Below are 142,744 nucleotides of genomic sequence, written 5' to 3' on the forward strand. Positions count from 1 at the left end.
ACATCATGTCATCATGTCCCTGGTTAACCAGGACCCCTTTATTCTTAGGATCTGGGGAAGATTCCTTCCATGGGTGGAAGGTTATGCAGGTTTTGCTCTGCCTGCCTCTCCAGCCACATCTCCCCTGCCTCTTGCTGAAATGCTTCCAGTCCCTCTGACGGACCCCACCGTTTCTCACCTAGAGGCCTCACGCAGGTTTTTCCCTCTTCAAAGAAAAAATTCCCTGTCAAGCCCCTTCTCAGCATTCGCCATGGATCTTATTGTTGGAAAAGAAAGGGAGAGGCAGGTAGAGGTGAATCAGATCCGGGTGTTTTATCTCTTCCTCTCAAAGTACTCTTGGACCTTCAATAGACCCAAGGATGTAGGTGATGTTGGCCTCCCAGGTGTCAGCTGTTTGAAGAGCTATGGATGGAAACTTTCCAGCTGGAGCTTAAGTGTCCCCAGGTGTGTCCCGTGACACTTCTGGTTGCCCCCTGTTGCCTGGCCCTCGGTCCCTTTCATCCTTTAATCCAGAGACCCATCACTCCACTGGGAAGCTGTTTGCAGATCCAGACTGGGTCAACCTCCCTTTGCCTCCTCCCTCGGTGACGGTGACGCTGGCGAATCTTCCTCCCCCTTCTCCCTCCGTGGATTAGACTTTGTTGAAAGTACATGCCACTGGGCAGAGACCAAGCTCCCCTCTGCACCCTGGTGCCTGTGGAGTGCTGGGTGCTTAATCAGGACGTGTTGGATTAACGTATGAGGGGCGGCTATGGTTTTCAGGTATCTGCATGCTCAGAGTATCCCAACAGCCTCCAAAGTGTCCTCTTCGGTCACAGTTCACTCTTATTTCCAGAAGCGGGTGCATAAGTCAGATTCTTAGCTCGAATATGTTTGGTGCTTCTTTGCGAAAAAACAAAAACAAAACAAAAAACAGAATTCCTGTTTTCATCCAGCAAATATTTATCGAGCGTTTCATATGTACGAGATGCCGGAGGTGCAGAGGTGAATATGACATGGTCCCAGCCTTCCAGTTGTCGTGGAGTTTCCAGTCTGGAGTTAAATAAGGTGTTGAAAAAACATTGTTGGGTGGATGAATACATAAGGAATATGAGTATTTAATTTAAAAAAGCAAAGCTGGGGCACCTGGGTGGCTCAGTGGGTTGGGGCCTCTGCCTTTGGCTCAGGTCGTGATCCCAGGGTCCTGGGATCGAGCCCCACATCAGCTTCTCTTCTTGGCGGGGAGCCTGCTTCCTCCTCTCTCTCTCTCTGACTGCCTCTCTGCCTACTTGTGATCTCTGTATGTCAAATAAATAAAATCTTTTAAAAAAATAAAAGAAAGCTTTTAGGGGCACCTAGGTGGCTTGGTTGATTGAACGTCTGCCTTCCACTCAGGTCATGATCCCAGGGTCCTGGGATCAACGTCCCATCACTGGGGCTCCCTGCTTAGCGGGGAGTCTCCTTCTCCCTCTTCTTCTGCCGCTCCCACCTGCTCATTCTCTCTCTCCCTCTCAAATAAATAAATAAAATCTTTAAAAAAGAGAAAAACCTTTAAACTTTATAATTGCTTAGAACACCTGCATGTGTGGCTAGCATGCAGTAAGAAACCTATCTTTAAATTCATTTTATTTATTCATTCAAACTATAGCTATTGAGCATCTATTACATATTTTTTAAAAGACCTTATTAATGGAGAGAGAGAGCGAAAGAGTGAGATAGAGAGGAGGAGCAGAGGGACGGAGCGGGGCGGGGGGGAGGTGGTATAGCTCAGTGGTAGAGCATTTGACTGCAGACACTCAAGCTACTGAGCCACCCCGGCGCCCCTCTATTATATTTTTAGCGCGTGAATATATGCTCATTTCTGGATGGGAGCCATTAACCCCACCCAAAATATTAAGGGCCTTTCAAGACCAAATGCAATGTCAACACAGGAGAGCTGTTGGCAATGCAGATGAGCCGCCAGCCTCCGTAATAAACTGGCTGATGACACAAAGCCCCAGAGCTTCTGGTGAGAAGATCAGGTTTAGCAGTTTTCATGAATTACGAAGGCAGTGAAAACTGTTTCTAATTTGTGTATCATCCATGTCTGAGGTCAAGACATCCATCTGTACTTGGGCAGGACTGCCAGACCGCTGGCCTTGTTTGTAAACCCACACAACTGCCTGCGGATCAGTGATTGTTAACCTTCGTGGGGACACATTTCCTTTGGAGAATCTGCTGAAAGCGACGAACTCTCTCCCCAAGAAGATGTAGGCCCAGTGTGCTCGGCATTCAGGTTGAGGGAAGGCATCCCTGGGAGCCCAGAGTCAGGGTCAAGGTCTCGAGTGGAGTCACATATCTGATCCCAAAAGTGGTTCCCCGAGGCTTGTTTTCATTCCTTTGGAGCTGGAACTTGGGCGCATATGAGGGACTTCGGAAATGGAAGGAATGCTTGGGGGATGTCGGGGCTATCGGGGGATGTTAGCTGCCGTTCCTGGAGCACGTCAGGAGCACCTCAGGACAGGGCCGCAGCGCGGGACGCAGACATTTCTCCCTGTGTTCACTACACTGCAAGTGGGCCTTCTCTGCGGGGGTGCCCAGACCCACAGCTAAACCCAGAGAGGCCTTTTCATGGGCTTTCAGGTGGATCCTGGTTGTTTGGTTCGGGCTGGCAATGAGTGGCCCCTGGGTAGGGGGTGGGCTGGGGGAGGCCAACAGCCACAGCCTCGCCATCTGTTCTCTCCGTGGTCTGTCCTGTGACCGTCTTGCTCCTTGCTCCAGGGGGAGGTGGGAGAACAGCATCCTCCCATCATTGTCGACAGAGATCTTTGTGTCTCCGTCAGTTGGGATGCTTCTCTCCCAAGAAACCGGGCACAGTTTCCTTGAGCGGCTGAGCTAGAAGCTCACAGGGAGGAGGGCTCTCTGTTCACCCGACTCCCTGTCACCCCAGCTTCCTTCTCAGGGGCATTCGGGGGCTTCGGGACACATTTCTCCGAGGTCCCAGTGGACAAGGAGTGCCTTAGGATGGTGCAGTTCCGTGGCAGCCCAGCTGGTCAGTTACTGTCCCGGGCAACCCCCAGCCCCCGAGCCCGGGCTGGCCCACCCCTCTTCCCAGACAGGCCAGGCAGGCGTGCCAGAGGCGCACAGACGTGGCAGGGTTCATTAGAAACCCTGAGTGCTCCGTGCCTCTTTGGGCCTGAGCCCTCCCGATGTCCTTCTGTTTCTGAAATCCCTAAGAGTTTTCAGGTCTGACGCGAAATGCCTGGCAGCTTTGGTGACACCTCCGTCCCAGCGGGAGGACCTCGGCTAGGGCTGGCGAAGAGCTGCGAGCGCTGGAGCTGCTGGGGTCACGGCCTAGGAGGGCGCCCACCCGACCCGCGCAGCCCGAGGCTTCTAGCCCACGGGTCACTCTTTTTTTTTTTTTTTTTTGACAAAAACCCAGCTTTTCCATGACCAGTGTTGCATGAAACTGGCTGTTTGAAATATATTAGCAGCTGCTGTTTCATCCAGCTGGCAGGGTGCCAGGGAAGGAAATTAAACTTTGCATCTCCCCAGCCCTCCCTCCCCACGTCCTACGAACCCATGGATTCTGTTCAGAGTGTGCCCGGGAGTGCCAGCTCTTGCCATGTGCCGAGACCATGGCGCTTGGATTTCTCAGTGAGTTCAGACATTCATTTAGCCCCTGCCAAGCCCCTGCCAAGCCCGTGCCAAGCCCCAGCCGGGCTCCGAGGATTCTAATGTTATTCCAGAGAAGGGTCCTCGCCTGCCCAGTGTCTGACCCTGAGGTGGGTGTAGCCTATGCGGAGATGGGGGGCTGGTAGCCAACATCCTAATTTGGCTTTTCGATGATGGAGAGGAAACAATTTACAAAGGTCAGAAAAGCCATACATGTCAACAGTTTAAGAAACCAGCATGTGAATAATAAATACGGTTCTCTTTATCTTATGACAATAAACTGTAATCTCTCATTGCAGCGAATGGACAGAGTGTCTTCTTGTGAAGACACTTACCGCCACCCTGCCCCAGGAGCTCTGCCCCTCTCCCGCAGCCGTTCTATCCAGCCTGCCTCTTGGCTCATGTCTAGGGCCAGGCTGGGGCTGTGGAAGGCCTCTCCTGGCTGCTGGGGAACTCACAACCCACTAGGAGAGATAGCAGACCGCTCCTCATCCCCGTAACGCAGGCTGTGACGACACCCACGGACCAGAAAAGGCCTCCACAGTGCACGGGCACACAGCTCACGCCTTCGTTCAGCCAACACTGAGCTCTTACCATGCTCCAGAAAGCTTCTTATGCTTGAGAGTCGAAGCCTAAAAAGTATTTCTATCTTGGAGGAATTCACAATGAGTAGACAGGGAAAAATACGACTTTTGTAGAGAGAAGACAGGTTCAAGTCTTGGCTCTGGCAAGACACTTTCCACACTGAGCCTCTGTTTCCTCTTCAACAAAAGAGGAGGTCGAGGACTGCCTCAAAGGGAGGGGGAGGCTGATGGAAATGAGATAAGGCATGTGAAGAGGTTTTTCAGGAAACAGTAAAGCATTAAATGGGAGCCACTCTGAGACACCCGGTGGGTTGGAAGGGGTACATTTGGGGCCCCTTGGCGGTCCTCTCTCCACAAGACCTGACTGCTCCCCCTGCTGGTGCTCCTTGGGATTCGGCCCTCTTAGCACTCCCCACCTCTGCTTCTCTGCCTCCAGGACTGGCCTTTGCGGGGGTGGGGGGTGGGGGTGGGGGTGCTGGGGAGGACTATCTACAAATAGTCAAATAGTCCTCCTGTCTGTAGAGCTCACCCACCTCTCCTCCCTGCCAGGCTTCTGGAACCTTGGGGGGTGGGGAGGGTTGCTACCAAGATGTGGTGTGATATCTCTGAAAGCTTTGCCCCTTATTTGTTTATGATTTTTAAGTTTTATTCTGGAATATCTCAAACACATACAAAAGTAAAGAGAATAGTGTAATGAACCCTAACTACTCAGTCCTCAAGGCCAATAATTATCCATACATACCAGTCTTGTTTCAGTCATAACGCCGCCTACACCTCTGGTCCCCTGGATTATTTTAAAGGAAAGCACTTCACACACACACAGATCACAATACCACTATCACACCTAAAATTTAAAGATTGTTCCTTAATATCATCAAACATTTAGTTGGAGTTCACTTTTCCCCAATGGTCCCACAAATGTTTTCTTCGTGGGGTAGATGTCTTCAGATCAGGATCTGAACAAGATTCATACCACATGCTGCCGTTTGGTTTTTTTTTTTTAAGATTTTATTCATTTGACAGACAGAGATCACAAGCAGGCAGAGAGGCAGGCAGAGAGAGAGGAAGGGAAGCAGGCTCCCCGCTGAGCAGAGAGCCCGATGCGGGGCTCGACCCCAGGACCCTGAGATCATGACCTGAGCCGAAGGCAGAGGCTTTAACCCACTGAGCCACCCAGGTGCCCCACATGCTGCCGTTATGGCGCAGGTGTGTGCTCCCCTAGAAGGGAGGGCGAAATGATTTACGCAGGAAAGGGAGAGCGTGATTTCAGGACCAACATGTTCCAGCAGCACGCGAGGTCCAGGGCACGTGTGGAGGAATTGGCTTTGGAGAGGTGTGGGGATCCGTGGAGATCCAAGGGCGTGTGGCCTCAGAAGCCGGCAGTAGGAAGGTGAGGTGATGCTTATCTGGTTGCTTCTATTTTCTCAATCAAGTACGGAAATAGGCAAATCGTTTTGGGCTGGGGAGAATCTGAACACCGCCCTGGACAATCTTCTTCATTTGATAGGTAAGGAAAGCAAGACCCAGAGAAGAGATTTGCCTAAGTTTCCCTGGACAGTTCATAACCGGCTTAAGCTCAGAACCTAGATCTCTGGGTTCTGAGCCCTGTGTTTTTTTTACTCCCTGTCAATCAGCAGGAGGAGATGTCTCTGGTTTCCCTATCGGAGTGGTTGGCTAGACTCCGGTGAGCTACCAGGGAGATGTGTCCCTGGGGATTGTTACTGGAATTTCCACAGTGGGCTTTGGTGTGTCTGGATATTGGGGGGCATGACTGATTGATTAAAGATTTTATATATTTGTTAGAGAGAGAGAGGGAGAGAGAGAGCAAGCACAAGCTGGGGCGGGGAGGAAGGGGAAAAGGACAAAAGAAGAAAAGCCTGATGTGGGGGCTTGATCCCAGGGTCCCAGGATCATGACCTGAGCTGAAGGCAGATGCTTAATGGACTGAGCCCCCCAGGTGCCCCTGAGTTGCATGATTTAAATCCAAGTGTTTGGTCAAGGAGGAGACTCAAAATTACAGAATTTCAGACTTAAGGAGTCACCTCTGGGTGTTCCCAAGATCCATGCTCATTGCCAAGATATCCCTCAGAGCCCTTATAATCCTCCAGTAAGTCATTGCTCAACCGCCTTTTTCTCTTTTTCTTTCTCTTTCTTTCTTTTTGAGAAAAAGAGAAAGTGAACACGAGAGAGAGGAGGGACAGAGGCAGAGGGAATGAGAGAGAGACTTAAGCAGGCTCCATGTTCGGCATGGATCCCGACACGGGGCTCAATCTCACAACCTTGAGATCATGACCTGCGCCGAAAGCGAGAGTCAGATGCTTAACTGCCTGAGCCACACAGGCCCCCCTCAGCCACTGCATGATCACGTGTCGTGACTGGGCACCCCCACCCCTCCAGCAGTGTCCCCTACTGTGGGCCATCCCTCATGGCGGGAACACATCAGGCTAATGTAGGGTTGACACCTGCCTCTGTACAATCTCTACCCACTTCGTCTAATTCTGCCTCTGGAGGAGCTGTACCGCCAGACTCATCTCCCTTCTTGACAGCCTTTCAGTACTGGGAGCGCCCTCCCAGGGCCCCCTGCTGAGAAGTGACTGCTTCTGAATGTCAGGAAGCAGGGCTGTCCCCAGAACGGCAGCCTCACCCCAAAGCTTGGAGGACCAGATTCTCTGGATAGCTCAACTTTTGTTGCTTGTTCTAGTGGATGCCAGGAAGTCACCTCTGCTGCTGGTCCCGTCTTCTGCTTCTTAAAAATGCATTTTCTTTTCATTTCAGTGTCCTGGGGCCCCAGTCATCGCTCTCTGGCACACCCCCCTTGTCTTGCCTGTACCCCCGTGTGGACCCCGAGCACACCGCGGGCAGGACCTGCTTGCTCTTCCTTCCCCTGTTAGAGTCCCACAGGGAGGTCCAGGGCCCCGAGCCTCGGTCAGGAGGCTCCTGCACCGACTCACTGGCAGATTACCAGTAGGAAGTCTCGGGCGGGGAGGTGGGCACGCTCCTCGGTGTGGTGATGTCAGGAATCCCCACGCTTTGCCCTCACTATGCCAGTTCTTGCCGCACAGCAAGCTTCACCCTCGGGCCTTCCTCCTCTGTGAAGTCTTCCCACCGTGCTAGCCTCCTCTTCCTTGGGGATCTTCGTCGTGACAGCAGTGGGGTACAGGCTGGCGCCATCTTTACCCGTGCGGAGGAGTACTTGACGGCAGGTGTTGATTGGGGTTACAGCAGCGGTGGTCACAGGAAGCAGACTTCCTTTTAGTCCGCCTGTTGTCTGTAAGTCTTCGGAGCACAACTCACCTCCTCATCGCCTGCGTGGGACGGACGCCTCAGCACCCCCCACTTTGTAAGCCACTGCTTGACGGTGACTCGCGGCTTGCCGTATGGTTTCTCGGATTGTTGCCTGAGCCTAAGTTTTCTCCCCCAACCCAGGCGCAAGCTGCTGATGGCTGGGATGAGTCTCACTAATCTTCAGCCTCGTGGCCCTTCTGAACCTCAGTGTGTACTTGTGGCTTAAGAAGTAACTGCCTGGGGACGCCTGGGTGGCTCAGTGGTTTAAGCCACTGCCTTCGGCTCAGGTCATGATCTCAGGGTCCTGGGATCGAGTCCCACGTCGGGCTCTCTGCACTGAAGGGAGCCTGCTTCCCTCTCACTCTCTCTGCCTGCCTCTCTGCCTACTTGTGATCTCTCTCTGTCAAAATTAATAAATAAAATCTTTAAAAAAAAAATTTAAAAAAAAAAGAAGTAACTGCCTGGGGGCGCCTGGGTGACTCAGTGCGTTGGGCCTTGGCCTTCGGCTCAGGTCATGATCTCAGGGTCCTGGGATCGAGCCCCACCTCGGGCTGTCTGCTCCGCGGGGAGCCTGCTTTCCCCCGCCCCTCCCCCTGCCTCTCTGTCTACTTGTGATCTCTGTCAAATTAATAAATTAAATCTTAAAAAAAAAAAGAAGCAACTGCCTGATTTCTCGAGTGAATAACAGGAGAGGTTCCCCATTCCCAGTACCCACAGCGGTGCACTGTGGTTCTCATCTCCCTTGGAGTCATCCCTTCTGAGCAGCCTCAAGCAGGAGAGAGACTGGAGTGAGCGGGCGTTCGTGTGTATGTGAAGAAAGAGGGAGACACAAGGGGAGAACCCTTCACGCCCCCCACCCTGGCTGTGGGAGAAGGTGGAACAGGGATGCGCTCTGGCCCCGCTGGTCTGCATCCCCCCAGAATCCTCTGCTCTAATCGGGCAGGAGTACTGCTTCTGCTCGCCTTTTCTCATTCTTCCCCCTCCTCACTGCCACCTTCCTTCTGTAATGACTCTGATGAGTTTCAAAGACTAGAGCATCCCTTTCCTGACCTCAGCAGTCCGTATGATTTCATTTCGATTTGGCTTTGGCTGAGCCCTTGACTTATTGTAATTATTTTCCCAAAGTGCCTGCAGTCCCCAGTGCACACAGCTAATTATCTGCAGAACACACGCCGAGTGATCTCTCAGCTTCTGAGGGGTCTGGGGCTCTGCAGCCCTCGCCTGTTGGTTGAGTGCTGGGCGCTCTGGCTGGACAGCTTTGAACTTCCCATTCAGGGTTTTGGCATGTGGGAGGTTCAGGAAGGCCCCCATTCCTTCCGGGGGCTGGCTGGCAATGAGTAACACCCAGTAATCAAGAGGACGCTTTGCCTGGATATTCATTCCTACCACATGGTGGCCAGCCCGCTTTCTGGGAACGAGGCCACCATGGGAAATCATTTCATTCAGTTACTTACTCAGTTCACTCCTTCATCTATTCAACAGCTCTTGAGACCCTACGACATGGTAGACATTATGCCAGGTGCTCTGTATCTGATGAATGAATAAGACACGGCCTTTGCTTTCAAGAAACGTGGTCTAGTCAAGGAGATGACAAGCACATAGGAGAGTCTTATACACGCTGAGGGAGGTGCAGATCGAACGCCGCAGGAGTTTACATGACAGAGGGGAAAAGCACTTTTAAATGAGGGGACAAGGAGGTTGTCTGGGAAAGGATATGTTTAAGCTGGACTTAGAAGATGGGTTTAATTTGGCTCTTGGGAGGCAGAGAGTAGAAGAAGCCCATTGTGTGGGTGAGTCTGTAGGACTTTCTCCTGAAGGCCCATCAGGGGACCTCAGCTTCCTTGCGGCCAGTGGCAAAAATTCTGTACAGAAACCTCTCCCCCCATCCTCACTCCCTCCCACCCAGAGCAGTGATCCTCTGCAGAATGACGTTCAAGGTCATGTTCATGAAATGCCGTAGGCTTATGGCTCCACAGTCTTCTTTCTGGCCCATCTGACGGAAGCTGAGGAACTTCCCCACTTCCAACTCCTGCACCCTCCTTGCTCCCCACTGTGCCCTCTCCGGGGTCTGGATGAATCACGTGAAGTGTCAGAGATGCCTGCCACCACAGACCGAAGGCCTGAGAAACACGCCTGTTCCCAGACCCGCCCCTCCCGGATACCTTCCTCACCTTTGTTCCTTGGCTTAGGCTGATCTTCCCTCCTTCTCCCTCCTCCCAGGGCGGACTCCTTACATCCTTCCAGACTCAGCTCCGGACCCCTTCCCCTCCTCCCGGATGTGTTATGTGTCTCTCTCGGTGTTCCCATCAATGCCACCGTTGCTCAGAACTGTCTCTATTTGAATCTGGTACAGTCGGTTCTCTGCGGTCAGGAACTCTGTGTCTCCATCCCCAGTGCATACGTAGTACGTGCTTAATTGGTGTTCATTAGATCAAGAAATGCACATAGGGTGCTCTGTAAAGCAGATGCCTCTGCAATGAATGTGGATTGAAGAAAAGGACTTTGCCCATTTTTCCTAAAGCTGGCATGATATTGAAATTATGTCTCTGCTGTGGCCGTATTCTGGCAAGTCAGGAAGACCAGGAACTGGACTCAGAAGTGGGAAAAGCTTATGGGATGCGATGGGAGGTGGTGTTCTACGTGGCCCGTGGACCTGGCTGCTGGGAGACCTTCTGGGTAAGACTCTTGCCCAGATGCTTGGCCCTGATAGTCTTCAGGAGATCGGTGGTTCTCCAAGTGGAGTCCCCAGACTCCATCGGTATCACCCAGCAACTGCTTGGAAATGCAAATTCTCAGCCCTATCCCAGAGCTACTGGGTCAGAAACGCTGGGGCTGGGGCTCAGCCGTCCGTGTTTTAACAAGTCATCTGGGTGACTGAGATGTGCTAAAGTCTGAAAAGCTCTGGCCCAGCTCAGCGCTCCTGAAACTGCACTCCGTATAAGAATCACTTGGGGAACTTACCAAGGATGAAGATCCCTGGACCCCATCGCAGTAGCTGTGATGCAGGAAGTCCGAGAAGCCCGGGCGTGTGCACCCTGGGAGATTGGGGACCCTGCTCCAGATCATGTGTTCGGTTCCTCCCTGGGGCAAGAGCTGGTTGCTGAGGTCCCCGCTGCAGCGGCTGGCCTGCGGTGCTGGTTGGCCGGGAGCTGTTGGTGTAATGAGAGGCAGAAGGTGGGCCTGGGGGGGCGAGTGCTCTGCCAGCCTTCCTGTGGGCTGGGAGACTTCCTCCGTGGGAAACCGTGATGACCCGGAAACGAAAGGGGCCCCCGCCTGAAGTGGGACAGTCTTTCCCCCAAAATAGCCTAGAGTGGTACTAGGGGGAGAGCCCGGCACTTCTGCCCCTTTAAACACGCTTGTAATTTGCATTTAAAAATAGAAAGAAGCTCATGAATAATTTGTGAGTCATGAGCAAGCCCCTTCAAAATACGGTCATGAATAAAATATCCTGCTTTGCCTCCTCTAATGGCACCGGCCTTTGATGTTTTATTGATGGCTTGCCTGCCCTGAGTGCTGCCAGGCTCTGGGATTAACTCATGCGCTTGGGCCCACGACCCTCCCAGGCTGGGGGTCTGCCCTTGCTTGCTGGCTGGCTTGCTTACACATAAATATACCACCTTGTTTTAGGCGGTTGGAAAGGGCCGCCTCAGATCCCTTTGGAACAAGAAGCATAATTACAGGACTGTGGCAACCCCTGCCCTGGCCGCCAAGAGGCTAAGACCTAAATCACCAGAAGCCATTGTTTGTAGCAAGGTGAGGGTTTAGAGCAGGTGCAAGTGTGTCTCATTTCATTGCTTCCTAGGAAGCCAGGTATGGACAGCAGACATTAAGGAGCTATAAATAATTATCCCCCAGAGCCTGCATGAAGAGGTGCCCTGGAGGCATGTGCCCCGTGTACCAGGGGCTCTGCCTTCCCAGGGAAGGTGTGTGTGTGTGTGTGTGTGTGTGTGTGTGTGTGTGTGTGTGTGTGTGAAACAAAGGTGGAAGCCCCAGAGAAGGAGCTGGAGGTGGGGCTTGGCTTAGTATCCTACCTAGGGAGTCCAGGCACCTGCCAGGGACCCTATCTTCTGGCAAGTCCAGAGGACTGCCTGAATATGTTGCTGTCTACACAGGCACAGGAAAAAGTGGGGGAGGGTAGAAGAGGGCAACTTCATGGCTTTTTTTTTTTTTTTTAATTTTATTTATCTATTTGACAGATAGAGATCACAAGTAGGGAGAGAAGCAGGCAGAGAGAGAGAGGAGGAAGCAGGCTCCCCGCCAAGCAGAGAGCCCGACGCGGGACTCGATCCCAGGACCCCGAGATCATGACCTGAGCTGAAGGCAGCAGCTTAAACCACTGAGCCACCCAGGCGCCCCAACTTCATGGCTTTTAAAGTAAAAATAAACAAACCAACCTTATAAGGAGAAGAAATTGCATGGATGAAGAGGACGCTGGTCGTGAAGTTCCAGGCACTGGATGTCCTGACTTAGGGGAGCCCCCAGCTTCCCTCCCCGAGGTTGACCTGGATGGACTGGGAATTCACCCTGGGACAACAGGGAGCTGAGGTGCTTTTGGTCTGTCCTGGGATAGAGTGATTGTTGGAGGTGGGCCGGTTTTGGGGTGGGAATGTGGAGACCCTACCAATGTCTTTGACTTAGGTCTTGGGCCATGTCCCCAGTTTGCTGAGAGAGAGCACCGGCACAGTGGAGGGAGTTGTAATAGGTGGGGACAGAGCCCTTCAGAATCTCAGCCCTGTCAGAGTGGACAGTGTGGTCACAACTAAGGATCTGGGTCTGGTGGTGATGAGAAGAGCCAAGGGACACTGGGGACATGGCAGAAGCGGTTGAAGGCATTCAGACCGGAGAGTGGGAGCACCTTGACGGCTGGAGACCACAGTGGTCAACACAGAGATGGCATGAGCTCTCCATGGAGAGCTCCATTAGATCCGGCTGCTTTCCTCCTCCCCTTCTGCATTCTGTGACCAACCATGGAGTCCTGGGTTAGAGTCTCCAGGCTAGTCTCCCATGGAGGGTAGGACACTGGTTCCCATCAAGATGCAGAAAGAGGGGTGTCTGGGTGGCTCAGTCAGTTAAGCATCTGACACTTGATTTCAGCTCAGGTCATGGTCTCAGGGTCATGGGATCGAGCCCCACATCAGGCTCCACACTGGGCATGGAGCCCGCTTAAGATTCTCTCTCTCCCTGTCCCTCTGTCCCTCCCCCAATGCACACATGTGTGTGTACGCACGTGTTCTCTCTTTCTCAAAAAAATAGAAAATAAAAAAGATGCAGGAAGAGGTCATGGAGTGGAGGCAGACTGAAACGATGAGGGAGCACAAGCCTTGGTGGAAAGAAGAGACCGGGGCAGACAGGGTCCATGAGCCTGCACCCTGCCCCCTCCCATGACTCAAGACAGCAAGGTGGTCTGGATCAAGTGGGTTCTATCCTAGCGGGGGGCAGTGGGAAACATTAGTACTAGACATCTGACTGCTATCTGCCGGTCAGCTGTCACAAAAATATAAAGGATCCCCGAGGATTATGACGTAAATCGCAGCCCTAGGGCTCGGTAGCGTAGGGTGTGCAGCAGCCTGGGGGCGGTGGGCAGGGGGCTTGTGGCCTCTGCCACAGGCTGCCCTTCCAGGGGAAAGTGTGTTTGAATAGGATCCCAGCCTCGTGCAAAAGGGCAGCATGGCTTTCCCCGCTGGGAGTAGGGACTAGGTATTTTTTTAGGGGGTCTCTTAGTCTGTTTGGGTTGCTCTGACAGATTGCCGCAGACTGGTTGGTTTTCAGATGAGGGGATTCATTTCTCATAGGCAGCCAGAAAGTCCCATTTTTGCTTTTGTTTTGCTGGAAAGTCCCAGATCAGGGCGCTGGCTGACTTGGCGTCCGATGAGGGCTGATTCCTCCTTTATAGACAGCCATCTTGCTGTGTCCTCCCAAGGTGGAAGGGACCAAGGAGCTCTGTGGGGCTCTTTCATAAGACAACATGACCACCCTCATGACCTAATTACCTCCAAAAGGCCCCATCTCTCTCTCTTCTTTAAAGATTTGTTTATTTATTAATTTTAGAGAGAGCACAGTGGGAGGGCCAGAGGGAGAGAGAGAATCTCAAGCAGACTCCCGGCCGAGCACAGAGCCCCACTTGGGGTTCGATCTCATGACCCTGAGATCACCACCTGAGCCTAGACCAAGAGTCAGATGCTGAACCAACTGGGCCACCCAGGTGCCCTGGCCCTCTGGGAGTTAGGGTTTCAACATAGGAATTTTGGGGAGATACATTCAATCTATAGATGAGGGATTGGGGGGTGGTGGTGGGTGTGTATGCTAACAGTGGGGTTCCCTGAGGCCCCTAAAGAAGACCGTGAGTGTCACCAGGTGTCCCCCCAACACAAGGACACAGCTGAGGGGATAGAGGTCTTTACTGGTGGTCGAGTTCCCTCATGCTGCTTATTGGACCAAGGGCCAATGCCAGTCTCTACATCTCCGTGTAGAGCCAATATTTGGGTGTGAGAGTGTTGATTTCAAAGGGGGTATAGAACTGTGTGTGTGTGTGTGTGTGAGAGAGAGAGAGAGAGAGAGAGAGAGAGAGGAATTGTGGTTGTAATGTGAATTAAGAGACACTTGAGCACCAACGCGTTCATGGGAGGTGAGAAGAGCTCATTGCCGTCTTGCCCACACAGTCTGGGACCCGAGCTAGCTATTGCTGAGACTCAGGAGACACCAAAACCCCAGAAAAGGCAAGTGGGGAAAGAAAACTTGTTTCCAGGCCGGAGGATGGAGGAGATGGTCCATTTCCTCATCATGCCTCTCAGCCAGGGTTCAACAGAGCACCCTTCCTCTGGAGCCTTCTCCGCTGTCCTTCAGGACGTGGACAACAGGCAGGAAGGCAGCCCAGCCCAGCCCCACAGTCAGGTGGCCGGGAGTCCGGGGTGCGTTCCCCGGGGCAGTGAGCCCCAGCTTCCTCACCTGTAAAGCGGTCATTCCATTACTTGGTGTGGTTGTCATGAAGGCGAAATGAGGGCTGTTTCAGCACTCCACACCTGGTGAGTCCGGTGAGTGTAATTTTCAGTGCTTCTTGAAAACATAGTGACAGGATGAATATCACTGTAAAATGTGGGAAAGTCTCTATATACTAAATATGATGAATTAAAAACTTCTTGAAAGGCTATTACACATGCATAGAAACAAAATAGGGCAGAAGGATATGTTGCACAAAAGAGGTTCCCCTCTTCCCCTCTTCTTAGTTCCCAGGTTCCTTCTCCCAAGGGATAATCAGGGCTCACTCTCTTGCCCAGAGGGCTCTGTTTCAGAGCCCTGGCTCCCCCCTTGTGTGCCAACCATCGCAGCCTCCGAGATCTAGGCAGCTTCGCTCGCCCGGGAGCCAGTTTTGCAGAACACAGGATTTGAAATGTCTAACACAGAAATAAGCATTCTCCACATTTGTTCGACAAAGGATTTGTTTTCTCACACCCTGGTGCCCCAGACAAATACCTCTGCCTTGTTGGCCCCTTGAATGGCTGCTGGCGTGTTTCTCTGTGACGGCCAAGAGGCGGGAGCCAGTGCATGAGGCGTGGACGAATGCCCCATGGAGGAGGGGGGCTGGCAGGAGGCTGTGGCTGCTCCCCTGGCCACTATCCCTTCTCATTCCATTGGCCCCTGCGAAGCGGCCTGTTGCGATGGGGATGTTTGTGAGTAAACCCTGGGCTTTTGAAGCAGCAACTACCATGGCTGAAGCCTCACTCTGGCAAAAGATCGGCAAGCAAAGCCAGCTAAAATGACCTCTCGCCCTCTGGGCCCCTAAAGATGCCTTTGGTGTCGATTGCTGCCTGGGTTTATCTGGAGGCACTGAGCCCCAGTCACGAGACCCCTTCAACCCCCCCACCCCTGCCCCTTCCCCACCAGGAAGGGCCAAGCCCTGGGACTCCTGCTGGGTCCTCACGAAGACTGGGCACTGGGCTCTGTCCCGAGGATTCGAACTCTGGGGAGACTCTGCCCCGCCCCAAGGAGCTCATGTCCCAGGCCAATGGGGAATGGGCTCTGAAGCCCTGAGCACCAGGCCCAGCTCCCAGATGCAGTGGGAAGCTCCCTCCAAGGAGGATCGGCTTTGCTTGGTGTAGAGTCTCCCTCCACGAGGCTGCAGTAAGTGCGCTCAGAGCACTCGGTTCTAAGGGAAGCAGTGATCGTAGAATCTCCTATCCATTCGGCCCATGACCCTCTATTCTGAGGTACCAGAGCTATGGCATTGCTTCCTGACTTCAAGAAACTCATAATAAGTGAACTGCCGAGCCGCCGACGTGAGTGTAGAGGTGTGTGCCGGCTGCTGGAATGACAGAGCCCTGCAGCAGGAGTGGGGCAAGGGAGGGTGGGCATTTGCCCAGGGGCAGCTTGTGCAGAGTTACCGAGAAAATAGTAGGACCTGTTCACAGCTCTGGCCAGATGTCCACGGTCTTGCCACAACCCCACGTGTCCTATACCTGCTTCTCCTTACTATTTCCTTCCTTCTTTTTCCCATTATGAACTCACCTCCATCAAAGTCCCAGGAACTCCTGAAGAATTTTCATGGGAAAATGGCTACCCAGCCAGGACATCCTCACTTCTGATGAAGACCAGTGGGCAGGGCCAGTTCAAACTCAGTAAGGCACTCAGATGAGCTCCTGGCAGGTTGGGTCTGAAAGACAAGACTCATTCCACTCTAACCCACTGGGCTTCTGTAGTTCTTCAACCATATCCACTTCCGGCTGGCTCTGGCCTCAGGGCCTTTGCACTGCCGGGTTCCTCTTCCTGATAAGCTCCTTCTCTAGGTATTGGCCTGACACCTGCTTCTTTCAAGTCTGTATTTAAATGCTACCTTCTCCATGAACCTTCCCTGACCATCCTGTTTGAAACCCATCAGTCTTTATTTCCATTGCCTGCTTATTCTCCCCCAAAGGACTTATCTCTAACATAGCCTCTATTTTGCTTACCGATTTTTCTTTATTATCTATCACTCTGCAACCTCCAATTAGAACATCAGCTCCTGAAGGCAGAGTTTTGCCTGCCTCATTCACCACTGGGTCTCCTACCCCTAAAGCAGTGCCTGGCACAAAGCAGGTGTGCCCAACGTGTGTGTTGAATAAATAATGAAGGACTGGGTAGTTCTGGGGGCTGAATAATGGGACCGAAGGGAGGTTCATCTTACACCTCCACTGAGGGGCGCTGCATGGTGGTTGGGGGCTGCAGGAGAAATCACTGGGCAGCTCCTCTGCTCCGTTGACTCTGGGGCCCCTGTCCTCATTCATGGAGGATTCACACCCTGCTACCAGGCTCCAGTCACAGGCTTCCTCTGGGGCTCATCTGGGGGCTTGGTATTAAACAGGCAGTGTTCTGCTCCTCTTTCCATCCCCCACATAGTAGGTGCTCCTGGAAGGTGTGTCCAACTGAGTGGGCCCACCACGCCCTGTTCTGTGAGGGGCCTGCTCATCACAGGTGGTGTTTCCCTAGCGCGACTTGGCAACAGACGTGTTAAACAGGATATAAGAATGTCCTTGTCCTCTGCGCACGCACCAGCAGGGAGATCTCTCCTTCGAGGGAAGGAGGCGGTGTGGGGTCGGGGTCCCCAGTCAGCTTGGTTGCTCTTTCTCCCGCTGCTTTGGCGGCAGACTCCCCACTGTGGGGTCCCAGGCTGTGTGGTTGCTGAGCAACTCACCGCCCCAGACCCACCACCCCCAAGTTCTGTTTCCTACTAAGGGGCACTGCTCCTCCATGGGATTTGGGGGGGTCCTTATAACCATCCGTTTACCACATGGCGATTCAGAAGAAATAGCCCAGGTCCACCCAGAAGTGCCCAGGGACAGATTCTCCTGCCTGCTGCGTTTGCTGCTGCCTTGTGGACCCCTCTGTTTTGGGGGGGAGAGGTGTGCTAGGAAGGGAAGAACAGTCCCCACCGAAGACCATTTTTCGCTCTCTCAGAATCTTAACAAAAGATCCCTACAGCTTCGCGGGAGCCCATTTCTCTCTGTCTTTCCTCGGTGATAGGAAAATAATTGGTTCCCATCATCCTCAATGTAGATAATCTCGCCAGACTGAGCAGTTGCTGTGCTCAGACCGTGCTGCCAGGTGCAGACACAGACAAGTTCCAGGATTTGCAGTTAGAGTCTATTAAACTGTTTCGTGTCTTTGCCAGGCTGTGCACATGAATTTTTCGTTTAGAAACTATGAGCATCGAGATTCTATCATCTCCCACCCACTTCTTGCTTGTTTTGGAGTTTCTTTTGTTTTCCATCTCGGCTCATTCTCTGTCCTTCCCCATGAGAATGAGACTTGCGGCTACCTTCATGTTGACCCTGGGCTTATCGACTATCTTTGTGCTTTGGGTGGTTTTTGTCCCACTTCTTTTGGAATCTTGAACAGTGAGGAACTGCAGAAGCAGGGAAGGGATACTTCTGCTGGGAGGTATGGCTGGAGGATGGCTGAAAAGGCCACCTGCTGTCTTCCCTTATTGTTCTAAAGTCTCTGACCCTGACCGTGGGGAGAGGAGAGCAGGCGACATCTGGCAGCTCTACAAACCATGTCAGAAAAGAGTTTGCTTCTTGTCTTAGTTAGTTTGGACCGCTAGGAGAACACCATAAACTGGCTTGCTTAACCAGCAGACATTTCCTTCTCACAGTTCTAGAGGCTGGAAGTCCAAGATCAGGGAGGTCAGATGGTGTGGTTCTAGTCAGGGAGTTCTTCCTGGTTTCCTCACATGGGGGAGAAAGAGAGAGAGGGAGCACGAAAGAGAGCTTGTGCAAGAGAGTGAGTTGGGGTCTTTCCATCCCTTTAAAAGGGCACCACGTCTACCATGAAGGCTCCTTCCCCATGACCTCATTCAAACCTGATCTCTTCTCCAAGACTAAAATACCCCCCCAACCTACTTACCTCCCAGTCTCCAAATACCATTCTCTTTGGGTGATATGCATTCAACATATGCATTCTGGGGGACACGCTCAGTACGTGACGCCTTCCTGCCAATGGTTTTTATCTTCTAAGCTTTCCCAGAAGGCGAATTCAGTCTTACTTCCTAGCTCAGAGTGATGGGCTCAGGACCAGCTGACTTTCAGGCCAGTGTGACCTTTGCTTTCTTCTCTGTGGTGGACTTTCTCCAGTGGCTGACATTGCAGAGGGACGCCAGAGGCCTGTGATGGGACAGTACATCCAACCGGCTGTTCATTGCCACACCCACACCCCTGGGATCTGTCACACGAATGTCCTTTCCTCCACACAGAGTACTCAGAAGCTCCCAGCAAGGACGGTGTCCCAGCGCTGTGTTTCAACACATTCCGTGTAGTCACACACATGCTTTCATGGAACACCTACAAGTGGGCTTGCTCTGAATCCAACTGGAATCAGATAATTAGTTTACAGACAGAAAATATATACTGTTTTAATTTTTCCAACTTGAGTAAGGATTACTTTGGGAGCTGTGTGCAGCATGCTGTAAAAATAACTCCTTTTAATTATATTCATTTACTTAATGAATCACACCGATAGTAGGTACGTGGAGTGTTGAGGCAGCCCACGGAGTTGCCCAAAAGCATCATTTGTCCCAGGCCTTCTGATTTATGGTGTAATTTCACATCCAGTCTTATCTTCTGTTTGCAGGGAGCATTCCAAGGTTCCGTACACCTGGTAAGAGGCAATGCTGGGTCTCAGTTTTGAATCTTCGGGCTTCATGTCTTATGCTGTTTCTCCGTGCATTGGGAACATCACACAAGGCATGAGGACAGTGTCCTTGGAATCTTCACCATGACACTTAGGACCCATGTGGCCCTCAGGGGCCACTTCAGCTTTCTCAGCAGCAGTCAGTGAAGGCCCCATGAGTTGCTGAGATAGGAGGCAGTCAACCTGAGACTGCCCTGGAATGTGTGAAGTATAGATCTCGAGCCTTCCCTGGCCCGGGATGCCTCCTGACACATAGGTTAAGTGGGAGAGGTCATAATTACTATTGTTATTAGTAAATGTGATTGGCAGCTGCTTTGTGGCACGTGGCCCAGAGAGAAAAGCTCCCGGAGGCTGATCTTTCTGAACTCTTGATCCCCCTTCTCTGTTCTTTTCCCCTCCTATTGAACCTTGCACCATATAACATGTAATTTCCTTATTCATTATGTCTATTGCGTCTCTCTCTCCCTCCTCTAGAATGGCAGTTCCGGGAGGGATGGGTTTTCGTCTGTGTGATCCTGAGGATTGCTCAGCATCTAGAATAGTGTCTGGTTCGTGCTGGCCACTTAATGAGTATTGGTTGAAATAATAAATCTCTTGCTCTTCAGATCACACTGGTGATCTCCTTACTTACGCAAACAGGGGCTTCAGGGAGGGGGCATGGCCGGAAGTCGATCAGCTGGCTGAGGAAACTCGGGCCTTTCTGTAAGACAGGGAATGAAAGCCAATTCCCCTTCCCCAGGTTTGAAGTTGGGACACCCGTGGGGATCTCCAAGGGACCCATACCTGGGCTCAGAGCAGGAAGAGTGCTTGGCGGGGGTGGGACAGGACGTTAGGTCGTTGAACTGGGTGCAACACAGAGGCTGAGAAGTTTGTAAGAAAGGTGGGTTCAGCTCAACATGGGATGGATTTTAGAAGGGCCTCTGGTCCCAGCACCCTTGACATCGTTTTTCTTTGAGAACAGTGACTGAGCAAAGTATGGTGTCCAAAGCCGTACCGGGGTTAGAGCTTGTGTCCTGGGCACCTTCCATCAGCTAGTGGGGTGGCAAGGGAAGGCAGGTGTGGGTCAGCATGGCCGTGTTCTTTCTGTTTGGAGTTTGGCTCTCTTTGGGATGAGTTTGGGACACAGGGTTCCTGAGAAATTGGGGGTGGGTGGGCTGAGGAGCCTCAAGAAGGAGTCACCGAACCCTCTGCTAACAGGACCTAAGAAAGTTCGGTAATTAATTTGAAAAATAAAAGAAATGTGACCCTATTTGTGCCATAAGTTGATTAGGAAGGTTGTACCATTTCTTCACATAGGTGACAATAAATATATAGTTTTTGTTGGAATATTGTCTTTGTTCTCCCACATTTCTTCTTTAAGTGTGTGTCTGTTTCTGTGTGTGTGTGTGTGTGTGTGTGTGTGTGTGTGTGTGTGTATTAAACCAAATACATTATCATTTCCTTTTCTAAACCATTACAGAGTTTAACATAGAATTTTATAGTTTCTTTTAGTGAAAAAGAAATGCCACTTATTTTCAAGTTTGCCCCAACTGTCACTATGTTCCCAACCCTCATCCGTACATTTGAGCTTTATATGTGTACACACACACACACACACACGCACACGTGGTGTGTTCAGCCATTGCCAGGCATTAGGAATGAATTGGGAAAAATATGCTAATTGCCCTTTCTCACAGGATATACTTCAGACTATGCTATTTATTTATTTATTTAGGGGGGATTGTGCTTTTTAATGGAGAAGATGCAGGAATCCCTTTTCTAAAATGTGCCTTTAAGGCTGCTTCCCACAGAATCGCTCATGTCCTGCTTGGCTCACTTTGGGAGGGTGTCCTAGTTATAAATACCTATGTTTAAAAATGTACCCCCCCATTGCCCCAGGAGATGCATGATAGACAAAATTTTTTTTTCACTAGTGGAAACCACTATTTACCATTCTTTGAGTATTCAGGTCTCCTTGCTTTTCCTCTTTTGAATATGTGTGTGTGTGTGTGAGAGAGAGAGTGAGAACGAAAGAGAGAACAAATATGGATTTTGACTCCTAGCACTCTCAAAACTGCTGGTCCCTCAGAAGTGTCCCATCTCTCTCTCTCTTTTTTTAAGTATTTATTTGACACAGAGAGACATACAGCAAGAGGGGGAACACAAACAAGGGGAGTGGGAGAAGGAGAAGCAGGCTTCCCGCTGAGCAGAGAGCCTGATGTGGGGCTCGATCCCAGGACCCTAGGATCATGACCAGAGCTAAAGGCAGATGCTTAACGACTGAGCCACCCAGGCACCCCCAGAAGGGTCCTATCTCTTGTGGCAAACAGCCATGATAGCTCTGAATAAGAGGTCTAGTAGAAAGAACGGCTGTCAGCCCGATGACACCAAGCACTTGCCAGCCAGGTGCTGGCTTCTGGCAGAAGAGCAGGGCAGGAGGAGGCGGGAGAGGCGGGCTGGGGAGGTGCTGTGGCTGGCCAGGGCTGGAGAGCTGTGCTCCTCAGTTCCTTCCCGCCTGCAGAGTGTTCTGAACCCACATGCACGCCAGGATCTCCATTCCAACTACACTTCCCACTGTCGCCGAGCTAGGTCTGACCATTAAAAAACACGACTCAAGGGAGAGAAGGCAATACCCCAGAAGTCTTAACCACCTTTGGGAGCTCAGACTCTTCATGTTACCTTGTTTTAGTGGAATCCTAGGTGGCAAGTGTTGAACTAAGGGAAAATCATTTAGCAAAGGCAAAGCAGAAACTGGCCGAAGAGTGCCCTAGAGAGGAGTAGTGGTGGGGAGGGGATGAAAGGCAAGGTTTCCCTCTGGATTTCTAGAATGTTCTCCTTTCCCCAGTTTTGCAGCACTCAGTTGGCCTTAGCCCACCAGTCGTCCTAGTGGGCAGGACCCTTGCGTCTGCCCTCCCTACGTCCCAGAACTACTTGTTCTGAGGCCTCCCTGAGGCTTTAAAAAAAAAAAAACTAGTCGCTGCATCTTTAATGACCAAATTAAAGAGAGAGGATACTTTGTTGTTGAATACATACTGTATTTAACTTTTTTTAATCCCAGAGAAGTGAAATGCAACATCTGTTTGAGTTTATGTAACATCCAAAGACTGACGACTCAGAATTTCCTAATTAAAGTCATTTTTAAGGCACTCTGCAGAGCCAACTTTCGTCTCTTCCTCCGGTGGCTTTTTCTCCAAACTGCAGCAGAATACCTGGTTTCTCTTTCTTCCAAGCGATACACACATGCTCATGCTTTTCACCTGCTCTTTGTCCAGACAACACCGAAAAACAGCACAATTCCAAACGGGAAACAGTGAGGGAAGGAAATACATTTGTTGGAGGGGGGAGGTGGAGGGGGACACAGAGAGGACACTTTTGATTAAATTAACGGATGGGGGTGGTCGCGGAAAAGAGAAGGAGCAGAAGGGAGTTGGAACAAGGTGGGGGTCGGCCAGGGGGCTGGCGGCCAGTGGAATACAGGCTACATTTCCCAGTGAGGTTTCAATTAATTTAGCTGTTCCTTCTTCTTCTAATTTTTGTCATTTGCAAAGTTCGGGCCAACACGAGGGAGGTGTGTCAACATTCTGGAAATTGTACTTAGGTCAGTGTCCTTTCTTGTGCTCATGTACTTATGAAGGGTTGCTCTTAGAGATGGGTAGGGTTGGGGGGGTGCCCTAAAAAGCTCCCCTGATAAAAAATAATCTCCCTTACTGGCCCACTGCTGTGCCTGAGATGCCCACCGTGAGAGCCTCTCCTCCAGATTAAGGCATTATCTGTAGCCCCAATTAAAACATAATGTCACCTGGAAGGGGTGACACTCAACTCTTTAGCACCCACCGACTGAACCGTCTGTCACCTGTCAGAGAGGAGGACCCTGAGAGATGGGACGTAGGGCAGGGACATTCTGACTATTGGGGAACGGGGGAACGGGGGCTTGGTGGTATGGAGCGCAGGAGGGGACAGGCTGGGCAGCGGAGGGTGTGTGTGGGCTTGTACTCGCCCCAGGAAATTACCCGGATGAGGGAGATCGAGTACTAAAAAACACCTCTTCCCACATCCCAGGTTTCCCTAGGCTGTGTGTGTGTGTGTGACAGTTTGTTTATACCTAGTATGGAATTCGGTGTATATATCGAATGCAGAATTCACCTGGGCCCGCTGTGAACATGGCACATCTCTTCGGAGCTCGATGGTTTTGTGCAGCACACGAACAACACACACACACACATTCACACACACATTCACTCACACTCAGCAATGGAGAGCTTGTAGGTGCGAAGAGGGAGATGGCGCTTCTCAGCCGTTTGGGATTTGGTTGCCGCGCAGTTGTTGGGGGAAGGACTGGCTCGGGGTGATGAGACTCCTTCCTCTGTCACCGTCGCCCCTCATTCACATCAGGCGGCTCTGAAGAAATGGCCGGCGTTAACAGGACTCAGCACAGGCCTTCCCATCAGGATGGGGATTCGCAGTCACCAAAGTGCCCTTTAAACCTCTGGAGTTGGGGAGTCCAGGGCAGGTGGAGAGAGAATCTGGCAGGGAGTAGGTTTCTGTTCCTAGGAAAGCTGGACTCGCTTTGAGAGCCCCTGGGCTGGGTGCAGGCACCAGCCTTGGGGTGCAAAATGCTGGGACCTGCCAACTCTCTGGGGATCTACTCAGGCTGGTTGACCTGATGGGTAGGTTGAGTGAGAAGGAGGGGCTGGAGAAGTGGGAAGAGAGTTCTCATTCCCCGGTGGCTGCTCCCATGCTTGGCGAGGCAGCAAGCTCCAGAAGCAGAGGATAAAGGATGTGAATGGACGGGAGGGATGAAGGGAAGAAACGCGGGAAGCGCTTCCCAAGCCTAACTTCACATTAGGATCATACAGGGTACTTGTAAAAACGCCCATGCCAGGCTCTAGCCCCAGATTCGGCTGTAATGAGTTGGGGAGAGGACCGGGTATGGATGGTTTTTCAACTCCTCAGGCATCTCTCATGTGCACGTGGCCTTTGGAAGTCGGCCCCAGAGCAGAAGGAGAAGTCTAGATCCGAGATGCGCCCCCCTCCCCAACAACGCATAGAGCGCCAGGGAGAGGGGACGGGCTGCTGGGAGCTTCTACTTGGACAGTTGACCCTCTGTTTGCTGATTTGTGTGGTTTTATCATGACTAGAGCTGGTGGTTTCTAACCCCACTTTTGGCTGAAAATCGGGTTGGGGTGGAAGTATTTGGGTACAGAGAGAGAATCCCCCCCACCTTTTTTCTGTCGCTTCAGAGAGGAGTCACTCACTGTGCTCTACGGGGCCAAGAAGACAGATTCTGGGGCTGGATGCCTCAAAGATGGGAGTGGGTTTTCTGCTGTATAATAAATACATATTTCCTAAATGAATCAACCAGAAAGCAAGCCAATCAATAAACCAGTAAATAAAACAATGCACACCGTTTTTGCCCTCTTAGGGTGGCTCTCCCCTCTCCCCATCAATCCTGCTGACATGCACTTTGCCCTTGGTCCCCTGAAGACACCCAGCCTGGTCATGCCAGGGAAGCAGGGCTGCTTTGGCCCTGGCTCCAAAGATCAGAGAAATCTCGAGAAGAGTATCCACATTGGCCCCCAACGTGGAGAAGGGAAGAAAAGGGGAGATAAGCATTCTCGCTGTTTCCCACCCAAAAGCATAGGGAGGGAAGGCAAGTTTGGAAACCAGGGCTGGGCCATGTTAGGTATCTGAAGTCCAGGCTGACCAGCTCTTTCTCCCTGGGCAGCTTCACTTAGAGGGTCAGGGATGGACTTGAGATCTGGATGGACCCAATCTTTTCACACACAAAGATACAGCAGGCGCAGGTCCCACTTCAGCGCAGCCCACCGAGGGCCAAGCAGCCAGCCCAGCCAGTCCATGGGGAGCGCTGCAGGACCCGTCGTGGGGTAGGAGGGGCTACAGGTCATGGGGTGAGAGGACGGCGAGGAGACAGAATGGCACTCATTTTAACGGGAAATCAGCTGTCCGGGTCTTCAGCTTCTAGAACCACCAACCATGGCTCACTTCCTCCTCTTTAGTCTCTGCCATGTGGTTCTGCTTGCTGGATGTGCCTTGTCCTACTAGGTGACCTGTATGTGCACATGGAAACATGTAAATAAGACGGGCATTAAGACAGTGACCAAAGAGTGTCATTCCTTAAAAGCAGGTGTTTATAATCTGGGCTTTATAAATACATTTCAAGGGGATGACGACCCTGCGATTTTATGCAAAGTTATTGGGACTTCTTTACATATGCTTCTCTGTAAAGATGGTCTGTAGCTTTTATGTGGGTCTTAAAAAATGATTAAAAACTAAAATAATATTAAGGGATTCCAGATGACACATAGGTGTAACCCACCAGCAAGCCACAAAGGAATCTAAAGAAATGGGTGGGAATTCCAGGCACCCCCAACCCCAACCCAACCCCATGGCCTTGATTCTCAGCACCAAGGCACAAGGAGATTTGCAAGACTTGCTGATTTACCAGAGCCCTGTGGCTTACCCCATATTCCTGTGCCTGGGTGCACTCTCCAAATGCACTAAAATTTGTTGAGTGTAGGCCTACACTACTCAGTTGAAGTTGTCAGTCCATTTTCCTTTTGAAGACAATTTGCTACCACTATCTTTGTGTGGGGGAGGGTATTTGTATGTATCACTCTATGTTATAATTGTGGTCCTGAAGAAGGGGGCAAGCTGAATCTTTCAAATAAAAAGAGTATTTTTGAATGCATGGAAGGAGGAGTTGCCCCGAGGTAAATCCAAGCACCGGGCCTCCCCCTTTTTCCTCCCTGATCATTTCTTTGGATTTTTGATACACTGCCTTTGCTCACAGGGACGCGAAGCTGTAACGGCAGAACAAGTTTTTCTGAGAACAAATGAACATGGCTGCATTTTCAGAATGTATGCATGGTTTCAATTTCAGGAAGAAAACAAAGCCCCAGTTCTTACAGAGGTTGTCAAATCAACTTGTTGTAGTTGTTTGAAGTGTGCAAACAACCTCATTATATGTACAATAGCCTATAAGCCATTAATAGCCGATAAACCATTCTAGAAACCGTTCCTCGACTCTAGACTAGCTGCTGTGCTCTACCGTCTACAATGCCCGTTCCTCGTCCTGCAGTAAGGACGAGGGGCTAGGCTAGGGGCTAGGCTCTGCTGGCCCTTGATATCTTGCATGGCCCACAATGACAGACGTGGGGGATGATGGCGGAAGATGGGACATGAGGCAGGCACAGGTGGGCAGAAGCCTTGAGACAACCTCAGAGCTGTGTGCTGCTCATGGACCATACTGGAGAGAAGCCTGTGTGCATAAGTCACATCCTGGTGATGAGTGCTTTATAGGACCATTCCATTCATTATTACAATGTTCATGTTATGTTACCTGGGTGCAACTTACTCCACAATAAGGGTGCCTTTGGGTTAGTGTAATTTTTGTACAGGAAATATTTTAACTGCATGGTTGAATTTTGTCGCTCAGTTTCCCCAAGAAACTCTGCCAGTATGTTCTCAGAGCCTTAAAAACTTTGCGGGGCGGGGAGCAGGGGGGGATGACTGCGGCCCTGAGAACAGGCCTTCTTCCCACTTCACAGATGGAAACATGAAGATGCCTTGCATGAGGCCTGCATATTACAGGCCATTCAGAAGGACCGGCCTCCTGGTCCCTGGCACCTTCCTGAGCATTTGAAAGAGGGAGCTGGCTTGGGAAGTGCCTGCTTCTTTCCCAGAGACAAGATCCTCCTGTGCTGTGAAAAGTCTGGACTCCAGCTGAGTTTCGGGCTGCGCGTTCTCTCACAACAAAGGCCCTCTCTCCCTCTCTCCCTCTCATGCATGCGCCCAAAGAAGGCGTTTTCCTTTGTTTGATTTTGTGAGTGACTCTTGGGAGCAGGTGCCTTTTGTGCTGTTTTCAGAAGACCCATGGAATTCTTCAGGTCAGACAGCAGATGAGTCTTCCTCCCTGCGGCGTGTGCGTGTGCATGCATGTGCGCTATACACGCGCACGGCACAGGGAGGGCGGGGTGGCGTAGAGCCTCAGTCCCCGTTCATCTGATATGCCTACGCAGGGCCCTTCTTTCTTTCCTAATTAATTAGAAGTAACCGCTTTCTATAGTTTCTGGTACGTGAGGGAGTGAAGTGGGAAATAATTTAATTGGCTGTCTTGCTTTCAAAGCTCAGTTTAATGAAATAGTTCTCAGCCTGAAGTGCATGTATTATCTTTCCTGTTATTTTTCCAATTAACATTTCATTGGATCATGTCTGTGTGGAATATTCTAATTGGTTTGGAGGGTGGGGTGAGGGGCAAGAGCAGATGGAGAGATAACCAGCTGTTTCTCCCGCCGCCAGAGCCAGAGGCTGTATGGGTGCGGCTGTCGGCTTCTCCCTGGTGCCTTTCCTTGGAACAGATCACACAATGCGGCGGAATGCAGCTTGTCACCTCACCTGTCCTCACCAAGTCCTCGGGCCAGAGGGGCGTCTTCCCCTCCCAGGCCGACTGAGGGAGCTCACTAAACTGGGGTGACTCGTGATGCGTGGCGCCAGAGGAGAGGACGAGCGGTGCCCAGAGCTTCCTGTGAGCCTCGTCTCTCCCCCTGGGCAGGGCCTCTGTTTAGTCCGGCCCATAGTAGCGGCTCCGAATAAACACTTGCTGGAAGAATGAGTATCCCAGGGGATCTCACGGCAGCCGCCCCCAGCCTCCCTTCCCGTGAAGAAAGCCGCCCGTAGACGACGCGCAGAGCAGGGCTGGGAGCGGGCTGAGGGAAGCCTGGCGTCCCGGGCAGACCCCGTGGGGTCCTTCCTCTCAGCAAGGCCGAGTTGGTGTTTGCACAAACCTGCATCGAGGGCCTTCTGGAGTTTTTGCATCCTGGGTGCCTTGCATCCCGCCTCTTCCTGGGCCTGGCCTGAGGCCAACTACTCTGTCCTCCTTCCTGTCTCCTCCCTGTTCCCAGAGCCCTGGGGGCTCCTGGGCCAGCCTGAGACCAGCCGCCCATGCAGCCATCTTGCTGTTTGAATGCTTCGCACTCACCGCTGGAGCCGCCCATGGTCCCCAGGGATGTCTGAGAGCAGCTGGGCCACTGCTCTGGGTCTCGGCCTTCTCCCCTCAGGCCTGTCATGCTAGCATCCATTTTCCCTTCTCTCAGGCAGTTCTGACCCACACTCAGCCGCTTGAAGGACTGAGCCACATGTTCTGGGTTAGGACAACCAGGAGCCTGGAGGTGGAGGACAGGCTCCTGCATATGGCCCTGTGGCCGGCTGCCCAGAGGCCTGGCTTCACACTTATCCTGGTGAGAAGAGCGGGTCGGTTCTCCCCAGTCAGGACCACTCCCCAGTTGGGCAAGAGTACCTCTCTCCTCAGAGGGCCTGCGGTGCTGGGTCCCGGTGGGGCCAGGGGGCCTTGGGAAGCTGTCCCGAGGCAAGCTGTGTGGCCGGCCCAGATGGGGCCGTGTGGAATGGGGCCACCGCGGGCACGGTGGGCAGAGAGAGAGGCCATAACCAAATATGGCTGCCATGCGGTGGGACAGCCTGAGGGGTGGAACATTTGAAGAAGTATGTCCTTCTTTCATGTGTACCCTCAGAACCCGATCTGTAGTGCAACCTCCAAACTGTGGAGTCCTGGCCAAGATCTGGGGCATCGGAAGCTGTGTAGACAGGACTGTGGGAGAGCCTCACTCCCAACAGTATATATATAATTATTTTCTACCTCTGTATCATTGGAAACCCACAAAAAGTGTGTGTGTGTGTGTGCGCGTGTGTGTAAAATTATTGTTATCATAATTTTCCACCTCTGTATCTCTTGCCTGAGCTCACAACAGGAAAAGTGCCTCTGTCCCCGGCTGGCTCTTCTAGGTGGCTTAAACCAGGCAAAGTGTGCTGGGATTTCAAGTCTGGCCCAGATCTGATGTTCAGCCTCTTTTCCTTTCCAAAAGTCTTGCTGGAGCTGCAGCTACGAATTCTGCTCACTGTTGCTTTCTATAGGGCTACATAGTAGTCTCCTTTCTTTTCCTGACTGCCAGGGTCCAGGCCTCTCCAGCAAGGTGTTTGGGGGTGGGGTGGGAGGGTGCTAAAAGTCCACCACCCTCCACTGAAGGCAGGCAGGCTTGGCGGGCAGAGTCGGTTTCCCTGAAATGGTTTTGGGCTTCCCAGGAGGTGGAACTTGAGATCATGCATTTAGCTCTGGGCCCTGTGAGTCTACCAATGCCGCAGTGCCTTACGACGACTGTGATGCTGGCTGGGTTGTATTAGTGGCTCAGTTAACAGTAGAGGAAATGGAAGGCCGGGTGAATTAAATGATTTGCTGAAGGTCTAGTTCACCAGTTGGATCTTGAGTCACACTGAGGGCCTGGGCTCTGGCCTCCAACGTCAGAGCCCCCAAACAGGCCTCCCTTCCAGCGAGGAGTAGGAGAGAAATCACCTGAAGGCGCGGAGCCTGGGACAGTTGAACCCAGACTCTTCAGGAGAGCTGACCCTGTCTAGTCAAACCGCATCCAGGGACCAATCAAAAAGGATCAATGCCTGCATTCCTGCAGACACCCTCTCCCAGCCGGTCAGCCCCGCCCCGGGAAGAGCAGTGGCTGGACGGACAGACAACAATGCTTGGACTGAACTAGGGAGAGACTGTTCCATGAGAATGGAGTGCAGGCGTGCAGCTGGAACACGGGAGCTCAAATCCTTCGTGCACTACCAACATTAGGGTGACCTTGGACACATTGCTTGACCTTTCTCCTCAAATCCTTCCACCGTAAAATGGGGACATAGGGCAGCTCTTCCAGGATCATTGAGAACAAAATGACAGAATCTCTGTAACTGTGCTGTGTCAAGTATAACATACTAACAAATGGGAGCTGTTGTTAATACAAAGATAGAAAGATTAGGCCAGTACTAAGATTTCCTGTCTTCCACAGAGCTCTACATAAAGGACAGTAAAAACCCCTTGTTAACTGTGAAGCATGGTACGGCCGGAGGGAATGGTTAGCAGGGCTGAGGTTAGCGGTGGGATCCATGGGCAGGGGTGGGGGGTGGTGGGAGAGCCCAGCCATGACCCTCAGCTCCCCAGACGCACTCCCATAAAAGTGTTTGAGGATGGCCAGATAACCTTGGCTGTCCTCCGGCCACTGAGCTGGCAAGTCCCCTGCGGGCCTTCTAGAGGCAGATGTCCTACTGGGAAACCGGAACCAGATGTACTCAAGATCTCAAAAGAAATTAATGGCAACAAGACTCTGGGGTAAAAATATCCGTGTGCACTGAGCTTGCTCACTCAGCTCCCTTTCTATCTGAGGATCATTTAGGCTTAATTATAGAGTTCAGGCATTCATTGGCTTTTTGATTAATTTTCTTTTCAGCTTGAGGAGTGCGAGAGTGTAGTGGGTTCATGTGTGTGTGTGTGTGTGTGTGTGTGTGTTTACATCTTTCTTTGCAGCTCAGTTGGGAGCTGGCTCTGGTAATGCCTAATTGTGCCCTCCGTTCTAACAAGAATGTTCGAGGTGCCACCCGGAGCTCAGAGAGCCATTGTGCGTGCACTGCCTCTGCCTGGGGGGCTGCTTCTGCCACATCGAGGGATGGTGGCTGTCCGGGTCTCCCTCAGCTGGGACCCCAGCTGCGGGATGCACACTTTCCTTCTCTTTTCATGCTTATGGGCTGTTGAAGGGGCTCTGAGACCAGGACAGCAGATTTCCTCCTCTACTAATGACCAGGGCTGTGCTGAGAGCTGCCAAGTGACAGCAGGTCCCCCAGCCTGCAGTCCCTAGGAGGGATTTTTGGGGACAGTCTCCCTGGGGATTGCAAGGTTCTCTGCCTAAGAAAACAAGGTTTGTCCTCTTATTTTTAATATGTCCACTCAGTAGCTGGTAGGGACTACATGGCTGTGGAGAGGAAAGTGACTTGCTTTCTCCCTTGCGTCCTTCTCTTTGGTGCCCTCCAGGCAGGGAATGCCTGGGGGGAGGGGACGTGCAGTGCAGTGTCTTAGCGTGGGATTTGGAGCCAAAGGGCCCAGTGTGAATCCTAACTCCTGACATTTCCCGTTTGTGCACCCATGGTTAAGTCACTTAGCCCCTCTGGATCTCAATTTATTGTCTCTAAAATGGGGACAGTAATATCAACAACAAAATTACTTCCTGCAAGACTCTCTGGGGACGAGAAGAGGCATATAGAATAAGCCTTTGGTAAAATACTCTATAAATCACAGTTCTCTTATTTTACTGCGCAGAATTGCTGCTTAGAACGTGACTTTGCCCTATGAGCTATCATCCCTACCACCAGGAGACAAGGGGTTGTAAAAAGCCCATGGTCTGGGAGGTGGCGAGAGACGAGCCTCCAACCTTCCCGTGTGCTGCGGACCAAAGCACTGAGCTGGGAATTCAAAATCCATGCTGCAAAGGGCCCAGATTAAGAGTTCAATCTCAAAACAGCTGTAAGAGGGAGTCTGGAATATTCATTTTTTTTTGACATAATGGTAATGAAGATTTCACCCTATTTTTTAAAGGGGGGATTCAGTTGTCTCTAGTGCTGGGAGGGTGAATTGTCCAGGGGCAGACACTGGAGGGGACTCTGGGTCTCAGGTAAGTGCGCATGCTGTGCTATGACATTTGGGAGACCCAGGCTCTTCTCTCTTGGCTCTGTTGCTAATTAGCAACAGAGGTCTGTGACCCTGAATAGATGAGCTCTTTCAACTGGACCTCAATTTCCTCGAGATTGTGGAAGAAAAGATCTCAAAGGCGACTACATTTAAGATCTATTACCTGACAAAATGCTTTTTCCTACACGGAATTAAAAGCTCTTGCGCCACCATTCAATTATGTGTGTGTTCAGAATCCATGTATAGCCCTGAGACCATCCAACTAAAACCTGATCAAGGCACTGAATGGGCTTCTCTAAACTGATGGCCCCTGGCATCAGACCTCAGGGGACTCTCAGGGGAAGAAAAGCCTGATGGGATGATGGGGTGACCCCAATAAAGATTTCAAGGTGACTTCTCTCTTGCTGGAGAGCCTTTCGTTAGGCAATAGCTTGACTAAGCTGAAAAGGTAACGATCGAAGGATCCCAGAAAAGAAAAGGGATTGTTTCCTTGCAAAGCGACTTCAACTTGAACACTATCGGCTGCAGGGCAATGGAGCATTCTGCCGGCTCATTCCCGACCGAGAGACCCACTGCACAGCTCGCAATAGTATCACAACAATAATCATAATGTGTATTTGCCCAAGGGCTTTTAACTTTGATAAGCACTTTCCTCTCTATTTTTCTCATTTTGTTATTACATAATTTTCCAGAAAACTGGCCAGGTCGTTTCTTTTCAAACTATGCAAAGTGCAGATTTTCAGTGGGAACAAGTCTAGCTGTGTATGCTGCCCCTTGCGTTCTACAGATCTGCCCTTGAAAAAGTTACACTAAATGTAAATGTGATTGTGGAAGTCATGTCTTGTTTTAACGGAGGGGCGAGGGGAATTTAAAAACAGAAATCTTGTACAGGATTTTGTACAATGGTCATTTCTCGTTAACCAGTTGTTTGTTGTAATTTTGGATTTTTAAATTTTTTTTCTTAGCACAGGGCCGCATGGGTTGGATTGTAGGATTGGTGTCCGGGCATTCTATAAAGGTGGCGTCTAATTCAATCAGAGAGATGGTTTGTTGTTTCAGACATCAAGGTGTAAAATAGGCAATTTATTTCAGCCATGGAGCTCTTTGGAGCTCCCATAAAAAACAAGGAAGCATGGGAAGGACAGTGTCCAAATGTAACAACTGAATTATTTTTAAATGGAATGTCTCTAGGTCTTCTGTGAGTCACTGATGTGTCATTAATGTGCTGTTATAAACAGCTCAGCTTGCCATCAATAACTCATCTATAAGAGAGTGGTTGGTGGTTGGGGTGTGAGGTTAACACTACAGGATTTCGAGCGGATCTGTTAACTCTCTCTTGCAAATAAGCACCATCCCCTGGGACTAGAACCTGAAAGAAATTAGACTTGGTTGTATTTTTAATAAAAGTAATGAGAAAGTCCTCCTGTTTTTTCCTCTCCATTCTGAAACTCTGGTAGAAGATATCATTGGAGCCAACCATAGGACTGTAATAATTACTCTGAACTTCAAGTCTTTCACCTCTGAAATTAGGCTGCCAGTATCTATCCATAAAATCTACAATGACATTGTGACAGTTTTACAATTATTTTGCTTGGGGGATTTTAAATGAAGAAACCTTGTGTGTGTGTGTGTGTGTATGTGTGTGTATACCACAATTTGCATGACTGAGAATAAAAAGAAATGCTCTTTTCTGGGTGATGTAAGCTAGAACAGCTGAAAGAATCCTAATGGCAAAGACTAGAAACTCTTTGGGGCACCTGGGTGGCTCAGTGGGTTAAAGCCTCTGCCTTCGGCTCAGGTCATGATCCCAAGGTTCTGGGATCGAGCCCCACATTGGGCTCTCTGCTCAGCAAGGAGCCTGCTTCCCCCTCTCTCTCTCTGCCTTCCTCTCTGACTACTTATGATCTCTGTCTGTCAAATAAATAAATAAAATCTAAAAAAAAAAAAAGATTAAAAAAAAAAGACTGGAAACTCTTTAAAATGTTTGCTGGTGGCCTGACTGAAGGAAATATGGTCTCTCATACTTGTTAGTTGGATCTCAGCCATTGTACAACGTGAGCAGCTCAGATTTTCATTAAAGAGCTTTGAAGTTAAGCATTATGAGGCACTTCCTCACAAGAGCTCATGCAGTTGAAGTTGAGCTTCTGTGAACTCAAGCTAAAATAAACATATATAAAGTGTATGTCCTGGGCTATAAGGTCATGTGTAGGGACTGCTGGCACCTGTGTTGGTCAGGCTATCAGCATCCTGGCCTGTATGCTTGCATGTGGGCATGTACATAGGCGTATGCATTCGGTATGTTCACATCATTCAGAAGCTAAAAAGACCCAAAAAGAATGAAAATAGTCTTCTTATTTGTTAAAATGTTCTCGAAATCCTACGTGGATTCCATGGTTTATAAAGAATTATCTTCTTGTAAATTTAGAATTGGTAATGGAAACAGGATAAGCAGCTGTAAACAAAATCACAATTAACATTTCACCAAAGAACATGGTGAAGTCCCCAATTATCATAGCTTGTGCAGAATACAGGAACTGTCTATCCAAATACTGTGATTAAGGATATTCGGAACGAAAATCTTAAAAAAAAAAAAGATACGCGGAACAATCAAATTTTGGAAAGAGGTGGGTAGATGGAACCATCAAGGCACCATCTGTCTATTCACACCAGAACTCTGGACAGTTCCCAGGAGGCACCCCCCCCCCCCACCCCTTAAGAATGGAGCGAATATCAATGTATCTCTAATTCTCTAGGTGTGTCTTTCATTCCACTGAGTATGTTGAAGATCTGATTGTCTACTAATAAATTCATAGGTATTACTTTGTAGTAGCAACTTGTTCCCCCTTCTCCCCATTCTCTTCACCGCCCGACTTCCATCCCACCCCCTTCTCCAAGCACCCTCCAGTCAGACAGCGGGACTGTCTGTCTTACAAACACCTGGTGTGGATGTTTTCACTCCCACTTCTAATTGGTTGGAAAGCAGCATTTGCCACAGGCACTGTTTAATTTTGTTTCCATCCCCTGCATCTCACAGGAAAGAAATGGTCAATAGTTCAGGTAAAAGAATCATCCTGGTCAGCTCCGAAATATGGCTACTTGCATGGTAATCACAGCAAGTCTGTCAAATCAGTGATTTCTTTATTCCTAAAAGGAAGGGACTTTTCCTAAGGATTATGGTTCTGCCGCCCCAGAAGCAGGCCTGCTCTTCGTAAGTGGCTGCAAAGGCTGGCAAACCAAGAGGTCTGCTTTGGCTCAGAATCTCAGTTTGGCTCCTGCCACCCCTGGCAACCTCACTGCATGTCATAGCGCCATGTGCTCCGCACACAGTCAGGCCAGTCTGCGTCTACTTAGGAGGGATCACAACCAGAGGTGGTCCTCGCTTGGGCCTCCACATGAGGACCTGGGCATCGTTGGCATTGGGTTTCACTAGTGCATTAGGGGGGATGGGTTCCATCCGGCTCAGGATCCGGGGCTGCTCCTGCTGAGTCCTGCCCACCAGCCGGGCCCGTTGCCCCAAGAGCTGAAGAGGGTCCACCTCAATGTCCACCCTCATCCTCCACTTGATGGTCTGTAGAATGATCTTCTCTTTCGTGGTGGTATTCATGGCCACCAGCCAGGTAGTGAAACTTTGGTCCCTCTTGATCCTTGTGAGCAGTGGTACATTGCTGTCACTCACTGGCACTGCCCACGTCACACTTGGGTAGAAGTTGTCATTCATGCTGACGGAGAACCTGGAGATCTTGTTCGTGGGACCAACCAGGGTCACAGTTTCCGTGGTGTTCCCGTACCAAGGGTAGCTCACCCCATCTGAGTCACTGATGGCTTTTACTCTCCCTTCCCTCAAGTCAGGTAGTTCCCAGCTTGACCTGGCAAAGCAGAAGAGATGCACAAGAAAAGAAGAGGCTGAATGAATTTTTTAAAAACTGAGGAGATGCTCACCACTTATTAACATGGTCAACTTGGGCAAAATGGGAAGTTCAGAGGGGAATTCTGGTCAGAAAAATTCTATGCTGTGATGCTTTAGTATTAAATAGGGACAAATCAGAATAACACAAAGATTAAAAAGCTATACTAAACAAGTTAAATAAAGTCACAGCTGGTCCAAGTAGAAATAGAAAGCTCAGAGAGGCATTTGTGAGCCTCATGGAGGCATCAACTCGCTGGGATGGTGGAATTGTAATCAGATGGTGGAATTGTCATCAGCTGGTTAGAGGTATTCCATTGCAAGAACCACTTTCTTGGGAGGTGTGTGTGTGTGTGTGTGTGTGTGTGTGTGTGTGTGTGTGTGTGTAAGGTTTGTTTGTTGGGAAGAGGTGGTGAAATGTGATGTACTTGGAAGGAAGTATCAGATGGAAAGGAGGGCAAAAGGAGCAGAGTTAAGGGTTACACCAATTTCCCAAGAAATCATAGTAGTAGAATTTCTACTCAGCAAAGAAGGTTGCTAAAATTCCAGTCGTTGGCCAATCTAGCACTTGGCAAACAGATGTAGAAACTGTTAACAAAAGGAAATCATGGTCACCTTGAAAACCACCTCAATGCAAATGTTGTGCCGTAGGCTGGCATACATAGTCTCTAATGTGCTGTTATCCCACTGACTTCAGTTCCAGCCTGGAAATCCAATTTTTTAGCTTAGCAAACTTGTCATTCTGGATACTTTGCTACTGCTCCTGGCTGCTCCTGATCTTAGCCCATGTCTCTCCCCTCTGCTCATCATCGCTACCACTGCCATCATCGCCGCCATCATCCTCCTCCTCCTCCTCCTCCTCCTCCTCCTCCTCATCATCATCATCATCACAGCCGATACCCACTGAGCACTTGCTCTATTCCAACCACTGTGCTAAGTACTTTAACTATGTTATTTCTCAGGTAACATTCAAAATATCTCACAAGATACATGAATTTCTATTTCCATTTTATACACAAGAGGATGGAGGTTTAAATATGTTAAAGTCCACGCCAAGGGTTCTACAGATGGTAAGAGGTGGTGCTGGGAATTATCTGTCTCAAGTCCATGCTTTTGACCACTCTATTTTACCACCTCCTGGTTCTGGAGAGAGCCAGAGTGGAGAGGACTCAGGCTGTCTTGTGTGACTGCAGGTCCCAGAACAGCCCCAGGGAGCTGGACTGAACCCAAACAGAAGCAGAGGTTTAGTCAGCAGAGGCTGCCTATGCATTCTCCATATACCCACCGCTGGCACTGGGAGTGATTCTCAGTGACATTGCAGAAGAATTTAATAATTTAAAAAAATGAGGTGCTCCACTCATCAGCTAAGATGTGGCTGCCTTGTTTGATAGAAAGTTCTTCCTCTTATGAAGTGACAGAAGACCCTACAGGGCTTTTATACGAATGGCTTAAGAGAGAGTTGCACTGTCAAGTTGAGGCTAAAATGTCTCTGCATCCTTTACTATCACACAGAGACTGAGCGACACTAATTGCTGCCACTGGCTGGTCCCCACAGCACCCCCTGCGCTAGTCAGCCCCAATCTGAAGAGAAGGGAAAGCGGGGCTGCTTGGGGAGGAGGTGGGCCCACCACTGCAAAAACCTTTTCTCTTGTCTCCATGCCCCTGGTAACTGCTGAGAATAACTGCGGTGTGTCATGACTGGCAGAAATGAAGAAGAGGAAATGACCTCAAGTAGAAAGTCAGAGGGAGCCCACTTTGCTGTACATGCTCACTGTAGCTGCGCCGATGAGTAGCTCCCCAATAATGCTACAGCCGTGTCTCACTGTACAGAGGGACGTCAATGTTGTTTGAGTGGGATGTGACCATATACGTGTCAGAGGTCAGGTGAGACCCAATCTGCTTGTTGGGTTTATGAAATCAGCTTCTTGCCCCCAGCTGAAGTGTGGGGATGATCAGTAAGTCACCAGGCATTTACTTTCTGTGTTGCCTCAACTCTGTTCTCCATTTAGATGACAGTAACCAGGCCTGCTTTGGGTTCCTTTGGTTCCTTTGTGGGACGGGAGAACAAGCATTCTTGGCAGGACCAAATTGTACTTGTTCTTCTGTCTTGGACACTGTGCCAACTGTGGAATATTGGTTGGGGAATTTTTCATTCTGGTGGCTTCTTGGTTTTTGATTCTGGTGTAACACTGTCCTCAGGACTGGCTATCTTGCTGGTCGATTAAGAAACTTTTTCTATAGAGTCTTTACAGTTCCTATTTTTGGCCTTACCTTCCTGCCTAGAGCTATGTGAGCAGACTTAAGCCCAGGGTTCTAGACATCAGTCATGTGGGAAATTTACACAGCTTAGTTTGGTCCCAGATTTTCTGCAAACAGAGATAATACAAAGTTGCACTCTTGTGCCTGTCTTGGGAGAGAAGGAAGATACCCTTTTCTTGGACGATTCTGTGGAATAGAGAAATAAAACAAGTTTCTTATCATCACATCAAAATAAAGGTACCTGGCTGAGTGTAGCCAGTGGGCAAGGTGACCTTGGGAGGCTGTGTTTTCAGTCCATCCACATTGCTGTGACTTCTGATGCTGCTCTATTGGAAATCCTTTGGGTCTGAGGCATGTTCTCTCCCACAGCCCCAGGGAGCGAAGGGCTCCATCATTAAGGGAAGGTTTGATTTTGGAAGTAGCCAAAATTCATTATGATGTAAGTCTAGTGAATAGGTTTCTTTTTTGCAAAAATATATTTTTATTTCGTTTATGAAAAGTAGGTACTAACATACATTCTAAGGTAGTGGCACTTTTTTCCCCCCAAAAGAGTTATGCCTATACAGTGCATGACTGGTTTATGTAGCTGATAAACTGGCCTTGGTAACAGTATTCTTTTCTTTTCAAGATTTATTTATCTGACACGGAGAGACAGAGAGAGTGAGAGCACAAGCAGGGGGATGGCAGGCAGAGGGAGAGGGAGAAGCAGGCTCCCCACACAGCAGGGGGAGCCTGACATGGGACTCAATCCCAAGACCCTGGGATTATGATCTGAGCTGAAGGCAGATACTTAAACACTGAGTCACCCAGGTGCCCTGGTAATGGTTTTCAAAGAAGTCCCCGATAAACTCCAGGAGTCATAGGACCCTGGAGTCACTCTCTGACCATTTAAAAGGACTGCTTCAAAGTGCTGGAGGCACTTCAAATGCCACGTGGCCCGAAGTGAACATGCCAGCTCCAGCATGCACCTGGCCCTTTCCCCCATCTCTGCCAGCGGTGGTCCACTGCTCACCCCATCTTCTAGACCAGAAGTAAGGGTCATCTTTGGCTCTTCCTATGCCCTCCCCTAGACTGTCTCAGCTGTTGCACCACTGTGTCCATGAATTTTGCTCCATGAGTGATGTTTGCATTTATCTCATTTTCTCCATCCAATGATCACTGGCCTCATTTAAATCCAAGCCCTTAGCACCTCCCACCTGGGCTACAGGTAATGGTCCATAAATGGCCCCTCTGCATCCAATCCTGATCTCTTCCAAACTGATCTTTTAGCTGCACTGGTGTTCAAACACACAGACATGAGTCTGTCCTTTCTACACCTCGAGCCCTTCAAAGACAACACTGGCATCACCCACATGCTAAGATTGAAGTTCCTTAATACATGGCCCTCCGTGGTCTGGCCTCCCCACCTCCACACACCATGCTGTTTCACCTCTTCCTTTTTCCTCATGCTATGCCTGCTGCCTACAGCACTCTGTCCCCCGCTAACATCTCACTGGATCTAATCACTCATCCTTAGAGAATCATCACCTGCATCATCTCCTCCAGGAACCCTTCTCTTCCATGCTCCCATGGATGTACCTAGTTCTTTACAGGTCTCAGGTTATATTATAATTATTTGTTTATGTGTCTGTTTTCCTTGAGACCTGGGATTGTGATTTATTTTTGAATCATTCGTATCGCGCACATTGTTGGCTTATAGTAGATCTTAATACATTTTTGTTGAAGGAATAAATATCTTATTTGAATCACTTTCATGCCTATCTACCTGGAGCTTGGTAGAGCTTGTATACAACAAAATGTTTTATCAGAGTTTTACCCTTTATATATTCCTTTACCTTTAAAAAAGACTAACATCTACTATTCATGTATTCTATTATTAGAATTAGCACCATGCTTAACACTGAAAGTTATTTATCCTTGAGGGGGAGGCAGACAAGGCACACACACAAGTAAAAATGAATGAACTGGTGAATATAAATGTATTTAGTGACAGTCACTAAATTATATACCACATATGTACTAAATTATGTATCATATATATGCCATATATATACACACATCATATAATGTGGCATATAATTATACAATATATATATCATATAAATGGTAAAATTATATACCATTATATATATAATGGCATATAATGGCCATTATATACCTACATATAAAAGTGAACGACACAGACTCGGAGTGATACAGGATGTTGGAGACTTGGACATCCATGCAGGCTATAGGGGGAGAGCTTTGCAGAGGAAATGGGTATGAAATATGGGAGCAAAGAAAGGCACACTCCAGTGGGAGGTTCCACCATGGGCAAACGTGGCCTTAAGCATGAACATGGAGTGTCCAGGAAACAGAAGGACCACCCAGGAAAAGTAGAGACACGCTGGATGGGCAGGGCAGAGTCAGTCTGTGAAGTAGCCTTTAGTAATGGGCTTAGGCACTGGGCTTCATTCCAGGGGTGGTAGGACTTTTGAGCAGGGGATAATGTGCCAGGAAGTAGGGTGATGTAAGAAGGAGAATTAGAGGGCCAACAGGAGGGAACCTGGATGTTGAGGAGCTTTTGCAACATTGTAGGTGATCTTTAATGAGGCTTCCATCTAGGCTGGAAGGAACGGAGGTGAGGGGCAGATACTCTATGGCTTGGTAACTGATTGCTGGTCAGAGACAAAAAGAAGGGATAAAGTAAAACAGTCAGAGGAGCCACATACAGTTGACGTGTGTGTGTGTGTATGTGTGTGTGTGTAAAGTCATTCTCAGAACTAACAAGGTGTGGTCCCACTGCCTCTGATATCCCACACCCATCCCCGGACCCACCCATGGTGGTATTACAGGGCCCAAAGTTCTGACTCCTCCATGAGGAGTGAAGATGGAGTCACGTTTGTCTTTGCATCTTTGCCCGGAACACAGTGGCTGGTACATCGAGCACACACATGACTCCTGTTTCCCCGTGTGTCTCATGAGCTCTTCCTCGCCATTCCTTGCTGATTCTGCTTCATTTCTCAACCTTTTACCCTTGGAAAGTGCCAGGTCTCAGTTTTCAGTTCTCTTCTCCTTTCTATCTACTCATGTTTGCTTGGTGAATCCAGTCTCACAGCTAAGTACCATCTACATCCTGACAACTTCCAAAGGTCTATCTCCAATCTGGATTGCTTCCCTGAGCTCTAGATCCAAAGACCCAACTGCCCACCTGCCAACAACTTAGGAGTCACTCTCGACCACACTCTCACATTCCACATACTATCAACAAATCCTGTTGATGTCATCAGAATCTACCCAGAATTCAACTCCTGTCCATCTGTCACCTCCATTGCCCTACCCTGACCCACGCTAGATCTGTTCCTCCTGGACGGCTGCCCTAGCCTCCTGACCAGTCTCCTTCTTGCTAAAACCTCTGCTCTGCTGCCCTGGTCTATTTTCAACATGGTAGTCACGGTGATCTTGTGAAACAAATGTGAAATTATGTCATTCCTCTACCCAAAATGATTCCATGGCTCCTAAGCCACTCAGGAAACACCCAAGTTCTTGAAAGAACCTATGTGGCCCTACATGATCTGGCTCTCCATTTCCTTTTGGCTATCATCAACTTTTCTTTCCTTCTTGCCCATTCAGCTGAGCATGCCAGGAAGACTCCCACCTTATGGCCTTTGCACAGACTCTTCATTTTATCTTAAGCATTTTTCCCTCAGGATCTTTAAGGCTTGCTCTCTTGGCTCCATTATTGCTGGCTCAAGTATTGTGTTCTCACTGCAAATTTTCTTGCCAACTGTATTTAAAATCACAGCTTCCTGCCCTGGCACTCCCCATTTCCTGACTCTGCTTTACTTTTCTCCACTATGTAATACACTGTATTACTTACTTTGTTTATGGTCTCTCTCCCCTCACCATGGTCCTCAAAGGTAACCCTAAAGAAGGTAGGGATTTCCTGTTTTATTCACTGCCATATCTCCAGTACCTAGAACAGTGCCTGGCACATAGAAGGAGTTCAGAATTACTTGTTGAATAAGTAAGTACTGAAATGATCGTAAGTGAAAGATAGGAAGAGACTGAATTTCAGCTGGGAGGTGCTGCTTTTGTGGAATTGCATAGCTGGATTGAGAGCTTAGGAGAAAGTCAGGGCCAGAGGTGTAAATTTGTCAACTGTCTGCGTGGAGAGGGTTGGCTGATTGGTGATGGTGAGATGACTGGGGATAAAAGAGCTACCTTAGGAGGTTTGTTCAGATGGCCAGGAGACAAGAGGAACCTAAGAAGCAGAAGAGTCAGCAAACAGGGAGAACTCACTTCCAAAGTCAAGAGAATTTCAGGAAGCCATCATTGCCGAAAGCCACATGAACTGAAGAGAGTGGGGTTAAGGAAAAGACCATGAGAATTATTAATTATCAAGAAAGCTGTCAGGATATGTGGTGGAGGCCATCCTGTAAGGCATTACAGAGGAATGAGAAAGCACAAGAAAACACTTGGAGTTCAGGTAATTCCTTCAAGAAGTTGGGCAACAAAGGGGATGAGAGAGCGAGGTGGGGAGAAGGCTGGGCAGAGTAGCTGAGAGCAGGATATTTGGAGCCAAGGTGCCTCGGCTTGTGAACCGAGTGCTACCACCTACTGGCTGTGTCAGTTAGGCAAGTCACTTGCCCTCTCTGTACCAGCTTCCCCACCTACAAAATAGGACACAGTAATAGGATTTACTTGATGTACTTGGTGTGAGCATTAAATGAGGTAATGAATGCAAAGTATGTAGCACTGCGTGTGGTACAAGTGAGATCTGACTTGAGGTATTAGTAAGGAAGAGCGATGGGGCAAGGGTTGGGAAGGAAGGAAACTAACAGCCACTGATCCTTCCATGGGCAAGCACCTGACAGCAACCGTGTGAAGCAGGGATGCTGATACGCTCGTCACACAAGGAAAAGAAGCTCAGAACGAACTGTGCAAAGTCCTTCCAATGGGAAGGGCAGCACCAGGATCTGAAGTCAGGTCTCTCTGACCCCAAACCCTGCTTTCTCTCCTTTACCACACTTGTGGAAAAGTGCCTTAATCTTAACCTTAACCGTAAATGGGCTCTTCATCTCATTTTTTCTCTTCAAAGTCTTCGCCATGGTGAGTGGAGAAAACACTCACACTGTGCTCAGTGGTTTGGGTGTCAGTCCCAAGGTGACAGCGGGCTGGCCTCAGACAAGCTGCTCCTGTCAGCCTCAAGCTCCTCGTGTGTAAAATGGGAAGGAGAATAACTCCTCACAGGCTCCTTACAAGGATCAGCTGGAGTGATGGAATGTGAGCACTTCGTAAACTATAACATGCTGGGTAGGCCTTAGTATCTGTTTCCCCTCCTCCTACAACCCTCTCCTCATGGTGATAAACACAGCATTTTCAGTTTAGACAACCAGTAATTGACCCAAAGCTCACAGCTAATGGACTCACCGATGGAACTAATAATGAAAACATCGATTATTGCAACCTTCATGCTTTCTGCATCCCATTTTTAGAAGAAAAAGGCAAATCTCATTGAAACAAGCTCATGTGAAACATTTCATTCAAATAAGGGGTCCCTGGGTTGAAGTCCAGGTTCCAGCTAGTTCTCCCAGTGCCCACGAGGGACAGCGCAACCCCTCTGAAGGAGCCCTACTTTGCTCCCCACGCAGCCTTGTGGTCACCACGGGGATGGAGGCCAGCAGCTGCATTCTCGAGGGCAGGCAGAAGCAGCACTGCTGACACTGATGTCCCCTGATGGACGTAGTTTCAAGCCTGTTTCAAGCTCCAAGGGAGGCTTTGGGATCCAAGATGACACGGCCCCTCAGCCCAGGTAAGAGGAGTTCCTGCCTGGTCTTATGCTTTGAGGGACCCACTCTGGTATCTTGTAGCTATGCCAGTCCACAATGAGCAAGGGGCCTGTGGGGCTAAGAAGACATGCCCACCTGAAGCCTGTTGCCCTCCTTCTAGACCACAGTCTGGGTATCTGGGATCTCAGTATTCCCAGCCCATAGGGCTCCAAATGTGTCTCCATGGTCAATGCAGGCTTTTTGCCCATTCTGTCTTCCTAAGGGCAGCCTACTCTACCTGTGTGTGCCAAAGCTTGGCTCTTTGTTGGGGGTGCGCATGGAGTTTGGACACGTGTGTTAGGCATCCACATGCAAATGTGTGATGGTCCGTATCTCTCAATATGGTAATGAGCCAGGGTGGGAAGAGGAGTGGGGCCAGCTGGGGTCGGCTTTTCCTGCACCGCTACACTCTAGCACAGAATTCTGAGGAGTCCAAGGATTCTAAATCTGAACTTTGTTTCCTAGGTTGTTCTAAAGGTGTGTCTATCAGGGTAGGAGGACAGGACTGATGGGATTTAGCACTTAGTCTGACTTATACCCTTAGCTTTCCATTAGTTGACTTCGAATTACATTTAGTATTTAGAAAATTTAGAAATTAATTACAATTAATATGTGGGCCCTCATTTGTGTTCTTTCCGTGGGCCCTACAAATGTTGGGGACAGGTGGAGATCTCAAGCCCCGTGGCTTCAGAACCCTGGACAGCTCCAAACCAGCACTTGCTTTTGGTTTGTGTGCTTTTACTCACTCACATCTGTTGTCTTAACATTTACAAAGTACTCTCAGAAATAGCTTTGCACACACTTCTTAGATCAATCTCATGAAGTGGGTATCATTCTACTTTCCATTACACAATAGGGAACTTGCTCAAGGTCATACAGCTAGCGATGGGCAGAGCTGAGTTGCGAATCTAGGATCTGATTCAAAACCACATGCTTTCCTCGCAGTGACTCCCTGGTACTAAATTAGTGGTCCAAAGGCTCTGAAAAAATAATGATAATAGTCATGGGTGATATTAGCCAATAGACACTTGCTATCACCATACCAGTTGTTAAAATATTGAAACATTTTTTTTAAACAACTGCTAAACAGACACCCTCCACTCTTCCCAAATGCCTCCCAGGGCCCCAGATCTCTCCAAAGTCTACCAACCGAAGAGTTAATGCAGGCAGGACAGGGGACCTCGGAAACCCTGCTCCAGCTCCAAGGCCGATATTAGCCCTGATCATACCATACTGAGTGAGAGTCTGTGGTCTGTCCCCTCTGAGCCTGCTCCTACAGGAATTTGGCTGTGTTAACTTCACTGCACTCTGATGGTGGGAAGGGGCTCCTGGCTTCTCTCTTCATCCTCAGGGCTCAAACCTATGGCATTATCACTCAGGAGTGTGGAAAATTAAAGAGAACGTCATGTTTTCTGAGGATTCAGGCTTTTCTCCATCTACTGCAGGGACAAGCAGTCAGTGCCACATCCCAGAGAGTCTGCGGCTCAGGATCACTTCTGACTTGGCAAAGGCAGGGGCCAGCACCTTTGTGTCCCTGAATCCGCACCCCCCACCCCGCCCACCTGAGTTGCTGGAAGTAACAGCCCATGGCTGGTGGGTGAAGAGAGAGGAGAGGAGGAAGAGAAGCCCCTTTCAAAGAGCATGCGGGGGCAGGGCTCAGGGCTGGGGCGAGGGCTGCGGTGGGAGGTGGGGGAAGCAGGAGTTCAAGGCCGCTGCCCTGTGTCACCTGGTGAGTCCAGACGCCCACCGCCTCTAGGCAGCCTCTCAGCTTGTTCAGACACCAGTCCCCGGCCCAGCCTTGGCAGTGCTCCCGGTTCTCAGATGGTTTGCACCATGATTACAGAGTAAGTTTTTAAAATTAGGCTTTTCCTCATTCTGCACTGTTTATGTCAGACTCCAAGAAGCCTCCCACCTCCTCCTCCGCCCCTTCCTTTCTGACCACATCCTTTTTTCTTGGCACACAGGGAGGTATTTTTTTCCCACAGCAAAAAAACAACAACAACAACAAAAAAACCAATTTGCAGTGTTTTTAAAGAGCCCTCCATGTTGGGAGAGGCTCCATGTTTCACTGAAAGGCTTCCCTTGCAGCCACACTCATGTTCTGTCTAGACTGGGTTTCACTAGCATGAGAGACACCTTCTTATTATGCATTTATCCTTCACTACTTTCTCCAGTGGACCCCCTCGCCCAGCAGGGTTCTCAGAGGCCTCTGCTGGCTTATTTATATTTGACATGCCTTAGGTTTTGGGTCAGTGGCCAGTTTTCTGGGTCATGTCTGAGGATGGTTCACCTCTGACTCCAATTCTGAGCTTCTTGGAGCAAAGCACCCTTCCCCACAGACAGCTGCAGGCCAGGGCAGCTAAAAGAGCGAGTGTCCTCACTCATGCTTGTGGGGCAGGTATGCGGGCCCAGGCCATGTCCCGAGGGAGCACGGTATCTGCTGTCCAGGCACAGGCGCTGTGCTGGGCATGGCGGGGGTCCATACCCAACCTCCAGGGGCTCAACCTGCACTCAGAGGCTCCTCCCCTGCTCTTTGGAATGAGGGCTCCGCCTCCCCCTCCCAAAGGTGGCTCCAAGGACACAGCCCTGAGTTGTGCTGTGGCGCTCAAGCCATCTGGCTGGTTCACAGGTGCCAATGTCCAGAGCTGCACAAAGGTCACTGCCTCCCCAGGTCAACGACAGCCTCCCCTCAGCCTGCTCAGCTCTGGTCCCAAATGCTTCACACTCAAGATTTGGAATCCTGTTAAGTCACTCATCACTTCCTATGACAGAATAAAGACAATTTTTTTAAAAAGTAGTCTCTACACCCAGTGTGGGTTTGAACTCACACCCTGAGGTCAAGAATTGCTGCTTTTCCAACTAAGCCAGCCAGGTGCCCCCCAAATTACTTATTTTTAAAAATAAGAACAAAATAAAAATAAAAGGAAAGACCCATAATCTTATGATCATAGGTAACTACTTTTAATATCCTGGTGTATCCATGCAATATGGATGGACAGAATTTCTCAGTTTTAACAAAGCATCTATCTGTAGTAGCAAAATCCCAAAATGAGAGGAAGAAAACACATGTCCACCTTCCCTCTCCTCTTGTCCATCATTTTTTGGGCTTCTAGGGATGAAAACAGAGGGTCCAGTTGACTGCCATGTCTGGAGTGGGCAGCCCCCCACCCCCCACCCGGCCCCTCCAGGCTCTTCCAGCGCCTTGGAGCGGCGCTCATGGGCAGTGCTGGCTCATGGAGGCACTCATGCCGATGGCCGGTGGGGCTGTCAGGGTCTCAAGAGGAAGAAATCTGATTTCAGAGGAAAAAAACGCTGTGGATATTCTCTTGGGATGAGCTGCTCCTCCCAGGACATAGGACCCCACCTACCTGGTTTTCCCAGGACTCCAAGGACACTGGGGACTCTGGCTGCTGCCCTGGATCTCAGCTGGGCCTGAGATCTCCCCTCTAGGACCCTCATTTGGTCTCCCCTCTAGGACCTTGGCAGCCTCCTGATTGAGTCTCTGGTACCACCTGCCACTGGGGAGCCACTGTGGCTCCCAATGAGTGGTTCTGAGCCCCTGCTTGTCATGCTTCCTGTGCATTTGGGGCAGAAGGAGACATGGCTTCCATCACTCCACCTGGTCCCAGCCCCAAGCCAGCCTTCCTGGGAGCTTCTACACCCCAGAATCCAGCTCCCATGACGATGACAGGCCTCGGACCCTCGGAGCACCCAAACGCTTTCTTTGCATTTTTTCCTCTTGTTCCATCACTGACTGGGAGGAGGCTTACTTCTTTTTATGTTAGTCAAGTGAGATTCCTAGTGTGGAATCTTCTGGGTCCTCCAGGTGGGTCCCTGGAGGAAGACATCTCGGGGTCCCCCCACTTCCCCAGTCCAGGGAGCTGCCAGCTTGGCCCCGCACGCCCTGGGGTCTCATTGACTCTTAGCAAGAACATCTGCAGCTTTTACTGTTGTTTACAAAGACACAACTGGTTTTCTGGGGGCTGAACGTAATGATGGCACATGCATCTGACAGAGACGGGGAATCCTAGCATGGCTGGTGGCGGCCCCCGGCAGCCCCGCAGAGCAGGCGGCCTCTCTGCCATCCCACCCTGACATCTGGACCCGCTGCCAACGGAGGCTGGGGCTGGAACTCTGAAGTCTTTGTATTTGTTGGCCTAGATCGTAGTTGTGGTTTCTTCCCATCTGGTTTGGGCATCATTTTGGGGGACAGTTCCTCAAGGTCAAGGACATACTGGTAATGACGTGATTGCTAAATCTTCCCCAAGATGAACAGGAAGTCACTGGATATTTACAACTGAACAAGTGAATGAATGAATGAACCAGAGCAGGGCTCCCAGGCCCATGTGTCTGAGCAGGCATTCAGGGGTGCCTGAGCCTCTCTGATCCCAGCCTGGAGAGGAGAAGTTGCCTCTCCCCCTCCTGCCCACCCTATCAGCTAGTCCAACAGAACAGCCCACAGCGCTCGGGCCGCTTTGGGGAACCAGAACTGGGGAGGTAAGTAGAAAGGCCAACAGACCAGGGAAGAGGCTGAAAGACCTGCTCTGGGCCACCAAGCCAAGGATGGGACTCAGGAGTGACCCGAGGGTCTGGGTACCAGGGATGGGGAGTGTCCAGGCAGGGTCTGGGGCACTGGCTCCTTGGCCTCAGTGGTTAGTGGGGCTTATAGGCTGGAAAATAGAAAATGAAGTCAAAGATCTATTTATTGGGGCAAGAACAAGACCAGAGGAGCCAGACTGAGCACAGTGTCTATGGTGACAAAGTAGAAATCAAGACAGACAGAGGGGACTCCAAAAAGTCGAGTGTTCGTAATACCGCTATTGCCCGCAAGAATGGCTGATGTTAACCGGGGGCCTCCTGGATGCTGGACATTCTCCTGGATACTTGATACAGCAACCCCAAAGTATGCACACGTTACTCCCCTCCCCCCCCCAAATAGGGCACTGAGGCTCAGGTTAAATCATTTGGTGAAGTCGCAAAGCAAGTAGGCAGCTGACCTGATACGAGCCTGACTCCCCAGAAGCTGTGCCCACTTGTGGTCAGAACCAGAGGCTGTTGGCAGCCAGTGCTGACCTGAGCGCCCTGCCCTGCTCCCCTCTCCCCCACCCTTCCAAAGCCCTGGTTCTCTTACGGGTGACACTCCAGCGGAGGCGGGTCCCCAGGGGTGGCATGGTGGCCGAGGGACTTGACTCTGCCGGGTGCCGCTGGCTGGCTGCTGGGAGCACGCATCTCTCCCCAGCGCCGGCACCGGGCAGGCTGTGGGAGGGAAGGCGGAGGATGGGGACGTGCTTGTGCCCTTGCCCCCAGTGACCTGGCACCTCCACTGCTCCTTCAAGGAGATCCCCGTCCCCCCCGTTCCCACCGCGTCATACCCAAGCCGGGATCCTGGAAGCGGAGGGAACGGTCAAGTTCCTGAAGCAGAGCAGAGGAGTGGGGCAGACAGAGGGACACAGAAGGGACGAGGCTGAGGACTGAAGTGCTGTGGGCTAGCGGCACCGGCTCTTCAAATCAGAGTTTATTGTTTTCATTAACTTTCCACTGTATGGTCTTCACATGCCGCATTTCATGACACGCTGACCGGGCGGCAGACGGGGGGTCACCAGCACCGACGACGCTGGGGGCAGGCGATATGTGGCTGCTGACGGCTCTGTGTGTGTCCTGGCGACAGGGCCGTGAAAATGCATTTCTAGACAGGTCCTGCTTAGCACACAGAAGGGCTGTCTGTCTGTGGGGAGGTGGAGGTGGACACGTGTGAGCACAGAGGGATTCGCAGAGGTATCACCGACCTAGAGGGGCAGAGAGATTCCAAAAACGCATTCCCCTGGCGCTTGGTCCAGGCGGGATGGCCCGGGGCTCTCGGCGAGGGACGTGCTGCACACAGCTGTTCTCGCTTAATCTGGAACAGTGCTCCCAGATGGCTTCTGTTGTCACCACCCCATTTTGCAAAGGAGGAAACTGAGTCACAGGGAGAGGGAGTCACGCCGGGATCAGGCAGTTGGTAAACCGTGGAGCCAGGATTCACACCCTGGTCACCTCTAAGGCCCAAATTAAAGCACTCCGCTCTCTAGAGATGGGAGGAAACTACCATTTCTCAAGCTCCTGCTCTGTCTACCGTGCTCGGTACTCTCTACGGGTCAGCTCACTTCATCTTCATAACATGGTCCTCGTGAAGGAGGCGTCGGTAAGCCCTGGCTCACCAAGGCTGCAACCCAGAGGGAGAAGTAGCTTGTCTGGATTCTCCCATCTGGGAAGTGACAGAGCCGGGATTTAAACCCAGGAGAGACCCCACACTCCTTCCCCTGCCCTGGGTGCCTCCCACTTGACCATGTTGTGTCTTCGAAAAAGTTACGTTATTTTTCTGTCCCCCCCCCCCATCTGCTTTCCTTGTTAATCGATTAACTCCTTTAATGCCTAATTTGTGAAGTTCTTCTGCATCCAAGGCCATGTGGAGGGAGGGGACACACCGCTGGCTGAGGCCTGGCTCCTGGCGGCTGTCAGCTGTATACACATGACCTCGCTGCACGGAGGAAGGTGAGGAGCGCGTTCAGGCCAGAGAAGGTTCCGGGGCGTTGGGGATGCGGGAGGGCACCTGCTCCTCTGTACTTCCGTCTTTTGGATGCTCTTGTAAAATGGACCGTTTTCCTAATTTCCTTTCGAGAGCGTTCGGTACTCCTGCGTACAAAGGAACGCAGTGGACTTAGGGAAGGTGTGTCTGCCATTGTGTCCTGTGCTCTGGGGAAGGCGACTCTGCAGTCAGCCTCCCCCAGCGTGGGGTCCAGGCCGCAGACGCTTTGAGCCAATGCTGTTCAAGCTGCGGGTCATCTCGTCCAACCCCCGGAGGACTGGCTTTTGCCCCGGGATGGGTCATCTCTGCTCTGAAGATGCCGGCACCCGCCTGAGAGCCGGCTGGGGGGCTGGCTCACGACAGACCCCTCCGGCACCTCACTCTCTTCAGATGTTAAGCTGAAATCCGGAGCTTCATGCTTCTTCTGTCTTTGGGAGCCTGCCACAGCTGTGTGACCGGAAGGAGCCATGGAGCCCTCTGCACTCGGTGCTCCCCTCTGGCTGCTCGCTTTTCCCGGGGGAGTTTCCCTCTCCGCAGACCCTCTGGCAGCGAGCAAATGCATCGGTCTCGACGTCAGAAGATCTGGGCCTGCGTCCCGGCCTGTCCCTCAGCCGCACAACCCCCTGCGCTGCACCCTGGCTCCCCTTGGCCTGAGCTGCCTGAGCTGTAAAATGCAGATAATAATGTCCCCTCAGAGCCAGGAGCCACTGTGCAGTTTCCATGGGAAGTCTGCGGAACACTAGGTTTTGTGCCCATTACGATTTCCTGGGTTCACTGAGTGACATCCAGCTGTGGTCAAGCCATTTCCACCCCATGGTCCTCTGGGAAGAGCTTCTTGGCCACCCCAGCTCACCTGACTTCTGGAGAACTCTGTCACCTTTGCCCACAGCACCCAGCCACCCGGACGGAGGGGCAGCCTCCCCAGCTTGCGAATTTTCCTATTACAGGTAGAATAGATCCCAAACCCCTCACTTTCTCCACTCACCCTACCCAATCTGGCCTCTGAGACTCTGCCCCTGGCCTCATCTCACACCACGCTGCCCGGGGCTCTCTGTGTTCCATCCCCACCCTCTCCCCTTGTAGTCCTGAGACATGCCAGACTCTGCCCTGCACCAGGACCTTGTCACATGCCATCCGGAAAGCACTTTCCCCTGCTATTGATGTGGGTAACGGGGAATAACCCTTAGCTCCAAGTGCCAGTGGTACTTTCTCTGGGACCTTCCCCGAACTGCACACGCCCTCCCTCCCGCCACGCTGAACTAAACTAGGTTTCTCTTCCAGAACCCTGTGCTTTTTTCTGGTTCACAGAACGTATCACTGTTGGCAATTACATAGGCATGAGTGTGTTTGTGCTTTAACGTCCGTGTCTTCGTGCGGGCTAGAACACGTGGACTCTGGTGACCACCACAGACCAAGTACGAAGTACCAGCACCACAGGCGGGCACGTGGTGGGATTGCATAAGCACATGAGGGTGGGTAATGAGCCTCTGCAGGAGGCAAGAGGATGGAGAGTCTTGGAGAAGTGGTTGGGCTGCTTGCCTGTGAAAGGTGGAGGAGGAACCAGGTGGGGCAGGCAGGAAGAAGGTGGAGGGCTCAAGAGATGAAGGAAGCCTGGTGGGAACCCCTGAGAGTGGCTGATCGAATTTAAGATTTTGGAAGAACGGTGTGAAAGGTGGTCTGTTTTAGGGCTCCCAGAAGGGGTAGGGGCTGCCTCCAAGGTATCCAGGTGCCCAGGGAGCTAGAAAATGGACCCGACAGGAGGATAGGGCTCTGTGGAGGGGCCCGTGTTGCCTGCGTCCCTGTGGTGGGGTAGCCCTGCCCTGCCGGCATCCAGGGGTTACTTGGAATTTCACGGGGATCCCTTGAATTCTGCTGGAGGGAGCTCCCTGGGAGGCACGGAGCTCTTGCGCATAACTTTGGTGGGGACTGAACAGCAGCTTTTCCTCCTGGGCTGGAGCCCTGTGGTCAGCAGCACCACGTGGACTCAGCAAGGCTCAGCCCACACGGTTCCTGAGCTGCACTGGGGCTCTGGGTCTGCAGGGAAGCAAGTATAAAGCCAAAGAGTAGAGGCGGCGGTAGGAAGCCAAACAGGAAGCTCTATCAGCCTTGCAGAAGGAGCTCTCTTTAAATACAAAGGTTCGTACCAAGGTCAGTTATCCAAGGCTCCTCCTGTCCCGTCCAGACCCTCCCATTTCCAGTACCTCCTTTCTGATCCTGTGCATTCCTGTGGGTTGGAAGATGTCAATGTGCAAACCTGAAGCACCAAAAATCCTATCCTGCATGTGCCACTGCTCAGGGCTCCTGAGTACACAGCCCTGTAGATGACGCTCCATTTTCCAGGCCAGGACCCCACAACCCATTCACCGATACAGGAACCAGCCCAGCCCCTGCACGGGCACATTAGTGCCCCGCCGCGGAAATGGACCCCATTCAACAGGAAGAATGGGCTGAAAAGTAAGTCACTGGGAAGTGAGTGCCGTGAGCCAAAGGAGGCGGCCGTGGCAATGATGACAACAGGAGAAGAGCCTCCCGACACCACAGGTCAAGTCCATCCTTCTACAAGGATGACAAGGGGACAAAGGGAATGTCACCCTTATCAAAATCAGTAATAAAGAAAAACCGCATCAAAGATACGGCTCATTTTAAATTTAATTCCACGATGTCTCAAGCACTTGCCCCATGCCTGGCACTGTCCTCGGTGCAGGGGACACCAAGACTCAAGACAGGGCTGTTGACATCCCAGGCAATGTTGACGGTATCAGGGGAGCACAGGCTTCGTGGCAGATCACTTCGCTGCAGTGTGGGATATCTGGGGACAAAGCCATGTCCTCCTAGGGGAGGTAGGGGAAGCTGGAGGCCAGCTGGGGAGAGGAACAGGTGCTGATGGCAATGACAGCCAGCGCTGATCGAGGCCCCGCTCTGCACGGGCATCCTTCCCTGTGCTTCCCACACGTTCCCCGGTTAATCCTCCCAACCGCCCAGGGAGGCTGGGGGTAGCACTGTCCCGCTTTTTTTTTTTTTTCCCCTCCAAAGATTTTATTTATTTATTTATTTGACAGAGAGAGAGATCACAAGTAGGCAGAGAGGCAGGCAGAGAGAGAGAGAGGAGGAAGCAGGCTCCCTGCGGAGCAGAGAGCCCGATGCGGGGCTCGATCCCAGGACCCTGAGATCATGACCCGAGCCGAAGGCAGCGGCTCAATCCACTGAGCCACCCAGGCGCCCAGCACTGTCCCGCTTTAAAGGGGACCACGGTGCAGGAGGCGAATGACCTAGCCTGGGGTAATGCGGGTCTGAACACGTCCCATGCGGAATCCGGATGAAGACTGAGTGGCGGAGGAAGAAGCTGCATGGCCTGGGCAGGGAGGGCACAGGAGGTAACTTCTGAATGACTTGAACGTGGGGTTGGGCCAAGAGTGAGGGAAGACCGGGGCGCCTGGGTGGCTCAGTTGGTTAAGCATTGGACTCTTGGTTTTAGCTCAGATCATGATCTCAGGGTCCTGGGATCGAGCCCTGAGCTAGGCTCTGCCTTCTGTGGGGAGTCTGCTTGGGATTTTCTCTCTCTCCCTCTTCCTCTGCCCCTCCACCAACTTGCACTCTCGCTCTCTATACAAGAAAATAAATCAATCATAAAAAAAAAAAAAGAGTGAGGGCAGATGGGGGTGGGGAGGGGGTGGCCTTGTCCACGCCCCCATGATGGTGTGGTCAGGTCAATGCAAGGAGGTGGGCTCTCAGACACGGTTCCTTGTGGATCCCCCACGTCTCGCTGCCACAGAGATGCTCTGCAAACGTTCGATGACCGAGCCAGTGGGAAAATCAGCGTCACCCAAGACTGGCTTAGCACGTCACACTTCACAAGTTACTCCTCAACGCCCCCACTTAACTCTCACAGGAATCCCCTGGGGCTGCTGGTATGTCCTCCATGTGAGAGCCAAGGAAGCCAAAGCCCAGAAAGATCAGGTGGTTTTTCTTAAGGTCTAACAGTGAGGAAGTGACGGAGACGGGTCTTGGACCCCCACCTGCCTTCTGTGTGTTGTCTGCCACACTCACCCTGCTCTCATGGAGGCAGGGTAGCCGGAGAGCCCAGATGCTGGGGTCCACATGGTTGAGCTACCATTTTTTTCTGAAACGCAAGAAGGGTGGGAGCCTATGTACCAAGGTTCTATTTTTCTGATGAATTTTCCAGAACTGGCTCTCGGGGAGACTCTCTGTCCAAACTGCCTGTAATACACTTAGTAAACACGAGCCAGAAATAATTGGGTAATAAGCTGCCATCAGTGCTAATTATCTGTGCCAGTGGAGGCGAGCTCTGGTGTGGTGAATAAAGAGCTTTGGGAAAATGTCCCTCTGATGGTGGGCACGGCCTCGCTCCTCCTCCCAGGAGGGGACCCCAGGCTGGCTGGGACCCTTGGGGTCGTCAGTGCTCTCCCCCACCCCTCCTCCTTCTCCTTGCACCCAGGAAGTCCTGTTCTGCCCCTCCTGGAGACCATCCATCATGGATTCAGGTCTGATTCTCTGCCCATTCACTTCCTGTTGGTCTTCGAGCTTCGAGCTTCCTTAAGCCTCTCGTCCAGGACACAGACCTCAGTCTTCCTTTACTCCATGCTCCTCGGCTGTAGGCCAGCCTTGCCCCTCTAGACATCCAGTCCTAGCCCTTGGAACCCCTGGGGAGTGGGCTCCCCAAAGGGAGTTTTGTGTCTGCAGACTAGCTTTGATGATAGGCTCAACCGTCCCAAACATGCTCCTGTAAATGCGGTGCCATCTATCTGACGATTTTTGCGTCCTAAGGTGAGAGTGAAGAGGCCCCAAGAAATGTCATTCTAATCCGTCATTTTGACGAATGAAGGAACAAGTAACTTTAATCTTCCAACGATGCCCATGTCACGGAGGAGTACACTGGATCTCAGAGCCCTTCTACCCTGCCACGAAGCAGCCAGGCTAGGATTAAAGCCACACTTCTCCGAGACCCAAACCTATCCTCCTCCAAACTTGCAAACTTCAGCCTGAGTTAAGGGTATGACGAGGAACAAATACACGGGGGCAGATACTCACTAAAGGAGTCTTGCGGAGAAGCATTTTGGAACCGAAAACTCTTGCTGTGACATATACATGAGGACCAATGCATTTCTCCTATTTTACAAGTTTCGTTAAAAATAGATACTCCGAAGGGACACCTGGGTGGCTCAGTGGGTTAAAGCCTCTGCCTTCGGCTCAGGTCATGATCCCAGGGTCCTGGGATCGAGTCCTGCATTGGGCTCCTTGCTCGGCAGGGAGCCTGCTTCTCTCTCTGCCTCTCTGCCTGCTTGTGTGCTCTCTCTCTCCTTCTCTCTGACAAATAAATACTCATTTTTTTAAAGTGGGGCATGTCAGTTTGTAAGGAAAGACCCAGAACAGGTATTGGGTGGGGCGGGGTGGTAGGAACACACAGACAGGTGACGGCTCAAGTCTAGTTGTACACGGTGGTCGTGCACGGCAGCGCATACATGCGGGTAGTCGTAAATTCTAATTTTCATGCATCGATTCCAAGCACCCGCCCTTCCCATTACTTTTTACCTAGAAAAAAAAGCGGTGCGATTGTTCCCTTTTGTCCGGGACCAAAATATCACGAGATGCCAGGCCCTATGAGACCCCCCCCGCTTTCAAGCAGAGGGCTTGCTTCCTTTTATATAAAATGTCTTTCTGTCCCTTGTCACTTGCAAAGGCTCTAAGATCTCCAGCCTGTGCTGAATGCGTGGAGGACAAGTAGGAGAGGAAAGTGCGTCAGAGCAATTCTTTGCGAAATGAGCAATCCTGCTCAGTGGAAACTTTGCAGGGGCCGGGAGTCGGCAGGCAAGAGGGTCACAAGGAAAATGTTCTTTATTATTTTGTTAAAGAAAGCAATGAAATTAGCCGACTAGAGGAGGTGCTGGAGGTGAGGTGGGCATTGATTTTGGGGAAGAATTGGTGCATCCTGATTGGCTGGGATGCTACCAGGCCAGGGCTGCCGGGAAGGGAACTACCTGGTCCTGAGGACAACGGCAGCTCCCCGGGGGCAGAAGGGAGCATGGGGACCAGGGGAGGGGGCACAGGGAACAGAGGAGGGGGTGCGGGGGACCTGGGGAGAGAGGTCCTCGGAGTGTGTGTGTGTGTGTGTGTGTGTGTGTGTCTGTCTGTCTTGAGGCCACACTTCATGGAGCTAGAGGTTGGGGAACAAGGAGGAGGTTGGGATCAGGGCTGACCTCACACAGAAGGCTCTAAATGCAGCCCCGGAGAAGTCACTTTCGGGAGGGGGGATGGTGCTAAGACGCTGCCTGTCTAGCTAGCTGGTCACTGCCAAGAGAAGAACGGTGGCCGCTGAAGACCAGGAACAGGAGAACTGGGAATTAGAGTCATGTGGGCCCCGATGGGAGCCAGGAGCTGGGGGACAGAAGCAGAAGGCCCTCACCCTGCTCTTGGGCGGGGGCGGGACCTCTCCACCTGGAGGAGCGCGTGGCCGTGGGCTTCTGCTCTGACAGAGTGTGATCGTGGGCATCTTCTGGGCAAGGTGGACCCAGCGGAGCCCTCGGCGGTGCTGCACTGGGCTGAGAGTCTGCCCCCACGCTGGCCCGTTCGCTCGGGACAGATGTCCCTCTGCTCCAGCCCATACCTTCCTTAGAAGGCTGACAGTGCAGGCGTGTCCTGTAGACGTGGGGACAGAATGTGCCGGGAACATGTTGGCCCCTTACGGAAGCTGTTGTGAATCAAAATGGCTCCGTGTTCCGGAGGGAACCCTGAGGGTCGCAGAGGCCAGGTGGGACTGGCAGAGGCCGGCGGGTGCGGGCAGAGACAAGATATCTGTTGCAGCGACTGCGTGACCGCAGCAGTACTCGCTGCTGTGATGTGCCCGAGGGTGTAGGGCATGGGATACTCCTAATCCCACAGTCACCCTTCTGCACAGTGGCTATTATTAGAACCATTTAATATATAAGAACCTGAGTGCTAAAACCACCTGTCCGACGTGACGGCTCAGAGGAGGCCACACTGGCAGGCCCCTCCAACCCCCAGACCCTCCTGTCCATCCTCATTAGGCATGGCACTCTCCATCCCCCTGCACCTGCCGTCGGGGAGCCTACAGGAGCTAGCTGGCAGGCCCGCACTGCTGAAGACGGCCATGCTGCCCCCTTCCCAAAGTGCTTGCCCAGGCCCTGTGGGCAGGGTGGCTTCCCGTCAGGGGGCAGCTTCCTTTCCTTTGATCACGAACAACTCCATGATAGGCTCTGCGACTATCCCAGTCCCACAAGAGGTGGCAGGCCAGGGCAGCGGGGGTGACCAAGCCAGAAGGACATGGGTAGAGGCACGCCCAGACACCACAGGGGCTGGTGCTGGCCTGCGGTGTGGGCGCATCCGGGGGTGTGGGCACTCTTCCTAGCTTCCTAGGGCTACGGCCTGGGCTGCTGGAGTCAGAAGGGAGGGGTGGGAGGGGCTGTACCAGGAAGAGGGGCTGCACCGCCTTCCAGCAGAGCTCGACAGCTTGGGCCTCCATGCACACAGTCTCGGCTGCCCTGCCCCTGGCCTCGGACTCCTGAACCCCCAGGGACAACCCCCCCGCACCACCCCGGCCACCTCAGTCATACCTCTCCTCGCCCCTGCTGAGAAGGGGGCATGGGGAAATGAGCAGGGAAGTGCCCAAGTGAGAGACACAGTCAGTGACGCACGAACCCTCCCAGGTAGGAGCCGGTCTCTGGGGCCGGAGCAGGGGAGCACGTTAGGAACCGTTTTGGGGGGTGACACTCCCCCAGCAGGGAGGAGTAAGATGCGAACTCCTGAGAACCAGTGGCGGAGTAACCGCAGAGACGGTCCGACCCCAAGTGCAGCAGGCTGCAGGCCCAAATGAGAGTCCCCAGCTGGGAATGGCAACGCCTAAAAATACGGAGCCGCGGTTCTCGCAGGAATGCTCAGCGGCCCACGTTCAGCCGAGTCTGGCTTCTGGATTGTGGGTTAGAGTAAATAAAGAAGATCATCTAAGTAACATAACCATAGGTTTTTAGCTTGAGGTGACATCTGGTACCAACATATTGTCTGTCTCTCAGGAAGCTCAAATTGCCAGTCGTCCTGGGAGCCTCTGCTGCTCTCGGCAAGTTTTCCTCCCGGGTTGCTCCGCCCGGTAGGAAGGAGCACGCGTGCGGACTTCCAGCCGCCCTTTGGGCCTCTGAGTCTCCGAGGTGACCCCGGAGCCGCTGCTGGGGACAGGCGGCCACCGTCAGAACACGGGCAGTGACTCTGGAAGGGGCGGCGGGCTCACCTGCTCCCGCCTGTGGGCCAGAGGCCCCAGTGGCCTGCACGAGGGTCACGGCACACCTGTCCCCTCTCCAGGGGAAAGAGCTCCAAGCAGTACGCTTCCCATGCTTGGTCAGTGGCAGCAGTGTCTCTGGAAGGAAGGAGACCTGCCCCACCGGAGACCTAAGTCCTGGTTCTAAGGTGTCCGCACCACGTGACCCAGGGCGAGTCACTTCCCTGCTTTAGGCCCGTTCCCTCATCTCAGACGTGGACTCAGGAGAAGAATATTTCCGACCGGCCTGACGTCGCCCGAGAGGCCTGCTTTCATGTTTCACTCCTGTCCTCGCCCCGGGGCCCCCCAGGACCACCGTGTGCGGTCTGCCTGCACCCCACTGCACGCCGACCACTGCCACGGGAGGTCATTTGCCGGGGAAACCGGGCTGGAGTCCCGGGATCCAGAGGAGATGAAGGACGGTCTTCAAGAGGAAGCGAGCAGGGCTTGGTCACCGTCCCTGGCCCCGGGGGTCGTGAGATCCTGACTTCGCCTCCTCCTTCGGCACAGCGGGGCCTCTCTGAAGAGTTGGGGGGGACGGGACTGTAACTGCTCCCTTCCTGCTGCTGTCCCGGACTCTGCATTGTTTCTCTTCTTGCGGCCGAGGCCGGGGCGAGTGGTGAGGACTTGCAGGTCGGGCCACACATTAATGTCCCCACCCCTGTCTCGCTCGGCCAGTCACTGACACCATGAGCAGATGTCACAAGCACATCGGCCGCTGGCTGGGTGGGCCTCGGTCACTGCAGACTCCGTGACAGTTGGAACCGAGTCCCACAGGAAGAGCAAGAAGGCAGTCCCCAGTTTGGGAGAGTAGAACTGCGGCCCCAGCTATGGGAGACATGGCTTCGGACACCTCGCGGAGCAGGGCTCGGGGGCCCTGTGTCGACCCACCGGGAAGACACTATCCTGGGACAGGCGCAAGGTCGGAGGGCCTCTGCACGCAACGCTGGGTGTTTATTGTGAGTGTCGCTGACACCATGCAGTCATGCTTTGGGAGGTCCGGTGCCCCTGAAACGTGAGGAACGACAGAGAGACCTGCAAGGACCCCCCTGAGCAGTGGAGAGGTCTCTCCGGCACCAGAGAGAAACAAAGTGACTGGCATGAAGTCTTTGACGACCACACCTGGAGGGTAGAAGGTTAAAGGCCTCTATGGGAAGACCAGTTACAGGCTGTTGTTAACGGGGTTCTCCTGACCATCCACAAGACGCTGGCCTGGACCTGAGCCTTCTCTTTCTTACGTCCCTTGGATCAAGCGACTGCGAGGTCCAGGTGGCTGGGATCTATCCTAGGAGGGCCCTGCTCGGGGCACCTGCTGTTCTCTGCACCAAGAAGGTCGCACATTTATAAAGTTGTTAGAAGTAGGACTATCTCCAAGACTGATGGGCAGGGATAGGAAGGAGAGGCTTATAATGGGCTCACATTTGCGCTCTGCACCCCAATAAATTGGCAGCTGCTTTTAGACATTGGCTGTTGTCAAGACACTGATAAGAATGATCTCACCCATGCAGAGAGAAGGCCAGAAGTCTCAGACGTGTCCAGGGCTCCCTGGGACAGAGGCCCAAATGGCTGGTAGCCAGCAAGGACAGGCTGACTGGGAGGTTCATGTGCAGGGTGCCTGCTGTACCCATTGTCTGTTCTGGAAAAGTACGAAGTCTCTTGCTTTCCTTACAGGTAACGTGGACTCTCACTTCTTTTTGGCCACCTACATTGGGGGAAAATTCATATTTACAAGGTCTAGGACAATGTCTGTACTGGTCTGTACTGGTCTGGGAAACCTCCTGCACAGAGCTTTGGGGGGGGCGTGCCCTGTGAATGAAGGTCTTTAAAGTTTGGAGCCCAGCTCCTGGTACCTAATATGTACTCGGTTGATGTTCAATATTACCTAATTTCCTCTTACATTTAAAATAGAATCAGCCAGAGAGCAGGGCTCCTGGCTTGCCAGAGGCTGGTTCATTACCTGTGGCTTACCGTTCTTTATTGCTCTCTGGCTAAATTTCCACCCAGGTCCTAGAGATCTTCCCTGTGAGAATATAAATTGAGTTCGGGAAGTTGCACGACCCAGGTTCTCATGGACTTGATTAATGTCGAGAGCCAGGGCTCAGCGGCCTGGCCTTCCCCAGCTGTTAAGTCTGCCGTTCCGTCTCTGGAGGTGGCCGGGCTGTCCTGGCTCTGTTCCTTCTGTCTCACTTCTTGGGTGACTCTCTCCACTGCCTCTGCAATCCCCTTCGAGCTGAGTCACTCGCATCTTCAGAATGCATTTACGAGGGATTGGTTTTCTTAGTCACTGATCACGTTTCTATTATAATGGCTCTGACAACCCTGGGCCCCAGACAGACACAAAACAGAGGCAGGTTGAAGGAAAATACAGGCGAGAGTCCAGAACTGGGTTCTGTGGAGCCCAGCCTGTGGCTCAGCTTTTCCTCCTCACCTCACTTCACCCGGTTTCTATAAAAGCACGAATCTGGTTTTCCTGGCCCAGAGTCTGAATTAGCCGAGGAGAGAGACTGTGGAGCTGGAAGGGGCCCTTTTCCCTGAGAACCCTCCCGCTGCTGTGGGACCCATCTCGGGGCCCTCACGGCATCGCCTCCTCTGAGGGAGCTGAGGAAAGACTGTGAGGGGGACCGTACGACCTGGAGCTCACTGATACAGAGCAGGGTGCCGGCTAACCCCCCAGTCTGCACTGCCTGCCGCAGATGCCCCCCTCCTCAAGGGTGGCTAAAAGAGGCCAGCTTCCCTGTCCCCCAAGAGGCGGGCGTCCCCCCAGCTCCTGCCCTCAAACCCAGCAGGACGGGGATGCGGCACCGAGGCCCGGGCCTGCCCACAGTTCCGCGAGTGCTTTCCACATGCCAGGCCCCGTGCTCAGCTCCCTGGACAGGCACCTCGCTTCCCTTCGCAGCAACCCGATCAAGAAGTACTGGGGTCACTCCCACTTCACAGATGTGGACGCTGAGGCCCAGAGAGGCTCTGTCGTTGGCCCACAGTCCCATCACTAGCAGGTGCCAGAGCTTGAATACGAACCCAAGTCACTGCACTCCACGTCTGTATTCTTGGGAAATCCATTTATTTATTTAATCACTCATGTATTTACTTTAAGATTTATTTATTTGAAAAAGAGAAAGAGTGCATGCAAGCGTGGGTAGGGGCAGAAGGGGGGGGGCAGAGAATCTCAAGCAGGCTCCCCGCTGAGCAGGGAGCCGGATAAGGGCTTGATCCCAAGACCCTGAGATCCTGACCTGAGCTGAAACCCAGAGTCAGACACTCAGCCGACGGAGTCACCTAGGCGCTCCTAGGAAATCTATTTAAAGTGCATTGTTAAACTGGCTAAGTTACAGAGATGAGAGATTAAAAAAAAATGTTTCCTAGTTAGAAAAGTAACACTACAGAAACCACCTGTAGTGAACCAAGCTCAGCTGTGACCAGTCTGTGGCCCAGGCCACGGTCGGGAGGAAGGTGCAGGCGTGGGGGCCACGGTGAGCAGGCTGGCTGTCACCGTGGCCCTCCCCCTGTTTTGCTCTAGGCCGCGGGATGCCCCCACCGTGGGCCCTGAGTTCACAGCCCTACCCCAGCGGGGTCCTGCCCCCAGAGCCTTCCCGGGAGACCATGTGGGGCAGCCAAGGGAGACCTGGTCTGCAGGGGAACAGAACTCCCTTATTGACGCCGTGCGTCCAATGACGACACAGTGTGAGACAGGCCTAGAAACCACATCGCAGAGCTATGAAGGTGAAATTAAATGTGTGATCACAAAAGCTGTGTTCAAGCTTTATACACACTGGCAATTAAGTATCTAACTAAATTTATTTTCATCAGGGTGTGAAGGACCATTAGGATTTACTCTTCTGCATTTTTTAAAAAAAAGATTTACATATTTATCAGAGAGAGAGAGAGTGAGAGCGTGAGTGGGGGCCAGGGGAGAGGGGGAGGGAGTCTCAGATGCCCCGATGAGTGTGGGCCGGGCTCCATCCCGCGACCCTGAGATCATGACCCGAGCCAAAGAGTCACACACCTAACCGACTGAGCCACCCAGGCGTCCCTACCCTCCTGCATTTTCTTTTCTTTTTTTAGATTTTATTTATATTTATTTGACAGACAGAGATCACAAGTAGGCAGAGAGGCAGGCACAGAGAGAGAGGGAAGCAGGCTCCCTGCTGAGCAGAGAGCCTGATGCGGGGCTCGATCCCAGGACCCTGAGATCATGACCCGAGCCGAAGGCAGAGGCTTTAACCCACTGAGCCACCCAGGTGCCCCACCTCCTGCATTTTATAAAAGAGGAATTTGATCAAAACAAATGGCACTCAAATGAGTGGCTTGTTGGTGCGGCATTAGAAACTCCTTCCAGCAGGTGGGGGACTGGACTTGGCCCCCACCCCGGCCCCCAGAGGCTCTGGCCCTGTCCTGCCATTCTAGCTGGTCTCCCTGGCATGCTCGCTTGGGCGCTTTCCCCTCGGTAGCCTGACACGGGAAGGAGCTGCTGTTTCCTGGTACAGGGGGCTGCTGCATAGGGGATATGGAGATGGGCCCGTGTACAGGTGGACACAGGTCTGAAACCTCATGCCAGGCCTTCGTCAGCTCTGCCATGTGAGCTGGGGAAGCCGGAGGAACACGCCATCTCCAGCAGAAGCAGTGTCTGGATTCAAACTGGGGTGAAACCACGAAGGCCAAATAGTGGCCAAAGGAGGCCATGAGCAGAGCTGGCAACATGGTGCCCACGATGGGATCCGCCAGCCCACGGGTACCTGCTGGCACACGAGTTCTTTCTAGAACAAGACATGGGACAATGACGAAATCAAACAGACCCCATTCATCCTTTCCACATTAGCCACAGGCCTCCTCCGTGCACATTCTCTGCTGGGCACCTCTGGGGGGACCACGCATGCTGACAAAAGGGCATGTCTGTTGCACAGTCGAATTTGAGAAGTGCTCCAGCGGCGTGATCGCACCGGATTCATGAAACGGACCTGTACCAAACGTCGTCTCGTGCCCATCGAGTGGTCGGGAACGTGAAGTTCGGGGAGGTAAGGTGTCGACCGCACAGCTAGGGTGAAGAGCCGCTGGTCCGTCCGTCGGTCCGTCCGTCCGTCCGTCACAGAGTGGCTGGGATTTTTCGGAATTGATTTTGGTATAGATCGGCCACCTTTCAGAAAAGTCTGGCCCTTGAGGCCTGAGGGTCCAGGGTCTGAGAGAGGTGCGGGCCTCCCAGGAAAGTGGCTCCCTCGACAGGAGATGCAGAAGGCAGAAAAGGGAACTTTTACCTCCTTCCGACGGTTCCGCTCCCTTCTGCTCAGCAGCTAGTAGTCTGGGGTCTGATCACACGGGCCCCGGGGAAACCGAGGCAGCCTGGCAGCTGTCAGTCCCCCTGGCAGCCAGCTACCATGTTACAGTCTCATTTCATCTGTGCGACACCCCTGGGACGAGGCACCGACACCTCCCACCTCACGGAAGGCAAAAGCAGGAGAGGAACGGGAGGTTGCTGTGTCCACTGCTCTGCCCGCCATCTCCGGGGTCTGCCCACCGTCCAGCCTCTGCCTCCCACTCACGTTCCGGCTGGCAGAGCTCTGGCTCACTGAGACCCCAGTTTTCTCTCTCATGCAATACGGCCATCATTCTGTTTGACATTTGTTAAAAATACGTACGTCTCTGTATATATTTCATGAGCATCAGCAGTGGCCCGGGCTCTGTGCTGGGCCCTAGGGAAGAATGACGAGTGTGACACAGAGCCTAGCATGCAGGGGAGGACCAGGACAGGAGGCGGGCATCCCCACCCCGCAGGGTGTGAGCGCCTCACACGGCGTGAGCGCATGGGAGACGCGCCTGGCCCAGCCAGGGGAGGAGGGGGCCGTGGTGCGCAGGGGTCAAGGGAGACTCGGGACCTCCGTGACGAGTTCAAGCCAACCGACGTCCTAATGACCCCCTTTTGAAAATGAAAATCCAGCCAAACCACACTTCTTCCCAAAACCTTTCAGCAGCTCCCTATCACTGACAGAGGGAAGCACGGGCTCCTCGGGAGGCCGGCAAATTCTCCCACTCCGCCTCCATATGCCCCGGTCTCCTCCGTGATGGAAGCACCCAGAAGGTGGGCCTGTGTCCAGTTCAGCTCTTCAAATCCGTGGCCTGTAAGAAGTGCCTGAGGAGTTTATTATAACAGAAAGAATCATTCCTGAGATCTGAGTCACTGTCCCCAGAGAGAGGGCCAATTCTGCTTTCCCTTGGGTCTCACGATAGGAAGGGTCCGAGCTCCCTGTAATCTCGGTCAGTGAGGGGAGAAGAGGGTAACAAGGAATGGGGGACAGCTCCGGCCCCTCTGTTCCCTGAGGAGAACCATAGGAAGCCTGTGGACAGTTCTTCCCACCTCTTGATGGACAGGAGTCAGTTCACGCGTCCTCTGAATGCAGCGTCCCCGGAAACTTCTCTGTATGAAGTGCCTCTCCCCCCAGTCCTTCACAGGAGTCCACCCTAGGAGCCCCCAAACCCCCAGCCGCAGCCGGTGCTCCGCACACACCAAGCATCAGCCAGTCTCTGTGTGCAGCGGGAGCCCTCTGCACTTCCCACCAGGATGGGGTTTCTAACAGAGACAAATTCTCCTGTACTAATTTTCAAGGAGAAAAGAAATGCACTTCAAGCAAGAAAACTGGGTATCTGGGAAACTGTCCAGGAGATTTCCAGCAGGACTTGAAAAACACCTATAGTCCATCCTGCATAACAACAGGGTGCGGGAGGGTGGGGGGAGGTGACCTTTGCTCATCGGTTCCCCAGCTCTGTGCTCTGTGCCGGTCACCTCCGAGGACACACAAGAGGGGACACAGAGCCTGCCCAGGAGAGCAGAACAGTGGCGATTCCTTCTTCTTTCCTGAGTAGAGGGCAGCTTCTTTGTTTTCCATTCCCCAAGCTCCACGTCGGCCACCATCTTGACAGTAAAGACTGTGTGTCTGACCCACGTCAATACCAAGGGCTCCCGACTCCCAGGGAGGGGGTCCGGTTTTGCACCAAGGGTTCCCCTCAGCCTTCTTCGTTTGGTAGCACAGATACGGTAATTTTTAAATTCTGGGAGGAAGGATGAGGCGTGAGAGGTTTAGGAAGGGCACATGGTACTACGTCCTCCCAAGATGTAGCCGAAAGCAGCTTTTGGTGCCTTAACATGACACACGTGGCTTGTTCATTCATCCCGCAAATGTCTACTGAGGGGCCGAGGCTGTTCTAAGCTCTGGGCTCACAGCAGGGGGCAAACAAGGCTCCTGCCCTCAGGCAGCTTGCACGGCTGGGGAAACAGCCGGCAAACACCCAGGACAGAGGGAGTGAGGAGTGGGAGCTCAAAGAACCACATGGGTACGTGGAGGCCGAGGGTCCAGCAAGGGCAAAGGCCCTGGGGTGGGAAAGCACTTCATGCACTTCAGGTGGGCTTAGGGGCGGTGGGTGGAAGTGAGGCCCAAGAGTGTGTAGACACCACGGGGCGGGGGGCGGGGGGGACAGATCCCCCGGGCCCTGGAGGCCACGCTGAGTGAACTCTGGGTGTTTCTTATGCATCTTCTACTGCCAGGCAAGTCCTCCGACCTGGGGGTGATAAGGTGAACAGGTTGTGGCCCTTGATTTCACACAGTCAGGATCTAGTGAGTGATGAGAGAGAGAGAGAGAGAAAGGAGTTCAGGACCCTGCGGTCAGTGCTGCGGAGAGGGGGGCAGTGGGGACACGGATGCCTTCCAGAGGAGAGGATGCCAGAGCTATAGCGGGAGCAGCTGTGTCCCTGCCCCACCTTAGTCAGGTCCCCTGACCTCTCCGAGCCTCCACTCCCTCGTGCAGAAAGCGGAAATAGTACCCCTCCTCTCAAGAGAAAACACAGTCCCAGCTGCGGACGTGCTTGGAAAACCGTCAATGAAGGTAGAACGAAGTGCATGCCACATGCCCTGTTCCCCAGTTAAAGAGCTCCTCGTGTCCAGGTCCCTTGAGGAAGAGGAGTGTCCTTTCACTAAGCCCACAGCTGGATGTACGTCATCCCCGGTGTGTGTTTCTGCAGAGTTGTCCTCCGGTAAGCTCCCCTCCTCCCCGGCTCACCCACACCTGACTTCGGAGTCCAATACTGCTTTTGTTCTATCACGCCGAGCACCCTTCAGGCCGCAAGACTATCTGGAGGAAGGGGGTGAGGACAGTGGACCCCAAGGTCCCATGACCCTTTGTTTCTAAGGGGCGCGCCCTGTCATCTCTCCTGGCCAAGGCTCTACTGTGTCCCTTGGATTGTATCTTGACTTCTGCCTTTCCATGTCTCCTTCTGCTTCCCTCCCCAGTTTAGGGAAAGACGCATGTCCCTGGGTAGGATTCGTGCCTAATTTTGCATTTTCTGAAGCCTGCAGCTTGCTCCTGGGCCCCCTAGTACGAGTACAAGGACAGATTCCGAATCGCAAGTTGGCCCTTGTTCCTTTAGATGGTCGGCCCCTGTGGTCTCGGCACCCCCGGCACCACATGTCCCGGTCGGTGCCCGTGGCTGCTTGTCCCGTGTGCTAGTAACAGAAGTGGCCATTTACTCCCACCTGAGAAGTGCAGTTCCGAGGGCCTGTTTCCTCCCAGTCTTAATGGCACTGATTTCTCTGTGGATACGTGCTTTCGTGAGCCCAGATTTCTGTTGAGAAGGCGGTTAGCAGTTTTATTCATGGCAGGAATGGCTGAACTGTAGGGAAATAGGTAGGTCGAAGGCACTGGGGGTCTGACTGGTCTGGAAAAGAATTTTAAATACCTCAAGGGTTCTCCTATGTTCTAAAGCGTCTTCCTCGATGAATGGGGGCCTAAGGGCTGGATGGGGCAGAGTTTCTGGATGTCTGGGAAGGGCGCAGGGGTTGAGAGAGTCGGGAGCGCAACCAGGTTGGAAAGCTAGGCAGGCAGCCCACGGGAGCACCCACTCCCAAAGGCTGGGGAGCACTCACTCCCAAAGACTGGGGAGCGCCCACTCCCAAAGGCTGGGGAGCATCCACTCCCAAAGGCTGGGGAGCACTCACTCCCAAAGGCTGGGGAGCACTCACTCCCAAAGACTGGGGAGCACTCACTCCCAAGGGCTGGGGAGCACTCACTCCCAAAGACTGGGGAGCACTCACTCCCAAAGGCTGGGGAGCATTCACTCCCAAAGGCTGGGGAGCACTCGCTCCCAAGGGCTGGGGAGCACTCACTCCCAAAGGCTGGGGAGCATTCCCTCCCAAGGGCTGGGGAGCACTCACTCCCAAAGGCTGGCTGGGCTGAGCGGACTGGACCAAAGCAGCTAGGGAGGGCTGTGGGGCCCAGGGACACCAGGCCAGGAATGCCCTGGAGGGAAGGAGGCAGAGCTGACTGGGTTCTCTGAGGTAAGTGTGCCGGGCTCTGCAGCTCATCTTGGGGAGCAGGGGAGACAGAGGAGGCAGAAGGAAGGAGTGCACAGCAGTGGGACCAGCAGGTGAAGCCTCAAGGATGTGGAGTCTGCCTTCAGCACTGGAGGGGCCTGCGTAGAGGGGGCTGCTGTCTGCGGTGACGGGCCCTTGGCAGGCTACGGATCACCAGGGCAGCAGGAAGGGGGAGGGGTCCTTCCAGCACGTGGGGCAGGGGCACTCCGTAATCCCGAACATCCCTTGGAGCTCTAGGAGTCTGACATTCTATGAAATTTTTATCAAGTATATCCCAAGATAGTCATCTAATGTATAATTTCAGTTAATCACACAGCAAGTAAAAGAAGCAACAATTTCATCTCCTAATGGGTTTTATGCCTTCATTAGATAAAACACGTAACTTTATTAAGTTAGGAAAAAGCTTATTGGATCTGTGTACTGCCTTGACTGTGGCAGTGGTTCGTTTTCAGGAGGGCCTGCAGATGTCCAGACTCGTCAAATGAAATATTGAATGTGTGCAGTTTTTCATGTATCAGTTATAGCTCAATAAATCTGTTAATTTAAGAAAAAAATATTGTGAATTAAAAAACAAAGAAGAAGAACCTTATTAGTTCTCTAATCCAGGACCTAGGGCCTGTGGCCTGTTTCTACAAATAAAGTTTTATTGGAACAGCCACACCTATTTCCTTACATATCCTCTACGGCCGGCGTCGTGCCGCAGCGGCAGACTTGACTAGTTACGACGGCGAGCATATGGCCCGTGGAGCCCAACGTATTTACGATCTGGCTCGTTAGAGAAAAAGTTTGCTACCCTTCTTTCTAGTGCAATCCCGCATTTATAGGTGGAAAACTGAGGCTGACTGAGTTTGGTGACTTCCTTCAGCTTGAGCGCACTGGTGGCTGAGAGGGGACGAGAACCATGACATCATGCCACCTGCTCACTTCACAGACACAAGGCCCGAGGGCGGAGGTGAACTGATGGGCCCAGGGCCACTCCCACCAGCTACCTGCAGGACGGGGCTGACGCCCTGAGTTCTGATCCCACAGGGCTGGCTCCCAAGGGCTGTTGCAAGAAGGCAGAGGCCTTGGAGGGCAGAGAGCTTCTAAGACAAACTCATCTGCCTCCCGGATCCCCTCTCAGCATTAGCATTCACCTTCCGTGAGCCAACAAAAGGACACATTTACAACTGTCTCGAGTTCAACTTGAAAACCCTTTCCTCAGGTTTCCAGGGAAATTACTCCAAGAGGCCCTGATGGGTTAAAATGATTTTAACAAACCCAGTTGCCTTCAGTTCCTTCTGTGGCATCGGCTACGAAGAGCAAAACACACGAGTACCTGATATTTACCTTCTTTTGAAATAAGAGATTCCAAACGAGAGAATGCAAGGGGGAAAACCACCCTATCTGCCCATAGTCATATTTAAAAGAACAGACAGCCAACCGGAGGCCCACGTTGGGCCTCTGTGTTTTGCGTGGGAGATTTCTCAGACCTACGAGATCAATCGACGGCCCGGATGATCTATGTTAGTCTAGGAGAGTATGAGTTGGAAGCAGACACTCCCCATCTCCCTTCTCCCCACTGTGGCCCCTCAGAGGGCTGTCTTCCTCCTCCCTACTATCTACAAACCTTTACGTTTTCTGCATTGCCACTTCGATCACACATATCTCCTGGACAGAGAGCAATGAATATTCATGGGAGCGATTAAAGAGCATCAGCATTCCCAGTGGGTAAGTGGTGGAGAGACTAACGTGCAATGCTGGGTCCCTGAGAACCCTCCCACCCCCCGTCCCCCCAGGCCTGGCCAAGGCCATATATTTCATAAGGGCATAGTTCCCTGGACCCAAGAGCTCCTGACTAACGCAGACACAAGCTTGAATTTCAAGGGTGACTTTTCCCAGCCAAGGGAGGAAAGCCCAGGACCAGAGGGAAGCCAGTCACCAGAGGCAGCTTTGCGTGGGGCTAACCCTGTCACTCCTGGCTCTGAGCTCCGCCTGCCCTTCTCAGTGGCCTCAGCTCCTCCCGGCTTACCGAAGACCACAATGGACATGGACCGTGTCAGATAGCAGGGGCGGGGCTGGCAATCAGAGATGGAGAAGGTCCTCATCTCTACATTTTTTGAGAACTGTGCCCGGGCTTTGCCTGTGCTGCCTATTTAAATCCTCACCCAACTGAAAAGGTCAGCATTCTTATCTGCGTTGTACACACGCAGCATCCCCAGCTCCGGGAAGCTAAGCAACTGGTCCAGACACGCACGGGAAGGAAGTGAGGGAGCTGGGCTTTGAACTCACGTGTGTCCCGGTGCCTTCCATCACACCGAGTCACCTCCCAAGTCTGGGGGCATCATTCACGGCGGCTGCTGGCCCACGGTGCCTCAACGGGGCCCAGCGGCTGCAGGAACCCACAGGTGCCTTGGGTGGGCTGCATATTGAGTGGAAATGAGGGCAAGTTGGACTGGCGAGGTCATTGGGAGAGGAGGGGCAGACGAGGGAAATGAGGGAAGGACTAATGGGATTTGTGTGGAAATCCAATTGTGTATGTTGGTGTGAATTATTGCGATTGATTTTGGCTGGCCAGAGTGCCCGACATACTGACAACTATGTTCGCTCAGGCCCCAGGGGCTCCGGACGAATAGGGGACGTCCCCGGGGGCCACAGCAAGGGCTGCTGAAGGCAGCAAAAACGTAAGACTCCAGCGGCCCCTGGAGTGAGGCGGGCAGGTGAAAACAGGGGCTGACGGCTGTTTCCAAGAGGAGGGGCGAGCGGTGAGCGGAGGACCTCCCCCAGGAACAAGTAGGTAACCTGGATACCTGTTCCAGACAGAGGGGTCAGCCTGGCTCCAGAACCCCCCGTCGCATCGGCAAACGTCTCTGATCTTGTTCCTTACAGCTAAGTCCCCAGGACTTCTGCCTTCCATCCATTTGGGCACAGTTAGTGGAGGGAGCGATCGCGGACAGAAATCAATACAGCGAGACAGACACATCCCAGAGCTTCAGCTCAGAGTAACTGCTCTCACTCGCACGCCTCACCATGATTATCACCACGAGGCCCACCGCAAAAACGTTCAGGGTCTGGGGCAAGAATTAAAAAGAGCCCACACGCCACAGGAGTAAATATTTGAAAGTTACAAATCAAGCCTACCAACTGCTATAGGTAAGAAAGACGCTGTTCTGCTACCTTGGCTACTGGACATCTTCCCGTCTGGAAGATTAGTTTCCAACTCGGAATTTTCAGACTCCACAGAGCTCTGTGTTGGCCCGTGGTGGCGAGGGGTGACACACCCGTGGACATGGACCTCAAGGTCAGGGAGGGACCAGACCCACGTGGTGGGACAGTGAAGTCCATGGTCCAGCCTCTGCCTTGATGCACCGGGGGCTTCTGAGGATTCCCAAGGCTGTGGAGGCCCCCCCAGGAGGCTGACCTGGGGCGAAAAGCTCCCCATGGGCCCTGGGAGCAGTTCGAGGCTGCTTCAGCAGGGACTCCGGGGTCCTGGGTCCCTGAAGCATGGCCTAGAAGGAGGAGTTCGGACATAGATGTTTCCTTGGCCATTCAGAACTCCTGCTGCGTGGAGCGCGGGGCCCTCTTAAAGCATGCGGCCCAGAACCCAAGAGTGGTAATGATCTCCACTGACACCCACTGAGTGCCGCCTCCTAACAGGTGTCCCGAGCATTTTGCATGGACTAATTTATTTAATTCTCATGACTCCGGGAGGCAGGTACTATTCTTGTCATCATTCCACAGCGGAGGAACCTGCGACCCAGGGCGGGAAGCCATGGGTTGGTTGGAAGCCATGGTGATGGATGGAGCCAGGCTGTGTAGCTGCCCTCACGTGGCCGAGTTCACCTGCGGCACACGTAAGGCTCACACGGCAGCCCCCTAGAGAGACCCAGAGCCCTCAAGGCAACTCCCAGTCAGGCACGATAGAGCGCCTGCTGTATGCTCCCAGCCCCAATGTTTGGGATGACTCTGCCGCAACCCCTTCTCTCTGACTGCTTTGCTGAATCACAGATTCATCCCCAGACCTGGGGGGTAGGTTTGCTGAGGCATCATTGGGACACACAGGAAGTGAGTTAGGGGCTGGGTTTGTGTGTGCGCCTCAGCCAGAAATCATCCCTGAGGGAGAGGATAAGCCCAGTCTGAGGGCATGTGTGGGCTGATGCCGTAGCTGATAACCGGCAGAAGGCTGCTGGGCGGGGGACACAGATTCACCTGAAGCGTGAGAGATGGAAGGCTCATGCACGAGCGAGGTTTCCAGCGGCGGGTGACGGCAGCTGCCCTTGAACGGGGGGAAGGTCCGGAAAGGAAGCTACTGCGCCTCATCTTAGAAGCCCAACTCACCTCTCCCCGAATCAGTCAATAAAGGGGAAGGGAAAACCCCGGGAGTGTGGTATTTACAGACGTCTGTGAAGTAAGTGTGTTGTCCCGCACGATGTCGGCAGGCTCCTATCTGAGGCGGTAACAGACATCTGGGACCCACTGACAGATGGTCAAAATATCGATCCAGACGTGAGAATCATCACGGATCTGGGTTCAAATCCTGCCTCTCTCCCTTAGTGGCTGTGTGCTGTCTTGTGTGTCGTCTGCCTGAACCCCAGCGTTCTCCCCTCTGTAAAACGGTGACAAGGGACCTTCTGGGGTTACTGCGAGAATGCAGTGAGCTAACACGGCTAAGGCCTCAGGGACACAGAAGGTACTTGGGCAAAATGCCATTTCCCCCTTGAAGCCATCCTGGGAGCCTCTGTCCCTGCTACGTGCAGGATTCCGGGGCACAGACAGAAGTAGCAGAGGCCCGGGTCTGCTTTCCACAGGAGCTGCTCTAAAGGAAGGTGGGAGACCAGACAGAAACACTGAAAAGAAATCCCTCCATGGCCATGACCATGTGGTCATGTGGGGACCATGCCCAGCACCACCGGGACAGTGAGCCCAAAGGGTCTGCTGCACAGGGAGGGGGAGGGGCAGGACACAGCACGTCTCACTGTCTCTGCTGGCTGCCCACTTCCTACTTTCAGGCCTTGACATTTGAGGCCAGGCCTCTCACACAACCCAGGCTGGTCCAGGGACCCGAGGAGGCCGGGACTCCATGCAGAGACACAACGGACTGGCTGCTCTTGGTCACCTCAGTGTTTCTGGGATCAGTCTGCCTTCTCTGTTCCTACTTCAAGGCATCTCTACGCCCAACGTGGGGCTCGAACTCATGACCCCAAGGTCAAGAGCCACGTGCTCTTCTGACTGAGACAGCCAGGCCCCAGGCTTCTCTCCTGGACTCCGGCAGCCCCTAACGGGTGTCCCCTCTCTACTCTTTCTAAGCCGTCTTCTATAGCGTGTCTGCCTCTCAAATGCATAGCCGACCCCAATTCAACAACTTCAATGGCTCCCTCGCTGCTCAGCGATGAAATCCCAGCTCGTTAGCCAGGCCTATTGGCCAGGCCTGTTTCATTTGCAAATGTTGCAGACCAGCTTGAGAAGGCTTGGATTTTTTTTCTTTTTAAGGGCTTATTGGCAGGACACTGGGAAGTTCACAACGCAGAAGAAGGAACTACAGGAACCTGGGCAGTTCCTAGGATCTCAGAGGCCAGGACTGAGGAGCCCTCCACAAGGTGGGTCTTCGGGCTCCCAGAACCACACGTCTCCGCCACACACGGCACGTGGGTAAGCTGGACTCTCCCAGCTCAGCGGAGATCCCAGGGCTCATGTGATTGGCCGGCTTGGGTCACATGCCCACTCCTCGCTCACTCTGTGGCTCGTGGAATCGGGGGAGTTGACTGGTCCTTGAGCCCCACTCTGGGGCATACCAAAGTGGGGAAACGAGTGGGATTTGGGTTAAAGTCAGAAGGGTAAACACAAAAGCCCACCATGATCTGATTTCATAGTCCACTTAGCACCTCACTACTCGGTGTGCTGCCTGGAACCTTCCCTCCCAGGAGCCCCAGTCCCCTTGCACTTCGCAGCACATGCCACTTTGTCTTGCTCATGTTTTCAATACCCGTTTCCGGGGACATCTATATCTTGGTTGCTGGGGTCATGTCGGCTCATCCTGCTAGATTCAGTTCTTGTCCCCTCTTCCAGGAACCCTTCCTAGAGCTTTGGACCAGATTGGATTCCCTTCCTGGCACCCAGCCCACATGGGCGTCTTTACAGTACTTCCCAGGAACGACGTCCCCCCAGGAGCAATGACAGCAATGAAGACAAACACATACGACGTCTACCACGTGCCAGGCACTGTTCCAGGCAGCAGACCCACTTGAAGTCATTTGCCCCTCACCACGACCCTACGAGGCAGGCGTATTACTAGTCCTCATTTTACAAAGCACAGAAGCCAGACCACAGAGCTAGCAATCAGCAGAGCCGCGTTCAAACCCAGCACCCACGGCTCTGAGTCTGTGGTCCTAACCCCTGTGTCCAGAACCGGCTCGAAGGGCCGCAGTCTGCCCTGCTGGGGCGGGGACAGTGACAGTCACTCTCACACTCCAGGCGATGACAGAGCCCGCACTCACCAAATACTATCTGACAGAATCGAATCGAACTTTCTCCATGGGCTGGCAGGAGGACGAAGAGGGCAGGAGAAAAGACTCCTTGAGCGGGATTTTGCAGACCTGTGGGTCAGAGGCCGTGCTGCCTGGGTCCCGGCAGACCACACGAGCCGGCCAGAGCTCTGCTGCCTACCGGCCCTTTCTGCGAAATGCCTCTGGCTGACTCAGCCACACTTCTTTCTCTGCAACTTGTCTCCATATCCTTGAAGTGAACTTGGCTTTCTCTGTGGGTAACTACGTCTTGCCTCGTGGCACAAAAGGAGGCTTCTACACTGAGCTGAGACGCCGTTTTTTTTTTTTTTTTCCAGCATAACGTGATACAGCCTGCGTTGGGGCGCATTTCACCTGGAGTTGTGGCATTCCTTGGTCTAGCTTTGCTTTCCCTCGGCTGCTGGCCCAGGGACGGGCAGGCCTATGACTCAGCGGCTTTCCTAAAGAAGCTGTCACACGTCCCCTGACTTGATTTCTCTAGCTGTGTATTGAAGCTGACTTGAACAACCGGCCTCGTGGGCCACAGGGCTCAAGAGAAGGGCCTACTTGTTTCTAGAAGGAAGGCAAGTTAAACATGGCCCACGTTTCCCTCCAGTAGGACCTGAACCCAAACTACACCGCAGCAGCAAATTAATCAATATCAAACTCAGATACGATGAGATAGCCTTTTATTGAGTCCTTCCTATGGGTCAGCCTTTGAGCCAAACTATTAACAACTCCTATCTAATTTAATCCTCATAAATCTGTGTCAATCCTTTTGACGGTGTGACGAGCACCCGTTTATGGCAGACTCTTTCGGGAGTGGGTCCCTGGGACGCAGCCGTGGACAGAGTCAAAGACAGAGATCTTTGACTTGTCTACAGACAGCAAGCAGCAGATATTACACACAAGCACGCCGCAAGGTCAACCACAGAGCAGGCTAGGGACAAGACGGACCGAACAGTAGAGCCGGGGAGTGGCTGTGAGCGCTGGGGGGATGGTCCAGGTGGGCCCCGTTGAGAAGATGCTATTTGAGCAAAAATGTGTCGGAAATGAGGGAGTCGGCTGTCGGGATATCTGGGAGATCATTCTGGGCCAAGGGAATGGCCAGTGGGAATGGCCTCAAGGTGGGACCGTGCCAGGGGCGCTCGGGGAATGGTGAGGAGGCGTGAGAGGCTGGGGAGGTGTGAGGCCAGGGAAGACGAGTGGGAGAGGCAGCGAAGGGCTAATATCTCACAGACCCTTGCAGGTTAGGATACAAGTCACTTTACAGAAGAGGAAACTGAGGCAGAGCAAGGTAATGCCCACGGTGACGTGACCTGTAGGTAGGAAGTTATCAGAGCCGGGACTGAGCCCAGGGGGGTCTACAGCAGAGCCCGGGTGTACATCCGCGGTTGGACTCCCCTCCCCCTACACACAGCAAACCAAAGCTGCCCCACCTGTTTTTTTTTTTTTTAAGATTTGAGAAAGAGAGTGTGTAACTGTGCACTGGAATGGGGGGAGGGGCGGAGGGAGAGAATCCTCAGCTGTCTCCTTCCTGAGCACGGAGCCTGACGACCCTGAGATCATGACTGAGCTGAAATCAAGAGTCGGACAGTTGACCGACTGAGCCCCCCAGGAGCCCCATACCAAAGCTTCCTGATGTCCGCCCATGTCAACCAAGTTAGATCTGATGGGACCCAAGACTCAGAAATTCCCGACCCGTACTGACAGTTCCTCTTTCCCGTCCTGCCTCCTTCCCCAGCTTCCTGGAGCCGCTGTCACTGACAACCCTCTCTGAGCTCAGTCCTGCCTCCGATGGGTATTGGATGCATACCAGCACGTTGCCCCTGATCACCACCAATGCGGGGGGCACTGGGGATTTTCCTGGGACTGTAGAGCATCACTCCCTCATCTGTCCCCATACACGGCAAGTCCACTTTCCATGCAGGGGGCCAGGATCTGGTACCCCGGGTGTTCCCAACCTTGAGGCTTTCAATGGCTGGGGCCCCACTGGCGGGGCTCAGAGCTCCGCTTAAAGCATTAGACACACGTTAGGGGCTCGATAAACGGTTAATCCTGTTGTGACTAATAGTACAATGGCATTTGTTGCCACCAAGAATGTATTGGACAAGTCACGCCCCGCTGTGCAGCCCAGTCTTCCCTGTAATATGGGCTTAATATTCCTACTGGAAACTTCCTACTTCTATAGAAACACGTAGTTTCTGTCATGGCCACTGCCGGGGCTACTAGGGCTACTACGGGTGACCCAGCCGGATCATTTGTGAAAAGCTCTACACACGGAAACCGCTGTTTTCAGGCATCAGCTGGAGAAGGGAGCGGACAAGGTTTCAAGCTGGATCCCACTGTCCACATCCACAAGCCAGAGTCTGGGGGGGCTGGTCCCCGGTCCTCTCCTCCCACTGTTCCACCGGGAGCAAACCAGGCACGGGGGTGTCAGCCAGAGTGGCCGAGGCAGGACCGCCTTCTTTGTCCCGTGGTGGCGCCACAGAGGCACGCAGCATCCCTCTGGCTGGTTAGCAGATAAATACTGATGACTTAATATGTGCGTAGGACGGAAGATGGATGGGTGTCCCGGGAGCCATTGCTTTCATTGTCCCTTCTTGGATGCATTTAAGGATCTCAACGTGATACCTGTAGAGAGCTGGAATGAAATAATAAAAAGCCTGGGGGGAGGTAAAGCAAGGTCCAAGGAGGAAAAAGAAAGCCATTGGGTCACCTGCTGAGGGGACACGAGGTCATTGTGACTGGTGGCCCTGGGAGGGCAGAAGCCTTTGGAGGGTATACCGGCTCCCGCTCCCAGCGTCCCGGCTCTGTTTTCCTGCTGGGGGTGTGAGCCACGGTAGGAAGCCCAGCGGCACAGAGCAGGCTCAGAGCTCCTGCCACGCACACACGCCAGTGTACATAGACTCAAAGCGTCCTGGTGTATTGTTAGAATATTCAGAAAAAATAGCATATGGCCTATGCGCGGTGTGCGGTTCTGCTCCTGCTGTTAACTTAGTTAATTCCAAACTCGGATTCTCTCTGCTTATAAAAAAGTGCTTTGCACAGGGACCAAGGCCCCAGACTGAGCTGCTTCTCTTTTCTCACTGAGTGTTATTTTTTGAGGGTCACATAAATCGTGCCTAAAAAAATTGTAAATAGATCTGAGAAGCCCGTCCGCTCTGGAAAAACAAAGCCTTGAGCAAACACGCGGGTGTCTTTTCCCACAGGAAGTGTGGGAGGCCGGTCCAGGCATGGGCGTGGCCGCCTCTGGGAAACCCGCACTTTAATGCTTTTCTGGGGGGGGCCCTCCTCCAGGGCCCAGGGTTCCTGATTCCCGGACTCTCCTCGGCTCCCCCTGTTCCATTAATGGCTGCGTCGTTCTCAGTGATCCAGATTCCACATTTTTGTCCCCCCGCCTCCTTCCCGTCCCCCTTCACCCCTCACCAGTCCTGCTGCCTCTTGGCCTCTCTTCCTTCATGCGCCCTGTGCTCCCCACTCCCGCGGCCATCACCTCATTCAGGCCCCCACACACCTTGTACCTCTCGCTCCAGTCCAGTCCAGACACTGCCACCAAACAACACTTTAAACCCAGTTCTGACCACGGCACTCTCCTGCTCACACACCTTCCATGGCTCCCCATTGTCAACCTTGAGGACGATTGGCCTTGCGGACATTGGAGCCTTCAGAGACTGGCCATTAGGTCTTATGTCCGGCTATCTTGTCCTCTCAAGCTGTGTGTGTCTCTGCCTGCCGTCACACTGCTCCCTCTGCTTGGACCTCCTTCAGGCCCTGCTGTGTAGCTCCCACGGCTGAAACCCCACTTGACCCCGGGAGCCCCTCCCCAACATCAGCTCTTCCAGAAAGTTTCCTCCTGGACATCGGCCATCTGAGCACCTCTCAGGCATGCATGCTCTGCATCCCAGTCCTTTCTGCGCCGGAAAATTCCTCCCACTAGAGGTTATCACCCATGAAAACAGGTACTGCTACTCATCTTTCTGGCTCTCCCCTTCACACACAGTAGATATTAAACCTTAGAAGGAAGACACTTGAATGGCGCGAAGGGAAAGCACAGATGTATCACGTTTCCTGCTGTATCTCAGGGGAGTCTGGCTTAGAATATATGCTATTTCTTCTTTCTGCTTTGGCATAATTCTGGGCAGATTGGAGAAGACCAAAATGCTGAAGGATGCTGACGGTGGCCCCCACGATGTGTCCTGCAGGGGCTCACATGGTAATCCTGTGTTTCCTTGTCATTCTGGGGATTAATGCCGTGGCTCCCAGTTGGGGGGCAATTTTGCCCCCCCGGGGGACACTTGGCAATGCCTGGAGACACTTTCGGTGGTCGTGACGGGGAGGTGTTCTAGCTCTTAGTGGGTAGACGCCTGGGGTGCTGCTGACCGTGCTACAATTCACATGACAGCCCCCACCACAAAGAATTATTCAACCCAAAGTGTCAATAATGCTCCTGCAGAGAAGCCCTGAATTACTGTAAAATCGGCATGATTAACCCTGTGACTGAGCCAGAGAAACCAAGGCACGGACAAGTCAGGTGACTGTCCCCAGACGGCACAGCTACTTTTGTGACAGGAACAGGCCTACCCCCAGGTTCCCTGGTTCCCAGCTGCGTCCCTTCTCCTAGCATGCCTGTCCACCTGCATAGACGCACAGCATGGCAGGAATTCAAAACACCGGAACACCCGAGATCGCTGTTAACAAGCCTGGTGGACGTTCACGTGACCACAAGGGTGTGGGCCAGGGTAAAATAATTTGGTCTTCTGACCACTCTCCTGAGCCGGGATGCTTTCCTAGAGTCCCTCCAAATTAAACAAGCCAGCGGGAAGCAAAACCAGGGAACCCTCATCCCCGCTGGCCGGTCCAGCAATGCTCCGGGGCCTTGCTGAGAAGCGCGACAGGGAAAGGAAAACACGTCCCCCTCCCATCCATGGATAACTAAGCCCTCGGGGACATGGTGGCTTTGCTGAGGCCCCAGAGCACAGGCTGGTTTTCTCGGCTCCAAGCGCCGTGAAGCAGCCCGGGAAGCAGCCCAAGGTGAGCCGCGCTGGGAAACCCGACACGGCGCCTCGGTTACTGGATTCCTGGACTCCAGAGAGCAGGAGGGCAGCTGGCTGGCACGGAGGGGGGAGGGGCCCGACAGATATAGAGGCCACTTCGGAGTATCTGGGCCCGTGTCCCGGAACCTGCCATCTGCGGGAGAGAAAAAGCCTGAAGAAGACGGACGGGCAGAGGGCACTCGGGGGGCGCGAGCACTTCAAGTGTCTACAGGGCGGCCACGCGAGAAGATGCTCTTGGGGGCTCTGGGGCAGAACTGAGATTCCTGGAGAAGGCTACAGTTGGCAGATTTGGGCGCACCGTGAGGAAGAAAAGGGACAACTGTATAAAATAACATAAAGTTCCAAGTCACCAGGACCCAGGGTAAGCGGCGTGGTCTCTACGGCATGTTGGGGAAGCTCCGAACGGGATGCCCCCCAAATCCTGAATGTTTGATGAAGGAGAATGCAGGGGGGCGGCTAGGTGCTCACTGCAGGGTCTGAGCCTGGGGCCTTGGCAGCACGGCTGCCCCGGACAGGAGTCGTGACCTGAAAAAGCCCGGCCCCGCATAGCAGGAGATGCTCAGCGGGACACAGAAGACCTTGGTCTCAACGGTGACAGGGACACAGGCATCGCTTTCTCTTGGATCAGAGCCACTGCCTGCAGTTGAGAAGGTTTCTGCTCCGATCCGAGGCTGAAAGTCAGGAAGGCCCCAAAACTCCTCTAGGTACGACTTTCTCCAATTTTTAAAATTTGTTAGCAGATGTCTCTACAGCGAGGGCAACAGGCCATGAAGACGGGGCACGGAGTAGCGGTCGCCGGGAAACAAAACTCACAAAATGAATACGGTACGTTCGGCGGTACCGATCCTGTTGTGTTACCCGTGGGGGGGGGGGGGGGATGCAGTTCACACACCGAACTGGGGAGGGCCTGACTTTTCTGTTCCCACTTTGCTACTTAGAGGGGTGATTCCAGACCTCTCCTCTCCCCGCAACACTCACAGGGTGAGGACCGGGACACCGGCGTTGACCGACATTCAAAGTCTGGCACTACGGCTGAAGTGTGACCTTGGCCAAGTCATCGCAATTGCGCATTGCGACTCCCTCATCGGTCAAACGGGGTAAGTACTGCTAGTTGGTACTACCACTACCACTACTGACCGTCACAGGGTAATCGCTGCGGATGAGATGTCTGTAACGCGCACGGAGCAGGGAACGTGCACGGTGAGCGGCTGGTGAGCGCCAGCCCTCATCACGAGGGCTTTCCCATACGTCATCTCTTCTCCCCTTGTACCACCATAAGGTGCAGCCATGGGAGGCGCCCCACCCCTCCAGTGCCTGGTTCTGCACCCAGCAGTTGTGCCCTCTTGCCAAACCATTCTCCCTAATTAGGCAGAGACTCTCCTGTTAGGATGGAGGCACCAAGTTCTTGCTTTCAGTCGCTTTCCATAAAAGAACCACTATAATATATGGATATATATTGATATGCATATCAATATATTATTATATATTATATTACACATTACATATATTATATATACACACACATATGTGTGTACACACACACACACATATTGCATTAACTACATGACCCAGTAACGTCAGCTTTGTTGCTAACTGCCCGCAAGTGTCATGAGATAAGCAGTGGCCCGAGTCCCAACGCCAGCTCATTAGTGCCATCAAACAATGCGTCGTGGTATCTGCCGGCTTCCCAACACGACCCACGACGAAAGCTGTAAGAGCAGTTCGTAGGGTGTCCACAGGACTACTTGGGCCTTCTGGGACATGGAAACGATCTCTGGGGCCAGGCCAGGTCACCAGCCGTGCCAGGAATTTGTCGGAGATCTTGCCCTTCCAACAAGGAGGGAAGGTACGGATGGTTTGTTTGCTAAACTGGCGGCATCTTGGCAGGACAGGAGGCATTGCTGACTCTGGGGATGGCCAAGTGGCCCTCGTCTTCTCTTTGGGAGTGGAGAGCTGCTGGAGGCTACACCTGTGTTCTCCTGGCTTCATGCGCGGGGAGCAAGGGCAGAGCTCCGCACAGCCGGCAGATCCAGCAGCTGCTCGCAGTGCCTGAACTCCTAATAAGGCCCCCTTTGGTCTTCCACAAGGGCAGGTTATGAGAACTCTAGGGAGAGGATGCTTGTTATTTCAGAATTCTAGGTTTAGAAAATTCTGAACTTTTCCCAAAGATGCACCTTAGAGGAACATGTGTTAATGAAACAAAAGAACCTGCAATTTGTGTGTTCTGACAGCAGGTGGCAGCCATGTGACCCAGACGCCTTCCTCCTCCTGCAGGCTCGTTCCCCAAACTCCACAGGTGTGCTACTCTTTCCACGGATTTAGTAGAACGTAGATTTAGTAGAACGTAGATTTAGTAGAATATAACCTTAAAGCAATATGAACCTGCCAAACTGAGAAATCTTAAAAAAAAAAAAAAAAAAAAGAACCCTGGGTATAACATGGAACACCGAATCTGATTTTTACTGGTTAGAGATGGTTTCCGATGCACACCTCACGCCGGTCTAACTGGAGTGGGTTTTGTACAGCTGCAGGCAGCTCTTTCTCTGCCGGCCGCTGGCGAGGAGGAACCTGCCACTGTAATCACGCTGGTTTGGAACCCCTGCCTCCCTCCCGTGAACACTACGATGTACTGACTCACTTTATACCAGGACCCGGACAAGACTTGGCGCTGCTCACTGCCGCCTCATCACAATCCCACGGCTCCGCATCATCATCCCTGTCTTGCCAATGAGGGACAGACTCAGCTGGTGACGGAGCCACATCCAAATCCAGGCTTGCCCGACCCTACACATGCGCTCTCCCCTGCATGTCACTCACGGCCTTTACCAGCTTAGAAGAAAAGGAAGATACCGGGGTTTCCCCCGATGCTGACAGTTCTTTCCTGACATGTCCCTACAACGTTCATTTCCTGTCTGAAGGGAGAAGTCCTCTACTTTATCCTTCCTGAAAAAATAAGGCAAAGCAAAAGAACACATAAATCAATGAAGAAATGGGCAGAAGACTTGAACAGACATTTCTCCAAAGAAGATACACAAATGGCCAACGGACACATGAAAAAGTGCTCAGCGACACTCGGCATCAGGGAAATACAAATCAAAACCACAATGAGATCCCACCTCACACCAGTCAGAATGGCTAAAATTAACAAGTCAGGAAATGACAGATGCTGGCGAGGATGTGGAGAAAGGGGAACCCTCCTCCACTGTTAGTGGGAATGCAAGCTCGTGCAACCACTCTGGAAAACAGCATGGAGGTTCCTCAGAAAGTTGAAAATAGAGCTACCTTATGACCCAGCAATTGCACTACTGGGTATTTGCCCTACAGATACAAACGTAGTGATCCGAGGGGCATGTGCACCCCAGTGTTTATAGCAGCAATGTCTACAATAGGCAAACTATGGAAAGAGCCCAGATGTCCATCGACAGATGACTGGATAGAGAAAATGTGGTGTTTATATACAATGGAGTATTACTCAGACACCAAATAATTGAAATTGTGCCATTTGCAATGACCTGGATGGAACTAGAGGGTATTATGCTGAGCAAAATAAGGCCATCAGAGAAAGACAATTTATATGATCTCATTGACATACGGAATTTAAGAAATGAAACAGCGGTTCATAGGGGAAGAGAGGAAAAAATAAAATAAGATGAAAACAGAAAGGGAGAAAAACCATAAGAGACTTAATGATAGGAAACAAACTGAGGGTTGTTAGAGGGGAGGGAGACGGAGGGATGGGGTAACTGGGTGATGGACACTGGGGAGGACACGTGAGGGAAACAGCACCTGGTGTTATATAAGACTGATGAATCACTGAAACCAACAATACATTATATTATTATGTAATAATAATAATATAATTATGTATTAACTAATGTAATATTAATACTAATTAATGTATTATAACCATGTATTAATTAAAATATTATGTATTATTATTGATACTGTTATTTTACATTTATATTGATGTACCTTCCCCTCTGAAACCAATAATACATTATATGCTAATTAATTGAATTTAAATAAAAAGTGGAAAAAAAACAAGACAAAGCAGTCCCCTGCCCCAGCCCATTCTTTTACTCCAGGCGCTCTCCGAACGAGTGTGCATATTGTATTTATTTATAGGTTCCCAGAATTTTCCCACCCATGGACCTCAGGGAAGCTTTCATCCAACTCCCTCTCTTTGTGATACGAAAAACGAGGCAAGAGAGGTGCAGCGACAGCCCAGGGTGGGGCACCGAGCTGGCAGAGGCAGGAGCCAAGCTCAGGGGTTTTCCCTCTTAGGGTTGGGCTATAGGACCCCCGACGTTTTCCAAATCATTTCAGAGAGTTCTAGAGAAGCGGCCAATCGAAAGAGACCAGAACATCAAAAAAATAGCCATAATAATAGAGATTAAAGTGATTAAATGTGCTTAGCAAGAGTGGAGACTGAGAATTTAAAATACCTTAGTAGGTCAGACCAGCATTTGCCCCACCTTACAAGGCACCCCGACTGGGGTATCCCAGAGGGTCACGGGAGAATATGGGAGATGCATCTAGAATGTTAACTTTAGGTATTTTGGAAATGTCCCCTAACTTCCATTTAATAACCCCATTTATATCTGTCATCCACGACTCTCTGAGAGTTCATTCCTGGAATCTATTTATAATGTCAGCCCATACTGTTTCTCGGAGTAACGATTTTTGCACATTTACTACCGACAGCGCAAAGTACTACTTCCTTTTATTTGGCCTAAAACTATCAAGCTCTCCGGCTTAGCTCAGCAGGGCAGGACGAGAAGTCATTAACATCTTTCACCTGAAGAATTATTTTTAAAGAAGCTAATTAAGTCTACAATGAAAACAGGTATATTACTATGCAAAAACATTAATTAGGCCAATTTTGAGGTTCCTACAAGTGCCCTGAAGGAGTTCAGTCCACATGCAGGGGCTTATCTTTCCAGAAGACTTCCAGGTAGAACCTAACTTGTTGTAGGATTTTTCTTTTGACACCCGTGTGGACACGATTTAGGGCTGCCCCAGAAGAAACAGGAAAAAAAGTCCCTCGCGGGGCAGGAATGTATCATCTCTAACGACAGTGTAAAAACCATGAAACCTTCAAAACACATTCTTTTGTTCTCAAAGTCCAAAACTCTGAGAACAATTCCTTTCTGAACGAAGGGTATATTGGGAATGACCCCAGTAGCTCAGGCTGGGAGATGGGCTAGCAGGAAACACCATCCTGATGGGAGATTTGGGTTACATTACCTGAATCCTTCTGGATCCCCATTTATAATGAAAGCCTGCATCAGCCCTTGTCTGTTTCACTCTCAGTAAGGGATAAGCTTTCATTACTTTTCTATTCAGTCCAATCGTATGAGACATGCTGGGTGAAGCCGTTCTCCTTGAAGACTCAAAGAAAGGGCAGATGGATGGCACTGAGTCTCCCTCTGTGGCTGGGCGAGGAGAGAGATGGAGAGGCACCCAAGCCAGGGAGAATTCCAAAGGGAACAATTTCCATCATGGTTCCAGGCTTCTGGGATCAGCTCTAGCAAGGCCCAGACACAGCCCTTAACGCCATGCCACCTGTCACTTGGGGGCGGAGAGGGGTCAATTCTTAAATGAGTTTCTCTTTCTCAGTCCCATTCTGTGTGCCTTCTGCAAAGGTAGTGCAAAGGTTACTCATCCAGGGTATTGTAGACTCAGTACATACCAAACCCATTTTCTAAAAGTTGGTTTTGATACTTTAGGGAGAGATGTAGTCTCCCCCAAACCACGGAAATCCGCAGGGGTTCCTGCATTCACAAGACGGAGCAGGAAAAACGCAGCAACAGGGCAAACATCAGCACTCAATCTTCTCAAACAGCCCCTCAGGGGGAGACGTGCCGTTCGCCAGTACTTTTAGGTCGGCTAAGTACCGTGTCTTCGCCAAACTCCGCCAGTGATGGGCTTTTGTCTATGGGACCCACTGGGAACTAGCAAAGGACAGGGGGGATGTAACAGAACGAGGCTGTGAGGACCCTAAGGCACGGAAGGAGGCAGAGATCTGAGGAGACTTCGGTCGGAGTTCATAGCATGGCCTTCTCCAAGAAGCCCCACGTGCTTTCCAGAGGGCACGTTAATCTGCCCAGAGCCCAGGGAGTGGGAAGCTGAGGCCCGGGAGGGGCCGGGTGTGGGGCTGGGGAGGCAGACGTCTCACCCTGTGCCGATCCTGGTGCAGGGGACACGACAGCTACATCCAGGCGCCTCGTCCTTCTGCTCTGGCTGCTGCTGCCCTTGTTGCCAACTCTCCCTGCCAGTGTTACTACCAACCGGGACCCTTCCTTCTCTCTCTTCCCAGCAGCCTAGCTTTACTGATAAGCAATAATCCCACATAAAAGTCTCAAAGAGCAGATAAGCGAGGAAAGAGGCCACTGGCAGATCTGCCGAAAGAAGAAAAGCAACGAGGTCAGGGAGCATCTATCCCGGGCTCCAGGCTACCCCGCCTGTAATTGGGGCGGTGCATCTGCCCCAGATCCAGAGGCCTGGTTCCCTTCTCGGCCTCCATGTGGGAAGAGAACCTGGATGTCTGGTGGTGGAGGGCTCGCAATGACCACCTACCCAAATACAGATACGGCTCGTGCCTGCGTGTTAATGAAGTGCCCGGTGCAGAGCAGATGCTCTGAGTGTCAGCTCCTTGAATGCACTAGTCCTGCATTCCACGGTTTAGAAGAGTGTTTGCTTACTCTCTCCTCTTCACTTCTCTCAACCAGCACATGGGAGGGGCCCTTACACTCCAGAGCAACACAGGCAGACGAAGGGCAAGAGAAGGCCCCCAGACCAGAAGTTCTCCTTCTGTTACTCTAATATCTCCAGGAAAGGGAGGTTCCAGGCTGACCTGGCTAAAAGAGAAGAACAGATTTCTGTGCCCAGGATGATTAGAAGAGAACCTGGAGATCTGGCGGAGGGATGGCAAACAATTTCATTTTATGTGCCGGCTCCGATTTTCAGCAGTGGCTGCTAGCTCCAGGAGCCAGGAGGTCCCTGGGGCTGCTCAGTGGGAGAGTGTGCTATGATCGATTAGCTATGTCTGCCCCAGGCACGGAAAGGGCTAATGGGACCATGATGTCACCATGATGTCACCTATTGGCTACATTTTCTTCTTCAAGTACCTATTAATTTTGCATAATAGTACTTGTTTATTTTGTAGCTCATAAAATAAAGTTTACTAGAAAATTAATTCATTCTACGTGATACAGCCAGATCATAGCAGAGCTGAAATTTGGACCCAGGACTCTGAGCTCCCAAGTCCAGGACTTTTTCACTATGTCATGCTCTCCTGGCCCTACTACCAGTCATGGCTCCACGAACACGGATGAATGAGTTCTCCCTGGATTCCGTGTTTTCACCCGCAGGTTAGAGGGGATCATTTGTTTTCTCTATCTCACGGAATTCCTGGCCATCAAATGAAATGTCAGAATCCTAGAACTCGTAGCTCGCAGGCCGGTGTTCCTGCTGCTGCACCGTGATGCTATCAGCAGACGTGAAGACACAGAGAACGCGGTGCTGTGGAACGGAAACGAGGCGTCTGAAGCCCAAGATTCTGCTTCACTTGCATCCGCTCCGCACCTGCCAGCTTTCTCTCTCCAGCTCCACGTGCAGGAGCTCAGGAAGAATGAGAATGGGAGACAACCAAGGCTGGAAACAGAGGCAGCCCCAGCCCCCTGGGGGGCAGCTGGTTCCAGGGCTGTGGCAGGAGAGAGCACATGGCTGAGGGCAGAAGCCGTGTCCTCTCGTATCCCTCTCACCACTCCATCCTGCTCTGCAGGGTGGCTGTCCCAGACCTGGTCATCACACATGAGCTGGGTCGCTGCAACCTGTGACGTTGCAGCTCGGAGAAGAGGATGATGGCCGTAGGGCCTGTGGAGAGGCAGGCTGGAGGGGTGGGGGCTGCGTCTTGAGTTGGAAGCTCCGCTTTGTCTCCTGCTTCTGCTCACTCCCCATCGAAGCCTCCCTTTTATTGTTCTCAATCTCTTCTCTCCCTCCTCCTGACACCCTCATGGGTCCAACCACATCGCCCATCCTCTGGGTCCTCTTTCTTCAGCCTCAATAGCACAGCATCTTCAAGGAAAGGCAACCACCGCCCCTCCCCCTGACACGTTTCAGCAGTGGGTTTTGGTGCCACACACAAAACCAGTCATTTTATCCACCACATCGCTCATAGAGTGCAAGTTGCTGGAGGGTGGAGGGCAGATTTGGTGTGGAGGTGTCCGAATAAAGAGAGACCACTCATCTTAACTAGCCCGAGACCCACAGGATTGTAGGGCTGGAAGGAACTCACAAGGTCATCTTGTCTAACCAGCAGCCACAGAAGTCCCGAGAACATATCCCTGAACGCAGAGGCCTTCCTGGCTCCCAGGCAGCCCGCTGTGCGGTTCCAAGAAGCTCCTACCTACCCATCACGTTTATTTGTCGATTGTCTCCACTCGCTAGAATGTGAACTCCACGAGGGTGGGGATTTGGGGTCTGTTTTATTCATTACTGCATCCCCTTGCCTAGAATAGTTCTTGCTATCTGGCCGTGCTCAACAAACACTTGTTGAATTAATTAATAATTGGCTTTATTTCTAGCCTTTGGGGTCTTTCAAAAGAGTTTAAGGCTCTTTGCCTTCTGTAGGATGGTGCCTCAAATAATCCAAGACACCTGTCCCTCTTCTGCCTGTGACTGAGCTCTTACAGTCCCTTGAACGCTACCTAAAGAATATCCAGACCCTTTGCCACCTCAGGATGTCCTCTGAAGGTGCTCCAGAATCACAAAACAAGGAGGACACCCGAAATTTTCCCAGCTCGTCCAGGGTCTCTTGTTACTCTCTGGCCTCTGGACACGAAAGTCCAGAGTGCCTCACTGCCTTGTAAGCAAAGTAGCTGTGTTAGATGACCACAGGGTTCCCAGAGTGGATGCCCTCTTCATGGGTGGGCCAGCGTGCAGGCGGAGCACTCACATAGGGCTCACCTGTGGTGGCCCAATAGGTGCCTTCTGGGGCAGGGACACACGAGGTTCATGGAAACGGTCTCTGCCCTCAAGGTGTCCAGTGAGACAAATGGCTAAGTCCACAGGCAATTACATCCTAGCGAGACAAATGGTTGATGGGGCCAAGCAGGGAGCCCAATGCAGGGCTCGATCCCAGAACTCTGGGATCATGACCTGAGCTGAAAGCAGACGCTTAAGGACTGAGCCACCCAGGCGCCCCAACATTCCTCTCTCTGAACATCCTCAGAGCATGGAACAACTGAAGGGAAGACAATGGAATCTTTCTACCTGGACATTTTGGACGTCATTTTGAAACTCCCTAAGACAGATTTCCTGACAGCTGTTGTAACTGCATATTTACTAGGTGTTGGGAGCTGGGCCCAGGAAAGCTCTTAGAGAACTGCTGGTTAGATGAGTAGATGCAGAATCTTCACAAAAACTCCACAAGGTGCATGTGATTATCCCCATTTTACAGAAGAGGCAAGTGTGTTCCTGCTTGGAGGTGATGAGAGGTACGTATGTACGTGGGGCCCGGCAAAGGGTGGCCACAGATCGCGGGCAGCTATGGGATGCACGGCCCATGACAGCTCGTGTTGTCTTGTCTTGCGTGTGCTGCTGGATACAAAGCTGCACATGCCAAGCGCGGTCTGCACGTGTCCTGGACTCTGGAGGGAGACTGCTCTGGGCTGGAGAGCGTGGTAATTGTGGGGGAGTGGCAGGCTTCCGGGGGCTGGGCTGGTCGTGCAAACCTCTGCTACTCTCTGCACCCCAGAAGGGCATCCTGTCAGAGGTCCCGGCTTCCTTGCTCTGGGCACAGTTCCGTGATCAGGCTGGTTGTGAGGGTGAGGGGTACAGTGGCACCCTGTTCTGCTCTGACCCGAGGTGCCCTGGCATCGAAGGGACCACTGCCTTGCAGAGATCTCTAGGGAGGTAGCTCACTAGGGGACATGGGGCAACAGAAAGTAATTGCTGGAGGGGGTGTCAGACTATGCTTAAAGAAGGTTCTAGAGTCCTGAACAACTCGGGTCTATTGCAGTCTGGGGCTCTGCCTCCAGAAAACCTCTTCCACCCTGGGATCTCCCAGATGCCCGATTCCTTTGAGTGATGACTATCATCCAGACCTGGGAAGAGTGTGTAACCGAGGCCAAGACACAGGGTGGCTGCAGAAGCCTTGAGCCCACGGAGAGGCACTTGGTCCCTCTTTTCAGGGGGTCTGGGGTCCAGCTGGGACAACAGGGAGACTCTATGTCAGGACTGACCATAAATCAAAGAAACTGTCTTGTTTGTGATTTGAGGGCTCAGTATCATGACTCTAGGTTTATGTATGATCTTGTTTATTTCCTCAACCAAGTCACAAGTTCTCCAACAGTGAGGTTTTGTCCCCTAAGTCTCTGACCCCATGGTTCTAACACCTAGAAGGCATTCTGGGCCTACACTGGAACAATGGGTGGGCAACCGGCCGCATCAGGAGGGTTTGCCTTAAATCCACAGGCCTATGAGGATGGACTGGCTGAAGGGTTAACGGAAAGGACATGTGCTCTGGCCTAGAGTCAGGCAGTGTGGCCACTTCCAAGACCAGACATGTGTCGCCCACGGCTTCTTAGGTCAAGGAGCTCAATCCAGAAAAGGCCATGGTTCAATCAACAGTAGAGGAGGCCCCAGAGCCTGGTGGCAGACTCGAGATGAATGCAGACTCGAGCCAGATCCTGGGTTCCAGTCCTAATGCTAAAGAGCTGTGTGATCTTGAACAAGTCATTTAATTTCTCTCCATCCTGAGTTCCTCACGCAGAGGTGGCCGTCATGAGAACAGCTCACGGGATCGTTGCGAGGATCACGAGCTGAGATCCAGATGAGAGCAGTCCACTATCCAGTCAGGTCCGGAAGACAGCAGTCACTCAAAGGAACTGGGCTATGAACGTGTGGTAGAGGCCGGGGCGGGGGGAGGGAGGGAGAGCTCATCCTGACTTGGGGTGGGGGGGGATGCCAGAGAAGCTCTCCGGGGAGACGCACAGGTGTCTCCTGGAAGGGAGGGGGACCCCAGCTGGGGCTGGCAGAGGAAGCGAGTCACATGCCCTCCACCCCTCCCCCTGCAGACGTTCGGATCCTTGGTAAGGAGTCTGACCCTTGCTTTGGAGGGCATGGAGCACTTCGGGAGGCTCGTAAGTCGGATGATGACGTGACCAGACGTATGTGCTGAAATGCCCACTCGGACTGGGCGCAGAGGACGGGGGGCAGAGGGAAGGGCGTGGGGATGGAAGGCAGGGAGGCCAGATGCGAGGCAGCGGTGCAGGGGAGAGGAAGTGGTGGCGGCACGAGGGGGCAACGACGGGGAGAAGAGGGCGAGCCGATCTGACGGAGGTTAGGCTAACAGACAGGACTGGCAGACGCTAAAACAACACCCATGATAATTCATGGGGAGCCCTTAACCGGAGTCAGGTCCTGTGCTGATCACTGGGCTTGGGCCACCTCGTTCGTCTCTCCCCAAACCCTCCAAGCCTCCCACGGGTGCGGAGGGTGGGATGGGAGGGGCTGCGGGACAGCTAAGACACAACCTGCTAATTTACCTTTGATGAGAGTAAGGAAGGTCAGGGCCTTTATGAAGGAACAAGTAAGGACGAGGCAAAAGAGCTGGCAAAAGGCAGCAGAGACATCCCGAAGCCAAATGAGCGGGTCCGGCAACCAGGCTTCCCGAGGGATAAAGGGACAGGCGAGTGCCAACTTCTCATGATTCAGGAAATGAATACCAAAACTCAAAACTGCCTGATAGTCCCTCAGATGTGTGCGTGTGCACACGGTGCGTGTGTGCGTGCGTGGAGACAGAGACCGAGAGACCAAAGGCGGGGCATGAATGTGTTTTCACGGACCCAGGCAGGCTCAGGCATTTTGATGCGGGAATGTGCTGAGTAAGGGAAGGGTCTAGGAATGGTTCTGCTCCTCTTTATGAATGATCTTGATGTGGGTGTCACAGGAATGAAATCAACAGATGGCAATAAATTTGTAGCAAACGAAAGAGATGGATATAAATCCAGGATCCCAAGAACCCTTCAATTGCTTCTAGGCAAGAGAGGCCTATGAACATAAAATATCTCCGAAAGGATTAGGCTCAGCTCCCAGAGTGGGGAGGCAGGCCTGGGGAGGAGGAAGCTGGCTGTCCTCACCACCAAGCAGAATCGGCAAGAAGAGGGGAGCAGAGAGAGGTCTCACGTTCATCGTTCATCAGAGCTCCGCTGGCTCTTGACAGACAAGGAGTGGGCAGGGGTCTATCTCTCAAACCTCAGCTGTTTTCTTCAGTAACAAGGTGTAAACTAATTTTCCTCCAGGCAGAATCTTCAGCTTCAAGGGGAGAGACCCCTTGAAGGTATCTATCAAAGACAGAGAACCCACAGGCGAAGGCGGGGTCTGCCATTTCCTTAGGGAAGAAACTTCCTCTCTGTTCTCCCCCACGGGGCCTCCCCCAGGGGCTGCTCTGCGACTCATTCATCTGCCAAAAAAAAAAAAAAAAAAAAAAAGCAACCCTCTCTTCCAACCCCCTACCTATGAAAAGGAGTAGTTCTGAGTTTCTTTGAAAAGGCCAGACATGGGGAGAACAGTGGGGGGACTCAAAACCACCTGCGAGACAGGACTGTCATTTCAAAGTCCCCCCGGCAGATTTCAGTTCCTCAATTCTCAAGCGATGCCAGAGAAGACAGGTGGCAGGGGGCCCTCTGGGGTGAAATCTGTCTTAGTCGAGGTAAAGGTGACACCTGGAGGGCCCTGGGACAAAGAAGGTGACCCCTTGTCTGACGGCCCCAGACTCAGGAGGCCAAGGACCACAGCAATTGCCATTCCTGCCTCAGACTCTCAAATTTTGGGTCAAGACTGTTTCCAGCATGTTCGTTTTTCCAAATCGGGGTCGCCTCCTACTAAACCGAGGTAAGACTTGACATTTTGGATGTGTTTCCATCTGTCTCATTAACCTGTCTGAACAGCAAACAGCTGTCCCCGAGCACGTGTGGTGTCCTGCCTTCCAGGGCATTCTGCAGGTCGGGTCCAGAGGCCATCATGCCATCAGCACTTTGCTCAGGTTTTCAAAGGGAAAGTAGGGTTTTCAATGGGCAAAGGGGGGTGGTGGTGGGGGTGTGTGTGTGTGTGTGTGTGTGTGTGTGTGTGTGTGTGTGTGGAAGGGCCTCTGTCGTACCGGACACCCACCTACTGCTGGGTTTCCCGGGGGAGAGAGAAGGATGAGTCTGATGTTTTCTCAAATTCCCTTTCAGCTGCTTTGTGACTTCAAGAGAGGTCACAAAGCACTATCTTAGCAAAAGTCAGCGAAATGCCCGCCATGGATCTGCATATTGTCAAAGACAAGCGCAAGTCAGACACATTCCTGGCACCAGAACGAGCCCATCTCTGCAAGTTTTCCAAATGAAAGGTGACTGGCTCTCCTTGGTTGGCTGCCCACTAAGCTGACATGAAAAGGCAGAACCCGAGGGCTGGAAGAGGGGGGCAAAGTGGACGAAGGTTGCATCATAAGTTAGAAGAAGCTTGTCTACTCATATCCCTTGCCTTCAGACCTCGGACATATCACATAACTTTGCTGAGTCTTGGTTTCTTCATTTGCAAAAAGATGATACCTCTCCACCTTCCTCACACAGCTACGGTGAGGAGCAGAGGAAATGTTACGAGCCAAAGCTCTTCATAAATTTCTGTTACCGAGATGAAGGATGGTTATTATTAACATGGCCTGGAAGGTCCAGAATCTTCCCTGAGGACAGTTCATGGGAATGCTCTGGGCCTTGAGCTCAACGGACGGATGTTTCACAGTTACTGCAACAACCACTTTGTTAAAGAGGATTTTGACCTCAAGGGCCAATGTCTTCCTTCTCCACTGTGGGTTTTATGACATCTGGGACCACAGAGCATTATGTTTATTTAGGATCCTGTCTGAATCACTGTTTTATGTTGGAATTAGACTTACTGATTGTTGGGTCAGGTGGCACATTAAACTGATGTTTCAGTTCAGAGCCCAGAAAGCCAGGAGGATGGAAAAGTAGACAAATGGCGGGGAATGAGTCTCGGGCATCTCCGTCCACCTGGGCACACCGTGTGAGCGTTAGCATGCATTTCATTCTGGCTCACAGGCCTGCAGTTATCCTCAGCTTCCCCTTGGAAGCTGTAGGTCCTTTGCCTTCCTCTGTGTTCAGTGCTCAGGCTCAGCTGATGACTTTGGATAAGGACCCTCTACTCCGTCTTTGTGGGTCTCGTCCCTAGCCAAGCATGTGCACAAAGCCATCAAGGTTCCTAAAAATTCTGAGCTAAAAATTAAATCCAGGGGCTTTGAGCTCTGGGTCTGGGGTTCAAGAGACAGAAGATCCAGGAGGTGATGAGCAGAGGGAAATCAGTCCTGGGAGAGGCGGTCAGGAAAGAACCGAGTGCAGCCTACTCAGCACAGCAATGGGCGCAGGGAAGGGAAATTTGCTGACAGCCGGGACGGGGAAGACAGTCTCGGTATGAGGTGAGGATGGCCGGAAAAGTCCTAGGGGCTGTTGAAGGTAACACCTAACTTCTTTTACTGGAACACTGTGGTTCTGGAGATTCAAAGCAGGCAAAGGCCAGGATAACAATGTCTACATGGAAAGTCCTCCCATGACTGTTGCCCGTTCGTGAAGACCTTCTCTGGGAACAGAGTCCCAAGGATGAGCAATTTAGAACCTGGTAAGGACCCTTTAGGGAACTGGTATAACTCTGCCTGGAGAAAAGGCAACTTATGGCAGTCTTTCAGTGGTCTCTACCAGTCTATCGGGTTCCGCCTTCTCCAGGCAGGCCTCCCTGATTACAAAGCCCACAATGGACCCCACAGAGTGCCAAGCACCCAGGTGCTTAAGAACAGCAGCTGGCTGATTTAGCTGTCTGAAGGGCTTGTACACAACCACAGGACTTTCTGCACAGGATGAAAGATTTCCTAGTGTTGCTCCTGGCAGATACCGGGTATTCAATGCGTACTTGTCCATTTAGTTATTTGTTCACCCATTTTTCATTTTTTTTTAAAGATTTACTTATTTACTTAGAGAGAGAGAATATCTCAAGCAGACTCCCTACTGAGCATGGAAATTGATGCAGGGCTCCATCCACGACCCTGTGATCATGACCTGAGTGGAAGTCAAGAGTCAGACGCTTAACTGATTGAGCCCCGAGGCACCCGTCACCCATTTTTTAAACCATTTAAACAAAACACGGGGTGCCCGCAATGCATCAGGCACTGTTCTAAGCATGTTGTAAATGTTAACTGGTGTCATTTTCCTAACAACTTCATGAATTAGGTACCCCTTTTATGGATGGGGAAGCAGAGGCACAGAGAGGTTCCTGAACTGCCTGAAGTCACAGCTATTAACAGCTACGTACGGAGCTGTGCATATAGCTTGTGGACGGGGGCTCCGAGTCCATGCTCTTTCATGCTCTGTGGCCTCCAGTGAAAGGGGAGTTAAGGGCCATGAGTTTCAGGAGCCGCATGGCCCTGAACCCTTGCCCTTCTCCCTGGGGGGGAGGGGTGCCCTCTGCCCAGGCAGTGAATGCTTCACCTGCACAGCGACAACAGTGACAAGGAACTTCCAGCTCCACCCCACTCCAGCACGCACCAACCCCAGCTGAACGCAAGGTGCAAAGGGCCGTTAACACGAAGAGCACAGTCTTCCATCATTTTTGTTTACAGACAGCTCTGTGGGCTTGCAGAAAAGTCCCGAACTCCCTCGCACGCACGTGCAGTTTGGTAGGAATGTTCGCATCGTGCTGTGATCAGGGGTTCTCATTATTTGCTGTTCCCAGCCTTCGCAAGCCCTGCTGGTCATCTTGAGTTGCTCGCCGTGTCCTGGGTGAGGCAGGAGCACTGGAGATGCTGTACGGGTCCTGCTGGTCAGAGGCACAGCTTTGAGTCCTTCGAACCTGGAGTCCTCTGCATTCTGGCTCTGGCACCACGAGTTGGGGCGAATCAGGTGATCTTTGAAGAGCTTCGGTTTCGTTATGCGTGTAATGGAGACAATGTGAAATTCAGCGAGTATTAATGAGACACATTTGGGTGAAACTCCCAGCATACCTTGTCCTGTGTCTATCGGGCAGCGACGAACGGATGACGGCATGCCAGTCAGATGGGGGAGGAGCAGCTCAGCTCTCCGAGGGGCACCACCTTCACCTGAGGGAGGAGGCTCCACCCCTGCATCCCGGTGTAGCCCTTGAGGACGAGGTCATTCCTGTAAGCTGTCACCGCCTTATGGGGTGTGTTTCTCAGAGGAGGGTCAAGCTTGCATAAAAAATTAAACTGGGGGCTTCTGGATGGCTCAGTGGGTTAAAGCCTCTACCTTCAGCTCAGGTCATGATCCCAGGGTCCTGGGATCGAGCCCCACATCGGGCTCTCTGCTCTGCAGGGAGCCTGCTTCCTCCTCTCTCTCTGCCTGCCTCTCTGCCTACTTGTGATCTCTGTCAAGTAAATAAATAAAATGTTTAAAAAATTAAACTCACTGAATTGTTATAAAAACCAACATGTTTTACAATGAACTGCCTCCTTGGAGGGTCTAAGCCGGTCTGCCGCTCAGCTGTTTGTACGACCTGGGAGGAGCCCCTTGACCTCTTCTCGCACCTGTGCTGCTGTTGGGCCCGAGAGAGCAAGCAGTCGGGTTGGGGAGCTCCGAGGCCCTTCCAGCTTCTCAAGTTCTATGGCCTTTTCTTTGTCTACCATCAGCTACCGAGAGGGAGCAACCAATTTTGAATCAGGTGGCAAGTGTGGCCCCTTCCTAACTACGTGAACCTGCCAGGTCGCTCAGGTTTCCCGAGCCTGGGTGTTCTCCCTTGTTATAGGGACAACGACAGCACGAGCTCTAAGAGTGAGTCTGAGCCTCAGCGGAAGTACCTAGAGAAAAGCACTTCGGTAGATGCTAAAGTTCCAGCTTAGCCTTGCATCACCAGATTCTAGTTTTATGGGACCCCCAACTGCCTTGGGATCCCCCAACCCCAGAGCAGCTCGGTGCAGGAGTCCCGACCCCGTCCCCACATCCAGGCGAGTCAGCCCGAGGAGTGCCCGAGCAACTCTAGGCACGGGTGCCTTCTCGGGGTCCCCTGGTTACGCCTTCCAAACAGCAGACAACGTTGCCTCCCCACCCCCTCCCTCCTCCTGCTGGTCCTTCTCCAAGCCATCTGGAAGAGAGGAAGGCACACAAGCTCACCACCTGCCAAGGGCCAAATGCCAGAGCAGAATGAGCCTTGGGGTCAGGCCTAGGGAAGCCGAGCAAAGAAAGTGGCAGCAAACCCTTCTGAGTCTCTGATCCCCTGGAGGGACCCTGGGGACAGCTGTGCTCAGACAGGGCCTCGAGAGCTTCCTCTCCAGCAGAACATTCTGGCTCCTCAAGGTAGACTTAGGGCCCTGAAGTGTGTGCAGATGGGGTCCAATGCCACAGCCTCTGAGCAGAGTCACCTCAGCACTGCAGAGAAACTGAGTCACTGAGGCAGCAGTATGCCTCCATCGGCTGTGGCCGGTGCACAGTACTGGTCTTGCCAGACTCCCTCAGTCCAAGATCCTCACCATGCCGTGTGGTTCCTCTCTCCACTCCCAACACTGGGGGTGCTGAGAAACCTCAGTTCTTCTTACCGAAGGGCTTTGCCTCGACAAGCAGCTTGCTCTGAAAGATATTCCATCCCACCAGAAAAAGTAGCCCCTAAAAGTGTATTTTTTTGCCTTACTTTTGCCTATAGTTGAGGAACGGAAGAGCCTAGTAAAGAAGTCATGATGTAGTTAAGTAAATAGCTCAAAAACCCCTCCATTGCAGATCTTTCATGGAATCCGTGGTTGAGCTTGCAAAACTGATTCCCCGGAGGTCAAACACGAAGAGGAAGCAAAAGCAAAGAAATAAGCAGGCTCAGCCTTGAAGTGTATAAAGCAAACTTGGGCAGCCTGCAGGGTGAACACACCTGGAGAGGAGTTTCAACCGACTTTCTCAGTAGCGAACAGAGCGAGCAGATAAAACTCGGCGGGAACACAGAAAATTTGCACAACACAACGAACAAGTCTGATGTCATGGGCGTAAATAGTGCATATTCAGACGCCAGATGGAGGGACCCAGAGCCGAAGTTTTGAGCTTGCCTGGGAGTCGATTTTCGCCAAGGAGCTAAGGGTCAGAGCGCCCCATCTCTGTTCCATCCTGGGTCATGCATCCGTCAAAATGCTGACACACGGGATGGCAGGACAGAGGAAACCGAACCATTGAGCCTGGAAATGATTGCAGGGAGAGCTGTAACAGCTCAGGAGTTTGATGATTCCTGTAAGCAGGTCTGTGCTCTTGAACTCTGGCTCTACTTAGTCCCTGACCTGTCCCAGTGAAGGCAGCCTCACCATCTACCTACTTCCATCTCTCCGGCCACTCTGCTTCCATTCAACCAGAGGTGTTTCTAATAGAGTATTTTTTTCAATGTCTTTGCTCTTTTGGAATAGCATGAAAGCATTCCAAGATGCTTTTGCTTTTTTTGTGTGTGGCAAGTCGTAAATACTAAGGTGAAATTCTAGATCCTAATTCTGATGCCCAGACGTTTCAGGAAGCACCAGATGCTGAGAGTAAATCTTAGAATAACCCCTCTCGGCATCCAAGGGAGGATGGATTTCCCTCGTGAAGACCTAAGCACACCTGTCCGCTGAAGCAGAAGCATCCCTGGTCTTCTCGGCTCAGGGGTGGTGCTTTCTCCAGGGTGGGGGTCCCTGGCCTGGGACTCCTCCATCCTGAGTCTGAAGCCACCACCACACACGACAAAAACGGTGGTGCGATGTGAGCGGAGAGAAAACCATCTGAGGCCCCAAGTGCTCACAGTCCATCCCCGAGGGTGCTGTGCCCAAGCGTCCTGGCTTCAGGTCCTGGGCCCATGGGACCCTTTGACCATTTGGCTAAAGAGAATTGGCTGCTACATGGAACAGTCCGCACAGATCCCAAGGTTAAGGGCTGACAGCTAAGGCTTCCGTGAAAACCTTATCCGGTGGACCCATGTCACATCTCCCCTTCCACTCTCGGCCGAGGGCCTGGTGGCTCCTGCAGGAGAAAGGGGCCCTTAGCTCCAGATCTGCATAATGACCACTTCTTGGCAACCTCTGGGTTCGACCCTTGGTTTCTCCATGCAACAGTTCCCTCTCTGAGTCTGCAACCCCACGGGGGCCCCCGGTGTGGCGATGCTCTGGGGAACCCGGGCTCTGACAAGACGTCCTCTCTCAGGGTCATTTGAAAGAAGAGACGGCAGCCGGTGCAAGAGGGACGCACCTTTGCTGTGAAGGGAGGCGCATCTCGGGGTGCCCAGCCGCAACCTTTCCTTCCATCTCAGGCACCCCTTAGTCGGGGCTGGTCGGCTCAGCTACCTGACCAGAGAGGGTTACCCTAGGGCCTTTCAGCAGAGAAGAGTGTGGGGGGCTGGTCTTTGGCCTCGGGCTGGGGGTGAGATCAGTGGCAGCCCGGCTTGGGTCTCGCAAGTTCACCCCCGGGAAGGCAGGGCCGGACAAAAGGTCAGGAGTTGGGCCTCACTGGGCAGGAACAGGTGGGCTGTGGCTTCCCTTGGCCCTGACCGCACCCATCGTTGTCCTCTTTCCCACATCTTAGGGTCTGCTCATGACACCCAGGCCTTTCTGATGGCCACCAAGAGGACAAGGGCAGTGAACCATGTCCTTCAACTTCTTTCATACCCCCTCCCTCTGCAGCAGACTTCTGTGAGTGGCCTGGCCCTGGAGCCTGGAGCAGCAGTCGTCGTCTCCCTACTCGACCCTCTCTGCGATGTCCCTGGCCCGCTGGTCTGGCCCGAGTATCAGCTGCCTTGCCAGACTTCCAGAACTCTAGTGCAGTTGCCCCTGTAGGTCACAAACAATTTTCTTCATAAAGATTGTCCCATGGGTTTTGAAACCCCGACGCCTACCCTCGTGAGAGGAAGAGTGGAGGCTTAGAGGGCACGCGGAGGGGGACAGGGTGGCTCTCGGCCTCCCAGGGCAGAGGACAGCACGGCTCCTCTGAGCTGTCCTACCTCAGAGAGAGAGAGAGGGAGTCTGACAGAGTCTGACAGAGAGGGCCCAGGAGGAGGGGGGTCTGGGGTGGGCACCTGGCTAAGGCCCGCCTGACAGGGTGACTGGCCCGAGAGGAGCAGAGGGCCAGAAACCAGGCAGGGAGATGCTGATGTGGACAGAGACGGTGCTCGTGGTGGACAGGGACCGGGACTTGAAAGGCCATGCAGGCCAACAGGACCACGGTGAGGGGCCCAACGAGGCCAGGAGATCTGAGGTTGCCTCGTCCTCCAGGGAGGGCCGGAGGTGGGTCCCTGTGCAAATTTTGAGAGGGAAGGCCAGGCTGAACAGGAGCGTGTCAGGGGGAGGCAGACCGCTTGAGGGCTGCTCAGACTTTCCCGAGGCATCACGAGGGCCAGGCTGCAGTGGCGCGAAGACAGAGCTTTGGAGCCACCCGACGGGCTGAGGGGAGAGGCTGCTTGAAGGCACTCGCGGCCCCCTCTGCAGTCCTTCCTCTAGAGCCCCCCTTAGATCCCACCAAGGGCAAGGTGTGTTGACCTTGACCGGCTGTTTTCCGTTCCCCTCCACCCCTCCCTTCTTGAGAGTAAGCGGCTGCACACTTAGATCACGCCCCCGTGCTAAAAGGCCTCAAGTGAACAAAAATGAGGAAAAAAAGGGGGAGAGAAACCCAGCTAAGAGCCACAACAGGAACAGAGTCTCCCGGCTGCTAGGATTTTCCTCTCGAATTTGCCCCAGCTGTTCTGATCCCCAGGAGCCTCCCAGCTGAGCCCTGCTGTCGAGGGAGCCCCCCCCCCCCAATCTGTCACCTTTGACACTACTTGGATCTTGTTTCTTCTGGACCTGCCAGCGGCCATGAAGCTACCTTGCCTATGTGTGGGCAGCGAGCCGGGGGGCCCATGTACAGCATCGGCCCCTGGGTGCGAGGGGGTGGCAGGTGGGGGAAAGGGATTATGAGTTGCTGGGCGCCCAGGCAGAATCTTGCATTCCCCACACATGCCTCCTCCCTCAGGCTGCCAGACTCTCCTACTTCCTGCCATCTGTGATGGGCATCTCTGGGGAGACCCTCTCCTTTCCTGCTTGCTAATGACTGTCTATGGAGGGTGGGAGTCGGCTGGTCTGTCCACTCCGGCAACTGTGCAGACATCCCTCGAGATGATGTGGGTTCCTCCCTGGGCCGCCAAGGGCCAGGCCCTTCCTGTACTCTGGGCTGCTCCCTCCCTTGGGGAATCTCTGCCCAGAAACTTGGACCCTCAGCAAACAGGGAGTGGGGTGGTGAGGGCAGGGATGAAATCGTGGGGGGTAGTGACCCAGTTCCTCCTTCGTGGACTAGGGGAGCCCAGGGCCAGAAGGACTCGGGTCACTGGCTGTGTCATGGCCCCTCTCTGGGCTTGAGGGTCACCGTCTGTAAAGATGAGCCGGGGGGGGTGCGAGATGAGTCCCTATGTTGCCCTAACACTCCCAACTCGTGGATGATTCTGCTGGCCGGCTTCCTGCAGTCTTCTGGGTGTTTCTCTTGAATCTAGACTCTGCTCTGACTGGTAGGTGGTCACAGTCACCTGCCAGGTGCTGGCAGGGTAAAGAATGCAAACTCAGGTGCTGAGCGGGTCCCTTGGGTCCAACCCCAAGACCCCAGCCTCATTAACGTCATGTCCTGACCAGCTGAGCAGACCAGCTGCGAGGTGAGGAGGCTGGCTATTTCCGAACTGATTAAACCCTTGTTCCCCAGGTTTGCTCAGGAAGGACCAAAGCAAGCACTCAGGCAGTCCCCTGAACCCCCGATCCGTTCATTAGTTCATTCTTCATAAAGGCATCCTCCTGTCACAGAGTCTCTGGAAATCTGGTTTCTAATGCCTGCTGTCACTGACTAGCTGGGTAACGCCAGGCAAGTTAGCCAACCTCTCTGGGCCTCAGTTTCTTCATCTCTGATAAGGGGAAAGTAACAGCCTCACTCACAGATGCGCACGTGGCGCCCTGAGCGTGAGACACGTCTTCAACAAACGGCTGACTGTCGTTGAGTAAGCTGCTTATGGCCTCGCGGGGAGACGGACAATAGGCAAACTCCGGCTCCTTCCTTAAAGTCCATGTGTGGCCCAGCACCAGACAGCCTTGGTTCTAGAGGCCACGATGAAATCTTGGGAGTGTGAGCTTAGTTTTCTGACACAAATTGCTTAAAAAAATGTGAAGGTTATTTATGAACGTTTGAAACTGAGTCTCAATTATCTGAGTTGCTTTAAAAAAATCTGGTCTTGAGGGGTTCCTGGGTGGCTCAGTCGTTGGGTGCCTGCCTTCAGCTTGGGTGGTGGACCCAGGGTCCTGGAGCGAGTCCCACTTTGGACTGTCTGCTCAGTGTGGGGGGGTCTGCTTCTCCCTCTGCTCTCCCTTTCTGCTCTCCCTCTCTCTCTCAAATAAATAAATAAAATCTGAAAAAAAAAAAAAAAAGGAAAGAAAGAAAGAAAGAAAAATCTGTTCCTGAATTGAGTCCCCCCAGCCTCTGGTGTGAAGGCTGCCACTGGGAATGGAGGCCTGGCTGGTGGCCCTTAGGAGGAGGAAGTAAGGCAGCATCCTGTCCCAGACCAGCCGGAGTCCCTTCCAGCCTCACGGTCCCCACATACCCCAGCACCTGATCCCGGTCCCCTACCCATGCCTAGAGCAAAGCGACATCTCATTGGCCTATTTCTGGCCCTTCCCAACTTGCCAAGGTGTGTCTAGGCCCCCACTCATGCCCGGAAGCCCCGACCTCCTCAGCCCGCCTGCCCTTCAAGATGCTGACCGTGGATGCTGGTTTATTACTTCCCATTCGCTGGGCCTCTGATAGCTTCTGAGTGCCCCAGCCTGACACAGGCCCAAAGCCAGCTTGGAAAGGTCAGGCCCCAGAAGAGCGCCAGCCGGAGGCCTTCTGAGGCAGGCCTGTCCCAGAAAGCCCAGTAAGGTGCCATCAGACACCACGGTCTTACATTTATTTCACTTTAATCTGACAACCTGCACGTTTCTCTTTCCTTCTGTTGAATACATTCAAGAGTTCTCTCTGCCCTCGCTTGTCTTCAGAGGCCACAAATGCGGACTGGCCCAGAGGTGCCCAATGTGCAGGCTCAAGGGTGACCTCTCTTGTTCCCAGCTCCTGTCCAGGGTTGGCTGACTGTGCACTTGGCACTGGGAGGCACTAGGGCTGGAGCTGAGAGGCCTGGGCCCCAGGCCTGCCCCACCCAGTGTCTGCCAGGGTGACCTTGAGTGCACTCTGTGGTCTCTTTGGGCCTCCTCTTCCACGTGTGAAATGGGAATTATGGTTGTCCTAAATATGTTTCGTGATTTTCATCAGGTTAATGATGGGAGGTCTTCTTACAAAGAGACAAAGTCATTTTATACGGAGAGAATAAAGTGTATTAATGACAGCAGACACACTAACGATAATTGGGATGCAAATCATTTCAGGTGTTGGTCCTACCTGCCGGCCTGGGCTGGGACATGTGCAGCGACAGCTCCTTGCAGAGCTGCAGCAGCATGGCTCACCCGCTCTAGAATCGTCCCCAAGTCCTAGGCTCCTCATCTGACTGACACGGTTACCTCAGGAGGGCCCGGATGGGGTGGGGAGTCTCCGCCAGGACTTGGCTGACTTGCAGGCAACCCGTCCAGGAATGGGAGGGGCTCAGGGTTCTGGATGTTGCCCAGAGCCCACAGGTCAGAGTAGATCTGAGAGGGTGACTTCTGGGTGGGACGAGGGGTAGCCTTCACCCTCCCCCGAGTATGTGTGGAAAACAGCCCAGGCTCCTCATGGGCAAAGCCAACCTCTTCCCCCCACCCCCCGACTCTGAGCAGGGTTGGGGAGCAGCCGCCGAGCTGTCTGGGACCCCCCATCTTCAGAGTCAGGATGCTTTCCTGCCCAGAAGCCACAGGGCCACAGCCACGACCTCCCTGGTCCTTGAGGCTGATTGAGAGTCATCCTCTAGTGACAAGGGTCACGCTCCATAATGATAACAGTAACACACACGCAGCCCATTTCAGTTTGGAGCACTCTTTCACGGTCTTTACCTCCTGGTGACGGCGACAGGGCAGATCTCATCACTCAGTGACATGTGTGCAGAGCAGACACTGAATTAATTGTTAAGGCATCTGCCACAGGTCATGTGACAGGCACTCGAACCCAGGCCTTCTGACCCGAACCCCGCACTGGGAAGCCGCCATCCTCAGCGGGTACAGGGAGCTGTTGGTTCCCCCCAGCTAGCATCCTGGAACCTATCGCGGCAGAAGGGTCCCCAGGGCTGATATGGCAGCCTGAGGGGGCCTTGGGAGGGGAACAGTAGTACCACAATTCCCAGGAGCCAGGGGGATGCCGGTCCGGTGGGCCAAGGGTTCTTTCGCCACCAGAATGGGGTCTTCTTTCTCTTCCTGATCATCTGTCCGAACAGCGATGATCTGGAGAGTCTGAGGGACAAGCAGACTCCGAGGTCCAGGAACTGAGTGGTCTGGGAGACAGTCGTCGGCTGGTGACTGTCATGCTGCCCATCGGGGCTGACATGGGACCCTCAAGGAAGCTCCTGAGGAGGAGGCCCAGGCCACAATCTGCAGCCCAGACTAGCCGGCTTAGGGTCCCTGAGAGCTGGGGGCAGACTTCTGTGCCCCCTGCACCCCCCAAAAGCGCTGGCTCTCACTGCTAATATCTACTGCCCCTCTCAGCGGGAGCTCTGAGACATCCGCACCCCTGACCTTGGAACAATTTTCTCCTTTTCCGAAGGAGTGAGGAAACCCACAATTCAGAGAAATGTACTACAGCAGGACGCTTTTGGAAAAGACTAGGGCACTGTAGCAGGACAACGATCTTTTGCAGAGCGAGTTCTGAGCGCCTCCCTCCTAGGAGTGAAGGGAGTGGGTTAGAAAGGGGGCGGGCAGTGGCGGCTGGGGCCTGGGCTCCCGGCGGGGCTGCTTGGACCAGCTACTGAACCTCGCTGCCACAGGAGGGACCCCTGGCTGCTGAGATTTCCTGGGTGGGGGCCATGCGTGGAAACACTCGGCACAGAGACCTTCCATGGCTGCTTCTCCCTCTCCCTTCGCAGCCTTTCAGTAGCGCATCTCCCAATCTCGGGAGGCTTTCCTGGGTGCGAACGATTCTCCCATCACCTGGCCACATGCACCCCTCTTTCTAAAACCCACTGCAACAACTCCAGGGTATCTCGCTGATTTGGGAGGCCCAATGAGAATAGCAGACAGCTCCCCCAATACCCTGTGGGGGTTTCTCTGCGGCTGGTTTGTGCTCCAACCCCTCCCAGGGACCCTGGCACCACGCGGGCCCTGCCTGTCTGGGGGCGGCCACCAGAATGCCCTGTTGCTGCTGACTTCCTGTTCTGTCTCTTCTCAGGACAGCCATTCATAAACGGTGGCCACTTCCTGTGGCCTGGTTAGTGTGAACACATCAGAAACGGTGGCGCCTCTGGAATCCGTGACCCAAGTGGCCAGATGAGAAGGGAACTACAGAATCACCCACCCGGGGCCTCTGGGCAACCAGAGCCTCTCCTTGAGGAGCGATGAAACAGGAGCGAGGCCCCAGGCCATAGCAGCCGTAACCGCCAAGTTTCCTAGCGCTGACGGGAATGGGGTGCCGGCTGGTCCCTGCCACAGCCGGGCCAAGCATGGCAGCATACGGATAGGCAGGGTACAGGGTCAGAAGTCAGTCCCCGTGTCGCCATTTGCTAGGCTTGTGCCCTTGAGTCCTCTGACCTCCCTGAGCCTCAGTCTTCTCCTCAGGAAGATGGACACACTGACAGCATCGAGCTCCCGGGGTCATAGGAAGGGCAGCTGAGACCGGAGCACTGTACAAATCAGGGGGTAAGGGGTTTTTGCGATCTTGTGCCCCACACCGGCATCTGCAGTTCCTACCCTATCGCCAGCCTTCTCTCTTCGCCTGGAACATGGAGCATGTGCAGACATGGCCCCAAAGACAGCCCTTGCCTTTGTTGCCCGGCGGAAGGTCCCCGACACCCTGCTGTCCCCGCCCACCCAGTGCCCCGCTGCATTGTAGCATCTGGGTGACACCAGCCATATTTCATTTTCACCTCCCCTCCTAACCCAAGTCCTGACGTCTCCTTCGGTCCCTCCCATCCCCTCCAGCCCCAGAGTCCTGCTTTATCTCCAGTGAGCTTAATGCTTCCTGATCACACCTGCTAATCCTCCCTGCTCCTCTTCTCAGAGATGGAGAAGATTAGAGGCAAAGGGTGAGGCCAGCTCCCCTTCAAGGGCACTCAGGACTCTCAGAAGAGAACGGGATCCTGCTTCCCATCTGATGCTCTAGACTGGGAGTCCCTGACATTTCAGGGGAAGAGCAGCTCTAGCCCCTTCCAGGTCATGAGCCCTGCCCTCTGCGGATGTAACGGGAATGGGACAGGATGGGTATTGGTGCAAGTGGCCTGGGGGGCTCATCAGATGCCCAAAGGAGCCATCTCTATGACCGGTGTGCACCACACTCAAAGCCACACCGCACGTGCAGGCCGCGTGCAGCCACGGACAAGAAGGGAAGTGCTAGCTTTGGGGGAAATGACCTGAAGGGGTGGGTTACTAAAGCACCCACAGTCCTGAGATTCCGGCCACGAGGCAGTGACGCGAGCGAACGGTGCTATGACACCGTCTCCAGGTTACGTCTCTGCGGGCAGACACCGAATGCCACTTGATCACCGGTGACGTGAAAGTGAGGCTTCGGTGTTTGCCGAGCCCCACTCCCGGTGCACAGATCTGCACGGAGGCAGAGGAAGTGACAGAGGGGAGTCCTGCGCTGCTCAGCAGCGGACCTGCTGGGGCGACGCAGAACGAAACGACAGGAAAGCAGAGCGGCGTGAAACTGTGTATACGCTAAGCCACGGCTGGGGTGTCTAGAGTTCAAGAGCTTGATCGGGTTAGCCTTGGGTGCGACAGGAAAAGCTGATTCTGAGGAGTGCCCGGGGGCCTCAGTTAAGCATCTGACTCTTGGTTTCAGCTCAGGTTGTGATCTCAGTGTCATGAGATCGAGCCCTGCGCTGGGCTCTAGTGCTCAGCGCCGAGTTTGCTCCGGGTTCTCCCTCCCCCTCGGCCCTCCCTGCTGTGTTCACGCTCTCTCCAATTAAAAAAAAAAAAAGTCTAAAAAAATAAAAGCTGATTTTGAAGAGAAACACAATTTATCGAGGATGACACAGAGTACTTGAGGTCGGAAAAAATGGCTCAGTTATTGTTCAAATGTTTATGGAGTATCTGCTAGGAGCTGAGCACCATTCAGAGGGCATAAAACGGATGCCGTATCTGCTCTCATAGGGCTTATATTCCAGCAGAAGGGTCAGGCGTCAAGTAAACGTACAGTTATGTTCTTTTTTTTTTTTTTTAAAGAGAGAGAGAGGAGGAAGCAGGCTCCCCGCCGAGCAGAGAGCCCGCTCGATCCCAGGACCCTGAGACCATGACCTGAGCTGAAGGCAGAGGCTTAACCCACTGAGCCACCCAGGCGCCCCACGTACAGTTACGTTCTTACAAACTGTAACAAATAAAAGAATAGTGTCTCATTCAAGAGAACAGAAGAACCTTAATTTAAACTGTGAAATCTGGGTGGCCTCTGACAAGGTCAGGCTTCAGACCTGAATAAGAAGTAGGAATGTGCTAGAAAAAGTGGGCAAGAAGACCATTTCAGACAGAGAGCAACACAAGGAAAAGTTCTGAATTGGGATGAAGAAGCGATTTGTTTGTTTGTTTTGGAAACAGAAGCAAGCTGACATCGCTTAAGAACAGAAATTCAGGGACTGGGAAGAGACCTTCACAGAGCCTCCTGATTACAATGAAAGGTCAGTAAAAGAGTTAAAGCGGGAAAGTTTTGAAAATCTCACTTGGCCAGTGTATGCGGAAGAGACGGGAGGGAGGGCAAGAATGAAGGTGGGAAGTTCGGCTGGAAATCGTCTGCTGGAGCAGGTGATGGCGGACGGTGACCTGTCCTGTGAGGAGATTTGAGTGGTGGCCGGGTTACAGAGCTACGCCAGAGACGGGACCAGCGGGCTTTGCTGATGGACTGGATGTGTGGGAAAATATTCTAGGATGACACACAGAAGTTTTAGCCTGAGCAGTTCAGGGGCTGGAGGTGTTCTTTATACCAAGACAGGGGTAGATCGGTGGAGAGGCAGATTTGGGGAGGGAGCTATGGTGGCAATCAAGAGTTCCAGTTTGAATCCATGAAGCCTGAGATGCCTTGGAGACAGTCAAGTGGAAAGGGTCCATCAACACACACACACCTGTACTGCAGGTAACCGCATATCACACCGGCCATCTACTGCCATTGGGATGGATACAATTCCCCTGGGACAGGATCAGATGGGTAATGTCCTGATGAGTTGTACTCTGAGGTAAGACAGAGAAAATTCTAGAAGAACAGCATAAAGCTAACAGATGGGAGTGATTCAAGATGGAGGGAGCTCTCAACTATGTGGAGTATTGCTGAAAAAGCGAGTCTCTCAAAACCACCTGCTGGCTTGGAAATCACAAACTGCGCCCGAACGATTCTGGAATGGATAGAAACCAGCATGGTTTGGATTGGTTTGGCAACAAAGGTGGGCAGGTAGAGTCCAAGTCTCATCAACATTGGCTCTGAGGGAGGAGCAGAGACGGGCAGGAACGAGTTATGAGCTCTGCAGTTTTCACCCAGGCCAAGGGTCTTTCAGCCTGGGGCTGACCACAATTCCTTTACTGCTCTAGAAGACGACGCACACGGGCTCAGAGAGAGTGGGGAGCGCCTTTAACCATTGTCTGTTCTCCCCTTGACCTCAGCTTCACCTCATTCATCCTTGACACATGAACCCCATTCTTTGTCCACACTTCACTCTGGAAACCTCTTGGGTGGCATACTTTAGCTTTCTAAACTGTTTCATCACAAAGGTTTTACATCTCTGTTGAAAGCCCCTGCATGCTGCAGAGGTAGGAAGAAAGTATGAAGAGCCTCTCCATACTGGTTCAGAAGACCGGACCTCAACCTTCTCTTTTCCAGGTCATTCTGTCCTAGGCCTTTCCCAGCAGACCCTGGCCTGCCTCCGGACCTCACCTCCCACTGCTCTCCTACTCGAAAGCCCCACCCTGGCCTCCTTATGCTCTTCTAAGACACCGAGACTTTCCTGTCCCCATGTATTTGCTGCGTTCCTCTCTTCTAGAATGAGCCCCCTCCTTGTCCAGCTGAATCTTACCCATTGCTCACATCCAGCTCCAGTCCTTCTGCCTCTGGAAGACCTTGCCTGGCCTCCCACCCCTCTTCCCAGAATTTCTGCTACACCACTTGGGAGCAAAGCCTTGCACGTGCCCCTCCCTCCCTCCCTCCTACATGAGGAACTATGAAGCTGCCTGCTTGGTCCTTTGCTTTCTGAGAGGTGCTTGATGGATATTTGTTTATTGACAGGACAATTGACAAAAAACCAGAGGCCCTTCATTCCCAAAAGATGAAGACTTGGATCAGGGCTGCACTTGCGGGGTTCACCAGGGCCAAAGGAGAAATAGATAAGAGGACGTGAGTATTCACCAGCCTGGGTTCTATGCAATCATGTGAGGAAGTTCCAAATCACTTGAGTTCAAGTTCAAATTAAGCTCCAGCCATCGTGATCATCAACTATTTCAAATCCTCCTTCAGAAACCTACTCCTTCTTGGAAATGCTGAAACTTTAAACCACAAAAGCTCATGTTTTCTTTTAAGACTGTCACCAGAAATTTCTTGCCATTTTAAATTGTGGATTTCCTCCGGCAGTCCCTTTTAAAATGTTGAAAAGGCAGCTTTCTAACCTATACCCTCTGATCATATCATGCTTCATGTAACAAGAGCATTGCACGGGGTGAAAATTCAGCCTCTGGTGTTTTTTTCCCCACTCAAGATACTGGCTAAAGTGTGTAAGAACAGACTGTGCAGACTTTCATGCAATATGAGGTCCCACGAAAGAGTCTGCCCTGGCTAAGTTTTCAGGGCATAAACATTTTGTGGGTTCAATCAAATTTGGCGTTCAAAGTATGCTTAAACGGAGCAATTATTGCAAGTGTGAAAACAGGTGGGCTCTGGATCCAGATCTCCAATAATATGCTTCAAGATTTCTTGGGTTTGTTTTGCTTCCATTGATATGAACACCAAGAATCTTAAAATACTGGTAGTGGCAGTTTAAAAGTAAAGCTCTTTTCCAAGCCCCAGAGGCAAGAATTCAGCAAGGGAAGGTCAGGGAGTAAGTGCCCCTCAGACCTAACACCGGTTCATCCTCGATAAAGCTGGTTCCACTGTGGACACACGCTCCCCCAGATTCAAGAAGTTCAACTACTGTGTTTATATCTCAGCTCTGCTTTTCCTGAGGTAGAATATATTTTCTTTTATGGAAAGAAATTATTTATTTGTTTGCTTTTGCTTTACTGATTCACAACAGATACAAAGCAACAGAGAGGCCTCGCTGTATAGTCTGGGGAAAAGTGAGGCTGTTTTGGCTCAGTCCTTCCTGGCCTCCTCTGCAGGGGCCCCAGACTGCAATTACTGACACCCCCCCCACCCCCGCCCCTGCAAGGTGCACACTGCCATCAGGGCCAGGACAAAAGGGAAGGCCTTTCCCTGACTTGGCTGGAAATAATGGGTTTCTAAAAGAACAGCTTTAAGAGACCACTGTGTTTTGATATAATCATCCTTTGGAGGGCGTGTCTGTTTTTAAATGGCATGAATCACCCAAAATAATATGTCCCCCATTGCTTACATCCGGCTGTCTTCCAGAAAGATAAGAACACAGTGAACAGAGGCATATAGGAAGAAACTAGGCTCTCCCCCATCTTCACGAGTAATGAGCTTCCTCCAGCACTGAGTTTTTATGCTGAAAGAGAAAAGTTCAAACTCTTGTGGGGAAGGCAGGGGGAACAAGACAACCCGCCAAAATTTCTTTCAGCACCTATGACTAGTGTTAACTTCCAGGCTCTCCGAGTGCAGTACAAAGCCTTCGAGCTGCCATTACGAAAGATAGTTTGGCGTTTCAAAATAGAAACTCTCTTGCCCCATATATTCAACGCATGAACCTGGGAGCTCCAGAGTCTCCGGCTAATACACGAAATGAGGCTGGGTTTCCAGAAAAGGGTTTCTCTAGAGGCTGCAGGCTAATTAGCGTGCTCTAGACCAACACCGTTAACACAGGTACAATGCAGGCCCCAAAGCTTTTAGCCACTGTGGTCGCCAACTGCTCAGAGCCGGCTTCTGCAAGGAGGCCGGCAGGGAGTTAAGCAAGTGAGTAACTAAAAAGTCCTGGATGCGACAGCCCGCAGCCTGCGGTTCTGGGGCAGGCTGCGGGTTCCTGGTGGCGGTCGCGGAGTCGCCGCCGTGCGGGGTCTCCCCGCAGCCGCCCACTTCAGCGCGCACGGAGCGGCGCTGCTGAACGAAGTTGGAGAGCTCCCAGCTCGCCGACTGGATTCGCCGGTGGGCGCTGGGAAATCCCTCCCCGTGCCGCAATTAGCAAAGTTCTGGAGCAAGTAAGGACCCTGGACAGCCAGGAGACGTGTACTGTCGGGAGCCCAAGGAAAACCCCGCGCCGCGCCAGCCCCAGGCTGCTCGCACAAGGTGCCTTCCCGCTCCCCACCGCCGCACAACTCGTCCAGAGGGCGCCGAGCCAGACAGGCGGCTCTGCCGGGTTTGTGGCTCCGAATAGAAACGCCTGCAGGCTTCCCGGCCTGGGGCACAAGGGCTCGACTTCAACGGCCGAGGGAACAAGGGCACAACCAGCAAGTCCGATTCGGACGCCCGGGACCTTCTCCTCCAAGCCCTCTCGGGCTTTTCCAAAGGACGCGCGGCACAGCCCGTGCGCCCCCGGCACTCCACGCCACTCCTCTCTCCACAGGTCCCCCCAAACTCTTCCCGGGAAGCCCCATCAAGCCGAGACGGCGCCCCGAAACTCCCAGGGCACTCGCCAGCCACCCCCACGCCCGTCTCTCGAACCCTCCTTGTCGCGTTCTCGCCACCCCGCACCGTCCTCCTCGCGTTCACCGGGAGTCAGAAGCAAACCACGAGAAAATGCCTTCGCGAGGAGCCTCCCTACACCCGCCCTGTCACTGAAACAAAAGCGCAGGGAGGAGGGAGGTGGAAGAGGAGGCGGGAGGAAGGTTTAGAAAGAGGATGGGGAGAGCGTTAAGAAGGAGCTGAGGAGGAGGGTCGGGGTGGGGAGCAGAGACGGGGCCAGGGACCCCGCTCCGGCTCCGCGCCGCCGGTCGCTTACATGCCCAGGTCGCTGTAGGTGTTGAAGAACTCCATCTGGTTGCACGCCTGGATCCAGCCCACCACCCAGGTCTCGTGGCGGGGGATGGGGGGCATGACCACGCGGGCCGAGGCTTTGAAGTAGGGGGTCTTGTAGCGCAGGACGATGGGCGAGGTCTCCTCGATGCGCGTGGGGCACTGGTCGATGGTGGCGCACACATCGTACACCACGATGTTCTCGCGCCGGATCCGCGCCTTGCAGGTGATGCTTTGGATACAGCCCATCCTGCCATCCGGCGCCGGCGCGGCGCGGCGTGGGGCAGCGCGGGGGCCCGCGCGGGCAGCCGGGGGCGCCCGTCACGCCGGCATGGCGACGCGCCGCCCGCTCCCGGTCCGGCTCAGCTCGCGCCCGGGAGCGGGGAGCCGCCGCCGGGCATCCTCCGGGGAAGCCCCCTCCTCCGGCCGCAGCGCGGGGTCCCCGCCGCCCCGACGCCCGCCCGCCGGCCCCCGCCCACGCCCGCCCCCTCTCTCCGGCAGGGCGCGCGGAGCGTGCGCTCCTAGGAGGCGGCGGGCGCCCCCGCCGAGGGCAGAGGGGGGAGCGGCGCTGCGCGGAGCGGTGCCCACCCGGGGCCGGAGCCCCCCGCCCCTCGCCGGAGAGGAGGAGGAGGAGGCGGCGGCGGCGGCGGCGGCGGCATGGAGCCGGGGGGAGGGCGGCGGCGGCGGCAGCGCCCGGTCTGTCTGCCTCCGCGGCGGCAGCAGCAGCAGCAGCGGCAGCCGCCGCCGCCGCCGCTGCATGAACCTCTGCACCGCGGCTGCCCCCCGCGTGCAGCGCACCCAGCGGCGGGCGAGCGGGCGGCCCGAGCGGCAGGCGGAGGCGGCGGCGGCGAGGGCGGTGGCGGAGACCCGCGCGGCCGCCGGCCCCGCCCCGCACTCCTCTGCCCCGCCGCTGGGGACTGGGGGGCGCCGGGGGGCTGCGGCCGGGGGTGGAGGGCCCCTCGGGCCGGGCTGCCGGGGACGTGATCCGCGGAGGAGCCTGGCTGTACGCCATGAGTTTTGTCCCTCTCCGGCTGCCGTCCGGGTGGCGGGAGGGGGGGTGTGTAAGGGGGGGTGTTTAAAGGGCCGCGGGCGCCGGGGTGGGGCCCTGCACGTGGGGCCGGCGCGGGGCGGGGCTGCGGTAGGTGGTGCCGGGGTGGGCGTGAGGGCTGGGGGAGTCCCCGGCCGGGCCCGGGTGGGGCCGCGGTGGGCGAGGCGCTGCCGCGTCGGATGGGAAGCCGTCTGGGGCCGCCGGGGGGCTGGGAGCAGCTGTCTTCCGCTGGTGGGTTATTGTAATGTGGTTTGTTAGGTTAGGGTTAGGCTTGAGCTCCCCTGGTACCCTACCTTGGGGAAGCCTCCGGGAGCGGCTCGGAATGCGGTGGGTTTACGTCTTTCCCCGACTGGATTTGCTCTGGAAGCTTTTCTCTCCGCCACCAGACGGAGGGAGGGCACCCAGGGAACCGCCTCCCCCACCCCCGAGCCCTCACACCGCGTCACCAAAATGCCAAGAGTTTGGGTTCTAGCATGAGCTCAGCTTTTACTCATCTCCTGCCTTCATCGAAATCTTTCCTTTCTCAGAAAATGCTCTTTCAACAGCCCCCCCCCGCCCTGGAGAACAGCGGTGGACTCACCCTAAACAGGGCGTTTTGATCGTACCTGTGTCCTGGAGCCGGGTCGTGCCCCGCATGGCCATCTAGCTGGATCAGAACGATGAGCAGGGTAGCCTGTGACCCGCCAAGAACAAGGGGAACCTGAGAACATTTTTGGAACCAGGCTGGATTCAAATAGTAACGGCTTAATGATACGAGTTCAGGACACCGGTCTGTAGTAAGCCTGGAATCTCAGGGGCCCACCCTTGTCCTAGCTTCTCCAGAGCACAGCACGTGGGGGCTGACCCGCAAGTTGCCTGTGAATGAATGAGGGACTAAAGAAAGAGCAACCTCACTGTCATGGCCCTACGGTAACTGCCACTGTAGGTATTGGACGTTGTGTGCAGTATGACCCAAGCCATGCCTGGGATATTGTCCGATGTACCAAACGGGAAATGATATTTAGCAAATGCTCTTTCTGGGCATCTTTTCACATTTAAAAGCCCAATAGCTTTTCTTTAAGTATTTCTTCTCTGATCGTTGAACATGTTGCAGGATCTGGTGCCCAAGTGTGAAACAGTGACTCCCAGGCTGCAGGGGGCTGACGACGGTGAGTCTTTAGATGTGATGAGTAATTTAAAAGTCGGTTGAGATAAAAGCATTCTTCATCCTTGTTTTAACTTTTCTGGCACCTTGATTCACTTTGTAGTTAACAAAAAAGCCGCTTTTGCCTTTTGATAACACGCTTCGGTCATTTTACCACCTCGCTACAGATCTCAATCACTCAAGTCCTTTCATTCAGGAGATGCTCACTGACTTCCTGGCAGGGGCCGAGCATTGTGCTACACACTAGGATTCAGAGATGAACGGGAGCTCACGGATCACTGGAGACAGACCTGTTAACAAGATGTTAGCGTGTGCTGTGACACATACACAATAGTGGTGTGTATCCAGTACTGTGGGGGGCCAGATGGGCCAGCCCCTATGAGATACAGCCGTGGCTCTCTTGGAGTAGTGACATTTGAATTGGATCCTGAAGGTATTGTGAGAGGCTCTCGGAGAAGATGAGAGTTTTCAGGCAGTGTAGGACAAGAGTTGGGCAAATGCAGAGTGCATAGAGGTCTGCAAGAATGCAGCATACTCAGGGAGATAAAGAGCTCCCAGCCAAGGCGTTTCTCAGTGTTGGGTGCACACCGAGGGCATCTGAGTCACTGACCAGGAACCAGTTATCGGTAGGACCCTATCTTGATCTTCGCGGGAAGCCAATGAGTGCAAGATTTGCAGTTTGAGAAAAATTACCCAGGATCCTTTTGGAGGATAGAGCAACGATGGTTTCAACGCAGGGGAGGCAGGGGATTGTGATGATAGATGATTTGGCCAGGAGCTAGGGCAGTGCCATGGGGCTGGAGAGGCCCGGCTGCATTTGAGAGTCATTTAAGAGGTAAAATCGATTTGCTTGGTAACTGATTAGATGTTGGGGAAAGAGTCTGGCCAACTCTGAATTTCCTGGCTTCAGCAATAAATACATTTGATTTAGTAATAGTCAAAACAAGGAGACAGAATTGGAAGCAGATTGAGATTGTGGGTTGTCATGCTAAGTTTGAAGTACGGGCAGGGTATTTGGGGGGCAGGGCCAGAGTTTGAGTTCCAGCGGTTATGAGGTTCCAGGAAGTAGACCGAGGGAAAAGCACTCAATGGGGGGAATGTAGTTAGTTGTTGTCAGGCTGCAGTGTGGTGGGTAAATGCCATCCTTGATCTTCTGGTAGCACGTACTAAGCCTTCGTAAACGGGCAGAGCGATGGCAGCCTTCTCCAAGTGGTACAAAAAGCATATAAAGGAGAATATACCTACTTTCCAAACTTAAAATGGAGCCTTGTTATATCCGGTAGAGTACCAATGAAATATAACTCATTATTCACAGATCTGGACCCTTGACATTCTCAAAGTGTTCATCCATGACCTTCACGAGCCTCCAAAATCATGAATGTCACCATGACATATCATTTCCACTATAAAAAGCAGTAAAGTGTGAAAAATGTAAGGGATCCTTTTAAACTCTTAATGGTTCTATAAAGAGGGGACCAAGGTGATTTCTAAAGTGACTTAAATAAAATTTTCCATTAAAATAAACTCCTTACTTCATGACATCTGTACCTTATTAACTCCATGTTTCCCTGGCTCTGCAAATCAAATTAAAACAACAACAACAACAACATTAGCCACAGTAGGAGCATGACTTCATAGATGTCAAAGAGAAGAGAAGAGCTGAGCTGTGTGAGGACATGAATGCCAGCCATCGGGTGTGGTTCATTCACCAGCTAAGCGGCTGGCGAGTCCGCTCTGGCATCCTGGCAAGCCATTCAAATTTGTGTCTCAACAATTACCTCGTGGCGGAGACCTTTCAGATCACGCAGTGGAGATGGTGTTCATCCACGAATATTCAGTCTGCAAATGCCAGTGAACTGCTAAACCCATGTAGCAGGCATGAAAGTCCTCAGACGTGCCACGATCTCTCTGTGCTGTTCTTCTATAAGCTCCTCTTTCTCTCTTGGAGGAGTAAGTGTCCCTGCCCCGTGAGCCTCACCTACTCGCCTCTCTTAGTGCCTTTCGTGCTGTGTCGCCATACAATGCTCATGTGGATCTCCTTCAGTGAGCTGTTCACATCTTCAGGGAATGTGGCATCATGTCTTGTTGCCCAGCTCAGGGCTCCCCGCCTAGGAGCTGCTCAGTACATGTTAAAATGATTAAAATTATTTTTTAATATGATAAAATATTATTTCCCATAATCTAACTAGAAGCGTTGTCTCCTTACCTACAGCAAGACTGTATTTTTATCCTAGTTCTGCATGGCACTTCTTTGTCCTCCCACTCTTCCCTCAGGACACGCCTTCCTGATGGTAAGTGATGCCCTTTGTCTCTGAGCACCATATGCCATCTCAAGGGTCATCCACTCTAGGCACCAAGAAAGGGAAAGACTTCAATGACGAGATGTTGATGACAATCATTCCTTGTGAATAACCTCATTCGAGTTTATTCTCAGGGCACAGCACAAATGTTCCTTTGTATGTCATGCTTTTGATGGTCTTGTGCATGACAGAGACCCTCAGTTCCCCCAAGTAGAGCCCCAGAGCACACTCTCCGGGATTCTGGCCTCTGCACCTCCTTTACAGTCCATTCCCTCAGCTTCCGATGACCCCATGCTCAGTCTTTCCAGAGGCAGGGTGATCTCTGACTTTATTTTTCCTACTGGTTGACTCATTACTCAATTTGTCAAGTGTGCTTTTTAGAAACTCTGGGTTACAAGGGCCTATTTTCTAGTTGACCTTGGCAAGGGTATTCAGAAACTGGAGAACAGATTACTACGAGTTGTTGCCTCTGGGGCTGTTAAAAACGGAGATGGGTTTCTACCTAGCTTGGATGTCCTGAAGACAGGCAAGAGAGCAAGTGAATCCTCAAGGTCCAAGAGTTCAGGGTTAAAGAAACAACTTGACTTTTTGGTGTGAGCTCCCCCTCCTACCACTTCAAGTCAGAGTAATCAGGCTAAGCTCAATAGGAAGTGGACCGTGGCCATGGACTCTTCGAAGAAGGCATTTGGCGCAAGATGTGACAGCTGCTTCACGTAGCCTGTGTGTATCGAGCCTTTCCCACCAGCCTCATATTACCTTAGGCTGCAGAGACTGTGAAAAAGGATGCCCTAGTTGCTCAGCTGTCTTGCTGAAGGTCACTCATGCCTGTCTCTGCCATATTCGAGTCCTTTTCTAGGTCCTTCTCCATAGGGTTTAATTCTCTTCTTTTAATCCCATGATTCTGCAAATCCCGGTTCTCCTCCGGGTTCTCCGACTCCTCTTGCTTCCCTGTGCCCCACAGAGTATGCCCAAGGGTCTCTCCTCCCCTACCTGAACTCCTTCAGGGCATGTACCCGTGCTACTGGTTTTAATTATTATTTTCCATGGATGTCTTCCAAGTTGGTCCCTCCAGCCCAAACATTTCCTCATTTCAAGCCTAGCACGTTCACCTGCCTGCTAGATGTTTCCATTCAGACGTACTGCCGTCTTCCTCATGTCAGTGAGCTGGCACCTCTCTCGCGGCAAGCCAGTGTCTCCTCCTGACTATCCCACTTCTGGCCGGAGGCTCTTCCCTCCCCATCTTTGCCACTGTCAGCCAACACATCGAGTGAAAACATGTTTTGGTCATGATTCTTCTTATTGTAGAAACTTTCAGTGTCTTCTTGTCGCAGATTCACTGCAGATCTCATGGGTTGTTGTGGTGCTCCAGGATGGGGCCCCAAGCAGGCTTTGGAGCCTTCTTAGCCTCTGCTTCCAGCATACCCTGGGCCTCACCCTGAGCAGACGACTCGCCATCCCCTCCACAGAGCTCCAGCCTTTCCAGTTCTCTGACATTCTGTAAGCTCAGTCCCCGGCTGCATGTTCAAAGCCCACCCTGCTCCCTGATGATGATAATGATGGCGACCGTGTATGTCTCACTGAGTCTTTATGTGAGTCCGTGAGGTGGTACTGTTATCCTCCTTCATGGATAGCAGTGCAAGCAAGGAAGGGACTGCCCCAAGGTCAAACTGGTGAGTGGCTGGGCCAAGATTCAGTTTGCTCTCTGCCCCCACAGTGTGACCCTCTGACTCATAGAAAATGCGAGCACTTCAGCCAGAAATGATCTTTTTTACCCCTGAACTCCTACACAGAACACACACTGGACTCTGAGTAACTCACACATGAATGAACAGAATAGGAAGATTTTATAATAGCTTTAAGAAAGAGCAAAGGAGAAGGAAGATTCAAAGACAAATCTAAGTTTTTTAGACTAATTACTGAGAATGATAAGGCCACTTTCCAAGTAAATCACATGAGAAGAGCAGAAGGGGAGAGGCTGGTGATATCAGGGCATTCAAGTGTTTGAGTGGGGAAATCACTGATGGTCACATCTTGTTTGAGTTGTCATTTTAAAAACTACAGCTTAGTGCAATTCCTTCCTTCTCTCGTTTCTCCCTCCTTCCCTTTCTCTGCATTACCTTCCCTCCTTTACTTTCTTCCAGAAATATCACCAAGCCTTTTCTTTGTGCCTGGTATTATGATGCTGCTTGGAGACAGTGAGGCATATGAAATACTCTATCCTGTTCTTACTTTGTTCCTAGCACGCACACCCTAAAAAATACTATTTATTTACATGTCTCTCTCAGGACTACATTATTGTCATCTTGAGTTTGTGTCTCATATTTAATTCGACTTTGTGTTCTCAGTTGTAAGCACAGTCTTGTGTGTTGTGAATACTCAGGTGATGTTGAGTCAAGCGTAGCCTGGTGAGGAGCAGGAGAAAGGGCTTTTCGGGGTGAGACCTGTGCTCCTCAAATTATACATACAGAACCCCCAAGGAGCTTGATAAAATGCAGATTCTGATTCTGTAGGTCTGGGTGGGCCCGAGAGTCTGCTTCTGTAGTGAGTTTCTAAGACCTTGTGAGATCGGTCCTCAAAGTGGGATCTGATGACCCTCAGCATTGGATCCAAGTTCACGATGCCTGGTGGAGAGGTTGGTGTGTAGGAGGCGGCTGGACATAGCCTGTGGGGAGGGAGGCGTGGGGATCGAGGAAGTCAAAATGGGGAGCTGGGACCAGGGCCTGCAGCTACCTGGGTCTCCATGAGGCAGAGGGAGGCAGAATGAAACGTTAATGCGGTTGATGTTGGACATACCTGGGTTCTGATCTCAGTTTAGACAAGAACGAGCTGTATCATTTCGGTGGTCCTTAGCTTCATTTTCTGTGTCTATCAAACAGGAATAGGGAGAACACGACGTCTACTTTGTAGGGCTGCCGCGACCATTAATTAAATGTACATCTCCTCCTGCGGTGCCCAGGGCATTGTAGGCGTTTAGTAGATGCTGGTGAGCATCACCTCATTCTACAGGATGCCAGTGTCAACCTGGGCACAGGACAAATCTCCATCCCTGCCTGTAGGAGCTTCCAGAGTGGAACGTCATTGGTGTGGATGGGCTCCTGGCCATAGCCTCTCCAGTTTCTGTTTTGGTGTCATGACTGGAGGGGGATAGGATGTGTACTGGCTTCATAGCATCCCCAAGTGGGATGACCGCTTTCTATATTTCAAAAAGATTTTATTTATTCGTTTATTTGAGAAAGAGAGAGTATGAGTGGAGGAAGAGCAGAGGGAAAAGGACAAGCAGACTCTGCTCTGGGTGCAGAGCAGATGTGGGATTGATCTCACGACTCTGAGGTCAAGAGTCAAAAGTTGGGCGCTCAAACCAGTGAGCCACCCAGGTGCCCCCAAATTTCTATTTTTATGTATCTGGTATTAAGGAATGTTCCCATATCGTGGTGGTCACATATATAATGTATAAATAAGTAAATAAGCAAACCTATGTGGCCACTATTGAATGAGACAGTTGCAACTTCTGGCTGGTTTCCTTGTCTTGATTCCTTCTTGGACATTACACTGATAATTATTTTTCCAAAATGCCCTTGGCCTTGTTCACTAGCCTGTCTGAAGCCATTCATGTGTTCATTTATTGTTTCATTCATTCATTCGTGTGCTGAGCAGCTGCCATCTGTCAGGCATCGTTCGCGGGAGATACAAAGTACCAGGATCTTATGCCCCTCCCCGTGATGAAGAAGACTTTGTAATCTGGCCCTTTCCTACCGCAGAGCATCATTTCCAGCTCTCCCCCTCACTTGGAGAAGCCACACCGAGGCCCACACAGCTTTGGTGTGCTTTTCATCTTCTCATTCTACAAGCACGCCAGCTCCATGAGGGCGGGGAGCTTTGCCTTTTTGTTCACTAATGCATCCCAAATGCTTTGCATGTACCTGGTATACAGTAGGCACCTGATAAATATTTATCGAATGCATGAATGCTCAGCACTTACCTTTTCTCTCTCATGGGTGCCGTTCACATAGCCAACTCATCCCTCGGGACTCATCCTACAATGTTCAACCCCCTTGGCAGTGCTTTTGACCGCCCGGGCCCAGCGAGGGCTCACTAGGGCGCATTTACAAAGCCCCTCTACCTCTTCCTCACAGCCCTTATCACCATAGGAATTACTTAACCACTTCTGTGATTATTAAGTATGATCCCTTTTCCTTTACATGATAAGCTGCACGAGTGTGGGAACTATGTTTAATTTTTTATGACTATTTCCCTATGTGTCAGAGCAATGTCCCATACATATATGTTTGTACACAGATTTCTGTGGAATGAGTTGGGGGTCTCATCTTGCTAACCTGCCCACTATCCCCGTCCTTCTAGAGTTGCCGCCCTCTCTCCCCTGAGCAGTCCCTCGGTCCCGCGGTGGGAGAGAGAATGGATCCAATACTCGCTCACTGACTTCCATCTTGCTGCCCACCTTGTCACTGCTCCTGGAATTGCCCTGGCTTTTTTTCCCTGCCAGGACGCATGTGTCACTCCAGAAGCAGCTCTGGGGCCGAGGCCTGGCCTTCCTGACACCATGCTGTACCTGGGGGGCCAGATGCGTTTCTCTCAGCACCTGCTTTGGGATTTTCCTCTTAAGTTCCATGTCTCACCCTTCCTGGATTGTCCCATCCAATCTGTGGTGCGGGCATGTATCTGAGATAAAGCAGGAGGATGTGAGGAGCTGGTGTGAGAGTCCCCAGGGACTGATTGTGTAAGGAACTCTAGTGCATGTGGTCTTTACTCTGAAAATTCAGCCTGGGCCTCCGTCCAGGCTAAATAAACACACACACACACACACACACACACACACACACACACACACACACGAGGGTTCAAATCTCTCAGAGCATTTACCCCTGGAATGAGTACTTATATTTACTACTGCTGGAACATACTGATTTATGAATGGAAGCAAGTCCAGATCACATTATAATAAAGGGAATGAGCAATATGGGACGAAAACAATACAAAAAGGAAGGAGAAAACCTGAGAACCTCTTTAAATTGGGCATTGTGTTTACTGGAATAGAAACTAACTCTATCTGTATCACTCAGTACCACACACAGTGGAAGAAGTAACATTAGTGTTTACACTTCCCGAGGCAGTTGGCAACACCCACAATCCTGTAGCAAAACGAGACAAGCATCCAGCAGGCCACACATCACAATTTCATTTCACAGCCCCCCGCCCCTGCTCCACAGAGCTGGGTGAAGAGGACCATACCGTTTCCTTAAAATGTTCAAAGTACAATTGACTGTATCTTAAAAATAAGCTCACAGCCTTGCACAGGGAGCTTTATTGAAAAGTTATGTCTCAGGCTTTGTGTCTTGCAGTTAATGGAAGATTAGAAGTGATACCAACTCCCTGACTGTGGGCAGGTCACATAAAGCTTTTGAGACTCAGTTTCCTTGCTTATATTAGGAATTTAAAAAGATGATCTTCATGGATATCTCCAGATTTCCCCCTGTATTTGTTCTAGGAAACACCTTGATAAACTCTTTGAGGCAGAAGGTGAGAATTCCATGACAAGGAACTTGAGACCTGGTAAAAAGATGTTGGTTGGTTCTTGGTTCTCCCACTGAAATGAATGTGAATTTGAGGGATGGAAAGAGAAGACAGGGAAGGAAAGAGTGGATGACCTGCTAAGATGGGTAGGGAGATCCACCCATTAGATCAGGGAAATCTGATGTCTGGTTTTAAAAGGTTTGTATTAATTTTTTTTTCCATGTAAAAGACTCACTCTTTTTGTCCCCAAACCTTTAACAGAGTCTTTCTTATTTATGAAGACTCTATGTGTGTGTGTGTGTGTGTGTGTGTGTTTGTGTGTGTGTGTGTGTCTTTGTAAATTAAAAAGTAATTCTGAGTTCCATATGTGGGTCAATTACAAGGCAGACAACTGGATTAGAGCAGGAGTTGAAAAGTGACATAAAGTCAGAGTCAGAGAATGCTTTGAGGATGTCAACCTCAGTTTTTTGGAACTGCAGAAATCTTGCAAAAGCAAATGAACTTTCTGAGGGAATGGGTTAAGCATTTGAGCTAACCCAGTCTTTCTTTCTCAAGAAGGAGGACCTGAGAAAGCCAGGTCACATGCAAAAACACAACACAAGGGCAGAAATCTCTGTGAGTATTTACCCCTGGAATAAGCAACTGTTTTTATTACTGTTGGAAACTGCCCTGCCCTGCTCACCTTAAATGGTTAGTAAGGGTCGAGGAATGCCATCAGAGAGTGTGAAAAGCTTTACCAATGTCAGGTGTTGTTACCACTACTACTGTTTTAAGGACCTAAAGCTGTCTCTGCTTGTGTCCCTAAACTTTGTGCCTCAGTGTCCAATCTGGAAAGCATTTCACAAGGATTATTGTCTGTTCTTCTTGGTTGTCAAAGATCAAGAGCCACCCCTCTAGGAAGAGCATCTTTCTAAGCATGCTATGGTAGTAGCTAAAATGAATGTAAAACAGGGGCACCTGGGTGGCTCTGTTGGTTAAGCATCTGCCTTCAGCTTATGTCATGGTCTTAATGTCCTGGGATTGAGTTCTGCAGTGGGCTCCTGACTCAGTGGGGAGTCTACTTCTCTTCCTTCTCCCCCAGCTCATGCTTGTGCTTGCACTCTCTCTCTCCTCCTCAAATAAATAAATAAATAAATAAATAAATAAATATCTTAAAAAAATAAAATGAATGCAAACAAAATAATTCTGGAGCTGTAAAAGGAGATTAAGCATATTCTTCTCATACAGGAAGAGATTAAAATACTACAGTATACAGATGAAAAAAATGAATGATCAAGGGTAAAGAATTCGCCTCCTTTTCTTCATAAAGAGTGATGGGATCTGAAAAGGGGGAATGGAAAGGAAATTCCCAAGGTGAGGAGTAGAGACAAAAGCAAGAGATTTTATCTACATTACCCAAGTATCGTGGGGATGGGGACACAACTGAGCGGAATAGGTAAAGTTGAAGGTAGATGAGCAGACATGGTAAAAACCAAAAGACCAACTAGGGAGATTAAGGTGAGAAGATACGTGTCAAACAAGAATAAAGGGACCAGTCTCAGGCTTGTCAGACTAGCCAGTGACCCCCAACATCCCAAGGTGAAGACGCCATGGCTGTGGAGATGGCTGACTGTATCTGGGTGATTCCATGATTTCTAAGATGTAAAATGGGAAGGCTCACTGGGCTATTGGCTGTACCTACTTGTCTTCCATTCAAACATATTCTCTTTTCCATTTTTATTAGTGTTCTAAGTGCTTTGCTAGAGATAAGACCTTCTGTTAGCCAGAAGGTCTAGAGGTCAAGGGGCAGCCAGCGTTTCTACCAGGCTGGGGAGACCTCCAATACCTTAGCTTACAGTGGAAATCATTGAGAGGGCATGCAGTTCAGAACTGCAAAGGGGATGCCTGCATCTAATTTTCACTTCCTTCAGGTCGAGGTGGGAAACTGTGGCATATGCTCAAAGGAGCAGGCAGCATGGGCTGCCATGAGCCTCCTGGGAGTGGATCTCACGCTCTGCCACTATCTTATTCCATAATCTTGGGTGAATACTTTATCCTTCCTCAGCTCCAGTTTCCTCCTGGAAAAATGGGATTAATCATATCCTCCTTAATACCCTCAAAAGGAATATCATATGTATAAATGGTTTAACGTGGTGGGGCTCCAAACGCATGTCAATTAGATGATGTAATTTTGAGTGGAAAGATAATGTGTTTCTTTTTGGAACCCTTCCAGTCTCTGAGGCTCATTTCTTCCTTGTGGATTAGTTCCCTCTGTGCCACAGAACACTAGACTCTATCTCAAGTGACTGTCAACTATTCTCTAGTGCAGTATCTATTGATCAGTAATTTATGAAGAGTATCCCACGTGACAGGCACTGTACTAGGCATTGAGGATTCCAAGATGAATTGGACACCATTCTTGCCCTGATGGAACTCACAGTCTGGGAAGAAAGTAAGAATAACAGAAGGTGAAGTCCTATAAGATGGGTCGCATTGGAGTGCTGTGGAGAGAGACAGAAGACGGGGAGGAAGAGCCTGAGACTAAAAGCAGAAGCCTTCTCAAATCACCAGAAGAGATCTGTTCTAGGATATGAAGAGTGAGTAAGTGTCCCTAGTGAGAAAGCTAAAGAGGACATTGTTTGCAGGGGAAGAGCATAAGCAAAGCCATGAGCATACAGGGATATTTCATATATTTAGGAAATGCTGAGGAGGCTGATGCAGATAAATTCTGAGTGAAGAGTGGAATGGGGAAAGGTGGAAGATGGCATAGGGTGGGTTGCTGGAGGCCAGGTGTATTAAAGGGATTTGGAACATGTTGGAAAAGCAATGGAATATTGAATCATAATAGCTTTCCTGGGTTACACCCTATCTGGGCATGAGGAATTATCTTCGTTATATATTGTTTAGATTTGCTTAAATTTGCTGATGACAGCTAGTGTTGTTACTCTGTGGTTTATTGTAATGCCATTGTCTGGTTTCAGTATCAAGATAATGCAGGCTTCATAGGATGAGTTGGAAGTGTTCCCTGTTTGTATTATTTTTCTATTGCTGCTGAACTAATGAACACAGATTTAGTGGCTTGAAACAACAAAATTTATTGTCTCACAGTCCTGGAGGTCAGAAGCCCACAGTGAATCTTACTGAGCTAAAATCAAGGTGTTGGCAGGGCTGACTTCCTTCTGGGGGCTCTAGGAGAGTCAATTTCCTTGCCTTTTCTGGCTTCCAGAGGCTGTTGCATTCCTTGGCTCACAGCCCCGTCTTCCTTCTTCAAAGCTCACAGTGTAGCATCATCTGATCTCTTATTTCAATTCTCCTGCCTCTTTCACTTGCAAGCGCTCCTGTGCTTACCCTGTGCCCACCAGGATAATGCAGGGTAATCTCTCCATCTCAAGATCCATAGTTTGGTCACATCTATAAAGCCCCTTTTGGCATGTGAAGCAACTCATCCATTGGTTTCAGGGATTAGGACATGGGCATCTGTAGAAACCACTATTCTGCCTACCATACTCTTCTTCAATTTGAGGGGAGAGTTTGTGTAGATTTGGTATCATTTCTTCCTTAAATGTTTGGTAGAACTTGCCAGAAAAGTTTTCTGGGCCTAGAATTTCTTCATCCAAAAATTTTTAGTTAAAAAAAAAATCAGTGTCTTTCATAGCTTTAAGACAATTCAGGTTATCTACTTCTTTTTGGTAGAGCATTGTAGATTATGCCTTTTAAGAAATTTGTACCATTTCATCGAAATCACTGAACTTACTGTCATAAAGTTATTTATCATACCCCTTGTTATCCTTTTAATTCTATAGGATCTACTGTGATGTCCACTTTCTCATTCTGATATGGGTCCTTTGGGTTCTCTCTTTTTTATTCATGATCACTATGTGTAGCAGTTTATAGATTTCATCGACATTCTCAAAGAATTGGCTTTTGGTTTCCTTTTTCTATTGTTATTCTTTTTAAGATTTTATTGATTTCAACTGTTAGCATTATTTCCTTCTTCTTACCTGAGGGCCACCAATTATACATATGTATGACTCCTCATGAGAGATCATACATATTTTCTTATTCGTATGCCTGACCATTTTTCATTGGATGCTAAGCACTTTACATTTTATGTTTTGGGGTGCTGAATTTTTGGTACTCCTTTACATGCTTTTGTGCTTTGTCCTGGGATGCAGTTAAGAAAAAAACAGTGAGGCCCTTTTGAGGTTTGCTGCTGAACTTTGTTGAGTGATACCAGACAATCCCATCCAACAGTAGTCTTTCAAATGTCTTTCTGATATCCTACATACTTCAGGTTTCTCCACTCTAATTGTTGCAAATGATTCCCAGCTCTGTGTGGGCTTTGGGAGTTGTTTCTCCTGCTCTTTTCTGGTGGGTCTTTCTCTTGTCTCAGCTAGTTTCCTCACATGCAATCACTAATTGGTATTTGGCCAAAGATTCCAAGGGAACCCTCTGAAGACATCTGCAGTTTTCTCTCTGCACAGGTCTGTGTTCACTGACATCTGGCTCTGTGAACTGGAGCTGCCTTGGTTTCCTTAATCTTCCAACTGCATCTCCCAACTCAGGGAGACTCTTGCCTGGGTCTTCCCCTCTCTGTTCTATGTCCTAGAAACTCTTTCCTGACATCATTCTGGGACACCACTGGGCTTACCTTGTTCTTCCTTTCGCAGTAAACTCTGTCCTTTACTGACTGTTGTCCAGTGTCTGAAACCCATTGTTCTATACCTTTTGTCCAGCTTTTCAGCTGTTAAAGGAGGGAGAGTAACTTCAGTAAAGTGGACCTCATCTTGTTTGAGTGGAAGTGAAAATAAAATAACTTAAAATGAGATTGCTTAAAGGCTTGGTTTTTAAGAAACCTCAGATTCAAAAGAACGGGGCCATGATCATGAAAACGTAGCGCATAGACCCCTGGAGTGTGGTAAGGAGCAAGAGACTAATCTCAATATGCCTAAAATCAGTGTCATCGGTTCTACACTGAGGCAGATCAGAAGTCCACACTGTACCCTTCTGAAAGCTTAACTAAAGCAAGACATAGAAGCCCCCATTATCACTGGGACCTGGGACATTGACTCACCCTGAATTCTAGTGAACCCACTTACCTCAATCTGCTGGAAGTTGCTGACGTCTGCGGGTGGTGTTGGGCCTGGGCCCCTGGTCACAGTGGATTTGCTTGGCTTCCTTGAAGACTCTTTCTGCCTGTGTTTCCAGGGAAACAGGCCAGTACCCCATGGGGACTCCTAACCCTCAACACTAAAACTCAAGACTGAGAAGTGAATCCATCCGCCCAGGGCCTCACTTCTCCCCTCTGGGATCATGATTAAGTCTGTGGCAGAGTTGTGATGAATGGCTTTCTTTCCCTGCAGTGATTGCGATCTCCTGGGTGCAGCGGCTCTGCTGGGAGGAGGAGTAAGAGTTGGGCAGTGCCCTGGGCTGCAGAAGAACCAGTGGTATGGACGCTGAGCATCCCTGAGCACTCCCTCTCAGAAAGACAGATGGGAACAGAGTTACCAGTGGGTTAAGCCTCTCCCTCAGGCCTAGAGTCCTCATTTCAAAGACTAGGTGGCCTACAAGGTCCTTTTCTTACATGACCTTGGAACTCAGTACTTCTTCCTTCTGGGTTTCTCTTTATTGAGGCAGTGTCCATGAAAACCAGTGCCAAGTAGGGGCCGCCAGGGTGGCCTGCCAAAGGAGGCTCTGAACTCCCTGAATGACAAAGGAAGGCCGCTTTCCCAGGGCAAACTGATTATTCCTATAAGGATGATGGGTGATCACCGTGATGACACTTGTCAGGTGTCATCCCTGCGCACTTTGCACAGAAGGTGACTGCAGGGCGCAAGCCCATGTGTGCCCAGTCCAGGTGCTGAGTCAGCTGCGGTGCCCCACACAGGTCAGGACATGGCAGGTACGTGGCGGGGCCTCCCTGAATGAGCAAGCCCCGAGGCTCTATGGTCATCGTGGGCTTGGAGACATGCATTTAGGAGCTGCTCCTGGGTGTACGGCATCAGCAAGGTGGCACCCAAAGCCAAAAATGACACCGCACCTGCCACAGGGAGTTTCCCAGTCTGGGGAAAAGATCTATCCTATAAAGTAAAACGTTGCAATGTCTACAAAAGCAGTGATTTGCAAAGCCCGGGAGGAAGAGACCACTTAATTCCAGTGTCTTCTTCACATGGCAGCCTTCTGGAGCTAATATTTGTCTGTTTCCTAATCACATGCTCCAAAACCCCTCTTATGTTTGGGGTATTTTCTGCAACACAAGCCTCCCCTCCTCAAGGAGAAAGGCTTCCGGCCTTCCTTGTAGCTGGGGATTACTCACAGACCCATGTTCCGACGGTCAGATACGCTGCCTGGAGACTTCGATTAGGAAAACAACAGACTGAGGAAGCAGGCTCAGGAAACTGCTTTCTGTTGAGGGAAACTAGGGAGCACTGGGCTGCTGGAGGCAGGAGACTTTGGGGCTTCCAGGGTCAGGGGTGTAAACTGTGTGCTGTCACGCCGCCCTCCCCTGCACCGCCCAATGGGGTCTCCTCAGAAGCCATCCAGAGTGTGGTCCCAGACCCACCCCAGTCTTGTGGCTCCCAGGCCTAGCCCTCCCGCCCTCCTGGACATTTTCTGAGTTACCCAGTATCCTTTAATAAATTCGTTTCCTGCTTATGGTGGCCCAAGGGGCTTCCGTTATGTGTACCTGGCAACCTGACTGAAAAACCTCGGGCCAGCGTTTCCTGCTCATGTGAACGCAAACGGGACTCACCTGTTCTGTGACTCAGGTGCGACTTCCTCACGGTAGCTGGGTCCGAATGAGCGAGCAGGTCCTAACCCGCCCTGCAAGGAGTGAGCACACATGTCATTTCTGGAAGCTTCCTTGTGACATCTGCACTCTAAACATACTGTTAAAAACAAAATTCAGCTGAGTACATTTGATGGAAAGAAAAGAAAGAAAGAAAGAAATAGAGGAAGGGAGGGAGGAAGGAAGGAAAGAAAGAAAAAGAAACAAGCTCAGAATGGTGTCATTTGCCCCGGTAATAGCAAACTAAGACTTAATCACAGTTTTAATTGTGGCCTTTTAAAAGTTAATCAGAAATTTCCCGATCAACACTAGTGAGGTAACCTGCATGAAAAAAAAAACCTGCTGTTCTGTGTCAACTATACTTCAATAAAAACATATGTATTTTAAAAATCATATTTTTATCCATAGCAAAAAAAAAAAAAGAAAGAAAAAGAAAAAAAGGAAACTGCTGTTTCCTTCCCTGAAAAGAAGATGGCATGTTCTGAAACAAACCTTTCTCTCTCTCTCATTTTGTTTTTTTTTTTTCCCCTAATAACTTCTCCGCCCCACCTTCCTGCCTGTAAACACCTTCCATTTCATGCAACTCCCTGGAGTATCTCTCAGCCTGTTGGGTGGGATGCTGCCCAATTGATGAATTGCTTAATAAGGCCAATTAGACCTTCAAAGGTGCTTTTCTCTGTCTGTCCCACTGCTCCCCCAGATTAGACCTTCGTCTACTGTATTTGTCTCCCCATTCAGTTCCCTGCCTCCAGCTTCTTCACTTTGCAGACCACCTTCCATGCCACCAAATTTAATCAAGTCCCCCCTTCTAGGATAAAACCCTTCTGGCTCCTTATTACTTGTGGACTCATGTCCAAGCTCCCTTGCGATCTTGCCCCCTAGGAAACTGGTTTAAACTCACTTCCTGCTCCTCCCTCGTCACCTCCTGTGTCTAGCCACCCACCAGTCTCCAAACACCAGGTGCTCAGAGCTGCCTCTGACAAGCACTCCTCTCTCTTCTTGAAATGTCCTTTGTCACATTATGCATTTGGCATACTCCTACTGAGCCTTCGGATTTAGTGAGAATGCCGCCGACTTTGGGAAATGGTTTTTTGCCATTTCCAGCAAAGTGTAGCGCTGCTTTTCTGTGCTCTCCAGCCTTCTGACAGAACTCAGCACATTGCTGTGGCTCGGACTTACCCACGTGGCTTCCTGCTGGATGGTGAGGAGTGAGCATCAAGACTGGAGTTCCTCTGTTCATCTCTGCATCTTCAGGGCCAAGGACAGTGCCTGGCACTTAGTAGATACTCCCCTGATGCTTGTGAATTAACTAACTAATAATGAAAGCGATTGCAGGAAAGAACCTTAAAAGTTATCTAAAACATTGGCAAACTGTATTTCCCAAATAGAGGTTTTCATTAAAGTAGGAAGATTGTAACCACTCCAGCTACCACCAGCCCCTCTCCGATGGGCCTTATGCATCTCCCGAGGGGAATCTTTCTGCCCTGGCAGCCTAAAGACAGACCCAGGAAAGAAAATGAAGCACCTGCTAATTTAGCAGCACCTAGGAATTTGGAATAGTAATTAACACAAGGCTCACTAATAGTTAGGGAGTAATTAATAGCTAAATGTTGGCATTTAGCAAAATGATGTTTTTCCCTTTTTCTACGCAAGCAATGATTTTAAGTTGAGGATGCTGAAAACGGCTTGAAATGGGAGGAAATCATTCCCGACAGCCCCTGTATTTAAAAGGCAGAGCCACTGGTGGACGCCGTCACTGCTTCCACCACAACGGCAAGTGCAAGCATTTACTGAGCCCCCGCCAGCCAAGGCGAGGTGCAGAACGGAAGGCAGGCCCGCTTTCTCAAAAACCTCTCTTATGAGAATGAATTACACTTGCAAAGCAAATGAATCAAGAGGGAAGCAAGGTTATCATTCACAACCCAGAAGGACCCTTTGCAATACAAAAGGGTCGCCCATAGGGCTCCTTTCAATAGGGAACTCCTGGAAATACTTAAAATATCATCGAGTCTATGAAGAATCAATTAAGAACTAATTCTTTCAGCAACCATTCTGTGGCACAATGGGGGTGTTAGCTACCTTTACAATTGCTTGCCATCGGCCCTTTGCCAGCAACCAGTAGGCAGCAACATTGTGTAAAAGAAAATGCATGGACAGGGTCAGGACCCCTGGGCTTGAGCCTGGTTTTTGACCATGCTGGCTGGCTCAGCCTCAGTGTTCTCATCTGGAAGTAGGGCCAACAGTCTTGGGGGCAAGGAAGTGGAACAGAAAATGAGTAGAAATGGCCCATGACATGTGTTGTTTTGCTAGGGCTACTGTAACAAAAATTAGCACAGACTGAGTGGCTTAAGCAACAAAAATGTATCATCTCAGTTCTGGAGGCCAGAAGTCTGAGATCAAGGCATTGGTGGGGCTTGCTCTTCAGAAGGCTGTTCCATGCCCCTCTTCTAGCTACTGATGGTGGCCTGGCAATCGTTAGGGTCCTTAGCTCCTGCTGCATGACCATGATCTCTGCTCCATCATCTCAAGTCTGTTTTTTACTGTGTGCATGACCCCATTTTCAGTAATGGCATCTGCAATGACCCTATTTGCGAATTGGTCACATTCTGAGGTCCTGGGAGTTCGAACTTGAACACGTGAATTTTGAGGGGCCACAATTCAACCCGTAATAACTCAATAACAAGTTATTGTTCTGTCCCTAAATCCCTGAAATGACAGGCAAGCTGTGTTTTTTTTCTTGTTAGATATTTTCCTTTTCTTGGTTAGGATGTTGCCAAGTAAAAGACATTTTTAGAGAAACAACAGCAAAGCACAAGGAGAAGATTTGGAACACAGAAATCAAGACAAAAGGAAACGTTAGCAGAGAGCAGATTGGGGCAACCGCCCCAGGAGCACTTCTTTCTCCTGCCAGGTTCTTGTATTCCTTGCCTCCCAGGAAAGGGAGTGCACTCGTCATGGATTTGGTCACATTCTCCTTTGCCATGCTGACGAGTACGAGGGAGGTCTGGCACTCTATTCTTATCATGACTCACTTTTTACAGGAAGAAGATTTCTCACACCCAGTGGAACCATCTTTCTGTCAGATGGAGACGACTCTGTGCTTCCAGAATTCTGCCAAACCAACCACAGGAACAATGACTTGGTCATTTCCTCCCAAGCTTGGTTTCCAGTAAACTCCAAAAAAAGCCAACTGATGCTGTTGCCTGCCCCCCCCACCCCAGATCGTATTACTATTGGTGGAGATTTGGAGGTCAGGGCTGGAGAGTCAGTGACACTGGTCCCCAAACAGTGATCCTTGGCTCTTGGGGTAGACTGATTGTGGTGATGACCACATTTGCTCCCACTTCCTGTATCCAAGCATTAGATAATGCCCTCCCATGCCACTGTTGGCATCGCCACTGTTCTGAGGTTTCTCCTCTTGCTGCTCTTGTGACCTTGGCTGCTGCCCCCACCTCGTCGAGCTCAGGTCAGCCTGCTGGAGGAAGAGACACTACATGGACGAGAGGTAAGCCACGTCGCCCAAGCCATGATAGACTAGCCAGCTGCCGCGCAGCTCTGCAGCTGAGGACAGATGCATGCATGCCCAGCTGATATTAACAGAGTCTGGCCCAGATTGGAAGAACCATTCCGCTGTGGGAGGCCCCAAACTGCACAATCTCCAAACTGTGAGCTGCAATTACGTTTTTCTTTGCTTTTTTCTTTTCATTGTTTCTGTAAGCCTTTTGGTGTTGAAGGGCTTTGTTATGTAGCAAAAGCTCCACGATATTTTCCTAAGGGTTTTCCTGGAGTCTAGTACTACGGATGGAATCGTGTGTGATGGGATTTTAGGGATGGTTTTCTCTGCAGCCAGGTGTAATTTGGGGAATCTGGGCTAGGAGGCTGGGTCTGTTTTCAGTCATGCTCTGCGCCCTTTGGGACTACAGGCTTGGAGTCAAACTGGCCTTGATTCAAACTGAGGCACTGTGTCTCTGTGGTGTAACAGCTGTAAAAACATGAAAATCTCGGTAGCTTCACATCATAAACGTGCATTTCTCTCCCATGCCACAATCCATTTATATATTTATATACCGGGTGTCTCATACATATGTGAGAATCTGCAGAGCTGGCTGGGGCTGGCTAGTCTAAGAGGGCTCCGGGGGGATGGCTTGTCTCTGCTCTGTGTGGTGTCTCATCCCCTGATAAGCTAGCTTGTATTTCATCACACTGGCATGTGTCCACTTAGAGATTTGGGGACCCAGGTTCCTTCCATCTAGTGCTTCATCTGAGCCCTCCATGGTACCCTTGGCCTCCAGCCAGGAGACAAGAAAAGAGAAAGGGCATGGAGCATCTGGAGGTTAGGACTTGTTGTAGGGGCCAGGGCCAGAAGCGGCATAGACCACTTCTTCCTTTATTCTATTGGCTAGCACTAGTCACATGACCCCACCTAAATGCAAGGGGACGAGGAACATGATCTAGCAGTGTGCCAAAGAAAGAGAGAAGACAGATGTTGGTGAGTTCCAGAAGTCTGTCTCATGTAGCTACTCATTAATTAGGTACTTGGGCCAGTTATTTGACTTCTCTGAAAGTCAAACAGTCCCACATGGGTTGTGCAATCTATGCAGAAGATGCTTGCTCCAATCTGTGTCTCTGCATTCTGGTCTCTGGTCATTCGGACTGGAGGAACTACATTTAGTCATTTAGTGCTACATCCTTATGCTATTGTTTTCCAGAATCAGGCTCTGTTTGGCATACCAATTGTAGGGCAGTGGGAATGGTCCACTCTTCAGTGTAGGTAATAAGTTGTTCTTTTTTCCCCAAGATTTTATTTACCCATCTTTAGCGAAAGAGAGAGAGAGAGAGAGAGAGTGGAGGGGTGGGCAGAGGGAGAGATTGAATCTTGAGCAGACCCCATACTGAGCTCAGAACCCAATGTGGGGCTCTATTCTAGGACCCCAGGATTACAACCTGAGCCAAAACCAAGAGTACGATGCTCAGCCAAACAAGCCACCAACTGCCCCTAATTCCATGCATTTTCTGTGGAGACTTTTCTAAATTACAAAATGAACTGGAAGTTGGCCTATTTTGTATTATCATCACGTGCTACCAATAATAATAAAATACTTCTTCCTAAATAAAAATTGTTATCTAAGTGCTGAACTATGGTGGCATTACTATTGAGATTTTTAAGAAATTCTTTATGTAAATTCTATTTAGTTAGCATATACTGTATAACTAGTTTCAAGAGTAGAATTGAGTGATTCATCAGTTGCATAGAACACCCAGTGCTCATTACATCACGGGTCCTCCTTAATGCCCATCCCCCACTTACCCCATCTCCCCACCCACTTCCTCTCCAGCAACCCTCAGTTTGTTTCCTAGAGTTCAGCATCTCTTATGGTTTTCCTCCCTCTCTGTTTTCATCTTATTTCATTTTTCCTTCCCTTCCCCTATGTTCATCTGTTTTGTTTCTTTAATTCCACATATGAGTGAAATCATATGGTATTTGTGTTTCTCTGACTGACTTATTTCATTTAGCATTATACCTTCTAGTTCAATCCATCCCATTTATAATGGCACCCCAAACCATAGGATACTAAGGAATAAACCCAACCAAAGAGGTAAAAGATCTGTACTCTGAAAAGTATAGGACACTTACGAAAGAAATTGAGGGAGACACAAAGAAATGTAAAAACAGGGGCTCCTGGATGGCTTAGTCATTAAGCATTTGCCTTCAGCTCAGGTCATGATCCCAGGGTCCTGGGATCAAGCCCCACAAGGGGCTCCCTGCTCAGCTGGAAGCCTGCTTCTCTCTCTCCCACTCTTTCTGCTTGCATTCCCTCTCCTGCTATCTCTCTCTGTGTGTCAAATAAATATATAAAATCTTTAAAAAAAGAAATGGAAAGACAGTCATGCTCATGGATTGGAAGAACAAATACTGTTAATGTTGAGATTTAATGATACACATAGCTATGATTGAGTCCTAATGCACAAGCCCCTCACACACTTTGGATTTAAGAATATATTATAGATGTATCTAGATTTCAGATTCACTTAAGCATATTTTCAAACGATCACTCCAGCGACTGTGTTTCACTGTTTAGAAGTTTTAAACACGAATAAAAAACTCCAAGTGGTCACATAAGAGTGACAAAACAGAAGGAACTCCAGTTCTGTTTTGTTGTCTTCATAGGCATTATTAATTTTTACTTCGTGGCTTTAAGGCAGGGATATCTAGTACCATGGAGATTGGAGACACAAGCTGCTCTCCAGGAGAGCTTGAACTATTCTGAACCACTGTGAGTTTACTGGGAGTTCACCAAGTTCACTTCCATGTAGAATACAGCATCTATTTAAAGGGTAAGTGTCTTAGTCAGCTTGGGCTGCTATAGTAAGATACCATAGACTGGGAAACTTAAACAACAGACATTCATTTTTCAAGGTTCTGGAGGCTGAGAATCCAAGGTGAAGGTGATGACTATTTGGTTCTTGGTAAGGGCTCCTTTCCTGGCTTGTAGACAGCGGCCTTCTTGCTATATCATCACATGGCAGAGAAAGGAAGCTCTTGTGTCTCTTTCTTTTCTTATAAGAGCACTGTTCCCATCATGGTGACAGTACTACGACCTAATCATCTCCCAAAAGCCCTCCTAATGATGGTCCTAATACCATCACATTGGGGTTAGGGCTCCAACGAATGAGTTTGGGGTAGGACACAAACATTTGGTCCATAACAGTAAGTACTGACACTGTGCTGCTTTGAAGATAATTTGTGGGGAAGCTGGAAAATTATCTGCTTTGGATTCAAATTCGCTAGCTTAATCATGGGTCCCTCTGCAGAGGACTGGTCTTTGGTGACCTCTCCTTGTCAGCACTCTACTCTCCACTGGGGTTTCTGCAACCACCTTGATGTGTTAGGATCTTCTTAGAAAGGAGGGTGACTGGAAAGGACTCCAGAATTCCAGGTCTCAGATCCAGACAATAATTGTGACTTGGGCCAAGCCGTGTACTGGCTGGTGGGGCAAAGCCATACTTATTGCAAATGGGGCAAGCATAGGACTTCCTAAATCCCTATCTTCCTCTTTCTTACCCATAGTCTCCTGCTCCAGCCTTTTTTGTTTGTTTTACCATCAACTGCTTCTACAATAGCTGTGTTCAGTTGTCCTCTTGTCCAAATGAGTAAGTCGAAATGTGGATGGATCTTTTCTTCCCATATATAAATGACTCTTATTCCAATTATCCCACATTCTTCCTTTTCTTTTCTTTTCATTTCTTTTCTTTTCCTTCCTTTCCTTTCCTTTTCTCTTCCCTTCTACTCCTCCCCCTCCTCCTGCCCCCCTCCTCCTTCTTCTTCTCCTCCTCCCCCTCCCCCTCCCCCCCTTCCCCCTCCTCCTCATGCCCCTTCTCCTCCCTCTTTTTCTCCCCCTCTCCCCCTCTCCTCCTCCTTCCCTTCTCCCCTCCCTTCCCCCTTCCCCTTCCTCCTCCTCCTCCTCCTCCTTCTTCTTCCTCTCCTTTTCTTCTTCTTGTTCATGACATTGTTGTTCTCCCAGTCTCAGTAATCTTTGGCATGATCGCTTTCATTTTCTGTTGTTCACTGTGTTCTATAATCAAGTTCTCTCCTTTCCCATCTACCCTGGTTTGGATGCAGGTCAGCTTGTATATTAGCTTATGCCTCATTATCCCACTCACACACCCTGAAACCTGTCTGCTCGCTGCTGCCAGATGAACCTTCCCAAATACTACTTCATCATGTCACTGCTCCCCCTAGCATCTGTGATGGTTTCCTGCTGCTAGTGCATCAAAACCACCTCCTCTCAGGCCTGACGATATTCCAGCCAGTGACAAACAGACTTAAAAATTTTTCACTAAACATTTTGACTTTCAACTGAAGATGTTTCCCTATATCTAAATCTAAGCTTGGTTTCTGAGGAGAGAGCACATGAGTGGGGCAACAGAGACACCATTTTCCTCTGCGCACAAGAAGGATGTGTTGACCAGTGTCGGGGCTCAACAAGTATTTTTTTTAGAGAAAAGAAACTTATGGATAGTATATGAAAATTTAACTTCCTGAGATACATACTTTGCCCGTATTCATCCATTGATGCTGTTTTAGTTATCTACAGCTTCACGAATGAACTACTCTCAAACTTGGTGGCTTAAAACAACCATTTTATTATCTTTCAAATTTCTATAGGTTGACTGGGTTCAGAGAGGCAGTTCTTTTGCTAGTCTATCTTGAGGTCTCTCTTGCAGTTGTACTTACTTGGAGGCCTGGCTGGGATGCTGGCATAGCTGGACCTCTTCTCTCTTTAAGTGGTCCTACCTCCCCTTCTCCATGTAGCTTCTCCATGTCATCTCACCATGTGGTCTTTCCAGAAGGAGAGCCAGACTTCTTATGTGAAAGCTCAAGGTTTCCAAAAATGAAATTGTGGAAGCTTCCAGGCCAATGGAACTAAAGTCCTAGCTGGCACAGTGTCAGCTCTGCCTTATTCTGTTAGTTAAATCAAGTCTTGGGAAAGCCCAGTTTCAGTGAGGGAAGGGTCCATACAATGGTGTGATGCAGGGAGGTGTGGTTCATTGGGAGCCATTTGGGAGACGAGCTACCATCTTCTGACTTCTAATGATTCATTTTCTTTCTTTCTTTCTTTAAAGATTTTATTTATTTATTTGTCAGAGAGAGAGAGAGAGAGAACACAAATAGGCAGAGTGGCAGGCAGAGGCAGAGGCAGAGAGAGAAGCAGGCTCCCTGCTGAGGAAGGAGCCCAATGTGGGACTAGATCTCAGGACCCTGGGATCATGATCTGAGCTGAAGGCAGTGACTTAACCGACTGAGCCACCCAGGCATCCCTTTCTTTCTTTCTTTCTTTCTTTCTTTCTTTCTTTCTTTCTTTCTTTCTTTTTCTTTCTTTCTTTCTTTCTTTCTTTCTTTCTTTCTTTCTTTCCTTCTTTCTTTCTTTCTTTCTGAATACACACACACACACACACACACACACCAATATACATATATATATTTGAGAGAGAAAGAGAGAGAGCATGAGCTGGGGAGGGGAAGATAGGGAAGGACAAGCAGACTTCACTTTTATCAGAGAACCCGACTCAGGGACCCCAGGGTCATGACCTGAACCAAAGGCAGATGCTTAACCAACTGGGCCACCCAGGCATCCCTGATTCATGTCCCTCCTATGTGAAAAATACACTCACCCCTACAAATCTCAGCCCAATATGTCATCAGTTTGAAACCCAGGATGTCGTCCATAAATCAGGCGCTGGTCTGGATGGGACTCCCTGGGGGCAGTCTCTTACATGTACTTCCTCTAGTGCAGAGAACAGCAAGCGGCAGGTTATCTGCCCCTCACCCGCCCATCATATAATAATGAAAGAGAGAGAAAAACTACAATTGACTTCCCTGTGTAAAAAGAGAGAGGAAGGGAGACACAAGCAGCCACTGATTTATAACAATTCTGAAAAATCCAGCCTGGCACATGTCCCAATTTCTCTGACTCCAGGCAGGGACTGTTCCTTGATAAGGCACAATTTTGCTTTTTAGGAATGGTTCTTCTCGGCTCCTGGTTTCATCCTCTGGGCTCTGGTTCTGAGCCGTTCTTCCTTTTCCATAAGAACGGCCCATGTTTGCAGCTATGTGGCTCTAAGCCTGCTTCCCGCCTCAGTGGAAGTAACTGGCCCTGAGTGAGGGCAGGCTGCGTGACTAGGTTACAAAAACTCCTCCAGTGAGCGCCGCTTCCTTTTCCTATCCTTCTGTAGTTCCCTCACTTACTGACCCTGGGCTGGCTCTGCGATGTGCTTTAACCCACGCGGGCTATAGCAGAAGGGACACCATGCTTCTAGCTCCAGACTCAAGTCTTCGGAAGCCCTGGAAGCTTCTGATTTTGTACTTTTGGAGATCCCTGAGCCACTATCCTGTAGGAAGTCTGGCTGCCCTGCTGTAAAGACCTCAGGGAGAGCCCGCATGCAGAGGGTGAAGCTTGAGACTACACCAAGAAGGCGAGGAGCCTCCAGATAACTCCATTACCATCTGACTGCAAACACACAAGAGAACCCAAGTGAAACAGCGAGAAGAATTTCTCACCAAGCCTAGTCAACCTAGAGGACTGTGAGACAGAAGGCTGTTGTGTTAAGCTACTCAGTTAGGGAGGCATGATATGCAGCAGCAGGTAAACAAAACCATGTGTTTATTCACTGCAAGCTATTGAACTCTCCCTCTGGGCCTGATGCTGTGTTAGGAAACATGGATGCTAAATTAAATAAAGCATTGATTCTGAACTCTTATTTGCTAATGAAAAATCTTAAGTAGAAATATTTTAATTTTACATTTTAAAGGTGAAAGATTCTGTTTCAAGAAAATATCCATGCAGGGAATCCTTTTTTAAACTAAAGACTTTATTTATTTGAGAGAGAGTGTGTGTGTGCATGCGCGTGTGCATGGGGAGGGGCAGAGGGGAGGGAGACGGTGAGAGAGGATCCCAAGCAGACTGAGCATGGAGCCCAACTTGGGGCACGGGGTTCCAGGCCACGACCCTGAGATCATGACCAAAGGCAAAAATTAAGAGTCAGAAGCTTAGCCCACTGAGCTACCCAGACGCCCCAGGAGTGAATCCTTTTTTTTGTAAAAAAAGGATTTGTAAAAACGAAGAATTACTCTGAGACTTTTCATATTTTTCATTTTTTTCATGTCAGAATTCTTACATAATAAAGCACATCTGACCTTTTAATAATATAATTCAGCAAATATTTTTTGAGCACTTACTATGTGCTTCCTCGTATATTTTTGAAAACTGTGCTGAAATTCACGGGCCATTTTCTCCCTGGTATCTACTGGCTTGCCTGGGGCTTGTTTTCCTGAGTTACTTGGGGGATCCTCGGGATCCTGTTTTTGTCTGTTAGCATGTATTCCTGTTCCTAATATGCATCCCCTCGGTGTTTTCTTATTGCTTCAGCAAGAATTACGTTCAGTTGTTCAGTTTCTAAATGACCTAATTAGCAGTACTTTTCCATTCTTTCTTTAGAATTCTCAGTCTCCAGTTGAACTCCCTTCCCATTACTCTTTCCCTCTCTGAGTTTTACTCAACATCCTGCTAATGAGTTCACGTTCCACTCCTGTCCTCCATGGATTGCTGCCCAGGCATTTGGAGACCTCCTTGCCTTAATTATCAGGAAAGAAAAAAAAAATCTCTTCTTGGTCTTCCCTTGCTAGACTCTGTTTGCTCTGTCTTCCCAGCTTCTTACCTCGTATGTGTCTGCTTTTCAGGCAAACAGAGACGGTAAAGCAGAGAGGAGCCCTGGAGATCACATAATTACACGAATGACCAAACTTTGGCCAGAGTCAAGTGACTTGTTCAAAGAACCCTAACCAGTTAGTGGTAGAGCCAGGCCAGGACTTTGTATCTCCCAACTAAGAAGTCCTGGCTTCACTAATGTAATGAAGGCCCTATCAAGCCACATCACACGAATGCAAGCAGACTAACAGATGATTGATCAACGAGGCTTCTTTATAATTAATTAATGGGTTTTACTTACATCTCTAGTCTTAGTTCTGGATTAATCTGGGGAGGGGAATAAGAGGGGAAAAAATCAGCACAGTGGATTCAGAAGCTGGAAGATGTATAGCAGTAGTTCATAATGTTTTTTAGGGTTTAGGATTTTTTAAAATAGATTTTATTTATTTATTTGACAGAGAGGAATCACAAGCAGGCAGAGAAGCAGGCAGACAGAGAGGAGGAAGCAGGCTCCCTGCGGAGCAGAGAGCCCGACGTGGGGCTCGATCCCAGGACCCTGGGATCATGACCTAAGCCGAAGGCAGAGGCTTTAACCCACTGAGCCACCCAGGCGCCCCTAGGGTTTAGGATTTTTTAAAAAGAGTATTTATTTTGTGAGGGACAGAGAGAGCATGAGCAAGGGCGGGGAGGGGGAGGGAAGGAGAGGCAGAGGGAGAGGGAGAAGCAGACTCCGCACTGAGCAGGGAGCCTGACTTAGGGCTCGATCCCAGGACCCTGAAATCATGAGCTGAGCTGAAGGCAGATGCTTAACTGACTGAACCTTGCAAGCGCCCCTAGGGTTTAGGATTTTGATGAACTCTCTTGAGCCCCTCATTAATTTATTCAGTTAATAATTGTTGAGTATCTCCTGCGTACACGCCTCTGTGCACGCATGTACGCACATGCAGAGTTCGCCGGATCTTCTCTTAAGGGGACACTGCAAAATAGCGTACGGTGTCCTCATAAATATCTGTGTAGTGCATAGTATTACAAAGTCCATGCCCATAGCAATGGATCACGGATTTGTTGCCTTTTTGGAAAAATGGACACCTTAATTCCTTATAGATACTTTGTCTTCTTAATCACTCTCATGTTCCCGATGCCAAAACCATCTGATCCTTGTACTTTAAACACCTTCAAGGGCCACGCAGTTAAGGTAAATGAGCGGAGTAGACTCAGCGGTGCAAAGGGAGGGTGCTGGGGACTCTGATGGCATTGAAGCCACGAATCCCGCTTACAGAGTACGGCTGCTACTCAGTATCAGGCGACTTTTGTCATGTGGGAATTCAAAGGCCGGTATTACTAGAACTCCTGCCTTTTTTTTTTTTTTAAAGATTCTATTTATTTATTTATTTGACAGAGTAAGACACAGAGAGAGAGGGAACATAAGCAGGGGGAGTGGGAGAGGGAGAAACAGGCTACCTGCTGAGCAGGGATCATCACGTGGGGCTAGATCCCAGAACCCTGGGATTATGACCCGAGACCAAGGCAGCCACCCCAGGACTGAGCCACCCAGGCACCTGAACTTCTGCCTTTTTAAGACAGGCTGGAAATCTTTATTTTAAGTGAACTCTTCAGATTTTAAAAACGCTGGTGAGGGGCACCTGGGTGGCTCAGTCAGTTAAGTGTCCAACTCTTGATCTCAGGTCTTGATCTTACAGCTGTGAGTTCAGGCCCCATGTCGGGCTCCACACTGAGTGGGCAACCTCCTTGAATAAAAATAAAAATAAAAATAAATAAAAATAAAATGCTGGTGGTTAATTTAAAAAACTTAAAACCACTATGTGGGCCAAATAAAACCTGTTAACCAAATTCAAATCCTGGGCAGACAGGTGGTCCCACCAGCTGGGTGTGCTCCTTCTTCATCAGCAGACACGGCAGGATTCTAGCTCCTTGGCCATAATACTACCATTTCCTTAGAATTCTGTAAATAAGGGTGCAGGAGCAGGTCACTGGGCGGCTCAGTCATTTAAGTGTCTACCTTCGGCTCAGGTCATGATCCCAGAGTCCTGGAATTGAGTGACTCATCAGGCTCCCTACTCAGCGGGGAGCCTGCTTCTCCCTCTGCCCCTCCCCCTCCTCTGCTTGTACAATCTCTCAAATAAATAAAGTCCTTTAAAAAATGTAAGGCATGGGGCACCTGGCTGGCTCAGTTGGTTAAATGTCTGTCTTCAGCTCAGGTCATGATCCCAGTGTCCTGGGATCAAGTCCCACATCGGACTCCTTGGTCAACAGGGAGTCTGCTTGTCCCTCTCCCTACCCTACTTGTGCTCTCTCTCACAAATAAATAAAATCTTTAAAAAAAAAAAAGGTAAGGGTTCAGGGGCAACAGGTTTTTAAAAAATTTTTATTAACTTATAATGTATTATTTGCTTCAGGGTATCATCAGTCTTACACAATTCACAGCACTCACCATAGCACATACCCTCCCCAGTGTCCATCATCCAGCCACCTATCCCCTTCCCCCACCCCCCAGCAACCCTCAGTTTGTTTCCTAAGATTAAGAGTCTCTTATGATTCCTCTCCCTCCCTGGTCCCATCTTGTTTCATTTTTTCTCTCACTACCCTCCATGACCTCTCAAATTCCTCATATCAGAGAGATCATATGATAACTGTTTTTCTCTGATTGACTTATTTTGCTTAGCATAAAACCCTCTACTTCCGTCCACATTGTTGCAAATGGCAAGAGTTCATTTCTTTTAATGGCTACATAGTATTCCATCATACACACACACACACACACACACACACATCTCTCACATCTTCATCCATTCATCTGTTGATGGACATCTAGGTTCTTTCCATAGTTTGGCTATTGTGGACATTGCTGCTATAAACATTTGGGTGCACAAGGGGCAACTGTTGTTATTCATTGACCTCTATGGAGTAGTTCAACAACCCACTCAGTGATTTGTCTGGTCAGTCTCCACTTGATATCACTGAGAAAATCAAAATATGTAATTAGAGAAAGTAAATGGGGAAACATTCCTCATTCCCTTCTGGTTTTGAAGAATATGGAATTGTCTCACTTTTATTAGCTCAAAATGTGTTGGTTATTCTAGAAATGAAAATGTAGTATTGGGGGGTGCCTGGGTGGCTCAGTGGGTTAA

The 142,744-nt window shown here is 51.3% G+C and overlaps 1 protein-coding gene across 2 annotated transcripts; it reads right to left on the minus strand.

Moving 5' to 3' along the window:
- Positions 1-22,683: 22,683 nt before the first annotated feature.
- Positions 22,684-112,078, minus strand: FAM78B (family with sequence similarity 78 member B). Of its 2 annotated transcripts, XM_045981978.1 has the most exons (4): positions 111,588-112,078; positions 34,619-35,549; positions 24,395-25,207; positions 22,684-23,537 (listed from the first exon to the last, which is right to left on the minus strand). In XM_045981978.1, exons 1-2 carry the CDS (start codon positions 111,848-111,850, stop codon positions 35,027-35,029), a joined length of 786 nt encoding a protein of 261 aa, XP_045837934.1. In that variant the 5' UTR covers positions 111,851-112,078; the 3' UTR covers positions 22,684-23,537; positions 24,395-25,207; positions 34,619-35,026. The 2 variants fall into 2 exon arrangements, with proteins under 2 accessions (XP_045837934.1, XP_045837933.1); XM_045981977.1 differs by having other exon boundaries at positions 22,684-25,207.
- Positions 112,079-142,744: the final 30,666 nt, after the last annotated feature.

Source organism: Meles meles, chromosome 17 (genome assembly GCF_922984935.1).
Source record: "Meles meles chromosome 17, mMelMel3.1 paternal haplotype, whole genome shotgun sequence".
NCBI lineage: Eukaryota > Metazoa > Chordata > Mammalia > Carnivora > Mustelidae > Meles > Meles meles.

Coding starts and splice junctions, on each gene's coding strand:
- FAM78B (XM_045981978.1), bottom strand. CDS start 111,850: ATGGGCTGTATCCAAAGCATCACCTGCAAGGCGCGGATCCGGCGCGAG. Junction 35,550..111,587: donor ACCTACAGCGACCTGGGCAT/GTAAGCGACCGG, acceptor CTGCTTTGCCAG/GTCAAGCTGGGAACTACCTG.